At 42.9% G+C, this 117,117-nt stretch overlaps 32 protein-coding genes across 32 annotated transcripts; 16 read left to right on the top strand and 16 right to left on the bottom strand.

Moving 5' to 3' along the window:
* The first annotated feature begins 1,140 nt into the window (after positions 1-1,140).
* Positions 1,141-1,911, top strand: K444DRAFT_240838 (uncharacterized protein). The gene has a single exon (XM_024871297.1). It carries the CDS (start codon positions 1,347-1,349, stop codon positions 1,788-1,790), a length of 444 nt encoding a protein of 147 aa, XP_024728679.1. The 5' UTR covers positions 1,141-1,346; the 3' UTR covers positions 1,791-1,911.
* A 5,378-nt stretch (positions 1,912-7,289) lies between these two features.
* K444DRAFT_574539 (uncharacterized protein) lies at positions 7,290-10,076 on the bottom strand. The gene is made up of 2 exons (XM_024877440.1): positions 9,507-10,076; positions 7,290-9,462 (listed from the first exon to the last, which is right to left on the bottom strand). The coding sequence occupies exons 1-2, from the start codon at positions 10,043-10,045 to the stop codon at positions 7,428-7,430; spliced, it is 2,574 nt and encodes an 857-aa protein (XP_024728678.1). The 5' UTR covers positions 10,046-10,076; the 3' UTR covers positions 7,290-7,427.
* Positions 10,077-10,493: 417 nt separating this feature from the next.
* Positions 10,494-10,853, top strand: K444DRAFT_544320 (uncharacterized protein; the record flags this gene model as incomplete). The annotated part of the gene is made up of 2 exons (XM_024876039.1): positions 10,494-10,717; positions 10,784-10,853. Coding segments are annotated over 2 exons (294 nt in total), but the record flags the coding sequence as incomplete, so codon positions are not given.
* Positions 10,854-11,187: 334 nt separating this feature from the next.
* On the bottom strand, positions 11,188-11,917 carry K444DRAFT_637024 (uncharacterized protein; the record flags this gene model as incomplete). Its single annotated transcript, XM_024884074.1, has 4 exons — positions 11,188-11,361; positions 11,411-11,457; positions 11,618-11,650; positions 11,716-11,917. The coding sequence occupies 4 exons, from the start codon at positions 11,915-11,917 to the stop codon at positions 11,188-11,190; spliced, it is 456 nt and encodes a 151-aa protein (XP_024728676.1).
* A 2,444-nt stretch (positions 11,918-14,361) lies between these two features.
* Positions 14,362-16,903, bottom strand: K444DRAFT_620864 (uncharacterized protein). The gene is made up of 5 exons (XM_024881793.1): positions 16,669-16,903; positions 15,496-16,620; positions 15,186-15,447; positions 14,916-15,127; positions 14,362-14,866 (listed from the first exon to the last, which is right to left on the bottom strand). Exons 1-5 carry the CDS (start codon positions 16,804-16,806, stop codon positions 14,840-14,842), a joined length of 1,764 nt encoding a protein of 587 aa, XP_024728675.1. The 5' UTR covers positions 16,807-16,903; the 3' UTR covers positions 14,362-14,839.
* Positions 16,904-17,024: 121 nt separating this feature from the next.
* Positions 17,025-18,385, top strand: K444DRAFT_602292 (uncharacterized protein; the record flags this gene model as incomplete). The annotated part of the gene is made up of 3 exons (XM_024878720.1): positions 17,025-17,146; positions 17,197-17,545; positions 17,598-18,385. 3 exons carry the CDS (start codon positions 17,025-17,027, stop codon positions 18,351-18,353), a joined length of 1,227 nt encoding a protein of 408 aa, XP_024728674.1. The 3' UTR covers positions 18,354-18,385.
* Positions 18,386-18,524: 139 nt separating this feature from the next.
* K444DRAFT_620863 (SNase-domain-containing protein) lies at positions 18,525-19,840 on the top strand. Its single transcript, XM_024881792.1, has 2 exons — positions 18,525-18,933; positions 18,989-19,840. Exons 1-2 carry the CDS (start codon positions 18,556-18,558, stop codon positions 19,394-19,396), a joined length of 786 nt encoding a protein of 261 aa, XP_024728673.1. The 5' UTR covers positions 18,525-18,555; the 3' UTR covers positions 19,397-19,840.
* A 1,768-nt stretch (positions 19,841-21,608) lies between these two features.
* Positions 21,609-25,329, top strand: K444DRAFT_543699 (cellular morphogenesis protein; the record flags this gene model as incomplete). Its single annotated transcript, XM_024875983.1, has 2 exons — positions 21,609-25,041; positions 25,091-25,329. The coding sequence occupies 2 exons, from the start codon at positions 21,609-21,611 to the stop codon at positions 25,327-25,329; spliced, it is 3,672 nt and encodes a 1,223-aa protein (XP_024728672.1).
* A 1,063-nt stretch (positions 25,330-26,392) lies between these two features.
* K444DRAFT_240676 (uncharacterized protein) lies at positions 26,393-27,121 on the bottom strand. Its single transcript, XM_024871296.1, has one exon. The coding sequence runs from the start codon at positions 26,922-26,924 to the stop codon at positions 26,451-26,453; it is 474 nt and encodes a 157-aa protein (XP_024728671.1). The 5' UTR covers positions 26,925-27,121; the 3' UTR covers positions 26,393-26,450.
* K444DRAFT_239931 (uncharacterized protein) lies at positions 27,072-27,974 on the top strand. The gene has a single exon (XM_024871293.1). It carries the CDS (start codon positions 27,220-27,222, stop codon positions 27,709-27,711), a length of 492 nt encoding a protein of 163 aa, XP_024728670.1. The 5' UTR covers positions 27,072-27,219; the 3' UTR covers positions 27,712-27,974.
* Positions 27,880-28,518, bottom strand: K444DRAFT_239952 (uncharacterized protein). The gene has a single exon (XM_024871294.1). It carries the CDS (start codon positions 28,393-28,395, stop codon positions 28,048-28,050), a length of 348 nt encoding a protein of 115 aa, XP_024728669.1. The 5' UTR covers positions 28,396-28,518; the 3' UTR covers positions 27,880-28,047.
* A 1,941-nt stretch (positions 28,519-30,459) lies between these two features.
* On the bottom strand, positions 30,460-31,121 carry K444DRAFT_637020 (uncharacterized protein; the record flags this gene model as incomplete). Its single annotated transcript, XM_024884073.1, has 2 exons — positions 30,460-30,928; positions 30,982-31,121. The coding sequence occupies 2 exons, from the start codon at positions 31,119-31,121 to the stop codon at positions 30,460-30,462; spliced, it is 609 nt and encodes a 202-aa protein (XP_024728668.1).
* Positions 31,122-32,920: 1,799 nt separating this feature from the next.
* On the top strand, positions 32,921-34,165 carry K444DRAFT_637019 (uncharacterized protein; the record flags this gene model as incomplete). Its single annotated transcript, XM_024884072.1, has 2 exons — positions 32,921-33,983; positions 34,035-34,165. 2 exons carry the CDS (start codon positions 32,921-32,923, stop codon positions 34,163-34,165), a joined length of 1,194 nt encoding a protein of 397 aa, XP_024728667.1.
* A 2,513-nt stretch (positions 34,166-36,678) lies between these two features.
* K444DRAFT_647764 (ARM repeat-containing protein) lies at positions 36,679-41,733 on the bottom strand (the record flags this gene model as incomplete). The annotated part of the gene is made up of 2 exons (XM_024885378.1): positions 36,679-38,377; positions 39,758-41,733. 2 exons carry the CDS (start codon positions 41,731-41,733, stop codon positions 36,679-36,681), a joined length of 3,675 nt encoding a protein of 1,224 aa, XP_024728666.1.
* Positions 41,734-42,053: 320 nt separating this feature from the next.
* K444DRAFT_620856 (P34-Arc-domain-containing protein) lies at positions 42,054-43,756 on the bottom strand. Its single transcript, XM_024881791.1, has 6 exons — positions 43,640-43,756; positions 43,344-43,585; positions 42,860-43,282; positions 42,711-42,811; positions 42,614-42,662; positions 42,054-42,560 (listed from the first exon to the last, which is right to left on the bottom strand). The coding sequence occupies exons 1-6, from the start codon at positions 43,699-43,701 to the stop codon at positions 42,478-42,480; spliced, it is 960 nt and encodes a 319-aa protein (XP_024728665.1). The 5' UTR covers positions 43,702-43,756; the 3' UTR covers positions 42,054-42,477.
* A 143-nt stretch (positions 43,757-43,899) lies between these two features.
* Positions 43,900-47,028, top strand: K444DRAFT_669479 (WD40 repeat-like protein). The gene is made up of 2 exons (XM_024887532.1): positions 43,900-43,940; positions 43,995-47,028. Exons 1-2 carry the CDS (start codon positions 43,924-43,926, stop codon positions 46,867-46,869), a joined length of 2,892 nt encoding a protein of 963 aa, XP_024728664.1. The 5' UTR covers positions 43,900-43,923; the 3' UTR covers positions 46,870-47,028.
* Positions 47,029-47,231: 203 nt separating this feature from the next.
* K444DRAFT_545365 (putative acyl-CoA dehydrogenase family member 10) lies at positions 47,232-48,490 on the top strand (the record flags this gene model as incomplete). Its single annotated transcript, XM_024876131.1, has 4 exons — positions 47,232-47,330; positions 47,387-47,682; positions 47,735-48,055; positions 48,106-48,490. 4 exons carry the CDS (start codon positions 47,232-47,234, stop codon positions 48,488-48,490), a joined length of 1,101 nt encoding a protein of 366 aa, XP_024728663.1.
* A 729-nt stretch (positions 48,491-49,219) lies between these two features.
* Positions 49,220-49,969, top strand: K444DRAFT_620852 (uncharacterized protein; the record flags this gene model as incomplete). Its single annotated transcript, XM_024881790.1, has 1 exon — positions 49,220-49,969. A coding segment is annotated over exon 1 (247 nt), but the record flags the coding sequence as incomplete, so codon positions are not given.
* A 1,422-nt stretch (positions 49,970-51,391) lies between these two features.
* Positions 51,392-53,718, bottom strand: K444DRAFT_239773 (uncharacterized protein). Its single transcript, XM_024871292.1, has 5 exons — positions 53,344-53,718; positions 53,216-53,297; positions 52,818-53,044; positions 52,469-52,766; positions 51,392-52,272 (listed from the first exon to the last, which is right to left on the bottom strand). The coding sequence occupies exons 1-5, from the start codon at positions 53,585-53,587 to the stop codon at positions 51,492-51,494; spliced, it is 1,632 nt and encodes a 543-aa protein (XP_024728661.1). The 5' UTR covers positions 53,588-53,718; the 3' UTR covers positions 51,392-51,491.
* A 3,137-nt stretch (positions 53,719-56,855) lies between these two features.
* K444DRAFT_574510 (uncharacterized protein) lies at positions 56,856-60,328 on the bottom strand. Its single transcript, XM_024877439.1, has 3 exons — positions 59,124-60,328; positions 58,218-59,009; positions 56,856-58,166 (listed from the first exon to the last, which is right to left on the bottom strand). The coding sequence occupies exons 1-3, from the start codon at positions 60,216-60,218 to the stop codon at positions 57,222-57,224; spliced, it is 2,832 nt and encodes a 943-aa protein (XP_024728660.1). The 5' UTR covers positions 60,219-60,328; the 3' UTR covers positions 56,856-57,221.
* Positions 60,329-60,573: 245 nt separating this feature from the next.
* On the bottom strand, positions 60,574-63,084 carry K444DRAFT_620845 (uncharacterized protein). Its single transcript, XM_024881789.1, has 5 exons — positions 62,770-63,084; positions 62,519-62,709; positions 61,986-62,467; positions 61,485-61,936; positions 60,574-61,435 (listed from the first exon to the last, which is right to left on the bottom strand). The coding sequence occupies exons 1-5, from the start codon at positions 62,816-62,818 to the stop codon at positions 60,780-60,782; spliced, it is 1,830 nt and encodes a 609-aa protein (XP_024728659.1). The 5' UTR covers positions 62,819-63,084; the 3' UTR covers positions 60,574-60,779.
* A 2,610-nt stretch (positions 63,085-65,694) lies between these two features.
* On the top strand, positions 65,695-66,793 carry K444DRAFT_546121 (uncharacterized protein; the record flags this gene model as incomplete). Its single annotated transcript, XM_024876194.1, has 4 exons — positions 65,695-66,061; positions 66,209-66,513; positions 66,571-66,704; positions 66,760-66,793. 4 exons carry the CDS (start codon positions 65,695-65,697, stop codon positions 66,791-66,793), a joined length of 840 nt encoding a protein of 279 aa, XP_024728658.1.
* A 594-nt stretch (positions 66,794-67,387) lies between these two features.
* On the top strand, positions 67,388-68,525 carry K444DRAFT_574504 (uncharacterized protein). Its single transcript, XM_024877438.1, has 3 exons — positions 67,388-67,772; positions 68,023-68,183; positions 68,217-68,525. Exons 1-3 carry the CDS (start codon positions 67,707-67,709, stop codon positions 68,317-68,319), a joined length of 330 nt encoding a protein of 109 aa, XP_024728657.1. The 5' UTR covers positions 67,388-67,706; the 3' UTR covers positions 68,320-68,525.
* An 82-nt stretch (positions 68,526-68,607) lies between these two features.
* K444DRAFT_637007 (GTP-binding protein-like protein 2) lies at positions 68,608-71,896 on the bottom strand (the record flags this gene model as incomplete). The annotated part of the gene is made up of 6 exons (XM_024884071.1): positions 68,608-68,938; positions 69,053-69,294; positions 69,337-69,553; positions 69,705-69,945; positions 70,092-70,463; positions 70,603-71,896. The coding sequence occupies 6 exons, from the start codon at positions 71,894-71,896 to the stop codon at positions 68,608-68,610; spliced, it is 2,697 nt and encodes an 898-aa protein (XP_024728656.1).
* A 511-nt stretch (positions 71,897-72,407) lies between these two features.
* On the top strand, positions 72,408-74,160 carry K444DRAFT_620837 (uncharacterized protein). Its single transcript, XM_024881788.1, has 2 exons — positions 72,408-73,841; positions 73,898-74,160. The coding sequence occupies exons 1-2, from the start codon at positions 72,537-72,539 to the stop codon at positions 73,955-73,957; spliced, it is 1,365 nt and encodes a 454-aa protein (XP_024728655.1). The 5' UTR covers positions 72,408-72,536; the 3' UTR covers positions 73,958-74,160.
* A 438-nt stretch (positions 74,161-74,598) lies between these two features.
* K444DRAFT_545628 (ACN9-domain-containing protein) lies at positions 74,599-75,108 on the bottom strand (the record flags this gene model as incomplete). The annotated part of the gene is made up of 3 exons (XM_024876149.1): positions 74,599-74,681; positions 74,733-74,832; positions 74,887-75,108. The coding sequence occupies 3 exons, from the start codon at positions 75,106-75,108 to the stop codon at positions 74,599-74,601; spliced, it is 405 nt and encodes a 134-aa protein (XP_024728654.1).
* A 40-nt stretch (positions 75,109-75,148) lies between these two features.
* Positions 75,149-76,348, top strand: K444DRAFT_620835 (uncharacterized protein). The gene has a single exon (XM_024881787.1). It carries the CDS (start codon positions 75,284-75,286, stop codon positions 76,055-76,057), a length of 774 nt encoding a protein of 257 aa, XP_024728653.1. The 5' UTR covers positions 75,149-75,283; the 3' UTR covers positions 76,058-76,348.
* Positions 76,155-76,855, bottom strand: K444DRAFT_238902 (Sm-like ribonucleo protein). Its single transcript, XM_024871290.1, has 3 exons — positions 76,780-76,855; positions 76,631-76,680; positions 76,155-76,575 (listed from the first exon to the last, which is right to left on the bottom strand). The coding sequence occupies exons 1-3, from the start codon at positions 76,791-76,793 to the stop codon at positions 76,253-76,255; spliced, it is 387 nt and encodes a 128-aa protein (XP_024728652.1). The 5' UTR covers positions 76,794-76,855; the 3' UTR covers positions 76,155-76,252.
* Positions 76,856-76,875: 20 nt separating this feature from the next.
* On the bottom strand, positions 76,876-77,854 carry K444DRAFT_620833 (Pkr1-domain-containing protein). The gene has a single exon (XM_024881786.1). It carries the CDS (start codon positions 77,612-77,614, stop codon positions 77,162-77,164), a length of 453 nt encoding a protein of 150 aa, XP_024728651.1. The 5' UTR covers positions 77,615-77,854; the 3' UTR covers positions 76,876-77,161.
* A 433-nt stretch (positions 77,855-78,287) lies between these two features.
* On the top strand, positions 78,288-81,561 carry K444DRAFT_574486 (uncharacterized protein). Its single transcript, XM_024877437.1, has 10 exons — positions 78,288-78,586; positions 78,639-78,667; positions 78,718-78,767; positions 78,930-78,981; positions 79,083-79,726; positions 79,883-79,901; positions 79,951-79,976; positions 80,147-80,377; positions 80,441-80,650; positions 80,709-81,561. The coding sequence occupies exons 1-10, from the start codon at positions 78,405-78,407 to the stop codon at positions 81,498-81,500; spliced, it is 2,235 nt and encodes a 744-aa protein (XP_024728650.1). The 5' UTR covers positions 78,288-78,404; the 3' UTR covers positions 81,501-81,561.
* A 125-nt stretch (positions 81,562-81,686) lies between these two features.
* K444DRAFT_637002 (P-loop containing nucleoside triphosphate hydrolase protein) lies at positions 81,687-84,507 on the bottom strand (the record flags this gene model as incomplete). The annotated part of the gene is made up of 2 exons (XM_024884070.1): positions 81,687-81,698; positions 81,781-84,507. The coding sequence occupies 2 exons, from the start codon at positions 84,505-84,507 to the stop codon at positions 81,687-81,689; spliced, it is 2,739 nt and encodes a 912-aa protein (XP_024728649.1).
* Positions 84,508-84,901: 394 nt separating this feature from the next.
* K444DRAFT_602242 (Clavaminate synthase-like protein) lies at positions 84,902-87,042 on the top strand. Its single transcript, XM_024878719.1, has 7 exons — positions 84,902-85,393; positions 85,441-85,706; positions 85,762-86,096; positions 86,272-86,306; positions 86,460-86,503; positions 86,651-86,669; positions 86,816-87,042. Exons 1-7 carry the CDS (start codon positions 85,082-85,084, stop codon positions 87,005-87,007), a joined length of 1,203 nt encoding a protein of 400 aa, XP_024728648.1. The 5' UTR covers positions 84,902-85,081; the 3' UTR covers positions 87,008-87,042.
* Positions 87,043-117,117: the final 30,075 nt, after the last annotated feature.

The raw sequence follows: 117,117 nt of genomic DNA, 5'->3' as shown, positions 1-117,117 counted from the left end.
TTCGGATGCGATGCGCAGCTGCGGGCAGTTGGGAAGTTGGCTTCCCAGGGCTGAGTTGAGCAGTCTGTTGCCCTGGCCCCCAGCGGGGACAAGAGAGAGTCGAAAGCCTGAGTGAGTGAAGCGTGAGTTTGCCTCGCGTATTTGCGCGTCGAATCAGAACCACCGTTCTGCATGCTCGCTCTTGCTCGCTCCTGCTCGCTCCTGCTCTTGGTGCAAATGCTTACTTGAGTACTGCCTAGTCGGGCAAGCCGTGCACTAGTCTCTCGGCAAGCACCCCCGGTCCCGTCGGCTAGTTGTAAGCGGTGCCCCTGACGGCCTGACCTGACCTGACCGGACCTGGCCTGGCCTGGCCTGACAGTAACCTGACGCCCCTTGTCCCTCTCCGGTCTGCACTTGCAGTTGCAGTTGAGTCCCACTCTCCCCAACCAACAAAGTTGAAAACAACCACAAGACACCCAGAATCGCCGACTCGCCGACTCGCCGACTCGCAGCGGACAAGCCCTCGCTCGCTCTCGCCCTGGAGTCTTCACTAAGTTTGCTGCTGGGCCGGGCTGCACTGGATGGCGCTGGAAAACCTAATGGTCACGACAAGTCCTTCCTCTTCGCTCCAAATCACGAGTTGGAGTCTTGCAGGTATCGGGAAGGTCGGCGGACACCATATCCCATGGTCCAGGAACCTGTGACCAATCAGAAAGCTCAGAACCAGCCCACCACTGATGTCCTCCAGAATTGCCCGATGCGGCCCTTTACGCCCTTCCATCCCCCCACCGTCCTTGCGCACCCGCTGTGCCTTTGCTGTCCCACGCCGCGGATGGTGAGGAAGATTCGGTGCATGGAACGCCCAACCTCCTGGGAAACCGATACAACTCTGTTTTGGGCCTCATGCCGCGTTGCATTATCTGGTCTGTACCTCCGTGATCCGTGCCTCCTGTGAGACACTGATTCCGGAACATGATTCATATCCTCAACGCTGCCACGCTTCAACAAGGACTCTAAGAAGCTGCCGGCCGGTGGCACGAGGTGCCGGTGCAGCTCAACGGGGATTAGACCCCCAGATATCAACGGCCTGCCGAACTTTCACGGAAGTCCCGACGATTGCTCTTTGAGCGATTGGTGATATTTATCGAATAGGGTGTCCAGCTTAAGCGCAGGTCACTTGAGCACAACACAGGCTGAGTTGAGCGTTTCATTGGGTTTTCGTCGACCTCTCACAGAGAGAAGCAGCCTTGCTTCTAGGTTGAGGCATGGCGGGGCAAGGCTGGCTGGGCTTGAGCGGCTGGTCCCTCCGTTTCTGCGCCCAGCGCTGCCCCTGTGTTGTGAGGGCGCAGTTGAGACTTTGAACGATTATGCCTTGGTGGTTGCGCATACTGGCTATATTTGCCTCTCTTTGCACCAACATGTTGAGACGAACGCAGGATCTTACGGATAGGCCGTTATGGATCCCCACCGGCGCTGTTGCGCAGCATTTGCAGTCGCACGTGGAAGGTTTCACCACATCAGAGCTGCGTCGGCTGGAAACCCCAACGACATGGCGTTTCGGGGGCTTTCACGATGTTCAGCACCACGACATGATGACTGTCGATCTGCCGCCATGGCGTAAATCCCTCGCGTGGCGGGGGAGGTTCTCTAAGGTGCGAAGCCAATCAGCTTCGGAATACAGTATTATCAACCAACGACCGACACATTTTGTGGATTGGGGATCTCAGCGGCAAGCTTACAGCGATAACAGCATCCGTCATGTTCTCGGTCGACGGCTCGACTTTTCGCATTTCCAAATCTTGCTCAGGTGACAGACTTCCTGGAGCATTGTGGAACGATTCAACAATGCTTTCACCCCAGGAATGCCAGGTTGACCAATGGATTGAATATTGATATCACCAAAGCTGAAACAGCATTGCCGCGATTTGCCTTCGCCGGTCTGGGCTGCAAGAATGATCTGGTTTGCAGTGTTGGTTCGGGAATTCTCTCCGATTCGTTAGGCGATTTTGAAGTTGCATTGAGGGGTTGCAGATGGCACATTCCTGGTCCAATTCATGATCATCATAAGGCTGTCCATATCCCTACCCAACACGAGGCTGAAGCTATCGCAAAGTCCTGATCTCATCACCAACACAAATCGCCCCTGCTGTATGCCAGGACTCTTTCTGTCAACTATGGTCGAAGAAGATCTTATGAAACTGCTTCTAGTTTACAAGCAGAATTACTGGTCCTTAGTATGGTTTTCGAAACCTCTCACAGGTGGACTCAGGCGAATTAATCACCACGACGGCTTCGTTCATCCCACCTGCAACGAAGGCAGCGAAAACAAAAGCGTCAATTTCCGGTTCAACTCCATTCCGAATATCCCAGACAGCTAGCAGAACCCCGCACTAGATGGTGTTGCAGGTGCTTGGGGAAGACCCGTCACTACCACAACCCAGCGGGGTTTCATGCTGCACATCCTGAAAGCCTGGCCTTCCTTGGTTTGCGTCAACCTACTCTGTCTGGACAGGGGTTTACACATTTCACAGATTGCAGGACGGGGAATAGCCCATGCAATATAATATGCTCTCTCTGGTCGTCTCAACCAGTGGCAGTGAAGCATAGTCTCCTGCTTCTACGATCGACGGCTGACATGACATGGCCGATCATGTCGTGACCAGAATTGCTGTAACCTTTGACCTCCTGGATCAACCTTTCAAGGTTCCCAGAGAGTTAGGATCCCGACAACTTTGCTGCACGGCGGGCCTCATCACGCACAGACAAAGCTCTGAGCGCAGCAACCCTGGTCTTTGTGAAATGACGAAGCATTCTTAAAGCCATGACCGGAGTTCTCTCCCACATGAGAGTAGCTAAAAAATCCGAAGCACCCCAACTCGATTGGGGAGATCCCCTGGTTGTCCGCGCAACCAAAGTTTTTTGTAACTTTCTGGAAGGAAATATCCTCCAGCTTCGAAGAATATCGAGATATGGAATTCCTTCTGGCTGTCAGCATCCTTCCTGGAAACGTTACGTTTGGACATGACTTTTAAGTTTTAAAATGTATCTGCGACCATTCAGCAGCCAAATCCGGAAGCCCCTTTCCACCAGGGCTCCGTTGTGCTGACAGGCACTACCGATATTGAATAAGACGCCAAATTTATCGAATGTCAGCCAAGCTGCTTCGCTTCCAACGGGTTTCTTTACCGCGTTGCCCCTTTTGCAATGCGTCCCAGTTCCCAATCCCGCACGATTCTCAACTGTAAGCTGACCCGCGACGCGTTGCTCTCGTTGGGAACTATCGATATCGCGTTTTGCAAGAACCCAAAGGGTCACATCCAACAAGGATATTTCGCATTTTGAGCCTATGTAATTTACAAAGTTAGTAGTGATCGTCTGGCCTGCACGAGTCTCCAACACAAAATGGTGGATGTGCGGCTGACATTGCATGACTGACATTTTCAAGTTTACATGCGGCCAGTCGCACGTAGATTTTGGGTTTCGCCCGCAAGTCGTCCCAGCCTTCGGAAGCAATCCTGTCTCTCGTGTGTCCAGAACTCGAGCAGCGCACAAACTCTCGAGCGGATTATTGGCTGCAACGTAACTTCTCCAACCACAAATCCGTTTCTCTGCAAGGTCCTTCAGATGGTTTTATGCACGGCTGCACTCTGCATCTTCCGCGCTGTCAAGTATGGTTCAATGCCGGATGTCTTTCCCAGAACGACCAGTGTCCGCCGAGCCGTGCCAGCCCTGTATAAACGTCTCCCTGCCAAAATTTGTCACTGCGACTGAGTGCAGAGTGCAGAACCCAAAAAAGCCCAGAAGAACACACAGCAAAACATCCCACGTCCCCTCCTTGCCTTTTGTATTTTTGACGATGAGATTTGAGGACGCCTTGAAATCTCCAAAAATAGACGACCAGATTTTTGGGAAGTTCGGATTCATCCTTATCTATCTGTAGACTGTCACAGAGACAGATCCGCAAGGAACCAGCTGCCTCATTTGTTCATCTGAAATGTCTATTATTGGGGTCTGCATCGTTTCACAATTTTATTTTACATCCAGTCTCGATCTCCCCCACCCCCTCTCCGGCGCCCCGCCCCGCATACCTTAACGTCGAGGCAGATCTTGATTGGTCAGTTGTTGCGACTCTGCCACTCAGTGCAGCATCCGCACATTGGCACCTGCATAAAAGCCCCAAGCCGAATTAATCAAAAGGCACGACTCGGCAGCCCAACGTCATGCATAACTTTGTGTGCCGGTCACCGAGACCGAAGGCGCGCCGTTGAACTCTAGTTCATCCCCTCCACGATTTCCTCAACTTTCACAAGCTCATCCCAAGGTTGCTACCGAGGCCTCGCGGTTTCCCCAGATTACATCCCTATCCATCTGATGATCTTCCATCAAGAAAGATCCAGAGTCAAGGTCTCCACGTTCTGAGGTCTTCCCGAAAACCGAATCCTTCCCTTTCCAAACTTTCCAACCTGTCAAGCGGATCGTCCCCGCGATTACTGTCCCCCACCACTTGCACTCCCCCTCCCCCTCGTTCTTAATCTCTGCTTTTATTCCCATTATTTCCGCGTAAAGCCACTTGCGGAATGGTGTCAAGGTGACATGGTCGCGGGGAGAAGGTCCGAATAAGGTCCTCTTCCTAGTTTCTCGACAGTCAAAATACCGGGTCCGGGGGTTCTCGCACGTGTCAATCCCGGGCTTATGTGCTGACCAGGAGGAGGAATTGCGTTCAATAATTCCTGTGACGTGCATCAAGGTGGCTTAAGAGGTGTTTATGCCTTTTATGCTGGGTACGTTTGGTAGCTGTTGGCGGCGAAGACTGAATATGGACTGACGATACCGTCGGACGAACTTGTGGGGCCTCGGAGCACGGATTAATGTTGGTTGGTGGTCCTGAGGGAGAGTTAAGCCCCATAAGTCATGCCTGTGGGACGCCAATTTACCTGTCAGATCCTTCCCAAGGCTCTGGCATCCCCCGAAGCAGCGCCTCATAGGGGAAATCCACGTGGAAATTTACTTTTCTAGGCCTCCCCCCTTTTCTCCCGCATCATTTACAAAATCCCTTGTCCATACTTCTCGTCAGCGCTGCTCTGCAGATTGCAAGTATTGGCAATCTCATAAATTTCCCCTTTTCCTGTTTTCCCGTGATCGTCTTCATGGTTTTCTTGGACCCCCCTGTGCCCCTTGCCCAGCCCCAAGCTCTTATTTCTGCAATACAAAGCCCCATGCTCTTCCTGGACATTTCATATAGAGATCTGCATGACGATAACCCTATTTTTATGATCCAAGCAACTGCTTTTGCTTGGTGGACGTCGATATTTAGTCTCCAATTGGCACCGACGGTGGAGCGCCCCGCCGCAAAATGACCTGGGCCCTCTCCACAGTACAGCGATTTCCTCAACCATCTCTAAGATCGACGGCGATGTGGAGAAGCTGACGATCTTCTGCTTGTGCATTCTCCGGGGGGGTTGGGAAGGTGCTAAGGTCTGTGGTTCTCATGTCCTTCCGTATCTGGGCTGCAACTCCGAGGTACACTTTGGGTAACGAGATCAGTTGAGCCGACTTGCAGATCAAAGGAGACATCATTATCCCATTCTCCGGCTGCTCTGTCTATTTTTGGTTAAGACAACACGACTTCCTCGCAGTTGATTGTCACCGAGCAGTGGATTTAGATAGTCTCCTCGTAGTGGAGACGGTGGGTTTGTGTTCTTAGCAGGAAGTCCTGACTGTCATACGGTCATCTCAAAAGTTAGAACGACGATGCTATTTATTACGGTGAAGTATTGTTCCAAGATCTAGGTCGAGGTCAGAGATCTTTTTGGCCGCTGCCACTGCTGTTGTTTTTGAATATTCTACCACGCAAACTAGTCTATTAGATACGGTTCTCAACCTGGTCGCTATTCTTTATCCAAATTCGAGGATTCCAACAACATCAAGTCAATACAGCTAGCTCCCAGCATCTGAAATGGTGACAATGATAGCTAGAAAGGGCTGGTAGTAATTGATGTGAGCTTTAGCAACGAAGCGAAGCGTCCATCCAAAGTCTTGGGTTTAGTTGACCGGCTCTCGAATTGCTAGCCATATAGCCTTCCTTTCCTAGTTTAATGTCACCTGTAAATCGCGTTTCAAATTTGTCTTCATATGTTAGAAGGTTGCATTTGTTGATGCCCATAAAGGCTTCCCGATTTGCCCTAGTTCGCTATCAGCGATGGAGGTCTGCGATTTAATTGTCTTCATCGGCTGACGACTCTTACTCCATGAAGATGCGAGTACGCTCGGAACCCAGTTTACGATGGCGTGTTGTTGTTGGTGGATATCTTTAACCCAACAATGCTGCCCGGTGATAGCTTCTGAGCCGTGTCCAAGCCCCATGGTAGACCCTGTGCCTAATATTATCCTTCAGCACTGTTGCAATCTAGCCCATGCTGTGTGAGTGCAATTCTCTTGGCTGGATTCGGAACAAGATGCCTGGGAAATCCCGTATTCAGTTTAAGCTTGGGAAGTAAGTGCAGTCACGATAGTGACGCGGAAGTCCGGCGCTGCTGCAGACACAGATCCTACATCTCTACAAACATGGATCCATCTTGGAGCAAGTGTGCAGCAACTAGCAGCTCCAATTCATCATGTTGTTCTTTTTTTTTTTGAGATCTTTGCAAGATCAGATGACGGTTCTAGCCGCTTCTCTGGCTAATCCGAACATTGAAAAAGGCCCCGCTTATGCCACGAGAAACTCAACGAGGGTCATGCTTGGCTGTCATTCGCTTCCGGTTGGGGAATGATGAAGTTCCAGGCTAGAATAAATTTCATGGATACCCTATCTTTTTGCTGTCGTGCCTGGGTACCTTCTTCTGGCTCGAGTGCATGCGCAGCTTGGCTAAGCAGACGGGAAAAGACAATATATGGGTGAACTAATTACATATGCAATTGGAGAAAGCTACCGAGTTGATTCAGGCCAGGTGAGCTCTCTCCGTTGACTATTATTGATTAGAGATTGGATGCGGTATTCTTCATTCTTGATTCCTCGAAAATTATGACATCGGGAAAGATGTGTTGAGGCTGGGATTCGAGGAGAAGCTTAAAAATGCAAATGAAAGACGAGGAAAGTCTTCCGCTGAACGAATGCTTTGGCGATTCGACCGTCGGGACCACTGGCTGCTTCATAGGGTATGACCAACTATCCGAAGTCCGCACAATTTCCTCTCCTGACGCAACGAGCATGTACTGGTAGAAGGCTATCTTGGAACCGGGACACGAGACTACTAATGCAGATTCGAATGAGTCAAAGATACCCAGGTGCCAAACACAATGATTTACCCTTTGGGAACTTATTTTCTATCCGAATGAAACGGACGGGGACATTGTAGATATTTCGTGTCCGTCTTTGACACCTTTGAAGACTGTTGACTTCGATTCGTATATTTTGGTCATCAAAATGACCTAGATGTATCAATATTCCCTCACTCAGCATCTACAACTCTGACCTCTCTCGCAACGGCATTACACAACTCAACCCTAATACCTGCCCCGGTGAGAACATGAATCCACAACCTCTGCGTATCACTCAACCTATCATTCTCACTCTTCACCTCCGAGAACACTACTTCTTTCTTCTCCGTATCCCACAAAAAGAGATCCGGCATACCACCTCCTCTCATTCTGTATTCCTGTGCCATGACTTTGCAAACAGTTGCTAGAGCCTGCCCGTCGAAGCAAGAGATGATCTCCAACAAGTCGTCGAGTTCGAAATCCCAATTCAGCCCAATAATACAGGTTCTTTTCTCTCTTTCTCTTTCGTCAACGGCACGAATAATGTCTGCTGCCGAGCCGTTCGCTATTTCCACTAAACGGTGATTGATCTCTGACGCCCGAGAGGGAAAGAAAGCATCGGTGTGCAGATCCAAAGGACATGTTTGATATGCGGTCTGGAAGACGTTCGGGATGTATACGAACAACACGTCGTAGAAGAGATAAGCAAATAAGGTGCGAATGATGCCACCTTCAGCGTGATACCCCTTGAATCCGCGGGAACGGTAGTCAGAGAGACACATGGCCTCAACACTGCATTCGCCTCCCCCTTCAGCTTCATCAACCCAGATAGTCTTCGTGCTGCGTTGTCTTTCCTCTCCTTGTGCACTTACACGTCTTTTGTTTGTAGGATACTCCTTTTTGAGTTGAATACCTTCAACAGTCACTTCGACGGGTTGAGAGAGCAAGACATGTCCGAAATCATGTTGTTCTCGTTTCGGGATCTTGAGATTCTTCTCCAGCTTGCGGATCCGCCTTTGGAGGTCGTAGTGGTATATCATGTGGCAGTCTTTGTCCTGCAGCCCTGCCTCGCAGGTTCGAAGTGAAATCCGCTTCCAGTGTCTCTTCTGCTGCTCGGGATCGGAAATTCCAGATGGCGGTTGTAGGTTGTACATGTAATGCTCCTCCAGAAGAGCTTTGCGCTGATACCAAGCTCCTCGCCGAGCGGCGTGAAACAGTTGCTGGTTAAGCAGTTCAGAGGTCACCTCGTGTTCGCGTTCATACATCTTGAACCGACCTAGGACATAAGTGCCTTTGTGAACAATTCGTGTGTACACCCAAGCTGGTGAGAATCGACGTAGGTACGCTCCCTCGCCACTTTCGTAGACTCGGTCTTCTTTGCGTTGCTCCTCTTTCAAGAGGACTTTCCATCGTGGGTAAACTTCGTCAAAGATAGATAAAACTTCCTCGAGACCCCCCTTTCCAGGATTACCATTAAACTCGAGGATATTGTCAACTTTAAATTGAGTTCTCAGCGCTGCTTCAAATTCTAGCAACTCAGATCGGGTTGGGAAGATATTGGCAGATCTCGAGACAATGTAATCTGGGAAATTTCGACGAGATATTCGGGCTAGTATAATGGTTGTCAAGGATTTGTCCGTCCATTCAGTAGACCGGTAGAAGACAAGATGAACTCGCTCGAAGAGCTTCAGAGTCGGCAGGGAAAGTCGGATACATGATCCTGTGCTAGCCATGATCTTCCTTACAAAATGCTTGTCTCTGTTCATGTCCGACATGGAGTCGTCTTCATCGTTTTCATTTCCACCAGATTCGGAAGCAACAGTGTGTTCACTGTCAGACCTTTTCAATCCAACCCAACCGAGTCCACTCTGATGTTGGCTCATTCGCCTTAGAGCTTTCAGTAATTCAGACTTGTTCTTCCCCTGGACCTTGGCTTCCTTGGCAATGGTCTTCAACTCTTCCAAATTAAGTAAAGACGATGCTTCCTCGAGTGAGGTGATCGTGCCTTCAGAGAAGTCGGCAAAGCTGAAGTTCGATTCAAGGACAGTTCCTTCAGGAGGAGCCAACTCTCCCGGGTTTGATTGAATGCCTGCAGAAGATTTTGGCAACTGTCGGACTGATTGAAGTACTTGAGCGGCAGCTGGAAGATCTGCAATATCACTATAATAACCCAGCCGATTGATACGGTGCCAAGCAGAAGTTTTTCTGAGAAATAAACGGACGTATCTTCTTTGTAAGCCAAATTCACGAGCAAGCTTTTAGAGACGTACAAATATTGAGCTTCATACTCTAGGGCTCTCCATTGGTTGAAGACTTCCATTTCCTTCTCATCGAATAAGTGTCCCTCGTCTTCTAGCACCGTTTCCAATGCCAGGTTGAAGGCATCAACATAGATTGAGCTCTTTCCCTTAGTCCAACTCCTTTGACTGAGACGAGATTTGAGGTCTTCTGGGACATCTTCGGCAGCTCGCATAGCTTCATACTCTTCAATTGCCTCTTTGTCAGTCTTCACCTGTGGCAACGCACTCTCCAACTCGGTCGGACGAATCGAAGTGAGTTTCCCTTCATCCTCGAGAGCATCTTCGTCCTCGGAGTCTGCTGTCTCATTTCGGTAGGCATTCGGGGTGCGGAGAGCATATTCGTCGCCTGACACGTCACGAGAGTCCTCGCCATCGGTGCTCTCGAAAGTCTTAAGTCGTTTCGCAGCAGGCCCAGTGTCATCATTGTGAAATTTGGTCGAGGCCGGATGCGGTACTCCTCTGCCCAGCATCGCATTATGATCTGTCGCTCCCCAAGACCGGAGAACCATAGTGCATTGTCTGAACCAGCTTAGAATCGTCTGGACGATCGAGGTGGAAAGAAGGGATCCTCAGCGCGTCAAGAAGGCAACCGCGAAGTCACGAGACGACGCGAGAACAATTCAAGAAAGCTCTCGACCCGAGAAACGCAGTACAAATCACTGCAACCCATTGAGCACCCCACCCCACCATGTCTCAACCAAACACTCCAGACGTGACAGCACAGGAGCAAATTCCTGCAAGCATAAGTGCTGCAGCGCATGCGTACCAAGTCGCCATGCAGCAACAATCCGCGACACCACCGCCAGCAATCACTCCCGCTCCACTGCCTCAAGCTCTAGACTCTTTAAAAGATGTAGTTATGACTGACGGGACTCCTGATAGGCCTGCCGTGAGTCCTCAAGTTTCTTTCCTTTATAAGATAGAGTACTGAGCATCAAGCAGTCCCCAGCAATCCCCCCCGGCGCAACAAATGCCCCAAGTCCGGCTCCTCAGAGAATTGGCACGCCCTCGCGCAATGTAAATGGCAACGATGCCACTTCTCGAGCTACGTCTCAGCACCCAGATCCGGCGCCTACGATCCCGAAGGAGGCTCCTCCTCATGGTGCGCCGACGAGACAATATCTGAATAGTAAGGTTACGGGGCCTTTATTGGATGGAATGAAGCAGATTGCAAAGGAGCAGTGAGTACCATATCCTTGGGGATACCTATGTTATGTTGGTTGGAATAGTTCTGATCTTATTCTCAGACCAAGGGATCCTTTGAGAGCTCTAGGGGAATATTTACTGCAGAGGTCGAAGGAATTGGAGGGTACATAACGCAGTTCTCTGGAGAACTTGGTTTTGCATTTCAAGAGATATCAAGCGTGCTTGGCAATTTCTTGAGAAGGAGTGTAATTATGATGGACAATGAGTAAAAGGAAACTTTACTGGGATAAAAGCTAGGGCATATTTGGTCACAACCGGCGTAACTGAGGTTCATGACACTTTAGGAGACAGAACGAGCTTATGCAACATTTCTTCGAGTGTGTTTGGAGTTCTGATTCATCCTATGCAGTTTTTATGTTACCGCAAAGTCTACGGAAGTAGTTCAGCGCATGCAATTGACCACACCCAAACTCCATGCCAAATATCAACTATCGTGACCTAACGTCTATGCGACCATGGTGCTTGCAGTGGCGCTCTCGTATCTCCAGGTGGGTGGTAGGACACCGACGGTCTTGTAGTATCGAGACAGACGGTGGATACGGGACTCGATGAGAATCAATCGGAATTTGGAGTCCTTGTCCTTGCGGTTTCGCTCGAGATGCTTGCGGACAGCAACGGCCTTCAGAAGGTTAGTATCATAGCAAAACAGCATGTGGTGTAGAACTGACCTTCTTGATCAACATGTACAGATCCTCCGGAATCTCTGGGGCGAGGCCTATCAAATCAGTCAGCCAATGATTTGGCAAAGGCAGTATTGTTCAACTCGTATTTCACTCCGTCAGTCAAAGACCAAGCAGAGGCAGTATGTAATTCACAGCAATCGCATCACTGGGTTCCAAGCAGTAATGAAGGAGAGTGTATTGGTGAAACCGTACCATTGGACTTGAGGATTCGGAGAATCTTATTACCTGCGAGAGGGGTCAGCATTCGCATCTGGGCAAACGCAGTATTGCGCAACCACAATCAAACATACCAGTAACGACCTTGACTTGGGCGATACCGTGAGAATCTCTGAGCACGACACCGATTTGCGATGGAGTAGCACCCTTCTTTGCGAGCTTGCAGATCTGGTCAACGACTTGGTCGGGGGTGGTCTTCAACCACGCCGGGGGAGTTCGAGAGTAGGGGATTGCAGAGGCCGATATGCCCTTTCCGTTGCTGTGAAGGCGACCCATGATTGCAGTTGTTGGATTGAGTTGAGTTTGTAAAGCTCGCAAGAAAATGAAATAGCGGGACAAATGTGTGCGTTCTCGCTTGTCAGGAGGCACCTTCCTTAAATAGGTCTAGCGCGAAAGCTATCCCAAGCTCTCGAAAATGAAAATCCGAAACTTTTGATCACCTTTTCATTACACGACCAGGGAGGAAAAGAATCAGTCGGCTTCCAACGAGTACGACGATAGGATTTTGAACTTCCATGTCTACGATTGATCTCGAGCAATCTCAACAGCACAAGGACCACAATGTTCAAAGGCGTGCGGAAGATTCATCTCAACCGCATTAGACGTTGGTTACAGATCTGAAGCATGTTTGTTCCAACCAGCAGTACCTTTTCTTGATTGACATGATTCCGGCTTGTCACCTCACTTTCAAAATATTAGGTACTATTTGCCAAACTCGCCGTATTTCGGCCAGCAATGTTTCCAGAGCTTTACGTAAGTGCTTCTTCCTTGTTTATCCAATCGATCGACACCTTCATATGATGAGACACCAATTTACATTATTTTCTGGTTTAACGCTAATAACAGACTAGGGGTTTTCTTCCGCAAAAACTTCTCGAACGCTTCTCTATTTCTCTTTCAACACTTACATGCCCCGTACAATAGCAACGATACTCTGCTTGCTTACACTGCTTGCTTCGATGTGTGCAGAATGATTCGTAAGTATAAACCCGTCTTCTTTTCTTTGCTTTGCCTTTGTGTGATGATAACCCATTTTTGGCACCTCTCATTTTATGTCCTTTACAAAGGGTTAAAGCCTTTTGCGGAGGTCGATGAATTTAACGGACTTCTGATATTTGTATTGATTAATAAACATTTCCTATACCTTACGGGCTATTTCTGGCACTACTGACTATCTTAAATTATCTGCAGAATGAGATATTCGACGCCAACTGATCTACACGCCTGATTTATCCTTTCAGGCAGCTTTACTGATTTTCTTGGAACGTTTCAAAGCTTTCGAGTCGGAATACTCTCCAGCCAAACTCGACTTCAAAACACTTTCTACAATTTGAACGAAATCCTTGACTCTTTGGTAGGGTTTATACACCGGCGCACGAGTAATAGAAATAGTGCTCCATAGCCGGACAGGCATTGAGTAAGCCGGTAGGTGTTACATTAACATGGTTGGTATGGAACTGGAATTTATTGCATGGCTCCAGATCGAAAATATGTGCAAGGAATAAGAAGAACTGATGGTTGCCCATCTACTTATAATCACGCTTGGAATTCCGGCCCGAGACTTGCCCAGATTGTGAGCAGTTGTATAATTATACATCAAATGAAAAATGCGGTTGAAAATCAGAGATGAGAACGAAACTGTTATTTCTGGAAGATGTATTGCGTCCCTAGTCTTATGCGAGAACTGTAGTACTGTCAATAGCGGAATTGAGCTGATTTGGACTCTTAATAAAGTTTCTGACAGACAGAACTCATAGTTCCTCGTAGTACCAGGGCTTTTCCAACTCTCTTTCTTGTCCGGTAGGCTTCTCGAATGGCTTTCCAAGCTGGAAGGGTTCCTTGGGATTGATTGCTTCACCTCGCTCGAAGAGTACGGAGCAAAACTCTTTGAAGATGCTGAGTCAGTCGTTGGGGTTGGATGACTGTAATAACTGCGATATCTATATTTATTTCTCTCTCTATATACTTTCGCTAAACTTCCTTCTGCCAGCTCTGGGCGTATATACGGAATCTATGTGGAAGATGCAATATAGAAGTGGTACACGAGCAGCAGGGTTTCGTCAATACAACGATAGTAGAACCATCTCCCAGGACACGGATATATCTGATACCTCTCTTTCGAAATGAAAGACCTCATTGACTTGGTTCCTCCTCTGGAATCAACCACTCCCGTGGAAAAACCTTTACTATCCGCATTCAATCTGCTTTGTTGCGTGCCTGGAAGCATTCTTTTGCACTCATGTCCGAAACAAAGAGGTTTATTTCGCCCCAAACGAGTGTACCAGTCTTGGAAATAGGTTTTGTATTCCCCCGATCCGCTGTCCCCTCGTCGTACCTCAATACCCTGTGCCCTCAGAAAGAGATTTTGCAGGGCTACTGAATGCCCAAAGCTTATGAAGTCTCACAGGAGATCTTGCCGTACCCTGCGTAGGAAGAATAGCAATGGTCGGTTGGAAGAGAGCAAAAAGAAGAAAGCAAATAATTGACGCAGAGGCTGAAATGGGCAAGGAAGGAATGTACAGGAAAGTGGGGCAAAGCGACTGGACGAGCCTGGATGAGTGAGGGCAATGATGACTACAGATATCAGAAATAGGGTTGGGCGGAGGTAGATATTATTATGTTCAGCTATTGTCAATGAGGTATTCGCCTGCTTATAGTCTCCCCTCATGCATTGATGAAGTCCCGGTAAGTTTGATTATGATTGTCTCAGACTCTCACTGCTTTTAGATATTTGATCATTATCATAAAATTTTTGCCAAAGTGTCTGCGGTCTGTGCGAAAGTGATTAAGGTTGAGGAATTCAGTCAAGCACGCCCGTCTATTCTAACAAACCCTCTTCATTTGAGTGAGCGAGCCTTTCCTTCAAAGTTCTTCTAAGTTCTTCACGTTATGAGAGCTTTGGGCACTCCAATGCCATGTGGACACCGGAAAAGGAAAGCCCATTTCATTCTTTTGTTCATCGATCGCAGCAGTCATATGCATCAGGTTTGATAATAGTCAACTTGGCGGGTTTCAATAATTTGCTTTTTGATGTTACTCCTTTCAAGGTCATGAGCCAACGGGCGGGATCTAAAAGTACAGAGGTATTTGGCTCTGGATTATTGTGATGTCCAGATCTTCATGGCACGAAGCATCCTGAGAGCAATCTCCAGAATCAACTTGAAGAACGCTTGGGTATATGGTGTTGAGGAAGGGGAACTACCAAGCAGAGACTTCAAAGTTTTCCTGGTTCTGGTTAGCTTCTGCAAGTGCAAAATTTGGACTTATAGCTCACCTCCGAAAAGTATGTCGTAACAACGGTGCGATCAGCGAACTTTCGACCGGCCAGAGCTCGAAGTGCCTTGCCTGCAGATTCTGGAGTGTCGAATTTGACGAAAATCTTGCCGACACCATTGGACTGTCTGCTTCCGCCGGTAGGTCTAGGTACCTTCATATCAAGAACCTTGCCATATTTCTCACACTCCTCCTTCACATCTTCGCAAATTTCTAGCACAAAGTTGTCAGTCATGATATACATGCATATCAACATGGTTTATATACGTACCCTCATAGTCTTCGTTGTCAATGAGCTCCTCAGGAGTGACCATGTTGAGCAATTGTAAAACGCGACCTTCATCCAGACCTTGCGAAGTAGTACCAGCAAGCATAGACATTGCGTTGACACCCATTTCGAGACCAGAGACCTGTGTGTGTCCGATACTAGCTCTGAGCACTTTAAGGTGTTTGTCTCCAAGCTCCATACCATTGAGGCCTTCCACTGCAATGTCTGTTGCTGATGGATCGACATATTCGCAGAAAGCAATGCCCTGGATTATGTTAGTAAGATAATTAATAAATCTCTGGTAGAAACGTACTCGTGACTCCTCAGTGCTAGCATCTTTGACAAGAACAAAGGCTTTCAATTCTCCAAATGAGACCAGAAGCTCAGTAACTTGCTCATCAGTCAAATAGAGGGGAATGTCAGATATGAGTATCTTGTTTTGCGTATCCACAACCACGTTTGACACAGCTCCTGGCTCGTAAGGTGTCTCGTCGGTGACCGCAGGAACAATGTAATCTTTTGGACGACGAATTGATAGCCCTTTGGTATCGCCATTGGATGATCCATTCATGTGGTCATCCTCCATGGTTATCCCATCGAGAGCAAGAGCAACGGTTGCATCCGACGCTTGCTTGAACTCCAACAAAGCAAAGGATTTATCCTTTGAGACCTGTGCCGAAATACAAGGGTCAGATCCCTCGATAACATTGAGGCCGTTGAGTTGTAGGTTGAAAAAGTTGATGATGGCTTCTTCGTTAATCGAGGGAGGAAGGTTGTGGATAAGGAGGCGTTTTGCTTGACGGGAGTTGGAAGGCTTGAGGGCAGCATTGGTTACGGAACCACTGGGTTGCGACATGAATGCCTGCAACTTACTCGGGTCCATAGGCTGCTGCCTGGGAGCTCCAGGAAGAGGAAACATTCCAGAAAGCTTTGCTTGCTCTGCAGTGACATTTTCGTATCCAGGGGGCTTGATATCCCACTGGGTAAGACGCCTCTTGCGGTCCAAGACTGGGACAATGTCTGTCAAGTCTGGGGTCGGCTCCTTCTTCTTGGGTGGAGGTGATGCACTCTTCTTGCGCTCTCCTCCTCTTCCTCCAAAATCATCACGTTCACCCCCTCTGCCTCCTCGACGCCCGCCACCCCCTCTTCGGTCATCGAACAAATCTCTGTCCCTCCTCGGTGGTCTGTCATCATCGTCCCTTCGTGCATCACGCCTTGAAGAGCCTCGGTCTCGGTCCCATTCCCTGTCTCCGCCACCCCTTCTATCTCTGCCAGAGTATCTATCTTCTCGCTCTCGCTCTCTGTAGTCACGGCTGGTAGAATAAGAGTCTACTTCGCCATCGCGACGGGATGGGCGTTGGCCTCGATGCCCGGGAGAACGGGAACGTCGTCTGTCGCGATCTCCTCCTCGTTCGCCGCGTCGATCGTCTCGTGAAGACTGAGATTTATTAGATTCCGTCTCAAGAGTGATCGTGAACATACTCACGGGGTAATCTCTGGATGAGCCGTGCCGACCAGAATCTATTGATGCTTGCTTGTCAGTAGTAGCTCCATCTTCTTGTTTAACTTTTGTTGACGATGATGAAGGTGCCATGCCTCTTGATGAGTAGCTGTCGCCGTTCATGTTGACGGTAGCAGGTTGAAGGTCGACTGTCGACCGTTTATATTGACGAGCTGGAAGGTCTGAGGTAAATAGCTGTGTCTTCGCGACGAGGCTTTGCTGAGCCCAGTTGGAAAAAATGCGGACAGCGGGAATAGTAAAATCCGCTAGTTACCTGCGTACCCCTGTCTTCAACCTCCTGTATCAACTTTCCGCTCCATTTACAACTTCACCTGCCCAACATGGCGAATTTACGTATTTCCGAATGGCGTAAACTGCCGGTAAGCCTGGCCGAACTCTGCATAGATACAACTTTGCGATGCGGGCAATCTTTCAGGTGGAAGAAGCTCGGAGACAATGAATGGTAAGCTAGGTGATGTTTGATTCCAAAGAAAGGGGCTAATTATCAGACAGGTCTTGCGCACTTCATGGTCGAATACTGTCCCTGAAACAGGACTCAACTCATCTCCATTATCGGTCAATAAAACCTGCGGTCAAATACCCATTGAGCCCGCCCTCAGCTACTTCGTCCATTCTCGAATCGCCAACTGAAGATGAGGAAACAGAAGCTCTGTTGAAGCATTACCTCAATCTTGCCCCAGACTTGACTGCATTGTATGAGCAATGGTCTTCGGTGGACTCCAACTTCAAGAAAAGGGCTCCAAAGTTCACTGGAGTTCGAATCTTGAAGCAGGATGCTTGGGAAGCTCTCGTGGGATTCATATGCAGCAGCAATAATAACATCGTGAGGATATCACAAATGGTAAGGAATCTCGAATTGCTCATGGCCTTCAATGCTTAGGAAAAACCTACAGGTTAACAATTTATGTCTACATTATGGGCCTTTGATCGGTCATATTGATGACCAGACATTTCACGATTTCCCTCCTCCGGAGGCTCTTACTGGCCCAGGAGTAGAGTCACATCTCCGGGAACTCGGTTTTGGGTATCGGGCAGGCTATATTGCCAAGACAGCTTCAATCGTTGCAAAAGAAAAGCCGGAAGGCTGGCTGCAAAGTTTATGCAATGAAGAGCCTTATGATGACAGTCCTGACCAAAAGCCTCTGCTAGAAGGGGGCCGAGAAGGCTACCGCCGAGCTCACGAGGAACTTCTTCAGCTTCAAGGTGTCGGCCCGAAAGTCGCTGATTGTGTTTGCTTGATGGGTCTTGGATGGGGCGAAGCTGTACCTGTTGATACTCATGTCTGGCAAATTGCTCAGCGAGATTACAAGTTTGGGAAGGGAAAGCACAAGAGTCTCACAAAAGCTACATATAGTGCTGTTGGCGACCATTTCAGACAGTTGTGGGGTAAAGAGGCAGGCTGGGCTCATTCTGTCCTCTTTGCTGCGGACCTGAAGACCTTCTCGGAGCGGCTGACAACCAAAATCGAAGTAGATGTTGATGAGTTCAAGATTAAGCAAGAAGATGGAATTATTCTGGAGTCGACGGTTGTGGTAAAACGAGAGTATGCTCTACACGAAGTGAAGGATGAATTCGAAGAAGAGAAGCCGACGAAGGTCGTGGTTGAAAGTTCTCGCAGTCACCGGGCCAAACGGAGGAGAGTCTTCTGATTATTGTACAATGTAATGTGCGGTGAGTTAGTTTGAAACCATCAAGTAAAATAAAAATGATTTGCTCGTTGTCATGAATCCTCAATGAACACTTTTCACCCCTGACCAAACGCCATTGCTTGACCCATGTCACCAACCTTTCAGAAGCAAGCGAACTTCGTCACTTGAGAACTTCCCCACACCCTCCACAGCCTTCAACACAATGCGATGGCCACCACGGTCTTCAAATTCCGAGAGGGACGGCGATGAAAAGAGACGCCCTGTCTCTTGGGAAGACAAACTCAACGCCACAGATTGGTCGCACTACACGGACCCAAGGACGTTAATCCCCACCCTTCTCCTCACTACAACAATCCTCATGTCCGTTCGAGTCTACCGTTCGTACCTGCGTCGAATCCCAGAAGCTACCCATATACGACCAGGCTTCTTTAGGAAGAGGAGCTTGTTTGGCACAGTTGCAAGAGTTGGCGATGCAGATAACTTCCATCTTTTCCACCAGCCGGGTGGAAGGCTTGCAGGTTGGGGATGGTTGCCAGGACGCAAAATACCAGAGAAAAGGACAGACTTAAAGGGCAAAACGGCAAGTTATTATTTAGCCTACCCAAAATGTTGACTGAGCTCATCCCCATGCCTAGATTCATGTCCGCCTTGCCGGTATCGACGCGCCGGAAGGGGCTCATTTTGGCAAACCCCCACAACCCTATTCTGCTGAAGCATTGGAATGGCTGAAGAACTACATCTTGAATCGAAGAGTGCGGGCGTACATCTACAAGCGTGATCAGTATGAACGAGTTGTTGCTACGGTGTGGGTGAGGAGGTTTCTCTTCCGCCGAGATGTAGGAAAGGAGATGCTGAGAGCAGGGTTGGCTACAGTGTATGAGGCTAAGAAGGGGGCTGAATTTGGAGACTTTGAGGAGAATTATAGGAAAGCAGAGGCAAAAGCGAAGCGGAAGAAGCGGGGGATGTGGAAGGGGAACCCGCAGGATTATGAGAGCCCGCGAGACTACAAGATTCGAACGGCTGCCACGACCGAGACAAAATAAGGATACCCAGTTTATCGGGATCGAAGGATGATTCTTTCGTGGTTTTTGAGACACAGATGAGTAGGTTGGCCGGTTGCTCCTGAAGGATTCAACAGCGGCGAGGAGCAAGGAGTATATGTTTATGCTCGACGCCAAGTATTACGTCCTTGGGATGGAGATACGATCTCATCTCCCCAAGACATCAAGAAATCACCAAGAATAAGAAAGGAGAAAAGTTGCCCTACGTCTCTGTGTAGCGTATTAAGTGAATATATCCATCAGCCTCAACCTGAGAACCCTGTCTGGCATAAGACCTCGGGACTTCACACGTGGGTGCTCCTTCCAACGCTGAAACTGCGACAATTACTATTTTTGAACACTGGCGGATACTTGTACGGAGGCACATCTTTACACGTAACCAGCCAAAATCTTTTCAGGCACCACAACACTAAGTCGAGAGGCAATATGCAACTCCAAGTCGTCTCAAGGCCTTCATAGAGTATTGATTATAGCATTCGGAATGCCAACTCTGTCTGTACGAGCCACCAAAGTAGCCGTATCCAAAGCATTTCAGCCCTGCATCATCTGTTGGGACGCAGAACATTCGACACAGTATCAGAAGGGGACACATCGAGCTTTTGACCTTCCATTTGACACTATCTTGGCACACAAAAGCACCAAGGCACACAAACTTGTTAAGAACACACTTCCCCTAGCAAGAAAAGTTTTACACGTGACGTTAGAACGGTTGTTTGAGCCTGACAGCCCTGGCCCGACTATGCGTCCAGCCACTCGGAGCTTGTTGTGGAGGACGATCTTACCAGCACACGTTTTGGTGGTTTGAGGTTCCCGAATTGCGCGGCTGTGGCGCCTCTGATTGGCTGCTCGCGGGAGATGCTCAATGTAACTACAAGTAGCAACCAGCTGAGAATGCCAGTCACCGCTTCAAGGCCACTGGTGCAAGGCCATGGCCAACTAGACAGGAGATTATGATGGAATCGTTGGCATGTGCACGTAGCACGCAACAAATTTGCAGTCAAAAGGGATACTGTACAGTACTGCAATGAAAAGGGGATCAAGTAAGGTCAAGTCGGCTCAGATCGAATCCGCTGTGTTTCCACCAGCGTACAACTTCAAACATCGTGTGGCCTCCATCCGGACCGTGCGTGCGCATGAGCAAAGGCGAGACGCAAGTGTTGATCTCAGATGAATCTTGCGCAGACGACGAGGCGAGGCCAGAGTCGCGAGACGAGACGAAGACCGCAGCTGAGGAGAGGCGAATTTGGGAAATTGCCGGCCGGTGGTGCGCTGGTGCTGTGCACTCACCAACCGTCCCGTTCTCGTGACTGCTCAATTGCATCTCAAAGACTCCTCACCATGGAATAACTTCGACCTCGTCGCACATTCAGTTCAATCATCACCACTTCACAGCCAGCCACTCATTTCGAATCGAACATTTGTCTCGTGTTTACTCGGTAAGTCCTGCATAAACACAATCCAATATACCCCCTCCCCCCTCTTTGACGCAAGAATACGAACGGAACCTGACGCAACAAGCAGGTCGTCGACGACCTCCACACTCCTTAGGAATCCGAACATCTCTGCGCTTTCATACACTCAGATACTTCCCGACCTCATCCATCTGCGCATCCAGCACTCGTGCGACTTAATCGGCAGGTTCACAACGCGGCTCGCGGACCAAACTGCACAAATCCTGGGCCCCTTCTTTAGCCCAGGTACAACGCACAGCACCGCAAATTTGACCACCACAACAACACCATCTGTGCAAATCTTCCCTCTCAAATTCGCCCTGGCAACGGTTCAACGGTTCAACGGCCAGGCCTCACGAAAGACAGCATTCCACAGTCCCCCGGAGCCCTTCACGCGGTCAACAAACGATCGCTTCTAAAATTTGTCGGTGGCTTGATCTAATCTGCACTCTAGCGAACTGAGTCGACTCCTCACTCTTGCATTTGCGGTCGCACACCTTCTTTCAACCTCGCCTCCCCACGACGTTCTTTCCTTCTACAACGACCTGCGACACGATTGAGCTCGAGCTCATCGCAGACAATTGGTGTGCAGGGATCCGGGCGATACTTTCAGTGATGGAATAAAGTCGCGTTCGATGACTCGCCAAAAGTGAAGCATCAGACCGTCCCAGCCACCGAGCTACACGACTTCATTGTCCGAGGTTCAAGGCCTCACAGCGCTTCTGGCGCTCCTTGGACCAGCAATGAAGCTCCCTTCATGGCTGTGTCCATCAGATGCAAATCGACCTCCTTTATTACGACTGTTTGTTTTATTGACATACCTTAGACCGTTCGCCCAAGCCATCACCTTCAACCCCATACCACCCGCTAATCTTAATCTTGATGACTTGGGTCGAGTTGGTCTGGCCGGCGATTTCAGTGGCATTTCACTCTATCAGTTCGAGGGACAGAATGAAAATGGATTCAGCACAAACGGCAGCCAATCCGTGCTCGGGCGATTTCCGAATGGCGGCTTTGCAACGTTGGCATTGGCGGATGCAGGGATTCAGGCCATGTGCTCCTTTATAATGCAGAATGGAGTAATGGCCGGTGTGGTTGTGGGAGGGAATTTCACAAGTTTGGGTGGCATCGAGTCGCAAGGCGCCGCATTGTTCAATCAGAATACCTCCGCCATAACACCACTCACTGGATTATCTGGGCAGGTGTCTGCGTTACTGTGTGATGAAGCGACAAACACCGTGTATGTGGGAGGAAGTTTCAAAGCAGCAAACTCGACAAACGCCATTGTTTGGGTTGGGACCGCCGGCTGGACAAACCTGCCCTTCTCTGGCTTCAATGGACCTGTCACATCCATCAACAAGGCGTCCGATGGTCATATTATTTTTGGGGGATCATTTACGGGCTTGGGAAACGCTACAGGTCCCAGTCTTCCAGATCAACAGGTCATCAACATCTCTGGGGGAAACATCACAAGTGGCTCTTCAACTTCAGCAACAGGTTTCAGCGATCCCAGGAACATTGTCTGCAAGACTAGTGGCACCGACGGGGCTGGCAACACTTGGCTCCTTGCTGATAATACCCCAGGCTTCTGGAAGGCTTCTTTTGGCTTCGGTTTTCAACCTACAAAATTGAGGCTCTGGAATACTCATCAAGATGGCCGAGGAACTCAGACATGGAGATACACGGCGTTCCCAATCAATGGTATCATGAACTTCACTTATATCGATCCGGCAACGGGACAAAACGCTTCGTGCACATCTGAATGCCCTCTGAGCAGCAACTCGAGCGTAAAATTTCAGGATTTCCATTTCGTCAACGTGATTGGGATGAACGGGTTTCAGATCGATATCTCGGCTTGGTATGGCAAGGGGGGTGGTCTTGACGGAATCGAGTTGTTCGAGGACGATATCTTCTCTTATGCAATCGACGACTTCAACGAGCCGACTTGCGCTGGAATTCAAATAGCGTCGAGCGTAACCAGAACTGGGCCGTGGGTCGTCACTCCTTCCCAACAGAGCTCCTCCGAATACCTGTCAGCTTCTCTTTCAGCTTCTCAGTCTGCATCCGTTGTTTTCCTGCCAGACATCAAGCAGTCTGGAAATTACTCGGTCAACATGTATACACCCGGGTGTATTCAAGACAATACCTGTACCACAAGAGGCAGGGTCAACATCACGGGCGTCATGTCATCCGGGATGACCAATTCTGGGTTCCAAACTGAAATCTTCCAGACAAATAACTTCGATAAGTATGACCAAATATACTTCGGATATATCGAAGCTGGGAGTGCTACTTTCCGTCCCTCTGTCACCCTCTCGCCAGCTACAGGTCAGGATTTAACCAACTTCTCAATTGTCGCTCACCGAGTCGGCTTTGCCCTTATTTCCCCGAGTGGTGGACTAAACAGTCTCTTTGAGTATGATCCCACGCAGGCAGTAGTGGATACATCGACCTTCGCCAATTCAACCTTTGATCAGGCTGGGGCGAGCCTTCCAACTGGTGCTGGAGTCAATGCCCTGCAAACTTTGGGAGACACGACTTATGTGGGCGGAAATTTCACCACCAGCACGTTCAACAATATATTTGCGGTCAGCAAATCTGGGACCACCACGCTAAGTGGAAGTGGCCTTAACGGCGAAGTCACGACAATGTTCCTCAATGGCTCACTACTCTACGTTGGAGGCAGATTTTCAAACACCAGCACTGGAGGAAGCATCGGCCTAAACAACGTAGCCGCCTACGATACGTCGAAGAACACCTGGGACGCTCTTGGTGCGGGTGTGAATGGGCTGGTGACGAACATTGTTCCTCTATTGATGAACATTACCTCCAACCATCCGGAAACTGTCATAGCCCTCACAGGAGACTTCACCCAGATTCTCTCTTTTGGAAGTAACGGCTCAGTAGTTGCCGCTGGATTCGCTGTCTGGGTGCCATCTCGAAACAATTGGCTCCAAAATTTACCAACCTCAACAATGGCCATCAATGGAGTACTCACGGCGTCTGCAGATCTTCCTGGCGGTGGATCTGTCTTCGCCGGTTCTCTGTCCTCGTCACAGCTCAGCGCCAATGATGCAGTCGCTTTATCTTCAGGAATCAGTTCTTTCCCAGTGCATATTCAGCCAACAGCGCAAACATCAGGTAGCCTCTCGAAGCGTGCAACGAGCAGCCAAAATATCAGTGGCGTTGTTACCGGATTGTTCTATAATAACGGAGGACGAAATGTGACCATCCTTGGTGGCCATTTTACCGCGACAGGCACTAATGGATCCAATGTCAACAATCTCGTCTTCATAAACGGATCAAACTCTGACACGGTCACTGGTGTTGGTCCTTCGCTTTCACAAGACTCGACCATTCTGGCATTGGCTCTGCAGGGAGATACTCTTTATGCTGGAGGAACTCTGACTGGAACCGTAAATGGTGGGAGTGTGAACGGCTTGATCTCCTTCAATCTGATTACGTCGTCCTTCAATACCCAACCACCAGCTCTTGCTGGAGGGAATGTCAATGCCATATCTACTCGACCAAGCTCTGCCGATGTATATGTTGGTGGAAGCTTCTCCGCTGCTGGTTCACTCAGCTGTCCAGCTGTCTGTGTTTTTTCCGCCTCGCAATGGGATCGACCGGGAAGCAGTCTCGGTGGCGTCGCGAATGCAATGGTATGGGGAAGTCAGAACAGTCTCGTTGTTGGTGGGGCTCTATCTGTGAACGGAGCCAATACTTCTCTCGCAACCTACGATGTCAAGGCTCAGAACTGGACGGCCGGGGTTGGAGCAACTGCGATTCCTGGTCCCGTCACCGCTCTTGCAGCGGCCAACAGTGACGCATCGCAGCTCTGGGTTGCAGGAACTGCAATGAATGGCTCGACCTTCCTCATGAAGTTCGACGGCACGAATTGGAACTCGGTCAGCGCAGGCTTGGGCAGTGGTTCTACCATTCGTGGCCTTCAAGTCCTATCGCTCAGCAAGAACCACGCATCCACCAGCCTCGTTCCTGCAAGCGAGACACTACTAGTCACTGGTTCATTGAATCTCCCAGGTTTTGGGGATTCGTCTTCAGCTCTCTTTAATGGCACGACCTTCCAGCCCTTCGCACTCACAACTACCGCTGCCAACACTGCTGGAAGTCTCTCTCAAATCTTCTCGCAAAACCAAAATTTCTTTTCCAGCCCAGGTATGTTCACTTCCCGGATCTCATGATCGAAATACTAACATACGTGAAGGTGGCCATCTTGCCAAAGGCTTCGTTGTTCTCATCGCCCTGGGCATCGCTCTGGCCTTGACCTTCCTTCTCGTCGTGGCCGGTGTCATCGCTGAACGGATCCGGAAAAAGCGAGAAGGCTACTCACAAGTATCCGCTTTCGACCGGAGCGGTGGCATGTCGAGAGTCCCACCCGAACAACTCTTCAGCTCTCTGGGCCAAGGCCGGAGCGGAGTGGAAAAACAAAGCGCCATGATTTGAGGTGATTCTATGCGGCGTACGGCTTGGTTACGGCGTTCTGGATAGGCCAGGTGGCCATTTCTCTTCTTGTCGATCTTTTGCGGCATACATTTCGGAGTTTTTACATAGAGCAGTGCGCTCTTGCCTCGACACGAGCACTTTCACGGCCTCTTTCACGACGAGCAAAAATTGCTGGATCTATGGCTTCACACCTTATTCCCTTCTTCAACGGAGAGCCTAATGTTTAGAGCTACTACCCCTTTATTTTCATCACTCGATCTTCTCTTTGTAAGATAAATCCTTTGCGGTCCCGTCATCAGGCTGCAAGGAGGGTTGACTCGAGGTCACACCCCATGTATGTTGGAATGGTATAAATGTGTCAAGGACGTTTTGCGCAGTTTTCGAGCAAAGAAAAAAAATGAAATGAAGTAAAATAATTTAAAAATCTCCATTGCAGTTTTCGGATCGTGACATCGGGGTGATCCACTATTGCAACTCCCTTGCTCATTCTTGCCATGCAAGGAAACATCCGGTATTATTGTCGGAGTATCTTGTCATCTCGAGCAGCAATGTCCAAGACTTCAAGAAAGAGATTGTGGTTGGTCTGGCCAGGAAACATCGCACGCGGCACGCCTTTCTCCAGGAACACCAAAGATCATCATGATGTGGACTGAGATTTGAGATATCACAGGCAAAATAGGGCCGATGTCGAAGGGCTCATTCTGGTGATTTGTGGGCGAGTGTTGAGGCGGGTCATGATATTTTCTCGAATAGGTATCCATGTACACATCAATAATGGTCTCTCGTTTCTTGGACCAGAACAGGTGGTGGAGGCGCAGGGCGGGTATGGGATTATTATTCCGAATCTGAACCATGTCTGACAGCGCTCAGCTCATTTTATCTCAAGTTGCGTTCCAGCCTCCCGGCACGTTGTTGGGCTTGTCGTGGTTTCTCGTGACTCCAAGACACGTTCGGCGAGATGCTCGGGCGATTCAGATTTAAGCTCATCTCAAACCGCGGTCTGAAGTGTAGATCGCCAACGGTTTTGGCCTGAGCCCAGAGGAGGATTGTGGTTGAAGGAAATGAGCGGCGACAGGGGGGGGGGGGGGGGCCTCATCCGCCTCCATTCAGATGGTGGGGGATCATCTCGCGAAGGCCCCAGCGCCCAGGCCCGGAAAAACAAAGCGCATTGACGATCCACCGGCCCTAACCGCAAGGTGAGCGGGTTGGTGAAGTTGAAACACTCGGCCGATCTCAATCCAGCAAGGCGGGGCTGTCGAGGCCGGGGGGAGGGAGGGGGGGTGCACGATGGGCTGATGAGATGAATCTGGGCAAGGTTCACCGCTGCTGCTGCTGCTGCGACTCTGCGAGCTCTCTCCCTTTCTGAGCTGGGCTTGAAGGCTGGAGGGCTGGGGGGCTGGGCGCGACAGACATGGAGCTCTGATCTCCCGTCTGCACAGGGCCAACGACGGCGCCTCGTCCCCGGCAATTGGGAGATAGGGCCGGCCAAGCACACGAAGGCATGTCCAGATGGAGCTCTGGTCCTCTAGGATATCGCAGCAGACTGGGCAGGTGGGGCGTGCGCTGGGATTGACAGGCACGGGCAGGGCAGGCATGGCCTAGCATGGCAGCATGCCTTGAGGATCACCGCTTTTGACCTGGGGAGTGGGAGTGGAGTGGAGGAGGACTGTGGGAGTGGATTCCGATATCACATCAGATCAGCAAACAGCCATTAGAGTTCAGAATTCGCACAGATGCTGATTGAGCCTTGCATCATGATTCATGAGCTTCTTCCCAATTTCCTGTCAACCGTGTGAACGACGAGTCCACCGTCCAGCACGGATTATTGGGACGACTCTGGCGGGCAACAAGTTCAATAACAAATAACAAGGGGAGCAGGCTTGGGGCTTGATGAGGGTGCGGATTTATCAGGTGCGTGCCGCCTTAGCCGAAAAATTACCCCTTGTTGACCCCGAGGCTCGAGGAGTCCCTTTCTCAACACAACCTCGCGGCTCTTGCCCACCCCTGCTACGATTCACGATACTCGGTGCTCGAGGCGCGATGCGCGATGCGCGATGCACGATATCGATCTCCCTCTCGTCTGTTCTCTTCTGGCTTGACCTAGCCTCGCCTGCCAGCTCTGCTGTTCTCGTGTCCCCGTATCTGCGGGCTCTAGGCTGGGCTGCATCCAACGCTCATCGGGGTCTCGCGCTTTTGCAATGGCCTCTCGGACAGCCAGTCTCCGCCTCCAGCGTTGAGATTCGTTGGCGGTGGCGTGGCATGGCTGTTGATGGAGGAATGGCCATCTCAACTCTCGTGCTGGCACCCGCTTGCCATCAGCGAGTCAGAGCCTTCCAGGTCAGCGTTCCGACGCGGAAGCCGAGTTCGGATGTCCGAGGTTGAGTCTCTGAGTCTCTGAGTCTCTGAGTCTTTGAGTCTTTGAGTGCAGCAGGCAGGCAGGCAGGTACAAGCGCTGGTGCGTCCATCGGAACCACAGTTTGATAACTGGTGAAGTTTGGGACCGTCAGCAAGCGCGAGACTTGGAAGCCTTAGAGACCGAGGAGCGATGCCCGAGCTTCGGTCCCCGGTCGCACTGGTGTCCCAGTACCGTAAATGACTGCCGTACTGCACTCTGGTTCCGGGGGTTTGCATGTCCGTTGTGTTTCCGCGAGCGAGGCAGCTGGGCGAACCTTCAAAGGCTTCAATCAAAATCAAGAGTGGCGTTGAGTAAGTCAGCCTTCACGGGGAATCACGTTGACCGCCAAGCCAAACGCCAAGCCAAACGCCAAGCCAAACGCCAAGACAAACGTCAACGTTGAAGCGTCCACACTCCACAGGCGAGAGACGAGAGACAAGGACAAGGACAAAGGACAAAAGACAACGACAACGAACGACAACGAACGACAACGAACGACAACAACGAACCAGGTCACCAGAGCCAAGCGGCGTCTGATTTGCGCAGGCCGGTGGGGAGGAAGCAGGGGTTGGCCTGCACATCGCAGCAAGGGTCCACACCCCCCCAAAGCTTCGCTCTCCTCGCTCTCCTCTCCGCCCAAATCCCGCCCTTCTCACTGGCTGCGGCCGCATTGAGGATCGCGGAGTGACGTCTTCGTGGAAAAAGGGGGCTGACCGCCTCTCCAAGAACGGCAGGCTGTGAGTGGCTGGCCCGACTTTCCCGCATTCCGCAGACCTTCCTCCGGCCGCCTGACACTGGGTCGCGATGCGCTGTGAGCCTGTGATGTTTTATCGTTCGATGAGGCCTCTGCGGCATCAACTGCCTGCACCGGCACCTCTCGAATTGCTGCAGGCCGTTCCTCTACCCGTCATGAATTCTACCGTAGCTCCGAGTCCAAGGTCCGTTCTGTCGCAAGGCGATAGGAAGGGCTGCAAGGCGCCTGCCTGTTTTTGAGTTTGGCTGCATGAATAAGTGCTGCTTCTGCTGCTTCTGCTGCTTTCGCTGCTTTCGCTGCTCGTGCTGCTTGTGCGAGCTCGCCATTCCAATGCGGTAGCGCAGCGCAGCGCAGCGCCATGCCGTACACCACTGACATCCCCCCCATTGGAACGACGACGCCATTCCGCCTTTCCTCGGCCTTATCTCCCCTCATCCCCTCATCCAGCTCCCCTGCCGAGTGAGGGCAAGCCACAGTTGTGCGCCAGACGTCAAAGCCCTACCTTATTTTCACCACCGCTCGCAAAAAAGAAAATGTGGAGAAGAAGGGCCGACACTGGCCAGCGGGAAGTTGATGCATCAACGTTATTGATCTGCACATTTTGCTATTGAGACATCCGGAAAGTCTCACAAGATCGCAACTCTTCTCTCCTCTTCGGTCCAGAGAGCCAAAAGAACGGATGCGTTTAATCACCACAATAGGAGACTTTCGGGCCGGCATACCCCCGCCCCCAATACTCCGCAGCTAAGTACAGTCATGTGAGATCTGAGATGTTAAATCACGATTCACGACAATAGTCTCAGGGACCGAGAGGCTAGATTGGCGGCACGCCAAAGCAAGTCCCATATTTCGCCATCGACGGATCGAAAGCGACCTGCGACCTGAGAGTTCTGCCTTCGTTGCAAGCGCAGCGCCACCTCGCAATAGTAGTTAGTACTGGAGCCAGCGAGTAAGTAGGACGGAAACAAGACCCGGAAACTATATACACGACATCCGGATTTGCTGGGCAAGCCCCAACATATCCAATAGCAAGACGTTTCTATCCTATTATTGCTATCTCCGGTTAAATTCTCACAAACTTTCACGCCAAAAGTCTGTACGTCGCCATTCCGGCATTTTCAGGAAATCGGAAAACAAGCAGCTATCGGAGGAATAATAGAACTCCGACAACTCATGTGCTTGCAGGTTCAAAAGAAACGAGGCAAAAGCAATGCAAAGGAGGAACACCTTCCAACCTTCTCCACCAATGAGAGGCGCTGTGTAACAGCCCCATTCGGATTCTGTGGTGGAGTTTTTGCTGCCCTGCTGTGATTGCCGTCCCGCGCTGGCTGCACGGAGTCAGGGCGCCCAGCCTGTGAGGCTGGTGTTCTATCCAAACATTGGCACACATCTCAAGGAATTCAGGAAAGCGATTCCCCGGATCTATTCTTCCCAACAGGTAGTAGGGCAGTCTTGCGGATGGAAAATGCGATGAAGACGTCTGTCAGGCTCGCTCTGCTCCCGTGGCACCCATTCTTGTGCGAACGATGGGGGAGTCAAAAACGAGGCAGGTAATAGGGAGCATCCATCCGGGCCGCGAGATGTGCACGGTGTGCAGGGAGAACGGGTCCGGGAAATGCTGATTGGCCCGCTTCTGTTCTTCCTGTGGATCTGGACTGAGAAATTCATGCTTTATTCCTTCCCCACACGCCCATCTGCCGAGGCGATTATATGTGCGGGCGGGCGGAAAAGAAAACGGCCTCAGCAGTTTACTTTACTAGCGGGCGAGACTAGAGACGCCATCAGCAGCCAGGAGAGGGAGAGGCTTGCGTTAGCTGTTGGAGCAGAGACAACGAACGGGGAAACAACAAGCCAACTGCTCGCAGCCTGAGATGAAGATAAGAATTGCGCCAAGAGCCCAAGACCGAAAAGAAAGGGCGGACGGGATCAGCGTGGCTTGAACGAGGCGTTTGGGGGCTTTTTGATGGTGGGGCAGGTGGGCCTACTTCTGCTGGCCGCTGATACGCCGGCTGGGACAGAGCTTCCGCTCGTCTTGGCTCTGGGCACTATTGGGCAGAGGAACAGACAGAGGAGCAGGCAAAGGAGCAGACAGACGTGAACGGCCCCGAAGAGGACTAGGCACGGAGCCAGCCGGGGGGTCTGAGGGACTGGGGGACTGGGGGAGGGGACCCTGTGGACTGCTTGCTGCCAGAGCGATGCGGGAGAGATCTTGATGCTCGTACTGGGGCCTATCTGGGATTTGGAGTGTTCGGCCAGGGCTTAAATCTATTATTATTCGCCGGACGGCGATTCGAGCAGGGAGGATGGCAGGGGGGCGGGCAGGAGGCTTGGCTAGGGGGACGCTTGCAAACGCCACCGACATTGGCAAGCCCCCGGCCCCAGCATTTCTGAGCCTGCCTGCCAGCCAGTGCCTTCCTGCCTGTCTGTCTGTCCTCTGCTTGGCACTTTCTCTGGCAACACTCCAGTGACTCCACTCCACTACTCCACTCGCTCGACGGCACACCGCGCGCCCCCTGCCCCCCCAGACGTGTGGCCACTGGCCAGCGTCATTTCGGGGTCCATCGTCTGAACTGCGATTTCTGTGACCAGCGACGAGCAGAGCAGCGCGGAGGAGCAGAGCAGAGCAGCCCCCTGCACGTACATCACTCCAGTGCCACAGGGCCAGTCAGAATCGCTGCCTCCAGTCGCTGCATCACTGGACTTGGACTCCTCCCACACCACACCCGCTGGACATCCCCACTGCCCACTGCCCTGTACGTCAGTCGACGGAAGTAAATAGTAGTGTCAACTTGCAACTTGTTGCCGTTGCAGCAGTTGCAGCAGGAGCAGCAGGAGCAGCAGGAGCAGCAGGAGCAGCAGGAGCACGAAAGCCTGCCCTGCCCGCCTGTGCCCGTCACTACGGACACTGCTGGCCACCTCGCGCTGCCATGGCATCAGCAGCTCCGTCACCGTCCCAATCCCCTCCCACACTGCTGTACACCTACGCCATGGCTGCCCTCATTACCGCAATCGTCGTGCACATCCATTCCACCCGCCCAAAGCAGCTGCGCGGGCTGGCAGGCACGCTGGCCCATCCAGTCGGGTTGGTCAGACATTCTCCAGGTCCTGAGGGCCTGGCAGCACAGAACAGCGAGTGGCGCCCTAGGCCGCTTTCGATCCTTTGAAACTCCCACGGCCCACCTTGCCTTGATACACACACCCCCTTCTTATTCATTGTGTGCCGTCGCTGCTATTCGCTCACGCCTCACGCGGAGGTGGCTGCCCACTGGTGGGTGCTCTAAAAAAGACCTTCCGCATGTCTCTGCGAGGAACTCTGAAATACCCGTTGTGGAGGCGCGCCGGCTTCACACTCGACCAGCCCGCCATCTGAGCAAATATGGAGGCCCTGCACTTGTTTATTCTGCTTTTGGCTCTGCTTCCACCATGCTAGTCGGTCCATTGAGCTGGTCCTACACGCACTTTGTGCAACCGCGATCTTGGCCTGCTCAAACTACCGTGCGTCCCAGCTAGCTGCTCGGGATTTTTGTTTATGGCACCCGCATCCCTGCCGAACCTCCATCATAGATAGCACATACCCCTACCTATGAGGAAATCTTATGTAAAGCATCTTTGCCCCCGGCCTGGTGATCGTCCATATACTTCCCGTATCCTCACGTCGTCTCTCTCCATCACCATTATTTCTTCCCAACGACGCCCCTAAAGTACCACCAGCTAAGAAATACCGCCGACTACACGACGCAGAGGCCTCAATCACCCCGTGGCCTCTGATCATCACTATTCTCATCCAAGTCCCCAAGCGTGATCTCGCTGCATCCGACCACAAACACGTTTTGGCATCTCTCTACCAGTCGATCTTCAGACTGCGGATAGATATTGACAGCTTCACTACGCCCTCGAAGTGGATCTATTTCATGAGCTTATTTTCCAACGACGCCTCCGCTCATTCGAATTGAGAACCTTGCACTCCCCCACCTCACGAGTAGGAGCACGTTCTTAGCGGCAGGAGGGAATTAAAAGAGACTACTTGTCTGGTGTCGATCTTTCCTGAAGACATCACACATTTGTCCACGCCCCACTGTTCACTCTTCCATCCCAGAGTTCAAGGAGAGGCAGTTCATAAGCCGCCCTCTTCGCCATCCTTCATCAGACGAATCATAAGCCATTCACCCAAGGACTACCTCCAACAGATCTGGGGACCAACCAGATTCCTGGACCCTTGACCTCGCCTTCTCTACCGACAAGCACATAAGAACGCTGATCCCACCCACCAAGACGAAACTGATCGTCTCTCCAACTCGTGCGAACTCACCTCGGCCTGACCTGACACGCTCTTCCTCGGGATCCTGCATCTGATCCACGCATCTTTGACACTACTACTGTAATTCTCCTTGGAGAATCTACACATCGTTGTCGCATTTGATATAGATCATCTTTGAAAAAAGATGACTATGACCATCGACAATCAACAACGCTTCGGCGGCATGAACTTCGACCACATGCCTTACTCCAACTCCCCTCAGTTTACCAACCCATGGACTTCAGCTCCCGCTCAAGGCCACACCCTTTATGCTTCCTCTCACAACCACCTCAATCCCAATCTGGGACTCGATGGCCTTGCAAAGCAGCAACACGCCCGGATGAACAGCAATGTGTCCCTGGGATCTTATGCTAGTGTACCCATCACCACGGCATCAGCAGGTAGCCCTCTCTTAGCGGATGTCTATGGTTCGCAGGATTTACTCACCATGCCCCAAGATTTGTTGAGTCCAAACCGTTCTGTATCAACTGGATATGGGAATGAAACTGGATACGCAAATGCTACTTCGCCGGTGCACAATGCCTATGCGCCTACATCAACCCCTTACGACTCAATGGGCTACGCCCCAGCACCTGTACGATCTACATACGCCCTCCAGCAGCAAGATAACTCGAGACGATTATCACAACCGTCAGTGCCCTCAACTTCCTTCCTCGACCTGTCGGAAGACGCGCAGCGCCTCCAACGCCAGAACTCCCTTATTGACTTCAGTGACAGAGGCCTACAAAACGAGTCGACTCGAAGCTTCGGCGAGGCGATTGATGCCAGCCGAGGGATGATCGCCATGAGCCAAAACGCCACTCCACGCAACATCTATGGACCCCAAGGTCGTGGCGGAAGAGGATCGGGCGATTCATACGGCTTCCCCACGACAACCCATTCAACCAGCTCATCAATATCATCAACGAGCAACTACCCGTCTTACTTTGGCGGCTCTGTTGACTCCTCCGTGAGCGATTACTCGAATGCGGGGTCAGACATTGAGTCGGTCTCGTCGCGGACACTCCCGAGACCCTCAGGTCTGCTCAATGGTGGTATCCCTCCTGCGCCACAATCGATGATGGGCCAGTTTAGTTCCAAAGTGTCATCCAGCACACAAAAGAAGCACAAGTGCAAAGTCTGCGACAAGCGATTTACGCGACCCAGTTCGTTGCAAACACATATGTACAGTCATACGGGAGAGAAGCGTAAGTTTTCTGCTTAGCAGTTTCAGTCAATTATGTACTAATATGGAGTAGCATTTTCATGTGAAGTTGAAGGCTGCGGGCGACACTTTTCCGTTGTCTCGAACCTGCGCAGACATCGCAAAGTCCACAAGGGTGAAGCCCGCTCGGAGGCTGGATCTGAAGACCATCAATCGGATGATTAGCTTCCTCACGCTCAACTTGTACGAAAATCGGCGGTGACTTGTTGATATGCGCGGTCTCTGGTCACTTAGACACTTCACGAAAAGTCGGTCAAAAAGTCGGAAGACGCATCTGTCCCTTGAGTTTTTGCGGTTGGCGATATCCCTTCTGCGAGTTGATATCCACTATGCGGGAAATTGATTGTTTTTAATGCTACGATTCCGTTATGCCGCTCTAGACGAATATTCGGTTCTAATACTTTCACTAAGAGAGCGTCCTTGGTCTGGGACGGTCATATGGGAATGGGAATCACTCCTCGGGAGTGTTGCTTTTACAGGCGTTCAGGAAGGTTAGCAGCGACTAGCGAACACGTCGATATGGCGAGGGCTTTGTACTGGGGTATTATTGTACTACTAGGTGCTGATTTCTTACTCTCGTTAGATATACCCCTATAGCCTGAAGAGGACTGTAGCACTGTCATTACGACGATTAATATAATGAATACAATACAATAAAGCACTCCAACTCAGTCGTTGTGACGCTGACAAGCACTTCTATCCAGCAGCCATGCCTTCCACCCCAGGGTCTCTTCACTCACCAACTTACCAAGGCCTTACCGCCGTCGCAACTGTGGAACTGGAAATTAAAAAATCGGGCGAACCCCACCAGCAAAACCGAAAATCCCCAGTGCGCTCACGCCGATCAGCGCCCAAAAAAGCCACGGTCGCCGACCACGGGTTGGCTGATTGGCAAATCCCGTGACATTTCTTGGGGTTTGGCAACTTGCAACGGCCGCAGCGCTGATACGAGGCAAAGGGCCGGGTATCAGATGCTGCTGATGTGCTGCTGCAGAGAATGACGATAGAGCTGGCCGGGGGGCAGACCAACATGAAACAGCAGGGCTGGCTGTCAAAGATTGTTCCGCAGCCTAAAGAAGCCAACGGCCCCATGTCTGGTTCCAAGGACCCTGGGGGCTTTTGTGGTGGTGGCGGAGCAAACCCTTACCATGGTATGATGAGATCTCAATGCCTTCATTCCAACGCGCTCGGCGCTTCCCACAACGCGTCGGCTTCTTCCACCACACACGAAAAAAGGGAGAGGGAAAGGGAGCAGAGGGGGGGGGGGCTTCAGGGGAAGCGGCAACGGCTGGAGACAAGCGGTTCGAGAGATGGGGGGAGGGAGCAGTGACGCTGGAGCATCATCATGCCTCGACGAGGCAAACCATTCACGGACCCTGGCGCGGGCAAGGCGCAAAGTATGCGTTCATCTTGCGGTGCATCATTGGCAGAGCAGACAAGCACCAACGGGAGAGCAGTTTTTTCAGGGTCCAAAGGCCCCACCATTGCGTGGTGCCCTGCAATGTTCGAACGGTGGGTGTTTGCAGCAACCTTGTCGACCTTGTCGACCTTGCCAGCCCCTTGTCAATGACATCGACCGCGGTTGCGGCGATGCTCTTGCTTACTTTTGCTTGCTCAAGCTTGCTCCAGCTCGCTCAAGTCTAAACTTCACTTCGCACTCCGCTCCGCACTCCGCTCCGCTATTCCGTGCTCCGTCCATGACTGACCACTGGCACTGGCCGTGAGGGGAGACGGTGTGCGCCAACCAGCGGCCCAAATCGTCCGGGCGGATGAGGGAAGGGATGCAGCTGCTTTGGGAATCTTGTGCGACGTGGACTCGCGCACTCGTGGAGGGCTGCCCCCCCTCGACGTAGGTGGCGTCGGCCCTCGCAGGGATGGCTACCAGGGAGTTCGATGGGGGTGCATTGCCGTCAAGGGTCAGGGCGCTGGGCTTCCCTGCTGCATTGGAGCCTTGCGACTGAGGCAGCAACGACTTCTTCCGGGCACGTGAGGTCCGCTGTCTTCAAGGTACTTCTGAAGTCATCTCCATTCTCCAATTTCCAGCCCAATACACAATGTAACCAACGTGCTGCGGGCTCCGCGAGACGGGGTTCCACTTGATTTTGGCACAGCCCCCACCCGCAGACCGTCCCAGCAGCTTGGGATAGGATGGATCTTGTGCTCAACTCTGCTACCAGCATCAAACTACCTGGTGATGATGGTAACACCACTTGGTTTTGTCGCACGAGAGGAAAGTTGGACAGAGTAGGTTGCACCGCCGCAAAGGAGGCCTCCTATTTTCCCTTGCAGTCGCCGACCGTCATTCAGGAAATCGATATACCGAGCATCTGGATACCTCCGGAATGCTGGTGTCACGGTTTTCCCATCAGACGCCCGTGCGAAATGGAAATGCAGGAGCGGGTGTAGCAGTCGACCCCAAAGTTCTGGGTACAGTACAGGAGAGGCCGTAAGGATGTGGTGTGCCTGTCGGTGGTGCTACAGGCCGGCTCAACAGTAGAAGAAGCGCGGGGTGAGAGGGGTGAAACAAAGAACAGAAGAAAAGAAATATCGCACTCCAAATTTCTCAACTTCAGATTGGTTCCCCTATGATACAGCCAGCGAACTACCCTCCCTCCAGCTCACTAGCACCCTTTAATCACACATCCAGAAACGCCTCCCTTCTATTCTGCACCCCCAACTTAAATAACAATTGCCAGCTCGTGTCTCACCATTTGCTCGTCGTCCAAGTCGGGGTAAAATGGGACCATCGAATCCGCACTTTGGGTGTATGCAGAATTGTAAATTCGCCAATATGGAACGCGAACCTTTCGTGCTGGGTGGAAAAGTCCAGCCCAAACATAGTTCATGACCAGACCCGGTCCAATAGCCATCCTGATTGCATCTACGGCTTCAAGAACCCGATCGATGACATGAGGACTGGTCTCAAAGAGGTTGGGCCACAGCAAGTTCAGTAAGTGAAGCATTGCATCCTCACAACCAAGACCAACCACGCCCAGTGCAACGTGCTTCACGACAGCGCTTGCAGTTTGACGATGAACCTGGTCCCGGTCAATTAAGGCGTCCTCAAGCAGAGGCGTGACTGCATAGACATAATCCTTTGCCATTTCGCCAATGTATTCGAAGAGGAAGGAGAGTGATTTCAGAACGCCATTCTGGACGTTCAGCTCAGGTACTCGATATTCGTTCATGAGGGCGGGAAGGACAGTGAAGGGTGCACATGTTTCCGCAACAATGCCAATCGCCACAGCAGTGCAAACCCGCGATTGTCTCTCTTGAACTCGCAAATTATTCAGCAGCGTCGCGAGCACGTCCTGTGGTCCAATTGCTTTCGCAATGAATCCGAAAGTGTTGTTGGCAGCTCGACGAATTCCCTTCTTGTGAGCCTTAAGCATGTCGAGGAGTTCGAAACAAATTCTCATCCACTCTCTAGCGTTGACACTTTCTGGACCGCGATCCGCGATACGGCCAACCAAGTCAATCGTGTTTTCCTGCACCTTTTCGTGCCGATTTCGCAAAATGGGTGTAAGGCGGGGAAGTAAATCCTTGATCGGTGGTTGCATCTGGTTGATGCCAACAACTGTGACGATGGAGCGGAGAGCGCCCAGAATTGAACCGAGAACCTCCGGATACTCTTCTCCAAGGTATTCGTAGAGGACGATACCAAGTTTGCCCATCAGGGCATCTTCGCCACATTGCTTCATGACCATGGCAATGCGCGAAATCAAGTCGGCGGCTTGCTGTCGCACAGTTGCGGACTTGTTGTTTAAGCGCCACAAAATTGTACTGACGAGCTGGGGAATATAAGGCTTACATCGGGCCCCTAAGGCATTTACAACCGTGCCGAAGCCATTGAGCATCACAATATCCTCAACGCTTTGTTCTTGGAAGGAATAGAGAATGCCGTCAATCAGTCGTTCCTCCAGTCGCTCTCCAATATCTGCAGCACCCAGGCTGGCAATGACTTTCTCCACCGTCTCCACTGTCATCTTCCGATAAGCTTCACTCTCATCCTTCAAATTGTTGACGATCCGCTCAACAATTTCACTGACGCCAACCTTTTGACCAAGATCAACGGTAGTGTCGACAACCTGTCTGTAGTTGCGCTTGTCCAGGGCCATTCGTCGAACCCAAAAACTTTGGAAGAACTCGTCCAAGACGTGCTGCTTTAGGTAGCCAGCTGTGACACCATCTGTACTTGCACACTGAGAAACCACCTTGAGCACAATTTTCTTCATCTCCTCATCTGGAGATGAGAACTCGCGAAGCAGAATCTCCATGATCTGGCTGGTGTAATAATTTGCATACTCCTCGTCCATCAAGGGAATAACAAATCCAACGGCTTTCAGGAAAGCTGCCAAACCCTTGCCTCGTTGCTTCCTTAAAAAAAAACAAGTTAGCGATATTGAGAGGTTATTGACTGTAAAGAGAATGAGTCCAGTCCAAGGAGAGGTCCAAAAAGAGGTTCCAGGGAGTGCTTTTAGTCGAGCTGGGAGCTCGACAGGGCAGCAAGGTGCCTACCGCTGCGATTATGCCTCTTCAAGTGCTAAAATGTCTCAAAAGCAACGCTGCAAAAAGTACATTTGTGGGGTTTGTTAGGTCAGCGAGGGCCGTGGCCTTCTGGAGGCGGGATTCAGTCTTGTTGTGCTCATCTAAACTGTATTGTGAAACCTTGGAGACTTTGCAAAGCGCGCAATAGAATGTTTTGGCTTTTCTAATCCTGCGTTCTGAGGTCTTATTGGATGCTTGGTTGTTCTCGTAGCGTTGAGCAGCTTGAAGTCGCCGGAGACTGTTTCGGTCAAGCAACACTGGGTGCAGCAGCCGTCGTACTCCAGGGTGGAACGGTCCTAAGGACACATTGAAGACATGCCATAATCCATATTGACTGTCCGCATTGCCCAGAAGATGTAGGAGAATGCAGCTTCAAGAGTGACGAACAAGATACGGATCGAAGGTTGTAGGGACATCAGTGGAAGAGGGATCCAGCAGATTAGCCCAACATGAGTGATCTTATAACCTTCTTTAAGAGCTTTTTTAACCAAGTCGGGTAAGTTGTCGCCTCGCCTGTAATTGAGAATTCGTCTGTGGACGTCAATCTTTTTCTGTCTCGCTACCGATATATATCTTCGGTCGGGAAGAGGGTTTCTCGAGTTGAACGAGAAAAATAGCCCAAAGCCGATCGGTGTCCAGAGGGGAACGCAAAGTTTGAAATGTTGGATAGTGGGCGGCGCAGCAGCTTGAAGTGTCTCCCAAAGACCTGGAGCAAACGTAATGGAGACCGTAGAGGCGATGTCCTGGAAGATTGATTGACTTGGGAGGATCTGACCAATGAGGCTGTTCTTTTGGTTGGCAGGTGTGCTGCTCAGACAGATTTAGGTCATTAGCAAGACCAGTGAGAGGATGTCTGTTGCATTGAAAGCGATAGTGGTTCACGATCAAAGCTCTCTGGAGGCGTTGGGCCAAGTTTGCAGCTTGACTGTACTCTGACAGCTGGATCTAGACACCATGTAAGCCATTGGTTCCTAAGTTGCTATAGATATTATACTTACATCGAGCAAGAGAACGTACGAATCGACAGCGTCAATTTGCCAGCTCTGAAGATGGTGACAGTAGTTGGTGAAGAGTGTTAGAGAGGGCGAGACGGAAAGTACTCTTAAGTGAGGTCCATCCAGAGGGAGGTCCCATCCGGTGTTCAAGGTGTCCGGGTCCATAGAGGGCAAGTCCAATCCAGTTAGACAAAAAGAAAAAAAACACACGTACCTTGCCCCAATCCAGAGGGGTTTCAAGATATCGTCGAAACTCTCGATACCATATGGGTGAGCTGCTTCAGCTAGTGCTGCAATAGACAAGCTTGCCTGTGTTCTCACTTTGCTTTGGTCATCTTGGAGGCAAATGCCGATGCAGTCGACGAGGCCTTTGAGGTGTGGCAGAACAGCACAGCCCATCATGATCGGAATCTGTTGAATGACTCTGCAGCCAGTATGTCGTGCCTGCCAGGACTTCTTGCTTCTACATACTGCTCGCAAAAAGGGAAGAAGGGCAGGAATGCCAAGAGCCTTGGCAACGACAGCGAAAGCTCTTGCGGTAGTGTTGCGTACGTTCTCATCGACATGATCAATATCAGGTCGCATGGTGCTGATCATGTGAGCGAGACCAGCGGCTTTGCTAAGGTTGGAGATGATTTCTTGACCTTCCATCCGTGCATAATAATCTTGGTCGATCAAGAGTGGTTCAATGACAACCAAGATCTGGTGGACGTGGGGTCTAACCAGTTCATCAAGTTTATAAAGAACGCGGTCGATGACTTTGACCAGTAGATGTCGCTCCTGATCTTCTAGGGACCGTTCGAATAAAAGTGGTAGAATTTCCTTGAAAAGAGGGCCAGCACCAAACTGGCGGGCATTATCGGTGAGCTGACGAAGAGCGGTCTTTCTCATCGGTGGGGTGCCATTTTTGACCTTTAGCAAGAGTCTGAGAATTTTTCGCTGTTTCAACTCCTCTACAGTCATTTCGTTCTCATCGCTTCCGTCGGTAAGCTTGCCGAAATAAGCCATATCTTCTGCTTTGAAGAATTGGAGATCTCCTACTCCGGGTATTTCAGTTGGCAGCTGCTTTCCGAGGGCCCTGCCACTTTCCGGATCCTGCATCATGAAGCCTCCAAAGCCGGAAGCACCTCCAGCTGGAGCTGGAGTGGCCATGAGTTTCTGGGCGATGGTGCGAATGGGGGCATATCCAGGAGGCGGCTCAAGAATCTTGTATCCCTCGCTAGGCAACATCATGTCCAGCTCCTCGTCTGAAAGTGGAGCGTTGCGCATCGAGATATCGGTACCAAAGGCTGTTGGCATCACCGGACCTCCCATTTGCGAAGGGTGCATCGGTGTAACTAACCCTTGATTGCCAATAGGCGTGGCAGCGGGTGCTTGATCCCATCTTGACCGCCGTCGAGGGGTCTCATCAACGGGTGCGCCACCAATGGCAGGTGTCTGATCCCATCGTGAGCGTTTGATTTTCGACTCTGCAGACTGAGCAGCGGCATCAGCAGATTCCGAAGCAACATCCCATCTCTGCTTTCTCTTGCGGCCAGCAGGGACGACATCTGTGGATCCGGCATCCTTATTGTCCTTGTCGCTTGGAGAGCCACTGTCTTCTTTCGTCAGCGTAGCTACGTGGGGAGCCGTCTCGCCATTTGCTGCTTTCTCCTCGATCGCCCTTTTGACCCGTTCCTCTTCCCTCTCAAATTCCCTTCTTGCCATAATCTCCCGATAGCTCTCTCCATCCTCAGCCGCTCCATTCGCAGCGAAAGGGTCCGCCCTCGTTGGAGTTAGAGCTCGGTTGAAACGTCGCTTCTGGTATTCAGTCTCACGATCTATGATACGTGCACTCTTCTCTCTGCCTAAAAGGATGTCCTCCTCCTCGACTCCGTTGCCGTGGGCGAATTCATTCATCTGCTCCTTCGAAGCTGTATATTGACCGACCAGCCGCCTGCTCGTGTCTTCCTCCATAGCGTCATCATCATCGCCATCTGCCACAGCTATAGATGTGTTGTAGCCTGCAAATTTGTCCCCTCCGTCGCGCTCGTAAAGGGACGTGTCGAAGCTTTCGGTCAGGGAGGCCTTCGTGGAGACATCAGTTCGCTGACTTGACGGATCAAATGTCTTTGATCCCTTCTTACCAGCAGAAGCGGCATTCCGCTCAGCTTGCAGCTTCCTGATCGTGTCAAAATCGGAGTCCGACATGGTTGGATGGAGTGGCGTGAACTGGTGAAGAATCAATCATTCTCGTCGTTCGTCGTGCATATATGATTTCGAAGACTCGCTTAATTAGCGGCTGCACCATGCCCCAATGGGGCAATTTTACCACATGCTGATCACGTGATATTTCTTGAGTTCCTGTCGCCTTTTCTGGCAACATCAAACTCTGAGCTTCGTATTAAGGGATTACCGTATGAAAAGCTAATTGGTACGGTTTAAGTAACAAAGGTGTTTTCGTAGTCACTGACTCCCACATGGCAGAACGAGTGTGTGAGGAACCCTGAGTGCGCAACAATCGTGTTCATCTCCACTTTTTTGATTTGATAATGCCTTGCAATAAGTTACAGTTGGGTGGAAGATTTATGCCTCTTAGCTGCAAGAAAAGCAATTTGGGTCTAGTCGACTGGCAGGCAGATTAGTTCCTGGTCTTGATATCTCCAGTTCATTTTAGACCTCATTATTTTGGCAAGCTTCAAGGTCAACTTCGCACTACAGACAGCAAGACTCGGCTTCATGTTACACAAGCAATCATCACATCAACTAGGAAGAGAAAGTGCTATCGGGTAGAAAAATGGAAATGAAGTAGGGAAGAGAAGAAGCAGAATGGAATTGAAGAGCTCGAAAGGGGGTAGATCATGCTTAGGTCAAGTTTTGTGCACTTAGTGCAGCAGGTGCTCATGATCATGACAATTTTGAATTTTTGGGCCACAATTGTCATTGACAATTCCTTCAGCTCCCCTGCACCTTGAACGTACGTCCGCTGGCTGTCTTTCTTTCCTTTTCTTCGTTTTCCGGGCGGGCTCTCCGTAACACTTTTTTGTGTCAGCAGAAGCGTTCAACATCTTGTTCGGAGGATCAAACCTGCCTTGTAGGAAATCCGCGGTGCGTCTGCGCATTCTTGAATGGATGTACGCCTAGTATTCGTCAGAATCAAACATGCAAAGTTCGGGCGTGTTTCCCACCTTAGAGGCTTTAATGTGGTAGTGAAAGTAGTCGCGGAATGTCTGGATGTGGGAGATAACCTCATCTCGTCGCTGTCGAGTCAGATGCCTTGGGAAGAGGACTGCAAGCAATTTAGCATGGGTCCACAACGAAAGTAATCTCCACGCACCAAAGGTTACATAGCCAATCTCGCCATTTCCAGAGTCCTTAACGCCAGGGACCCCTTGTAGCTCCAAAGGAGGGTCTGTTCTGAACAAGACTTGCGGGGCATTTTGGATGGCTCTCCGCCTTGCGTCAACGAATTCTTGAATAAAGACCTTGCCAAACACTCGATCTGTTTCTTCCCGAAAAATTGTACTGAAAATCACAGTGACTCTGTCGTGGCTTGCCTTGATGTAGATTGCCTCTTCATCACGATAATGAATAGCCATTACTTGGCCCCCTTCTCGAACACCTTGTGGTGCTTCTTCTGAAGTAAATTTAGAAGCTTCCTCCTGCAGTTTGTGATGTTCGTCGAATGCGTGCTCGAAGGGCGCAGCCATTGCATTTCGCTTCAATAGGGAAACCCTCCGGATCAGGTCGTCTCGTGCTTCTTGGCGGTGGACTCATATCAGCACTCAAATGAGAGCCGGCACAAAGGAGAAGAACCTTACCTCTGTCATCAGGGAGACTGTCCAAGTCCACCTGCACCGAGAAATTGTAGCCATTTTCCGGGGCAACGACATATGGGCCGTATTCTCGTTCCAGTACCTCCTGCGCACCATATTTCACCAACTCATTGAAGCATTTGACTTGGATCGAAACGAGGATCTTGGTTTTGGATTCTGGAGTCGAGATATGGAAGGTTACCCCATCGAAATCCGACACAGTCTGGTCGATATTGACGGGAGAGGCACTGGACGAGGCACCGTTAGAGGGGTCAGATGCGGAAACAAGTCTGGAGGCTCACCCCGAAAATCGCTCAGTCAGAACAGATTGAATCAGGACGTTCTGGTAGTCTAGAAGAAGCATTGTGGGTGCTTTCCAATGTAGCGTTGTTTTTTCTCGAGTTTAAAAGGCTATTATTGCTGGCTGAAGGCTGACGTCCCAGGGCTTCGTGGGGTTGTTCATCAAACTAACCCTCTTTTGGCCGTTCTGCGATATGCGCTCCACCCTTATCGCCAGCACTAGTAACATTTGGTATCGCTTCAAAAAAAAAAAGTTCGAGGGCTCATTTTGCGACAAGGCGTAAAGATGGTCAAATCATACCTGTGAGTCTTTTCATATTGGCAAAGCAGACCCGATACTAATGCACACTGTCTCAGGAAGTACGAACAGTCGAAAATCTTCGGTCTCGTCAATTCAAGCACATCAAATGCTATTTGGTCTGCAGATACAGATACCTCCCGAAATACAGGTGCGGGCAGGGCCATAGTCCCTGCAAATGAAGAAGTCCTGTGTTGGGATATCAAGAAGGGGGAGCTGTTGAGTCGGTGGAAAGACAATAATTGCAGATCACAGGTCACCGCTATCGTCCAGAGCACAACCGACAACGATATCTTCGCCGTCGGGTATGAAGACGGGAGCATACGGCTTTGGGATTCAAAAATCGCAACGATCATTGTCAGCTTTAATGGTCATCGATCAGCTATTACAGTGCTGGCTTTTGATCCATCCGGAGTTCAACTTGCAAGTGGTTCGAAAGATACGGATATCATATTATGGGATTTAATCGCTGAGGTGGGCTTGTTTAAGTTGAGGGGCCACAAGGATCAGGTTACGGGCCTCGAATTTCTTCGGGCGGAAGCTCCTAGACCAAAAGAGGAAAATGGAGAAAGCATCGTTGGAGAGTACGACAACTCGAGTGTTCAAGGAGGCTATCTTCTCACTACTGGCAAAGATGCCCTCATCAAACTCTGGGAACTCACCTCGCGGCATTGCATAGAGACTCATGTTGCACAGACGAACGGGGAATGCTGGTCACTTGGTGTCTCACCGGATGGTAGTGGTTGCATTACTGCAGGAAACGATGGAGAGTTGATAGTTTGGTCGATCGACATCGCAGGTCTTGGCCAACTTTCCAGCCGGATGGATGATAATGGAAGTCGCTTCTTGCACAACAGGGGTGTCCTTCATCGCACAGGTAGGGACCGAACTCTAGAGATCAAATTCCACCCGCGACAAGATTATATTGCTGTGCATGGATCTGAAAAAAACGTGGAACTATGGAGGATCCGGTCCGAAGAGGAGGTGAAGAGGAGTTTGGCGCGGAAGCGTAAGAGAAGACGAGAAAAACAAGCTACGGATGGAATGAAAATGGATTTGGACGCAGAAAAGACGGATCCAGTGGAGACGAATGATGATATATCAAGTGTTGAAATCGGAGACTTCTTCGTCCCTTATCTGATCGTTAGGACTGGTGGGAAAGTCCGCTCGGCGGACTGGGTCAAACAGAAAGCTTCAAATGTCGTGCAACTACTGATATCTACGACCAACAACCAATTGGAGGTTTATGCTGTCGATACAATTGATAAAACACGGAAATCGAAAAGGGATGAAGCGTCATACTCCCGAGCCCTAGCGGTTGAGTTACCAGGCCACAGGGCTGATATTCGAGCTTTGGCACTTAGCTCGGACGACAGAATGCTTGCAACGGCATCTAATGGTGGCCTGAAGATCTGGAATGTACGTACAAGAGGCTGCATTCGCACTTTTGAATGTGGCTACGCCTTGTGCTGTGCCTTCTTGCCTGGAGACAAGATAGTGGTTGTTGGCAATAAATCTGGGGAATTGCAACTCTTCGATGTTGCCTCGGCTGCGCTTCTCGGAACCGTGACGGCGCACGAGGGTGCAGTATGGGCTCTGCAGATCCACCCAGACGGAAGGTCACTTGTTTCGGGAAGTGCTGACAAGTCGGCCAAATTCTGGGACTTCGAAGTCATTCAGGAAGAGATTCCCGGTACGAAACGGACCACGCCTAGACTGGGACTTGCTCACACGAGAACTCTAAAAGTCTCGGATGACATACTCAGTCTTCGATTTTCACCGGATTCTCGAGTGCTTGCAGTAGCACTTTTAGACAACACCGTCAAGGTATTCTTCCTCGACTCGCTAAAACTTTTCCTGAATTTGTACGGCCACAAGTTGCCGGTTTTAAGCATGGATATCTCCTTCGACAGCAAGCTGATAGTTACTTGCTCTGCCGATAAGAACATTCGGCTCTGGGGCCTCGACTTTGGTGATTGCCACAAGGCATTCTTTGCTCATCAGGATAGTATTCTCCAAGTTGCCTTCGTGCCTCACAATCAGGATGGCAACGGGCACTACTTTTTCAGCAGTAGTAAAGACAAGACAATCAAGTACTGGGATGGCGACAAATTCGAGCAGATTCAAAGGCTGGATGGCCATCATGGGGAAATATGGGCCCTAGCTGTGAGTCGTACTGGCAACTTTCTTGTGAGTGCTAGCCATGACAAGAGCATCCGAATCTGGGATCAGACAGACGAGCAAATCTTTTTGGAGGAAGAGAAAGAAAAGGAATTGGAAGAATTGTACGAAAATACCCTGGCAACATCACTGGAGCAGGGTGAAGATAAGGACAATGAGGTAGAGGTTGGTACTGTCTCAAAACAGACAATCGAAACTCTTACTGCCGGGGAAAGAATTGCAGAGGCCCTGGAGATCGGGATGGTAGACCTAGGCAACATGAAGGATTGGGAGGTGGCAAGGTCGACGCAGCCCAACATTGCACCACCATCTCGAAATCCTCTGTTTATCGCTCTGGGGGGGGTCAGCGCCGAGACACACGTCCTAACAGTCCTTCAAGGCATCAAGGCCGCGGCCCTGCAAGACGCTCTCCTGGTTCTGCCTTTTGCCACAGTCCCACCTCTCTTTACATTCCTCAACATCTTCGCCACAAAGTCAATGAATATCCAGTTGACCTGCCGGATCCTTTTTTTCATGCTCAAAACTCACCATAGCCAAATTGTTGCGAGCAAAACCATGAAGCCGATGCTAGAGGGAATTAGGGGAAACTTACGGATGGCCTTGAAAAGACAGAAGAACGAGATGGGATACAACCTTGCCGCGTTGAATGTTATCGGTGCCCAGATGAACGAGAATACTGTGGACTATGTTGATGATAGAGAGGGCGATGAGAGCAGGAGTACACGGAAGCGGGGCTTTGTGCAAGTAGCATAGCATAATTTACAATCCCTAGTGACCGCTGCTTGCATGATGCCAAATTCTCAGATGTGACTTAGAAGCTTAGAACTGTATCCCCACGATCCTCGGAAGGAAGAGACATCTCAATCAAATGCACACTTCTCGCGAGTGTTGGCAGAGACGCCTTGCTTGTTCCAGGTCTTCGGCTTGAATTCCTGTTTCCGTGTGTAGGGGTCTCCACAAGCTCCTTACCGGGCTTCTCACTCGAGCTTGCTAGATTGGGTTGGTGCCCGAGCCGAGCCGAGGCTGTTCTGTCAACGACATACAACAACGGCCCTCCGCTCCCTCTTCTAAGATGGCGACAATTTTGCTATTCGATTTCCGCTTCAGTCTTCACAATGGCAGGCGCCGTGAGGCAGCCCATCGATGTGCAGTCGCTTGAGCGGTTTATATCCCAAAATGTTCCGGAAATCAAGACTCCAATTGACATCAAGCAGGTAACCTTTCATACCCGCCAAGCAATCCCCACCCCAACCTCTCTAATCTCTTACAGTTTGGATTTGGACAATCAAATCCCACATACCAGCTTACAGGGAACGATGGAGCCAGATTCGTGATGCGGAAGAAACCTCCCGGAAAGTTGGTTTCGAAAACTGCACACCAAGTCGAGCGGGAATACAAAATCATTCACGCCTTAGAGAATACCGACGTTCCCGTGCCAAAGGCGTATTGTCTCTGTGAGAATGACAAGGTCATTGGAACCCCATTCTACATTATGGAGTTTCTAGATGGGAGGATCATCGAGGATCCTACCATGCCTGATGTAACACCTGCCGAAAGGACAGAAATGTCGGTACAGGATATCTGCTGTGATACGACTGATCGTTAATCTTCGCTGCAGGTGGCACGATGCCGTCCGAACATTGGCCAAGCTCCACCGGATCAATCCCAGAGATGTAGGACTGGAGGACTATGGCAAGCCTTCTGGTTTCTACGATCGTCAGATCAGAACCTTCTCTGCGATCTCTAAAGCACAAGCCGCGACAGTTGATGTTGATACTAAAGTTCCCGTCGGACAAATACCTCATGTTGAGGAGATGTTGACATTTTTTCGGGACAAGAAATTTCAACCGAAGGACCGGGGAAACCCCATTCACGGAGACTACAAGATTGACAACCTGGTCTTTCATAAGACGGAACCCAGGGTCATTGGTATACTAGAGTGAGTAGCTTTAAAACTGTGGAATATAGGCTCTGCTGACCTTAACATAGCTGGGAAATGTCTACTATCGGCCACCCATTATCAGACCTTATCAACCTGACTACCCCTTATTATATGATCAATCAAACGCGAATCAGAAACCTACCTGCTTTTACAGAAGGGGCAACTCCGGGTCTACCGACACAAAACGACCTCATGAAATGGTACGCTGAGGTAGCAGGCTGGGACCCATCCCCTGACTTGACTTGGGGAATCGCATTCGGATTTTTCAGAGCGACATGCATTTACCAGGGAATCGCGGCCAGGTGGGCAGTAAGACAAGCAAGCAGTGCAAAGGCGAAGGACCATGCCCAAGCTCGGCATCCAATGGGACAACTAGCATGGGATCATGTCCAGAGTGCTCTGCAACAAACAAAAGAGAGGCCAAAACTATAGATCGTTTGACGATGAAAATACATCATGATTTTTTCAAACGGCACGGTTGCCACCACTTCTCTGTAGACATTGGCTAATGTTGCTTCTTGGGCCTGGCAAACTCAGGATTTTCTTCACTCTCCCTGCTGTACAGTACTTCATGCATTGTGCTCGTTTTTGGCATTTGGTTTTGTGCTTACTGCAAGAAATGTCGAATCGTAGTCTCAGACTAATCGTCTCGAGGGGCAATGGGAAGGAGATAAGTGAGAATCGGTTCCATAATCTTGCCTGTTGCCCCCATGTTCCTTGCTACCCTGGAAATCATCTTGATTTGCAAAGCCTTGATAAGAGGATAAGCACCTTGAAGAACACCACCGTTTAGACCAACTTCGGTGGGCAAATCCCTTGGCGTTTGCCAAGAAAAGGGCACTCTCTGTTACTGTGGCAGGCCTCCAGAAGAGCTTCTTCCCCCCTGTCCACAATAGACCCATTGTTTGCATGGATGTATAATCACAATTGATAAGATAGATCTATTTGATCAAGCTGGTTTTTTCTTCCAGCGATATCCTGACAACCCTGAGCAAACAATTTGAAGCAGAGGCTCTCTTTATTCGTTCTAGCTTTCTGGGGGCTTAGCTTGACAGTGCCCGGGTCTATTATATTCACTCCCACAATTTCTGCTTCAGAATCACAGATTGAGGAAGTAGATTTGGGTCGAACTAAGAATGTCGGGCGGTGAAGGGTCTGAACTTTGTTGAAGTGATATTCCGCTTGGCAGAACCCCCTTTCACTTAACTTACCCAATCGCGTTAGATCCAAACACACACTTTCTTCAACCCATAACGTGGGCTTCGCTTTAAAATTTCTTCCGACTCATGGATCAACAGCAATATCTTCCAGACGTCCCTCCACAAATACTTCACAACAACACGCTCGCTGTGCATGGCCTTTGCTCTCCATTCTCTGCCTGACTCTTCCTCTTGAATGCTGTGTTCCAACTATGTTCAAGTCATTTTGGAACTGATTGTCACGGAACGAGGGCCCCGTTTGTCTACTCACGTTCTCTCCTCGACTCCGCAACGAAAGCGATGACTGTATTCTCTTTTCGGTGTCCCACAAAATCGGCCCCCGCAGTTTCTTCTCGGACTACCGACGGGACAGACCACTATTTCTTTGGTAGTGCGAAAGCGATCCAGCTAAGGCCAAATGTCGAGTCAATCTCAATCTGGCATCCCCATCCCAGCTTCCGTTCTCATCACGTTCTTTGGTATGGGTGCTGGAACTGGCTGGTTTGCCCACTACATCACCCTGAGCATCTTCGACCGCCTTATTCGACCTCGATTCTTCCCAAATCTCCCAGCGCACTACCGCAATCGACCTGAGCCAGAGAACGACGAGTTCGAGGCCGGAGACGAAGATCCTGTGGACGCTGGGCCCCGACGCTGGGAATTAATCTGACCTCGATCTCTACAACCAAGGCGCTGTAAGTTCGAAGACTATTCCCTCCACCATCAGATCATCCAGTATGCTCAAGCACTGACCTTGAATAGATCGGCACTCACGACGGGCTGAAATGGCGCCTGTTTGCATCTTCGTCCTCCTTGGCTTCGCTTTCATCCTCTCGACTTTCATGTCCCCCTTTATTTCTTCTGTGGTCTTAATTCTTCTGTCCCACATCGAAGTCGCTGCTATCACCCTTCCTACAATCCTCCTTGCGTTGGCCATGGCGGACACTGCAAGCGCTGCTCCAACTTCGCTTTCAGCAGCTCCTGGTTCTATTCACCCCACCCCCGGCGAGATAGTTGGCATCGTCGTTGGTGCATTGCTTGGTACCTTGTAAGCATTGACAGTGAAGTTTCCTCCCATCTTTAACTTTCTCATGGTTTGTATCCAAAGGGTGACACAGCTATTGTGAACAATCTTCATGGAGCAATTGCTAATTTGTTCGTAACCTAGCGTCCTTCTAGTGGTCCTTCTGGAGATGGGCTTGTGTGACTTCCGCATCTACGAAAAGATCAAGCAATGCGTATCTCCGCGCAGATGGCCAATCCCCGCAGCAACTACCGAAGAAGGAGAAGAGAGCGGAATTCAGGGCCATGATTATCGGCAAAGCACTTATGGAATCGCCGAAAAGACCGATGTTGAGCAGCCCCATGGAGTTACTGTCACCCCTAACGCCGCCGAGGATTCTATCGCCACAACTCAGGCAGCGGATGATAATCAGCAAATCCAAGTGCACGACGAGGTGAACGTCGGGGATGACGAACAACCTATCAGTGATGCCCAACGTGCACTAAACCGCGCGGAAGCACTCGCGGCGCTCACTTTCGTCGAACGAGAGAAGGAGACGGCGCGTCCGAGTTCTCCTTGATATTTAGGTCATGGTATCCGAGGACAATTGCCATGAGATTCGTATTTCGTTTCTTGTATCGTGGAGTTCTCTTTCATATCGTGGAGTCAACTGCTCTTGGCTTTTCTTTCTTTTCACATCATGGAGTCAACTGCTTTCGTTTTCTCTCCTATCAGGACTATGGCCCATGTCATTCTGCTACGTTCTGCTACGTTCTGCTGTTTTCTCCTTCATAGCATGGAGTCTGGGTAATCCAAGTGCTCTGTGTGCAGGGGAAATAGGGAGTTTGGCGGTCTCTGATGTTCTTCGTATGTGAGATGCATGGGGATGATAAGTAAATCAAAATCAAAAGTGACACTCAAAATAGACCTCATCGCATATATTGGAGTGAACAATTCAGCAATATATGTGTCATTTCGATTACCACTGCGAGGTAATTCATTAGGCGGGTCTGTCATACCCCAAAGGCACATGCAATGTGTAGTAATTTGCACGTAATTCAATTCTCGATCCTGTCCGTCAACCCGAATAACGAGGGTGAAAATCAAGACCAGCGCCTTCCCATGCAAATCCCTTGCACCTTTTACTCCACCCGCGCCATGGATAATCACCGAATTGAGAGAGAGATGTAGAAGTCCACTTCGACTCTAGGGGTTGAGGGGTGGGACGAAGCTATCTTGACCATCTTGGCTGAGGATTTCCCAGCAATTGACCGTCCATGTCGCTATTTCGATTCGGTTCCCCTTGCTGGAGCCTGTTTGCGTCCGAACCCGTGCCGGACGGGGGGTTTTGGCTGAGAGGATGAGTGGCATCGAGCAGTGTTTGGAAAGTTGAATTTCCCAGATCATTTGAATGTGGCCGGGGCCTGCTCGATTGGCCTAGATTGAACTGATCAGGATACATGAAATTCAAGGGGTCAGAATTCCAACCCGTGCTCGAGGGGCCTGCGGAGAAGTCAAGACTACGGCGCAAGGTAGGCTCACCTTGACGTTCTACCTGACGATCTCTTGATAACCCCGATCCAACAGCAACTGGAGGTGATGCTTCTTCTGCTGGTGGAGACGACGAAAAGCCAGAAAGACCTCGATTACGTGGAGGAGTCTGTGAACTCGAACTTGAAGAGCCGCCACTATTCTGCCTAGGCAGACCAGGAGTAACAGATCTCCTAGGTGCATTGTTGACAGGAGGGACATTAGTGCCACGCTGGGGAAGGTTTCCATGGGCTGAGGCCGGGTTGATCCATCGAGCAGAAGCGGAACCGACAGACGTAGGGCGACCTAGCAAATGAGCTGCTCTGCTGTTCCCAATTCTCCCCCGAGCCTGACGTCTTCTGCTTTCTGGAGAATCCCCTGTCGATCGACTAGGAGGGGAGTAGCCCCACGAGTCGACATTTCTGGTCATGGCTAGTTCATACTCGTCCTGTGCTCGCTGCATGGAGATGGAGGCAGAAGTCCTGTAATGGGTCAGTATCCACAACTTAAAGTATTGTTCTGAACGATAGAAGACAGTATTGTTTCCAATACTCCACAACCAAAACGCCGCCCTGTCCCGCGATTGAATGCATTGAATAAAATGTCGAGCTCGGATAGCTTCAAGCTTCCAATATAAGGTACGTGGACATGAATAGGAAAATACGAAAAAAGACATACCTTGAGGCCCCAGACTCCTCCGAGAAAGGATACCGAAGTGCAAAGCCTTGTCGTGCTCTCTGGTGAGCTAGCATATGCTCCCGTCGTGCAGCCCTGTATGATTCGTAGGCCAGCGTTTTTCTCACGGACAGCTCAGATGGAAGTTTATCGCGGCAGTACGGGCAGCTGTCTGAATCCTCGAACCACTTCTTGATGCATTTGTCGCCAAAAACATGCTTACATCTCGGAAGACGAATGGGATTTTCGGTGATGCCTTCTGGATTACTGACGCCGAATTCATTGTAGCAGATGATGCATGCTAGTAAATGTTAGAATAAGCTGTTCAAGATGCTAACGACACTGAACTCACTTCGGCCGTTATCTTCTAGATCCTCAAGCTTCACAATCTCCAGGGACGCAAGAGCTTCTTTGGAAGGCACCCTTTTGCCTGCAGCTAATGCTCCTCGCATGGCAGCCATCGACCGCTCCTCGTCTAAGTCCGCACCAAATAACAACTCCGCACTTCGACGATAACTCTCAGCATCCATTTCTGGCACGGGATCGTCATCGTCATCGGAATCCCATGTGTGAGTGGCACTGAAGTATTAGTCAGTATTGTCCCATAATCTAAGCCGTGCATGAATCAGGCCGCTCTGCTCGATACGAAACAAGGGGGCCAGTCATGTCCTTCCGCCAGAAGGTCTTTGATAGACACAAACGAATCGTTCTATGCAAGAACAGTCTAAAGGGTTTTGGGAGTACACTTACGCTCTTCTTCGTGAATGCGGAGGATCGAGAGTATTGTTTCGAGGTACATGGTTGTGGCTTTGTCGTGATGTTCGAGGGTAACCTGGAAATTGTTAGCATCTCCCCTCAACACTGGAGGGTATTCTGACTAGTTCTCTGCTCCATGAAGGACATTGGTTGATTAGGGCGAAGAGAACGATCGGTTACATCGTCTGGTCTTCTCTGCGTGGAGTCAGGATTGACGAATCGATTTGACCTGCCTTGGCCATAGATTTGGAAAGCATGGTGTACCTGGACGTCGGTTAGCGCTGCATCTGGAAATCCAAATGTACGAAATCTCGCGGGACATTTAGAGGAGACGAGACTAGGATGTCTCAAGAACTCGTGGTACATTTGGACTTGAAAGTTCCGAGGAAGTCAAGGCACTTTTGGATTTTTAATGTCCAAGAGCTCGAAGCACATTTGGACTTAGATGTTCTGAAACCGGTGGGAAATTCAGCAAAGGTAGAAAGAAAACTCATCCATACCGATCTGGCGTGCGGTTCCTGGCCATAAGTAGAAGGCGCGTGAGGAGTGCCAGCTGCAGCTGATGATGCTTGAGCGGACCCACCAGACGTAGATTCTGAAGGGTTATTGCCGCTGTTTAATGGGCCACCATAAGAGTTGAAACCGAAGGGCGAAGGGTCGAAGGCTCGCATTTCATTCCAGGGCACCCCGCCCATATATCTTGACTGTCTGAATGTTCCAGTAGGATCCTGACTTCCAGAATGTTGCCCATCTGCTAGACCCTGCCCCTGCCCCGGCCCTGACCAGTTCGGGGCAGGTAAATATGGACTGACTCCCCAGTGTACATCTGGTGCTGTGTACCCAGCTCGGCTTGGGACATTGTTGGTTTGGTACCACGAACTGGAATCGTAAACTGGATCATAGGGGTGGCCGTCACGAGTATGGGGGGCGAAAGGGTTCGCATTTGAGGGTTGGGATGGTTGGCACTGATGTCGATGAGCACTTGGGGAGTGATGAGCCTGAGCCTCGTCCATGGTGAAGTCCATCGGGTCCATGGCGATTGCACCTCGATCTCGAGGAACAAGGGTCTGGAGAGACGTTTGCCCCAACGCTTCGTGCAGAAGACGTCGGGCTCACCTCACGAGGTGCTTCGCCTCGAGCTACTTGGTACAATGCTGTTCCTCCTTCAGCGGCGTGGCGAGGCGTGGTGTGGGTGGAGGAAGCAGGTAGCGTTTCGGTCGTCAGCCAACTCGAGAGCCTGGGCACGCAACGACGATGACGAAGAGCCTGATGGAGGTCATGGACTGGGAGGTCCGGGGGTCGCGGATCCGGCAGAGGATGGAGGGTGGAGGATAATAGTCGTGAGAGTAGGAGTGGGAGCTGGAGTTGTCGTGGGAGATGGCGGCCGGAGTGGGAAACGAGGCGGGAGGGAGGGGCAGTGAGATGAGGGGAGGGGATTATATGGCGACGGGCACGGGCACGGCTGGCTGGCGGCTCTCGGTCATACGTGTGGGCAGGCGGCGGATCAGTGACCTCGTCAACTCAACTCACTGCTGTCCTGATCAATTCTGGCTAGCCCAATAATGGCCGGCAGCCTGGCAGCCTGGCAGCCTGGTCTTGCTGAGGTCCAGGTCCAGCTTCCGGTTAGCCTTTTCAAGTCAAATCTTCTTTCACACTTCACTTCACTTCACTGCGCACTTCACCTTCATAACTCACCTCACACTTTACCTCCACACTTCACTTTCACACTTCACTTCACACTTCACTTCACACTTTACCTGCACACTTCGTCTTCACACTTCGCACTTCACACGTACTTCAACACAACACAGGTTCACAGCTGAAACGCCTTTGCCGTGCCGTGCGGCGTCCAAATGTGCGCTCCCTTCATCGCACAGTACATTCAAAGCCTACGACTCCCCCGAATGCGCGCGGCTCGATCTGGATCATCCAAAATTCCCTCCTTATGACATTCGAATTTACTGAGGACATTATTGAATACGTGCCGCTCTTGTTATGCAGCGAGTGTTCCTTTCTCGCTGCCCCTCCTTCTCCCTTCTTCTGCTCTCATCTCCTCCCCTCCTCCCCTCCCTCCACTTCGGCGATCAGGCACTCAGCTCGGTCTTGACTTATCGATTGCTGTGCCGGAACATTTGGGCTGCATCAGAGGGGCCAATCTGTTAGTCTATCTCACTTCCTGCGGCCAGCCTGCCGCGCCTGTTATTTTTAGGGGTTACATACTGTAGGTCCCAGCATTCTCCACCACAACCAAAGCAAAGAAGGGGTGGTGTGCGGCGCAGAGGGAACAACCCTGATCAAAACTCCAGAACCTCTCCCATGTCGACCTTCGCAACTAAGTGGTCTAGTGCGTCCAGCACAGCACAAGCAGGCTCACACTGACTCGGTCGCAAGAGCCGCACTCTCCGCAGACTCCGCCAGTCTGCCTCCTGCTTGCTCAGACGCACGCTCTTACAGTATTGAATCGTGCTGCAATAGAAGGATTTGTTCCTCCGTGCCGTACAGTGCTACAACCGCAGATCCCTACAGCACTTCCAAGGCCTGGCTGGCCACCCCACGGGCCCATCTGTCCCAACCCTGGGTTGTAACCAACCTTCTCCCAACCTGACGACGTGAATCTCCGACCTAAAGGCCCGAGACCAGAGCGCACAGCGGTGAAGCTTGAAAGCGTCCTTGCTTGCTTCACATCTTCCCCACCCTCACACATACATGCACACCATTCTGGCCGTCGTGTTCTTCGCAACAATTGCGGTATCTGGAGCGCGTCCACCAACAGTACCGCAGTTCATCCAAGTCTCCGCCTGCACCCGCTCATATTGCCACGGGACCATACCTCTCTATGGCTGTAATCGACCTTCCAGGGAGTGTCATACTCAATTGGTATTTCTCACTTCTCCACCGAGCATCCCGTAAAGAATACGGAATCATGCTTCGCCCCCCAGTCAACCACCCCATTAAGCCCAATACAAATGCCTTCTCATCCCATCGAGACATTGGGCCTGAGAACCAAGGGTTTCGCCAAAACCCCTCCCCTCCCGCCTTCCTAAATGTGAGAAATCACGAGATGTACTACGAACGCCCTGTGGAAAAGTCCGTCCCGCCTGCAGCAATTCCTGGCCTCTCACGGGTGACGGACTTCTCACCTGTGTCTGCTTCCGCATCCGCCATAATATAATAATAATGATGCAATCGTACTCGCCCGTGTACATTTCTTCCTTGCATTATTTCTTTTCGCTCCGCTTCCACCTCAGGCCGCTGAACGTCTCCCAGCCAGCTCATCCTCCAATTTCTACGTCCTTCCATTCAACTGAAAGATGAGAGGTACCGACCGGCTTACTCCATTTCCACATGATCTGTGGCTCCGCAAGGAAAAGGTTCACTGCATCGGTCCTCGACCCTCGCACGAATAGTCGGGAGCTTCTCCTGTCTTCCTGTTGTGGCTGATCGAAAATGTACATAAGTAGTGTCACTCACGGCAATGTCCCATCCTCTTCTTACACGTATCAGCTTTCCATTACTCTCGTATCCTTATTTATTTCTGCACTTCAATAAGTGATATCGTGTGCCGTGATTGTGACGATTTAGGATCCAAAGTGGATCCCGCTGTTGGTTTATTTAAGACGAATCCCAATGTCATGCGGTTGCAACAGTCGCTTTAACATGCTCGTCGCGAGAAGAAAAAGCGGAATTCATTTTCAGTCTTCTCAGTCAGAGTCGGGTATCGACGGATAGGGTTTAAAAGTTTCAAAACTTCGGGGACATTCGAAGGGAGTAGTTGACTTTGAATAACCGGCAAGACAAATAAGGGAACATCGAAAGCATTTGAAATGTTCAGCATCACTTGGGACATTGGAATTGAGTGCCGCCTTTTCTGTCCACCATGAGACACGAGGTTTTTTAGGCTTACCCGTGGGCCGACTGCTAATTAAATGGGCTCCAGACTTAGTCATTTCTAGATCATATTGTATCATAACTTTGGAGACTGCCATGCCAAACCATGCCATCATCGTTTAAGCCGGTATCTCCCTCCCACCAGCTCTAACGACCCTCCCGCAACCTTGCGGCCCAAAAATTCTTGCAACTCCTCGTTGCTGTGCGGGAATCCTTCCGAGATCAGCATCTTAAGCATCATGGCGATCTGCTGCAATGCCATTGTGGGCGAGCTGTTGGTTAACATGCCCTGAATGAAATTCCAATATATCCCCAACTTCTCCTCCCCGATTCCATCGTTTGCTCCCATTCCTGTATCATCAACACTTTCGTCGTTTGCTCCTGGAACCGAAGAAGCGGTCGATTGTGCTTTAGATCGTGCTCGATCTTCTTGATTTAGCGTCTCCATGACGGCGAACCTATTGGGTGCGACCTCGTGGAGAACGAGCTTCTTGACCCAAAACCTGAGTGCACTGCGAACGAGCACCTCGTCCATTTCTAGGTTTTGCACCAGGTCCTGCACTGTTCTTTCCGCGATCTTGCTTCCCGGCCCATCATTACGAAAAGCCCAGATAACTGTGGCCTGCCAAGTATGAACCTCTTCGGTTACATTGCGGTCGTCCAGTTCCAGTTCGACGGTAGCTTGACCCAAGGTGTGGAGCCAGGTAAGTTTTCGAGAGGCTTTGAGCGACTCAAAACCCTCTTCATATCTCCTCTGGAGTTCGGTAATGGTATCTGGAACTCGATAGTTCTCATCTTGCAGTTGAGGCCAATACAGTCTCGAGAGAATCTTTGCATGCAGAGATGGCTTGAGAAGGCCCTCAGGGCTCATGTTCTCGTCCAACATGTCTGGGTTCGTTCGAGCTGCATTTAACTCTTCTTCACTTGGGTCCAGGTTTTGGTTCCTTCTTACAACACCATTGACTCTGCCTGAATCTTGAATGTCCTTGAGCATTACCTCGCAAGCTTGGAGAGGTGCTTCGCCAAACCTGGTTTTCAATAGCTCAAGAACTTTGATCTGTCGACCGTCAGCGGGTTCTAGTATGTGCGCGACAGCCTATCTACTTACTTCCTTCTCGAAAGTCCCATCGTGTTTCAAGAAGTTCTCTCCAATGATGTTCTGAAATTCTTTGATGAACACCTCTGGAGATCCAAGGACCCCAATCAAAGTGCCTATAACGTCTGCAGTCTTCGACCGTTTATATCCCGGTCCAGCATCGACAGGATCAGGTATCCAGTCCGGATCATGCCAGTCCAGTTCTTCGTCATTTGCTCTGTGTCCAAAATTTTCGGAGCTATCATTTAGTAGGTGTGCCAGCTCTACCAGCTTGTCTCCAGTGGGCTCGATCGGGTTGCCTTTGCTGTCTTCCGTATTTGAAAGAAGTCCAGTAATGATGATGCGCACCGTGTCCTCCCTTGAACACAGGTATAGCTGGAGGGCGTATGCAACTCGATCTAGCAGTACTTTCGAGTGATCCAAGGCATGGAATGACCGGATCATGGAAATGTACGTCTGCAAGATCAAAATCGTCGAGGCCCCTGGATGTAGAAGATTGTTATTTAAGGTATGTGCAAACACATCAGTCAAACGGAGGCGTTTCTCAGCTGTTGTAATTGCAGTTCGAAGATCGTCCAGAGCCCCGCTGCTACGCGGCCAATTGACAACAATATCGAAAAGCTCGTTGATTCGAAGGTTCGCGAGTCGATCAATACTAATCACCTTGAATTTTTCCATGTCAATCCAAGACACCTTAATCTTGGTGTCGAGCATGCTGAGAACTTGCACTGCAAGCTTAGCGTATCTGTTCTCAATCCATTCACAGAGATCAGTAACGCATCTAGAGGGGGATGAGTGATGCGCCTAGTTCACGAGGGTGTCAGCAATTGCTCGATATAGAATGTACTAGGAACCCTAGGGGCATTGTCCCTTGAGAGACAGTCAGGAATGGGAAGGGATTTATCTTCAAACACATACAGTCCTTGGTAGCAATAAGCTGGGGTTGGCCTTCTTGGATGAATGTTCGACATGACCTGGTACATCGAATTCGGAGCGCAGGCCATCCTTGACTGGTGACCAAATTCCTTTGCAGCCGTGATATACGTACTCCGTCATTGCATCGTTCATAATCTCAGCGAAGGCGACGTGGAACTTCTCCCCAGTCAACCCGACATTGTTCAGAGATTCTACAAGCCCTAAGAGCTCACGGCGAGATTTTTCGGTTTCCTGGTTTTCAGCTGCTATGTGGTGACTCTTTGATTCAGTCACCCTGTAAGGTCCGTACAATGAAGTCGTCTTGGGTAAGCCGAGAATTGCGAAGACATGCCAGCCCAAAACCTTCTTGAGAGCATCTTGAAGTGGCTCAATGGAGGAGTTGCTGATTATAGCATGGAGATCCCGTGCGAATCTTGTAATGACCAGTTGTGAGGTTTCCGGTGCTGAGGTGTCGATTTGCTCCTTGATGAAGGAAAGTCCGTGGAGATACTGGCGGTGGGCTGTTTCAAGGATTTTGACGCCTCGAAGGAGTAGCGCCCTAGGATCGGTCTGACTCTTTAAACATGATAAAATTGGGAAAACCTGCTGTAGAAAATGTTGCCGGACTTGGGAGGTGTGCCAAGCGACGATGTCTTCTGTCTGGCGAGCAAGAGGAACGTATTGTTGAGGGTAGAGAACGACCTCCAGCGCATTGTAGAAGTCGGCACCAATGGAATCTCTCTCAGGTCTCAAAGGCTCCAGAACGCCCCGGTTCTCTGGAAAGTCTGGAAGGTGGAGCTGGTGAGTGACCATGTGCCACGAACGGTCCCATCGAACCTGGTCATTGACGTGACTCGCTACGAAAGAGGGAACCTCTCTTGATTGACTTCGATGTCCCGCATCATCCCGAACATTAGCCAGAGATTGTCCCAGGCCATCTGGGACATTCGGCCTAGCCGGCGGTACTCCAAAAATCTGACCCGATGGTGTGAAGCCCGTGGCAGGTGTGGCAACAGGCGTGGGCAGTGAGATGCTGGCTTTGCCAAAGACGGAGTCGAAGACGCGTTGCCGTCGTGCGCTGGCGGTTCTTCCCGGCATTTTCACAGTCCAGAAGAGAATACTTCCATGGGTATGGTTACTGCGTCCTGGCCTTGGCTTTCACAGCAACGAATGTACCTTGTTGTTGCTGAAGAACTGTAGCTCGCGGCTTCCAACTTCCACTTCCACCTCGTTTCGCGTAATCACGTGGGGAGCAACCCTATCAGCTCAATAGGACAAACCGCATCGGTTACAGCGGTACCATACCTAGCCTTGTCCTTAAGCAAGCACTTCTGAACCTGACGGGGTATCAGATCAGATCACACATCATTGTTACAATCAGGGTTGACCCTAGAATAGCGCAAATGCCCCTGCAGGAGTTCCTCAACAAGTGGGTAAATCGAAGTGGGAAATACTTTCCTTCACATAACATTGGGGACATTGCAAACTAAGTCTACCATTATAGCGAAACCTGCCATCATTATAGCCCGGATATCTTATGCTAAGCCACGACACATGGAAAGAGGCAGGATCCGGTAAACATGAGCATCTCTGTATGCTTTACGACGACGCTTTGGCTAAATGCAGATCCATCCATATCATTGAAATCATTAAACGTAATCATATCGACGTTATCCGCCCTGCCGGTGTTGTCCTTCCCCGAGGCCTCATATTTATTACCGACTCCAACTCCCTCAGCATGTGAGTATTGGCTTCCGCTCTAGATTTCATCGAATCTTTTTTCACCCTTTCCTCCTTCATTTTGGAAATACGCTCTTGCCGGGTCAGCGTGCTCCGTTGCCTCGGGATAGCCACTGCCTCGAAAACCTCTTCGGCATCAGATGAGCTAAAATCCATACTTGAACGAGATCGTGGCTCGCCATTGAGTAACTTGAGTGCTTCTGCGGCACCACCCTCCTCGACAGCCGTAAGGCCGCCCAACGACGTTGTCGGCGATAGTATTCCGCTCATGGAAGAAAGACGTCGTCCATTTCGATCTATATTAGATGTCAAGGCGGCCTTTCCGTCCTCCCATTCCTGCATGAGCGCTTTCAAGTCGACTCCGATCGAATCGTATTGGATCATCAAATTCGTCCCGAGTTCAGATATGTCCTCTGTTTCATTGAGATTCTTGTCGGACTCTTCACGGAGTACATGCAATTTTGCTTGGAGTCCTCGGATTCCAGAGGACAAGGAGTTTAGTTTCCGCAGCTGGGCTCGCCATCGCTCGCGCCCTGGAGTCAGTGGAAGCTTTGGTGTTGGTGGGACTGGGAAGCCTATCAAATGTTAGAGAATAGCCCGTAAAACTCCAGATAAACTGCTTACTCTCTTCTTCAGTAAGAATTTCACGGAGTCGGAGTTCAGCCTCATTCGTAACGGTACTGACTATACGGATCTCATCAACTGCGTTACTCCATCGCAGAAAATCCGGCTTTCCTCCGTGTGCATCTAAGGCCATAAGACAACACAAAAATATCTTCCTGGCCGTGTGAAACCTGGCTGCCAATATCTTCAGCACCCGGACGGACTCGATGTCATCAAATTCGGTCTCAGAGTATCCTAACATAGCCTCCGAGAAATCCGTGTCGCTGACATCGTAGATATCAAAGTATTTTTCAAGATCCATTTCTTCGGAAAATGGCTTCAGGACGATACAAGCTTGATTGTATCTTGGGATTACATCAGCCAAGCAGAGGCGCAATGCCTTTCTCAGTCGTGCACATCTTCTCGTCTGACTCCTATCCTCTAGTCTACTGATCGGGGGTAAAGGAGTGCTTCTAAATAATTATTAAACAAGTTCATGGATAATAAACCAGGGATACTCACATTCTATACCCCCGAGAGACTAGCTCAACCTCTTGAACAAGTGTCAATGCCGCTGCTGCAGCCGTGTCAAAGTCGTGCGCAGTCCCAACGAATTCGGAAATCTCCACAAGTGTCTGTTGTCGAAGATACTGAAGCCATTGCCTGCGTATATAAGCATATCCCACGACAATGAATACACCCATCACTGCGAGAAAGACAGCTCTACGTCCTCTCCCAGCTACGAAGTCGCCATCGCCTCTCGTCCAGTGGATCAGCCACGCCAACGCAAATGCGAGTACTGCCGTGACACCAGCTCCTGCCAATGTGAATGAACCAGGAAGCGGGGCATTGAGCGTTCGTAGCGATGAATCTCGAGACTGACCATGAACGGCCTGGCCTAGATATGAGTGTGCACTGAGAAGTTGGGAGGCAACTATGGTGTATCGAAAGTGCTCCAAAAACCTGACATTGTCCGCACGCCCAAGTCTTGAGTTTACTGCCTCCTAAGGAAGTTTCAGTCAATAAAGTTACCTGGTACATGCTTTTAGGCTTACGGAACACGTATTGTGCAGAGCAGCGACAGTGTTGTTTCTTGGTATTGCTAGGCGCAATGGCGGGGGAAGTTTGTTTCGAAATCTAGCACGAACGGTTGGTCTGCCTCGGGGAGCGAAAGTCGGACTGGACGAGCTTGAAGATGCATCTTGCTCACGACCTGGAATGCCTTGTGCTTCCTCGCCGCCCTCACCTAGAAACGGATATTAGCGGCCTGGTCTCCCAGCGCAGTCTGGTGGAAGTGGTGACAAACCTTCTAGATAGCCGGCGAGTGGTGAGTCCTCGAAAACGACAGCCTCCATGGAATGCTGGGCGTTATCGATCGAAGACAAAGTGGCCACCGTCCATTCCGGGTCAAATAGTCGCCGACTCAGCGCCCAAGGTCTCGGTAGTGGTAGTGGTAGTGGTAGTGGTAGTGGTAGTGGCCAAGGAGTTGTTGGAAGAGAAATGACTGCCCTCGTGTCGTCTCGTGTGCTCGCTCTGGTTGTGTCTGTCGTCGACAGCAGAGGTATCAACAATTTGGCGCGAAGAGCTAGCGCGACTTCGGACCAGAATTAGAATTAGAATTACTTTACCTGACTACTCCGGGACAATAGCCTTCGGGGAAGAGATGCCGATCGCCGATCGGGGAAGTTCTGGAAGGCGGAGCGAACAGCAGGGGTCAGCGTGGATTTTGAGATTGCCATCATCTCGTTCCCGACACCCTTCACTCCCTTCACTTCCCTTTGCTTCACTTCACTTCGTCCGCTCGCCAGAACTGCGATTGCAATACTTGATCTTCGACATCCTACGAAAGACCTTGTTCTCCTTCAACTTGTACTCATCAGGGGTGCCAACTTTGAACATTCCCCAGGTCTGTTGTTCCTCTCCTCAGCCAAGGCTGGGGCAGTGGCACCTGTCACCTGTGGTGGCTGCATGGGCATACGGGGCAACGTCTGTGCTTTCAGCCTTGTCACAAGATTCCGCGCGTCAAATGTTAAATCTGGGAGCGCAGCAGACTGGGCAGATCAAGAACGACGGTCCGAACAGTTTTGGATGTTCAGAATGCAGAATGTCCACGTCCATACCAAACGGCTACAGAATCTTGGTAGGGCCCTGCCCTCGCTCCATCCACGCATTGGTAGATTTGCAAAGCCCTAACTCGCAAGGTACCAGCCCATTACCCACCTCATTTAATGCACGTTTTGCGTCATCGATTGTCACGTCTATTTCTTTGGTGTTCTCAGCAGTCTTGCTCGACCTTGGGGAATATTGGTTCTTGCACTTCGCTTGCATGTCCAATTGCAAAATCAGTCGATGTCTACTGTACCAGATTTGTCGTTATTTGACATTGTGCTGCGTGGAAGACGCCAAGCCCGAAGTTCATCAAGAGGGCCTCTTCTTCTTTGGGAAAATGTACGCACGTATCATTGCACAAAACCGATTGTCACTGGTACTCATGGGGATTACTTGCCAATGTCCTGATTTATGGCACAGCATTAGCTTGGACCAACCACCAGAACCTGGCCCCGAGAGATGATTCAGCCTCTTTCCCTTTTCATGAAGATGCAGAGTTCCCAATGTTGCAACGATCTTCGGCATCGCAGCCGAGATGTGGAGAAGTCTTGCAGCAGCCTTCGCCGCATGCCGTCGATACCTGCACTGCATGCCCTGGCTGCTCAATTCTCCACGGCGGTCGCTCGGTGGAATGGAACGAACCCATCTGCTCCCCCCACACATCATTATTACTCCGTACAGTAGCAGGCTTTCAGACAGGCGACGAAGATCATTGGCGCTTCTACCATCGCCCGCTTTCAGCAATCGAACCGTCCACCAGGGGTCGTCTTATTCAGCAGCCATTTCGGAAAAGGGTAAGCCGGCCCCCAAATCATCGTCATCTCGAGGCTGAGGGACACGAGCACCTGTTCAATTGAGTGCGTAACCACCACCGATCGAACTATTCCTTGAATGAGATGCAGACGATACGCTTGCTGCATGAGAACACAGCCAGCTTTGTTTCGTGATGGCAGTGGGGTCGCCGGTCCGCCGACTCGAGAGGGAAGGTGACGGCCTCAATCATCAAATATCACGGCAGCCCAGCCTCGGCCAGTCTCGCATCCAGCGAGGGCGTGCAATGCGCTGCCACGCACTATACCAGTCACTCACCGCGGACTTTTACGAGGCTGAACGCTGAAGCTGAAGGCTGAGGGACGCCTTGGAAGTGTGATTATGTGCATTTTGGCCTAGCCTCGATTTGTCAGCCACTGTGGGTTGAAGCTCGAAGGGTGCTCGCAATCATGACAAACATCCGACTGATTATTATTTGATTACCAGAGACGGGACGATCATTCTGGTTATCTACCAAAGCCATCGCAATCCAGCCCACCGGGTGACCCAGAACATAAGATCAACTACAGTCAGCAACCCAGCCCTGCCTGCATCCTCGCTGCTCGGGTCCATTCCCCTCTCGGCCCTCATGCAGGTCACTGTCCCATAGCCACGTCTTGAGAAGCGAATCTAGTCGTCTGCACAAGCCACTCACTATCCAGCGTCTTCTCTCCAGCACAAGAAAGTTCTCTTACAAATGACCATCTCCAACATACTCTCGTATAAATTCAGTGGCTGTTCGCGTCATAAGCACTGACAAACTTTACATTGGGGCAATGTTTCTTCCCATTCATCTGGCTGCCCCGGTTGGGCCTCTTGGCCTAGATCCCGCAAGAGCCAATGCGTAGCCCGCAAGTGTGGGCGATGTTGTCTTTCCAGATCTCTTACTCAAATGGAGGATCTTCTCGGCGCCTATTAAAAGGCTCTTAGTTGCAACCACATAACCACATGAATGCAAGTCAGCCATTCACACCATCGCACGCTGTGGCTTTCTGTTGCCGAACTCGTGTTCATCCTATCATCTCTCCCCTTGTCTCTGTTGTTGGCCCCCTATTCTCGGTCTCTATCCATCGAGCTGAATCTACCCCCTGCATCCCCAGTCAAGTTTGTACAGTACAGTGTTGACTCTGTTCTATTGTTGTAAACAAGTTCTGGTTATATACGTAGCCATTACCTCGCCACTTTGTCTCGAAGGATAGATGCTTTCAGCCGTGTCTGCACACAAAGCCGCTACTGTTTCTCTGCTTTTGACCAGCCCCTGCACATTTGATCTCACTCGAAAAGTCCACCATCTTCAACGCACACCTCCAATATGTCTCGACATTCGGGTTCGTCTCGCCATCGCTCACACCATTCGAGAAGCACGGAATCAAATCCGGAGGATTTGGTTGAGCAAGTCAAGAGCATCATCACACTACTGTACGAAGTAGTATCCTCTCGCCCCTACGAATGGGAAGCATATTTGCCCTCCGCTCGTTCGGCTATGACGGCACTCGATCATTTACACTTCTTCAGAGACCCTCAACGCTTTGCTGAACAAGTTTGGATGCTTCATGGCCTGCAAGATTATGCCTTCCACGATTCAGATTCTGGGTGTATTCGCGACATCGCTGAATGGTGCCAGACCGCGTGGTTGAGGATCCTCAGAAACTACCCAGAAAACGTAGATACGTTAACAGGTATGCCCAGCCCAAAGTCATTTACAGTTTAAACTATCAATAAGATTGATCTGGTGTGCAAAACGTGGTCTGATATCTCGGCCCAAAAACGTGTATCTCTACTCCTAATGTTTGTCCTTGCAGAGGCTGATATTTTGAGTTGTCTAGGTCTAGGACGCAACTGGCTCCAGAGAGCCCAAGCAACTCTGGCAAGAATTCATCGCGAAGAGGGGAACGACTCGTCAAGTCAAGGAAGCAGCAGCCAGGCAGGTAATTCGACACAAGGTCATTTATCCAATGAAGACAAATACAATGCTGACGAGAGACTAGCATCTCCTCCGGCAGACCCACGCAGGCAGGGTCCATTATACGTCGAAGCTCGGGGATATCTGCAACCTGCAGTTGATTTCTATGCGAGGGCCCTAAGATCTGCAGACGCACTAGGCAGTACGACCGGAGAAATCCTAGCATCTGTAAGTTTTGTACCAGCATTAAACTTGCACGTAGGTATCACTTCTCATACTTCATAGGCCGCTGAATCACAAATGTCTTTGGGGAACGTGACGGGGCCACCAGGAGATGAGCGCCATTTCGCTCAGGCTATCCGCTATCTCCGCCGCGCAGAAGCCGCACCAGGGTACATTCTTTCGGTCTACTTGCAACAGTGAGTTTTCCATCCACAAGTGTAAAATGCCGCACCGCGCTAATGTGCTTCCGAGGTATCTCAATGACTACGGGAGATATGTTTCATAGCTTCATTCGAATACACAACTGGGTGATGTTTTGGAAAAACCGCGAGATAGCATTCGATCGCAGCTAGCAGTTGCGGTTTCTTTGTAATATTCGCTTCCGGCTTTCCGTTCTATATTTTTGTTATACTACGACGTTCTTCTCAATTTAGCGTTGCGCACCAAATATTTCTACAATTTGTATACAATCCAATGACCAACTGCATTATCCCCAATATCATATCGAACTGCATGCTCCACTCCATGTGATCCGATGCATATCCCAGAGCAGAGCAAAACAGCTTGGTTCGGATCGAACCGAATGGGATCAGGATGACATGAGATGTTCCAATCAAATGCTGCTTTCAGCCATCAGCAGCCACGCCAAGAGTTGGGAAAGCCAAGCCGCTTGCAACCCGCCGTCAATTGGCGCCGGCCCCCAACGATGACAGGACAGAATCAGGAGGACATCCCTACAGTACAGTAACGGCTGACAACAAGCCTGCCCACCCAGACTCTCCACCCAGCCTTACAAGCTGAGCATGTCAGCAAGGAGGTTTCCGGCGACGACCCATGCAATGCACAAGAGCATTAAATCCGCGCCAGTGGGAGCCGTTACGTTGACTGGGGCCACGGTTGCCAACCTGCAGAGACGCAGTCAAGTACTGTAGCCGTCCTTGCGGTGCCTCGAGGGGCTCGCTTCTGGGTGCCTGGCGCGCGCGGATCGCTTGACTGCAGGTTCAGGCAAGAAGCGCCCCTTGTCCGACCTGGGTCCTCGGTCCTCCAACGTCCCTTCAAAGCCAGCCGCCGAAAAGAAAAGACGCTCGACCTGGCAGCACTTTGCAACCGCCGGTAGCACACCAATACCAGCAGAGAATAAGGAGGAAACGCGCATCTTGTTGCATCCCGTCCCATCAAATTCTTGTGCCACCGCAGTCATGCTCACGGAACGCGAGTTGCAAATAAACCCCATTGTGCAAGAATCAGTGCTGCACAACACCAAGGTTCGTCCCGTTCCTGCTCCCACGCCCATGCCCTTTCTGCTCCCCCCGCTCAATCACTGCGCCTCTTTTCCTCCTACTACCTCTCCTATCTCCATGCACTGCGTGCAAAGCCCAAAAGCGTCCACCTTTTGGGCCCCATCTTCTCCAGCCCCCCCCCTCAGCCGCTCTTATTAAGCGTCGATGGACTTGTTCTTCAACCTCCCCCACTCCATCTCTCAAGCCTCCACTGACACATCTCCCCCACTCATAGACTCTCACAACCCTCCACAACCTAACAGCTTCCCTCTTCGGTGTTGGCGCTGGCATCCTAGGTCTCGAGTCCTACCTAGGATTTGTCTTCTACCTGATCTTCTCGCTGATCACCTCTGCGCTCGTATATGCATTCCGAGTTCGACCGGGGATTGTCAAGGAGTCCCAAGCCCAGGGAAAATTAGGAAAGGAAAGATATTTTCGGAGCAGCATCGAGCTATGGACAGGAGGCTTGTTCGAGGGGCTTAGTGGGTTCGTATTGACGTGGACACTCTTTTATGGGTTGGTCAGGGCATAAGCCTCATCGACAGAATGGGTCAGGATAGAACGGAGAAGATGTGCAATGCGACATCTTGTTAGATGTTTCCCACATCGTCATGGGTTGGGCCGGCGTCACGGTTGCATGTCAAATTAATACCACGGATTACATCACGAGCCAGGATCCGATATCAATGGGTAGCAATGAGTGAACATAGCATAGATGTAATAAATATCTTGCAAGTCATTGATAGATGATTGTGGTCATCATCTTGTGGGATGCCTGCTTGTTCCAAGAAACAACCTCAGCACTCGAGCCCGACAAAACTCAATCCACGACTTCCAGAACTCGCCCAACAAAGCCTTCTAACCCAGCGATACCTTTCTCCCCCCTTTCGGACCCGTGATACAAACCTTGCCCTCCGCCAGGCATCACAAGAACTTGAGACCCCAATTCTATCCATTCACGGTTTGTCATGAGTTCCAAAGTCACATCAGTAACACCGTCAGAACCGAAGACCAAGGGCTCGGGTTCTTCTGCCTCATCGTCAATGCTGTCCAAACCAAACATATCAACCAAGTCTTCACTCCGGCCAGTCGATTCGTTGTTGACATGGGGTACCAGTCGTACCACTTTTGCGGATGCACGTATACTAGCACTGGGGTAATTGTGTGTCAGTATCTACTTGGTAAGTACCCTCGCGACAGAACTAAGAGGTTACCCCCGAGCAAGAGCGACTTAATACGGAACGGATATCTCCTCCTGCACTTACATGTACACAACAACCAAACTTCCAGGAGTCACCGAGTTAATATCACTATCTTCAAAAGATGCAGTGAACCCGCTCGCAGCCTGTAAGTTGTGACCGGTAACCATCATGTGTCGGGTTGGGATTGCCATTACCAATCCTTTTCGTATTCGAGGTGCCGCCGGTGGCTGTCTTTCGAATGGCCCATTTGACAGTTCTTGCTCTGGAATATCGAAGACGACGCCAACGCTTCCAACTTGGCCTGCCTTCAATGTGTGGACAGGCAGGCGTAAGTTCCGCAGGCTTACGATGTGGGCGCTATGCCATTCCCCCTTGCTAACGGAGGCTGAAACCGCATTGCGAGCGGCGATACGAGGAAGGTCGGTCGCCAATGTATTCGACAGCGATGCACCAAAGCTGTTTGGAGAAGATGTAGAGCCAGATTTGTTCGGCGGTGAATCGTTATCCGCCCATTCAGCGGGAAATGGCCCGATGACAACAATGTCTCCGACGGCCAGGCTTCCACTGAAAGAAGGTCAACGTTGCCTCTTCTAACCGTGACGAGGCCGGTGTCGAACTCTCCTCTTTTGGTATAATATGGAGATAAGAGGCTTCATTTGAAACAGTGGTGATAAAAGTGGTTGTAGGAAAATTGGGGGGAAGAAGTTGTTCTTACAATCGAAGGTACCCCGCCACCACTACCCCGGCATCCGTTTGTTTACCACTGCTCGATGCCAACGGTTCAAAAGATGCCGGTAGGCCAAAGACATCTTCGATGTGGAACAGGCAGGCTGGTTGTTCAGGATTCAATGCTAGGCCAACAAAATCTTGGGATGTTGGCTCCGGTGGAATCGGAAGCTGTTTTAAAAGTGCGTGCAAAGAACGAATTCCGGTGCCTTTCGCGGCACTTGTCATGACTTGGCAATCCCGAGGTCAGTATCTGTTTGATGGCGATAATTCAAGGTGCAGACCACCTAGGTGATTTTGAGGAGGAAGCCTTTGAACGTCTCACGACTGGCGAGAGTTTCTAATAGTGAAAAGATAAACTTAAGAATGGACATACTGATAGGAATAATGGAGGTGAGACCGTCAGAAAGGCCCATTTTCTCAACCACACCTCGAATTACATCTTCCTCGGCAGCGGTTATGGTGGTAAGATCCGAATCAATGGTTTTGCTTTGATCCGGTGGTATGATTGACGGTGTCCGACCCATGGCTTTAACTGCGGAGAGGATTTTCGAGAGAGTTTGTCTTAGACTGCTTTTGGAAGCCAAATCAAGTTTGGTGACGACAATGCACAACGGCTTATCCAGTTTCAAGCAGAGTCCTAAATGGGCCTTTGCTAAATCGATACCAGCTCCCGCACTCCCTAGTATATCTTGGGCAGAAGATGTTCCGCCAGCAGCACTGGGAGCATTTTCACCATCGTCAGCGGCTATGCAGAGAACAGCCCCTGGATGCAAAAGGGGTCAGCAGCTGCTCGAGAATCATTTTTTTTCAGAGAATTCAAACAATAGCTCGGAAGAAGAATGAAGCAATCCAAATTGGGAAAAGGATTTATCCCCATCACTTACAATGAGGCGCCCAACCAACAAGTCCGCGAACCGTAGTTCTACGATACCTGGGATGTCCTGCTGAGTCTGACACGAAAACCAATCTACCATTTTCCGCAGCCGCATGAATGTCGGTCCATGAAGTCACATTCCCAGAAGCAAAATTCACAACGTCTTGGTCCTTATAACCGATTAGCTCTTGCGCCACTGAACTGGTTACACCAGACACTATTTCGTGTCGATGCTTGAGCAGGCTCAGTCTGCTTTTGCCTCGACCATTGTCGAGTGTCGCTGTCGACAGTGTACCCAACAGACTCGACTTTCCAGAAGTTGTAGGCCCAGTCAAAGTTATACGAAGTTGCTCCGTTGCCTCATGTGCTGCCAGCGGAATTCTACCGGAGTCAGCGTCATTTTGAACTGGAGATGGGCTCTCGTGACGAAAGGGCGAATTCGGCTGAGGAGTTCGCATAGGCTTTCTCGAGCTCAAATTGGGGGTTACCAGTGCTTCCGCAACCCATAATTGCGCCTGATGCCGCAGGGGTTCACCTTGCCAAGCCGGAAACTTTACAGGTCTGAATCTCTTTTTCGTAGATTGTGATACTGGCAACGCAGGGTCAACAGGCTCGTGCCACTCGCAATCCCCAACAACCACCATCCTCACAACTTCGACATTGCAACCAAGACTTGCGGCCATGGCCCGAAGATTCGTCAAACTCTCGTCCATCTCATCTTTCGTCAATCCAACGAAAGTTCCATCATCGGATACACCAATTTCATAAAAGGCACCTCGGCTCTCCTCAAGTCCGGCAAGAAGCTTACCTGGATGTGAGGGCGTTTCCAGGCTTTCAGTAGCCTCTGGCAATTTAGGCAAGACCAGGTCACTCGTCGACGAAGCATGATAGGGCGAGGACTGCTGTAGCCGCCATAAAAGCTGCGTTGTCAATTGCTCGAGACGATGTTGACGGGACTGATTCGAAACGGCCAAAGTTGGTCCGGAGTCTTGGGGCAGAGATGGGTTGGATTGCGGCTGTTTGTGCTGCTGGGATCCCGATATTAAGGACCCCGTAGAAGAAGAACTGTACGTTCTTCTAGGTCTCAAAAGCAGATGTAGTTTGTATTCCGTAGGGCCGTCCTGTGGCTCTGCCTCGAGCCTGGTAACTCCATAGTCCTGGAGCTGTCCTGAAGTTGGGAGAGCAGAAGAGATGGCAGCCCCGTCTCTAGGCTGGGGCGTCGAGGATTTGGGGGAGTCAGATGGGGTCAGCCACGGGGAAGAGACCCGCGGGGGATCTGGGTCAAAACTGAATATCGAGGCCATTGTAGCGGATAAAATTACAGTCCTGTAACCTGGATTAATTGTGGAAAGCACGTGGAGATTCACGCCCAAAACGCCCTGGTCTACCGGGCCACTAAATAGTAGAGTTTCAAGATGCTTTTGACCGCCGCCGTATGACTTCTAAGGTCGTTCTTGCATTCGGTTGGGACCAATTGTTTAAAATGTGCGTTCGGAAGAGTTGCGGCAACTGGGGAACCATCTTGATAATTGCGGCTGTGTTGGTGAACTTGATGAGCGTGAAGTGCGGGGGCAGAGATCGATCGAAGAACCGAGAAGTTACGAGGCTTGTTGGGAATGCATTGTATTAGGTGGAGTTGTTGATTTATGGGTCCCTTTGTTTGAGCAGGAGTGTTCAATGTTTGAGGCGTCGAAGGTGACTTGAGGTTGAAATGTACAGTATGTCAAGAGTCATAGCGCGCGCCGGCAGTTGCCGCCAGCCGCGGAAGCATGGGGCTGTGCACAGGCGAAGTCTTGAAACCCAGCGCTGCACCAGCTGCTGCCTCGAAAAACGCACCGTGACAACCGGAGCACATAAAGCCTTCAATTTCGACCTGATTCTCGACTCCAGCTTCTACTCACCGTCCATTCTTTCAGTCTTAGGCTATCAATCTTCGTAACCGCGATGAAGAAATTCGGCTTTGGCAAGAAGGGGGATGGTGATGAGGATTCCAACCGTTCTGCTCTCTTCTCACGTTCAAAGAACAGCTCCCCTGCTCCTGCTGCCTCGAACCCATACGCACAGCCAGCCCAAGCCGCAGATCCGTACGCTCAAGACAACAACAAGTTTGCAAATATGGGCTCAGTCGGACCATCAGGAGCTTCGCCTTACCAACAAGCCAGACAGCAGTATGGGCTGCCCAGTGGACCGGGCGCTGGTCGCGGTGGTCTACCATCTGGACTGGGTGCAAATCGGGGGGGCGCTGCTGTAAATCGTAGCCCAGCACCACCAAATAGTGGTGGATATGGGGCTGAGAAATATGGCAGTGGTGGTGGGTATGGCGCCAACAGATACGACGGCCCTCCCAGTTATGGAGCAGGTGCGGACACAGGTTCCAAGTATGGGCCAGGTGGGTATGGAGGATTGGGGAGGACAAATAGCAATGAGACAACAACAACAGAAGACCAACGAGACGCTTTGTTTGGAGGTGCGAAGGATAAGTACACACAGCGGACCACCCTGCCACCAAGCAATGGGCGGCCAGGTGAGGGTTATTCTGCTGAGTCTGGCACGGCTGGCAGTGAGGGTGGCTATGGCGCATATGGGGAAGAAAGGCAGCTCACCGCCGAGGAGGAAGAGGAGGAAGATGTGGCAGCAACCAAACAACAAATCCGTTTCATGAAGCAAGAAGATGTTTCATCCACCCGGAATGCGCTTCGAATCGCAGCTCAAGCTGAAGAAACTGGTCGCGCGACATTGGCTCGTCTTGGTGCACAGGGTGAACGTATTCACAACACTGAGAAGAACCTGGACCTGGCTGCAAATCACAATCGCATCGCTGAGGAGAAGGCAAAGGAGTTGAAGACGTTGAACAAGAGCATGTTTGCTGTTCATGTGTCAAACCCGTTTACGGCGTCATCCAGGAGGGCCGCTCGAGACGAAGAAATTATCGAGAAGCACAGGCAGGAACGTGAACAGCGTGATGCCACACGGCAAGCCGCTTTTGGGTCTCAGCAAAGAATGGAGCAGGCTTTCAAAGAGCTTCAGCCAGGAGATGTTGGCTACCGTCCGCAACAGACCAAAGCAAGTCTCGCAGAGCGTTCCAAGTACCAATTCGAGGCCGACTCCGAGGACGATGAGATGGAGAATGAGATTGATAGTAATTTGGACGCTCTTGGCCATGCTGCTGGGCGACTGAACGCTCTAGCACGAGCCACCGGGAAAGAGGTCGAGGCCCAGAACAAGCAAATCGATAAGATTATTGAGAAGGTAAGTAGTCTTGGCAGTTCGTTGCAGTTGCCAGCATTGGCTAACTCTTTCCGCAGAGTGATCGCGTGGACGAGCAGATCGTCATGAACAGGGCGAGACTGGACCGTATTCGTTGAGCATCGTGAAGCCGGTTTGTTGTTTTATTTGCGCATCATTGTAGCAGAATTGAACGATAGAATGCCTGAACTGCCCTAGCACGGGATTTGTCCCCTCCATGATTCCCTGTGCCGGCCTGACCACTCGGGGTAAGTTGAGTGCTTGCACATCGAAAAGATAGTTCCATTAAGAATCACAACTGCAAAATGATCAACATGACAAGAACAATCGATTTCCGAATTGCTGCTCATTATATCACACCACTTCCAGGCCCAGATCTCCACAGGAGTTGGCTCGGTTGTCAGTTGCTCTCTAAGTGAATCTTGAATCTGGTGATCAGACCCTGAACTATCCGGAGCTGTTCTCTCCATGGTAAATTGACCTCGAGAGCTCGAACTCGGCCGTCAAAAATGCAAAAGCTCGAGACTGGTTTGGCCGTCAAGTGCGGATTGCCGCATCGTCTTCCCACAAAATTACAGGGAGGGACCGTCCTAATGTAATGTCCCACAGCATGCAAGGGAAATTTGAAGCTTTCATCTCCAGCACAGAAGGGGAAAGGGTAAACCATGGCTGTTGAAGGGGAATAGAAACTCAACATATGTCGCATGGATGACAGGCTCGCAAGCTCCCACGTAATGATCCTTTAACGATGAAATTCAAGTCATTCTTCACTAGACTCGCCGTCCTCCAGTTGCTTCTTCCGTATCGCTTGCATAAGTTCATAAAGTTGACCAAGTTGCTGATCTTTCAAATCGTGAGCTCAAGATCTCAGATTTGCAGCTTTGGGGATCATACCGCTCATCTTATCTATCTTCCCGACATCCATTTGTTCTCCAATCCAAGAGTTGCCCTCAAGCCTCTGAGCATACATTTGCCATTCAGTCAAGAATCCGATCTGAGGAAGCCCGTCAGCCACGCCAAACAGTCCAATTTCATGTAGGGGGTTTACAATGTGAACCGGATTTTCCACATTTCTATGAGCTCTGAACTCGCTCTTTATGTATTGGTCCCCCAGCAGTCGCATCTCCCTTGGTAAATGCTTCCGATGCGCTCGAAGGAGTCTTCTGTACAATGGTATTGGTGGCAATAGCGCAAGTGGTGCGGGTTTGAAACCCTTCGTAATCCCAGCAGAAGTTGGCGCAGCCATCTGTAACCGAGGAATGGATTTCATCTTATGTCCCGGCAGCTGTGTTCATGAGGGCCACATCGACAGATGATGAGTGCTTTGGTTGCGATTGTCGTCAGGACTAGCGAACAAGCCTCGGGCAAAAACATCCGGCAAAAAAACCATCTCAGCCTTGTCCGCCTTGTCCTGACAACCTCCACCGAAGAAGAGGGAGGGAATCATGCTTCCGACGCCTTCAACCTCACACGTGCCCTATGAACGAGTGTACGAGCCAGCAGAAGATTCTTTTCTGTTCCTCGATACTCTATCTTCAGAATCCGAAAAGACGTTTCTTCAAAACTGTTTCAGACAACCCCCAGAAGGACCAACATCCAAGGATTCTCCTTCTCCATTCGTTGTCGAAGTAGGGACCGGATCTGGTGTCGTGCTCTCATTTCTCCATGCACACGCAGAAAACATCCTCGGAAGACGAGATATCCTTACCGCCGGAGTGGATGTGAATCGATTTGCATGCAAGGCTACGGCGGAGACGGTCGGGGTTGGAGAGTTAGAGCAAGACGCGCAAGCATTGTCACATGGATTTTATTTGGGTAATATCCTTGGAGACCTTACAGGATTTATTAAACCAGGGCAAGTCGACCTCCTTATCTTCAATCCTCCATACGTTCCAACGTCAGAGCTTCCACCCTTGCCGGATGAAGAAGCAAAGACTGCAACAACGTACGAGGATGATTCCCGCCTGCTCTCTTTGTCGTATGCAGGGGGTATTGATGGGATGGAGACGACGAACCGTTTACTCCAAAGCTTACCAGAGGTTCTGAGTTGCTCTCGCGGCTGTGCGTACATCCTTCTCTGTGCCCAGAATCAACCAGAGAAGGTCAAGGATCAGATCAAGAGCTGGGGTAGTGCATGGGCGGTGGAAACGGCGGGTACCACTGGGAAGAAAGGTGGATGGGAGAACCTTCAAATACTGAGGATCTGGCGCGCACAATAAGGAAGGAGAAATATGGCAATCCATATCTGACGCAAGGGACGACTTCCACTGTTTTTATTGTCCATAAACGCCAGAAACCCACAAATTTTGCATGAGTGCTCCGCTAGATGCCAGACCTCCAGCCCTCTGCTGGATAGAGCTGCACAAAGATAGCACAAGCCATTGTTCTCAAGTCAAGCGCGTTTCCCTCTGGGATCAGAAGCCTCGTCCACCACCCCTTCCACGCCCACCCCTAAATCCCCCACGTCCTCTTGGTCCTCCCCGACCTCTTCCGCCTCTGGCTCCGCCCCGATCTGCTGCCTCCTTTCTCGCCTTGTTCTTTGGTTTTGGCGCATCATCAATCAGGAGAGTATCCAGGGGAAGAGAGTCGGGTAGGATATAGTATCGGATGGTCGACCCACGAAGATTGATGGTATCGAGTGAAATCGGATCACGGCCACGCTGGGTCATCTTGACTGTACGCAACGCGGTGTTCATTTGCGGCGAAACTGAAGTTATGGTGCCGTGAATAATCGTGCCTTGCAATGTTCCATCAGTACAAAGCCGAAAAACTTAATTTGAGGATCAACGTACCATTTTTAAGCTCAATCGTAACGGTCTCATTCGCACATTTCATCAAGAACCTACCAGGCGCAAGAGTCAGTCTGGAGCTTCGAGTCGGAGCCTTGTGGAAGAGAGCTCAGCTTGTGCCATACCGAGGCCAATCTTGGAGGAGAGCTTACCTGACGAGCTTCATTTTGTCGGCCTCTACGGTTTCAGACCTCGAGGCGGATGTAAGTTCGTTGTTGTAGACTATGCTTGGTGGGCAGAATTTGGAGGCCGTTCATGAAATTCGCGAGAGACGGTGAATCACGTGATTGCTACCAAAGAGGCCACTCTCCAAGGGCTTCGTGGAATGTCTCCACCGAAGCGAAGTGAGTTGCAAAAGAAAGTCTGTTCATTCATATCCATGAGCCATCGCTCTTTCTCTCCATCTTCTACCAAAGAGGGCGCTGCATCCGCCATTTGTGGTTCACTGCAGCCAGCACAACACCTCTCGTGACATTTCTGGGTATATGATAAAAGGTACAGCCATTTCTCCCTTTCTCCATTCATCGTCTTCACTCACTTATCTTTTTCACTCTCCGAGACTCTTTCCCACTCGTCCTCAGTGCTGATCTCCGACTTGTTCCCTCCAGAACCCCCACGGTCCTTCAACTCGCCCTTCCTCTCGGCTACTTCGACCTCTTTGCTGCCCGGCATGGGCTCCCTTGTATCTATCACCGTCTCTGCCTCTGTTTCCGTGTCGTCCCCGGGCCCACACTCTTCTAGACGACGCTTCCTCTCGTCCTCTGCCGCTTGTGCTGCCTTCAGCTCGGCTACGAACCAGTTGATAGCCCACCACAGACCAGCACTCAGGGATGAGAGTATGGCAAAATGGATGCTATATGTTGCGACAAGGAGGAGGAGAAGAACCCCTTGAAGGCAAGCAAATGCCACATTTGTTGCCACAAGGAGGGTGGGGGTGGGGCCTGGGGTGAAGATGGACTGGAAGAGATCGGTAAGGAAGGCCGACATTCTTTCTCTGTGGGTCGCGTTTAGGATGGGAGATTTTGCGCGTGAAGGAGAACGAAGGTAGCTTCGATAATGCCGATATGTAGCGCTAAATGAGCATCAGAATAGACGAAGAGTTGGGGTAAAGAATGACTTCTTGTCGAGAGAGGGGCAACCTTAAGAGGCGCATACGCCGCGCAGGCAAAATAACAGATATATCAGATGCCTGTGGATGTCTGGAGGGAGCGCGTGTTGAGGACAGATTATGGTGTTGTGTTGTGTTGATAAATCAGCGTCACTCGGCAGCTGGTTCTTGGTTCTTCTGCCTGATCACACGTGGACGTGGAGGAGCGCGTTTTGCCACCTTGACCGCCTGCCAAGAGCAGCAGTGACGCCACAGGCTCTTGTAAAAGTGGTGGAAGAAAAAGCGGCATTGGTTTTCAGGGTTCCCGCTCAAAGTTGTTCATTTGCATCCATTGGGAGGGGCCAGGAATTAACGCTCGGGATTTTGGGAGATACGGGAATGAACTTAGAATTTCAATGTCCCATAACTTGTGGGAACATTCTAATATGTTCCAGCTTGACTTGGCAGAGTAAACATTCACAGCCGCTTTTGTCGTCCACGGCAAGCCACACTTCATTTTCCTTATCGTGTCTCGGGCTTATCTATTGACACCACAAGTTGGTTACATACTTAGTCTAAGTCCCAGTAACGGTGCCTCTGAAGTGGTGGTCAACAGCTCAGATCTAGATCTAGGTCTAAACCTCTTCTTCACGCCTATTAACTGCGCATTATGCCTCGCTATCCTGCGTAATGGGACAGCACTCATCCCATCCCACGCCGACGGCGGGGGAGACGGCGGGGGAGACGCACCGGTTACTTTCACCGGACCCAGAGCAGGTCGACCACGATGGGTGTTTTCCACCGCACGGCATCCATGACATATGCCCTGCTAATCCACACGCGGACCTTCCTGTCTATACTACCATCCATAGGTAAGTGCTCATCGTACTGTTTTAATAGGCTGTGTCCGACTCAAAGTTATAGAATACGGAGGGACGTCATTGCTGCGATCGGTAATCTTCCCAATGCCCTGATATATACAAAATCTTACGGGTTTTAATAGATGATCCCTACAGCCTCGAGCAATTAAGAGATCCTCGGATGAATCTTTCGGTTCGTGTCAATTTTTCGGGGCATTGATCCCTAATTCATATGTCCTGCCAACTATTTACTCTCAAGATGCTATGTCTTGAGAGTAGACGATTCACAAGCAACTGTCCCAACCCCCGAATCTACCTTTTTGAGGCAATGCTGACCCAAGATTCTGGGAGACAGGTAGTAAGGCCTTTGGTCGACAAGTTCTATGAGGCCAACGATGTCTCTATGAGTAGGTCGTGCCTTCCACAGCCGCATAGGAACTCTCGTCCTAAGTCTTGAGAATTGCCATTCCTAAGTCGACCATTAGAGAAGCTGACATTTATACCTCAGTATACTGTCTTTTGGTAAATCGTGTCCAGTTTCAAAAGGAGCAGTCAACTCAGCCACATCAACAAAGTGTATGCACAACACGTGCACTTCTTTGCGAGCTGCTGGCCAACAGAATACTGAGACGCTTCCACGAGGATAATACCGGGGCCCAAGGGCTGTTGCTTCTTGCCCAGATCCTTGTTGGGGGTTTTGATCCTTTTCAAGGTGCTCCCCCTGAAGTAGTTGAGGAGAATAGCCACCTCTCATGGACGATCCAGACGAGGACTGGATTCAAGCGAAAGCTCCCTGCACTAGAGATCGCTATCATTTCTGAGAGTAAAGTCTTGCTTAGCTCGTCAGCATGTCAAATGGTGGTAAATGCAATATTTGAAGGACGGGTGATTTACACGCCAACTTCCTTCATTGATATCCTTCCAGACCACTACAAGCAAAAGCCCATCTCATTGTACAATCCTCGAAAGGCACCTCTCTTCAATCAATATCGTCTGATTGTTCCGAGAACGAGGAATATCCTGGAGGTCTGCCAGTTTGTCGGTCTCCTCATGTTATTCTTGCTCGTTATGTCAGACCGGGATGCGTCTACCTTTGGATTGGCCGAGCTTGTTTTCATAATTTACACTTTTGGCTGGGTCCTAGATCAGTTTGTGGGTGGTATTTCATGTCGTTCAATCTTCCGGCATAGGCTGTAACAGCCCGAGCCGGAAAGGAAGCCCATTATCAGCATTCAGCGCAAATACCTTCAATGCCAACCTCCCAATTGCCACCTTTGTTTTTTATAGGGCTAATTCAGTGTAAATTAGGCAAGCATTTTAGAGCATGGTAATTAGCTCGACCTCCGGCTGAACAATCGACACTAACACTGCCACAGGGTGGCATGTCTATACACAGAACCTCGTATGTATACTCCCGGGCTTTCCCAGTCGTGTTTGGCCCGTGGCGAATTTGGACGGAGCATGAATGTTCAATATCTCGTGGAACATTCAAGTCTCACACATTCTCAATGTTCCGCAAGTTTCGGGGCATTGATATTGCTCACTGGGTGATGCTGACTGTGGATTATTCAGTGGTCCTTCCTAGACGTTACATTCTCTGCCACATTCGGAATTTACTTAGTTCTCCGAATCCATGGTTGGAGAACAGAAGCGTTCGAGCCTGGTCAGCAAGCGTTAGACGTTCTTGCGATGGGTGCCCCCGTCCTCATCCCCCGACTCGCATTCAACCTCATGTCAGAGAACATGCTCTTCGTTTCCCTACGAGCTATGATGCGGGATTTCACTATTTTGACTGCTCTCGCCGTAAACCCCCCGCCGCCCGCGCCCTCCCCCGTTCCAAATAAAGTTGTGCTGACTGCAAAAAAGGTTTGGTGTTTTGCAGGCTTTCTCCTCTCGATGACATGGCTAAGTAACGGGGGCCATCAGCCGATTACGATCTCTAAGTGGATGCTTTGGGTATGGTTTGGACTTGATGGCACTGGCATTCAACGATCAGTCGACTTTCACTGGCTACTGGGTCCGATCCTCATGGTAGCATTTGCTTTCCTGGGGAACACCCTCTTCTTAACAATATTGGCATGTCTCTTATTCTCCACCCGAAAGAAGTATGCTGACTCCGGTTTCTTGGGAATAGGTATCTATGCTTAGTACCACATTCTCAACCATCGTCTCAAACGCCACGGCTGAGATTCAGTTTCGGCGCGCCGTCTTAACGCTCGAAGGTGTCAAATCAGATGCAATATTCGCATATCAACCTCCTTTTAACATTCTCGCCCTTTTTGTACTTACTCCACTGAAGTTTGTCCTCACCCCCAGGTGGTTTCACAAAATCAACGTCGCAGCGGTTCGTGTGATAAACGCACCCCTTCTTCTTCTCATCAGTCTCATTGAACGACGCACTCTGTGGGCTGGTGCAAGACGCCAGCGAGAAGCAGAGCAACTGCCCAAAGCACCCAGCCGAGCTAACCTTTGGGACTTCTCACGGGGGTTCTCTGCCCACGGTGATATCCAGGCGGTCTTTGACGCGGAGCCCCCTCAGTCCATAGAGGAAGAAATTACTAATGACGATGATTTGGGCCAACACGCACTTGAAGATGAATTTGCGAGGGAACTCGGACCAGAAGCAGGAGCGAAGTTAAGCAGGCGGAACACTGGCAAGAGTAGACGAGACTCGGTGGCCCCATTTGCAGCCATCACAGGCCGTCTGAGGACTCTAGTGGACGAGGGTAGTAAAGAGGGCGATGAAGAGAATGTGAAAACTAGGCTGGAGGGGCTTGAGAAGGCGACGTTGAGAATTGAGAAGATGCTACAGCGGTTATGCGAAGAGCTAGATGGCGGGATGAGAAGAAGTGCTAGTTTGGATGCAGGAGAGACAAGCACGTTGCAAAGTCTCGATAAAAGTAAGATTACTAGTGCAAATATTTGAGAGTTATTTATACTAATTTTTAGGGCCTTAATTTGAGGTATATATTATTAGTACAAGAGAGTAAAGTTAAGAATTATATAAAATGTAATTTATTATTATTAGTATTATTATTAGAGTATTTTTAAAATATTATAACAAAGTTAAAAAAAATACTTTATATTTGATTCGATTATATTTTCTTTTCATTTAATTATAAAACTATATAGTTTAGCTATTTAAATAATAATTATATTATAATATCTAAGATGCTAGTAATCCAGTTCGCTTGAATTATACTAACTTTCTTTGCATAACTTTTGGCTGTATATACGTGATCGAGAAACATAATAGCCTCAACCCTTTGTCTATACAGAACGCTCGAGGGGTGAATCGAAATGGGATTCCTTCCTACAGCCGTCATGTAAGTTCCATCTGGTGCCAACAGTGCTGTTCTCGTACCAAACGCCTTCAAGAATGCTTTGAGAATGTACTCGACACGTTCAGGCGTGATAGATTCGACGGGAAGAGGATCTGGTGGCGGAAGACTCTTCAGCAGTTTCTGCTGAAAACAGAGTTGACGAAGTTGCTTGCGAATTGCGAGCGCCATTTTCATAGCACGTATCGAGACAAGACGTTGGCGGCACCAACCAATACGATCAGTGTTCTCAGCGGCATACTTTCGCATTGTGTTGAGAAGTGTGATAAGGTCGCCCCATCGATCTGAAATATCATGGCGACCCAACTCAATGTCATCTCTTTCCTCCTCAGACTTCGGTTGAAGAAAAATCTCCGAATCTGTGGTCAGACATGAGATGATGTCTATGACTTCGAGGAGAATATCGGTTTCAAGTTCAGCAGCCGCAATCAACACACGGCCGTACGCAGCTGGGAGGGGGTAACTAGCCATTTTGACCCCAGCATCTGTAAGTTCCCCGCGGTCGTCGAGCGCACCCATTATGTGGAGCTGGAGGAGAGCCTTCTCCATGGCTAGAATGTTGGGCGAATCCATGAGTGAAAATGTCAAGACATCTTTCACTCCACGTGCCTTCATCTTGAGCACGGCCTCGATCACATCGCTACGAAGTATCTCTGGAAGATCGTCTTGATCAAGCTGGAGGTAGTCCTGCTCGGTATATACCCGAAAGCACTTCCCCTTCGCCTCTCGTCCTGCTCGTCCTGCGCGTTGGATAGCAGACACTCTTGAGATAGGTTTTGCCAAGAGAGATTCCATCCCCAATCTTGGCCGGTATTGCTTGACTTTGGCTTTGCCACAGTCCACAACAAACCGTACCCCAGTAACGGTCACTGATGTTTCCGCTATGTTTGTAGCAAGGACGATTTTGCGTGTGAAATGCTCTTTGACCTTTTCGAAAACGTCTTGCTGTGCTTGGGCTGGTAGTGAGCCGTGGAGCGGCATGACTTTTATTTTTGGCAGAGCTTTGACAAGATTCTCCGCATAACCCTCAAGCTGTGTCTGTAACGTCTCGATCTCTTCTTGGCCAGTAAGAAATGCTAGGATATCTCCCGGCAAAGGCTCCTTGACATGTAGCTGAAGTATTGTCTGCAGCATACTGTGGAGGTAGTCTGGAGCGGGATTGACCTCGTAGAAGATATCCACCTCATGTTGCCTGCCTCGTACATACTCGACGGCTACTCCATTCTCAGAGACCCCATAATGCATCTCAGTGCCAGACGAGTCTCCATGAGCCTGGGGCGAGCCAACCTTGGACAGAAGCACTGGCCTATTCTTCGATACACTCGTCGATTTCTTGAGCTGGGGAGTGGAGGATACCAACTGGTTGCTCTCATCGTCCGAGTTGCTGAAACCACCCCAAGAAGAGGACTCATCCGCAGAGCGCCGCGACCGATCCGACTCTAACGCGCCATCAACTTCGGGATCTAACAGATGGGCCGCAAGGACTTTGCCATGATTGTTACCTGGCTTGTATGTCGGCTGACTTCCTGGTTTCGCGAAAAATGCTTCGATACCTCCCAGATCGAGTGTCGCACTCATCACGACGAGCTTCAGTGGAATTCCACCACGGCCTTTCTTGTCACCATGTATGATCTGTCGAAGAAACCCGGCAAGGAGATCAACATCAACACTTCTCTCGTGGATTTCGTCCACAATAACTGCACTGTACTTTCTAAGATTGGGATCATGAAGCATCTCTTGCAGCAACATTCCTTCTGTCACAAACTTGATCTTTGCACCTGTAGGTACAAGCGTGTCAAAGCGAACGGAGTACCCAACTTCCCCACGGGCCCCTTTGATCAATGGAGAGCCCATCTCACGAGCGACACGATGAGCCAAGGTTATTGCAGCAACTCGACGAGGCTGTGTGATTGCGATCATTCCTCCTACGGGCATGACCTTTTCCTCGCTGTTCTGGTTTTTAATCTTCACCATCTGCTTCTTAGACCAGGGTTCTGTACACAAGAACTGTGGAACCTGGGTACTTTTCCCTGAGCCGGTCTCTCCGTTGAGGAGAAGAACATCGTTATGTCGTAAAGCCCAGCGGATGTCTGCCTTTTTGGCCCAAATTGGAAGGTCTTTGCGAACTCTCTCAAGTTGTGCTGCCACTTTTCGAAGATGTTGGAGATTCGGACGCTCTTGCGTTAAATTGCGATTGCCATTGCTGGTAAGCTTCTGGGCAGCGCCATTGATCGAACGACTCGCCACGTCTAACTTGTGTGCTACCCCACTAGCTTCTCGACCACTGCTGGAAGCCCCATTCACAGAGCTCGATTTCAATTGCTGTCTGAATTCCTTGGTGGCTTTTTTTGTCGACGCTGTGCAGGATATCGCTGGCTGATGCGTGTCCTCGTGCCTCGACGGCTTTGGGGTTTGGCTAAGCTTTGGACTGCCATCGCTTAGCCACTTAATTCCATTGGTTTTAGAAGGACCAAGGAAAGTAGAATCCCGGCGATCGATAAGAGCAGTCCGTGGTTCTCGCCCAAACTCATTTTGCGTCCTTGATAGAGGCTCTGGGGCGTCCCCAAACTTGGTATGGACCTTTTCTGGCATTGTCGCTTGAGCGTGGGACTTTTGAGGGCCAGAGAATGCGAGCTCTGCACTTTTATCGCGGATCGGGGAGTCTGGGGAGTAACAAAGAGAGACAGGCTTCGTCCATTGCGGTTGAGACAAAGAGTGGCTGCTGTGTTGGTGTCGGTGTCGGTGTTGTTGTCATTGTCGTTGCTCAGGAAGAAAAAAGATTTCGGTGCACTCGGCTGCGATAAGAGGGCGACAAGAATAAGGTTTCGGGGGTGTGGGTCAGCTGACCAAGGCCGGGCGGGGTGGGGCTCCGCCTCGAAGCTAGACTTTCCCTGACCCACCCGACCTGCAGTGAGCACGCAATAAGGCCTAGGAAACAGATCAGCATCAGTGATGCTGCCACCGAATCTAGTTGCCGCGGCCAAGTAATACAAATAGAGAATGGGGTGGCACAATCGCACGAGTTGCATAAAACAAGCGTCTCCTCCTCTGTCAATCTTCTCTTCTCAGGTTCTTCTCCCTTTTCTCAGTTCTGCATCCCCGGTCCCTTCCTCTCCTGCCACACCCAATCACAGTATTAAGCTCTCTGCGGCCATCCCGAGGCACCATGGCTCCCTCGTTACTTGATGTCCAGCCGACGGCGCCTCACGAGCGGTCCAGTGGGCACACCAGTGTTGACAAAAAGATTTTCCCAGATGGTATAAAAACCTCCGGGCAGCACCCACCCATCTATGAATTACTCAGGCCCTATTCGGATTTCCCCAAAGAGATCACCGGGGAGACCGTTTGGAAAGCCGAGGACTATGCCAACAGCCCTGAGCGATGGGTTCATGTCTTGAATGATCAGGAACTCAATGAACTCAGCCTCGTGGCGGATGAATTTATCGCCGATAACACTCCGTTGACAGGCATTTCAAAGGTCAGTAAAACTGCACAAGCCAAGAATCTATGCCTCATGTTTTACAGGATAATTTCCATCTGCCAAAGTTATCCACGCTGTTGACCGCTATCCGCGCTAAAATCATTAACGGCAGGGGCTTTATTCTCTTCAAGGGATTCCCAGTTGAAAAATGGGGGCTTCACAAAAGTGCTGTTGCATATCTTGGAATGGGAACCTACCTAGGGTATTTTGTTAGCCAGAATGGCCGAGGTCACGTCCTCGGCCATGTTAAAGATCTAGGTGAGGATCCAAAACAAATTGATAAAGTCCGCATTTACAGGACAACTGCTCGGTAAACCCAAGCCCAAAAGTTTCCGCAATCTAAGTCCATGGCTCACTTCCCGAAGCCAATTTTTCCATGCAGACGACTCGGATATTGTTGGATTGCTTTGCATTGCCAGAGCTCTCGAGGGTGGGGAGTCTGATATTGTCTCCTCACACCACGTTTGGAACACCCTTCAGAAGGAACGGCCTGATGTTGCCGAAACATTGGCCAAACCTATCTGGTATTTTGACCGCAAAGGAGAAACCAGCGTCGACGAAGAACCATACATCAGGACTTCGGTGTTCTATCTCGAAAAGGGTGCCAACGGACGGGTTTATTCTAAGTGGGATCCATACTACATTAAATCCCTCGATCGTTTCATGAACGCCGGTGTTATTCCCCACCTCTCTCCAGAACGTATGTGCATCCCAAGCCCTGCCTCTTGATATGAACGCAGGGGTTGTGGGCATCAGGAATCTTTATGTTCAAAAAGCTCGTGGACTGTTTCAATTTGGTTGCCTAAACAGACCTCTTTCGAGTTCGGGCACATCCGAGGTTTGCAATTGAGCAGTACTGACTGAATGAATTACAGAGGTCGAAGCTGCTAAGGTGCTGGAGGAGACTTGCGTAAGTTTCAGTTTCTCGGAGCATTGGTTCTTTGTTCGCTTGCGAGCAGTCTATCATCGAGGCGTGGCTGGGGAGAGGACAACTCGAAAGAGACTACCTTAACTTGATTTCACCCCTTTTAGGCAATACTGATCCGAGATTCTGGGACTTTAGCACCGACTTCGGCTGCATATGATACTTGAGGTTGGAGATATCCAGTAAGCATGACCCGGTTCCTTATGTTCATTCCAGTGTTTGAGATACTCTCTAGAGTATCCAATCTACATCCCAAAACTGGCCCATTTCTTATTTTATTTCCCCTCTGACCAACTGAGAATAAAAAATTGCTGAGGCCACGTTTCCAGATTCCTGAGTAACGAGCACGTAAGTCTCAATTTCAAAATTCGAGTGCCTTGAGACCTGTTTCTGCCCAACCACGTCTCAAGGTAGACTATGCATGAGAAACTTCCTCAACTTCGAATCCTACTATAATTGCCAGGATAGTACTGATCTGAGAATCCGGGATGTAGGTGCTTCATGCTCGCACAGCATATAAAGACCACGCACCGCCTATACCAAGGAGACATTTAATGAGGTTGTGGCTTGCTACACCTGAGAGCGAGGGTGGTTGGAGGTTGCCTTTCCACGATTCGGCACAAAAGAAGAGGGGGGGGATCCAAGTTAATAATCAGCCTCCGGTTTGCCCCCTTGACGCTGAATAATTATTCCTTACTTATATTATATAAGTAATACTAGTACTATTATATACCATATTTATAGTTCTTTAAATATCTCAAGTAGTTTAAATTATTAATAAATTATATATATAAGAAATATAAAGAATATAAGAAAATTATAAATTATAAAAATATAAGATATATAATAATAAAATATTATATTAGTAATTAAGATAATAAGAGTAAAATATAAAATAAAATATAACTAATTTCAAGAGCTAGCTTTATAAAAAAAATTAATTAATATTTATTTCTTTATATAATTTTTAATATTTTATTAAATATATATAAATATTAATTCTAATTAAAAAAGTATAATCTTATATAAATATTACCTTAATTTAATTAATATATAATTATATTTAATATTTTTATTTAAAAGTAATATTATAATTACTTTTTAATTATAATTAATATAATTATAAAATAAAAATAAATAAAAATAAAAATATTTATTAATTAAATTTTAATATTATTTATAATTTATTATTAGTATAGTTATAATTATTAATAGTTATATAATATAAAAATAATTAAATAATAGAATATAAGTAATAAATAATAATTATATAACTTTATATTATATAAATAATTTAACTAGTAACTAGTTTTTATTAGGCTTAATAGATTTTAGGATTATATATTAATATTATAATACTATAATTCTTATTTCTAAATAGTAATTACTTTACTAACTTATATAAATAGTATTTTATAATTATATAATAATATTATATATTTCTAGTAAATTAATATTAATTAATTAGTATTTATAAATTAGAAAGAATTAAGCTATATTTATCCAAGATTTAATTATTTAGAAATAAAGCTATTATTTAAATCAAAGAAAAAATAATTATTAATTCTATTATTTATAATATAGTTATATAAATAAGAAAAATATTTAATTATATTATATTAAAAGAAGAAATATTTATTAATTCTATTATTTATAATTTATTATATAAATAAGAAAAATATTTAATTATATTAATTAAAAAGAAGAAATATTTATTAATTCTATTATTTATAATTTAATTATATAAATAAAAAAGATATTTAATTTTACTAAATATTAAAATAATTAGCTATTTAATTATTTTATTTTATTTTTATTTAACTTTTATAAAATTCTTTTAAAAACTATTTTTTTAATTAAATTTCTAAAACTTTTAAACTTTAAAATTATTAAATTATTTCGAAATCTCGATATTTTATTTCCTAAATTTCTTATTTTAAACTAGATATAAGTTTATAAAATATATAATAATAAAATATATAATAATAAAATATATAATAATAAAATATATAATAATAAAATATATAATAATAAAATATATAATAATAAAATATATAATAATAAAATATATAATAATAAAATATATAATAATAAATATATAATAATAAAATATATAATAATAAAATATTATAATAATAAAATATATAATAATAAAATAAAATATATAATAATAAAATATATAATAATAAAATATATAATAATAAAATATATAATAATAAAATATATAATAATAAAATATATAATAATAAATAATAATAATTTTAAGAAATTAATAAAATTAAAAATTAAAAATTAATCTAAATATTATTAGAATAAATAAAATAATAAAATAATAAAATTTCTAAATATTAAATTATTTTAATATATTTTCTATAAAATAATTAATAATAATTTCTAGAAACTATCTAGATATAATTTTAAGAATTTTATTTATTAAAAGGATTTTAATAAACTTAAACTTATAAAAATATAATATTTATATAAAACCTTTTAATATAATAAAATAATAATACTAATATTATTATAAATACTTTATTTATTATTATTAAAAAAAAATATAATATATATAATTAAATAAAAATATATTAGTAACTAGATTAGATTTTATAAAAGAACTAATTTTATTAGATTTTATTATTTTTATAAAAAATAAATATTTAGAATCTATTATTTTTAATATTTCTATATTATTATTATCTTTTCTATTATTTTTTCTATTATTATATTTTATATTTCTATTAGATTTATATACTAGTATATATTATATAATAATATTAGTTAGAGAATAAGATATAAAAGCTTATTTATTTCTTTATAAAATAAGAATACTTAAATTTATAACTATTATTTATATAATAGTAATTTAATATTATTCTAATATTATAAATACTATTATTAGTTTACTAGTAATATATGGCATTATTATATAGTTATAGAAGTACTATTTATATAAGGTTAGTAAAGTTATTATTCAGAAGTAGGAATTATAATATTATAGTATTAATATGCGATCCCTAAATCTGCTAAGCCTAAAGGGGTCTAGTCTACTAGTTAAGTTACTAATAGGATGCGAGGTTATATAACCATATCCCGTATCCCATATCTCATTACCCATGTCCTATTACCCATTACCTATATCCCGTATCCCGTATCCCGTAACTATATACGTAACTCCTAGAGAAATAGCTATACCAATACTAGAAACTCTCTAAAAATACGAAAAATAGTATCTCCCTCTAATTGCATGCAAATTCCCTAATCCGGCCTAGTGCCAGATTTCCCAAACGCTCTATATATCCATATTGCTTCTGAGGTTTTAATTATATACTAAAGGCCGCGGCCTTTTGCACGTGACTTCCCCTCCTATAATATCCTCCTATCCTATATATCTATTTTCTGCCCTATTCGCACTCGACCCATTCCTCTATATCTAATTATATAATATTCGTATTAATTAGGTACTTGAGGATATTCGTTAGCTTCGATTTTATTATAGAATTGGCAGGATTTGATTTTCCCTTAATTCACTTGACTTTCGCGATTTCTTATTATTTATATGCCTGGCAGAGGTATATTATATTAATTATTAGGCGTTTCTCTCGAATAGTACCTAATTTAACGAGGCATTTATATAATAACTTCGAATCCGTATAAATAACTAGTAGTAGTTCTATTTCTAGTACTTTATTAATTATAGATTTAACTAAAGCGCCCATATTAAAACCGTAAGTCATATTATAGAGTTCCGAAGCTAGAATACTTCTAGTAACTTTCTTGTATTTAGTAGAGAACTAGTAAATAATATTAGTATATCTAGTTCTATTTACTAGAACTAGAATATATCTAATTTGGGAGAAGAGATCTCTATTATTTATAAATAAAGTATTTATAAAAATAATTAAATATAAGAACTTCTTTACTAGCTTTACGAATCTTAGTTCTCTAATAGTATTCTTAATTTACTATTAAATATGCTTATTAAGTGCCTTTATATTAGTTTCCGAGGATTTAATAACTTAAGTAGTAATTAATAGGTTATATAAAGCTTCTAGTTAATAGACTAATATAATATATATTTCTCTTATATATTAGGTAATATATTAGTTCTTAATAGAGAGATTTTAATAAATAGTACTCCTATTACTTATAGTAGTAGTATTTTTTATAGAAATAATTTGGAGGTTCTTATATTAGTATTCCTATATAAGGGTAATTCTAGTAATATTTATATAAATAATACTTTTATTAAATTTGAAATTATAATTAAAAGTAAGGAATTTATATTTCTTAGCTAAGAACTTAGCCTTATAAAGCTTTAGTTACTTTGCTTTTATAAAATTATTAGTTCTAATAAATAGGGTATTATTAGTTTAAAGGCTAATAATTTCAAAGAATTATTTACTATAAAGTAAGTAAGGATTATAAGTCGACTATTTTATAAAGAGCTTATTAATATAATAGAAATAATAAGTCTTAAACTAGTAATTCCTAGCTTCCGGTATATTATATAGTAGTTTTATAATCTTTAGAATAGAATTATTCTTTAGATTTAGCTCTCTAGTAAGCTTATAGGATAAGTTAATATAGAAATTATAATTAAGTAAGATTATTAATTAGATATAAGCTTATAAGATATTATATAAATATAATTCTATAATATCTATTATTATAGTAATAATACTAAGAATAATTCTCTGGCTAATATATTAAATAATAAGTAATTATATTAATACTATATATTTCTTACTATTATTATAAGCTTAAATAACTAGTCTCGACTTCTTAAGCTCTTTTTCTATATCTTTATTCTTAATCTTATTAATAAACCGGAAATTAAAAATATATATCTTCTTTAGTATCTGAGATCTAGAAGTAATCTTAAATATATTCTTTTTTAGGAAGCTAGCGACTTTAACTTAACGGGAATTCTTATATAGTTTATTATTCTATAGGAATACCGTAATATCCGGGATCTTATAAAAATATTCTCTATTATACTTTAGTGAAATAGTAGGAGAAATTATCCCCGTATTACTTTTAGCCTTATTATTAGGTTCGGAAACAGGTTTAGGTTCGGGGCTATTAGTAATAACCTTAATATTCCCTATATAAAAGGGCTTTATAGAAGTTAAATAGAAGATAGTATTATTATATAATAAAGCTACTATATAATTCTCCTTATTAATAGCTACTAGCTTATATAATCTATTCTAATTACTAGATTAACTAGTATTTTCTTTATATTAAACAAGAATATTTGAATTCAGAGATAGTTTATAAATATTAGTAGTACTAGAACTATTTCGGGTATTTAAAGTATTCGTAATTTAATACCTAGCTTAAAGCTTCTAAATTTCTACTATTACCTTCTTAAATACCGCTAATTACTATAATATAATAAGTAATAAGGTATTATATTTAGTTATTTAAAATAAAGTACTATAAATTAAAAGAATTAGAATAATATTATTAGGTTCCATAAAGTTATTAATAGCTTTAAAAGCTATTTAAAGTATAGTATTCTTATTAATTCTATTAACTTTAGCTATAATAATAAAATAGGTATATTAAATCGGGCTATAGTAATATTCTATAATTCTAATAGAGTTATAAGCTTCTATAGGAATAATCTTAATCTTAGTTCCTATAGTATTTGCAAGCTAAGCAAATTTCTTACTAGTAAACTGCTTTCTGGTATTTGCTATAATCTAATTAGGAGGGCCTAAATAGTTATTAATCTAGTATTATTTAAATATATCTCAGATATATATTATACTAATATTCTAGAGCTATTAGCCGGCTTAATATTAAGTGCCTTTATTAATAATATAGAGTATAGGCTTATTAGAAATATAGAAAATATTAATAATAATAGAGTAATTAAAGCTAATATTATTTCTTAGGTTAAACTTAAATTATCCGGGTAATTAGCTATATTTCTGGTATTACTTATAGTATTTTATAAGATATTTAAGGGCTTTTATATTAATATTATAACCTGCTTATTCTAATATATTTCAGAGCTTACTAATAAATAGATAACTAAAATAATAATATAAATATTATAATTTAATCTCTATAAGAAAGCAGGAGTTATAAGTAAAGAATTCGGAAATAAAGCCTTATAGTATAATATTCTAAAGTAAGAAAGAATATCTGAAATATTATATTATAGGTATATATTTTCTAGTAAAAGTAATAAGATAATTAGTAAGATTATTAAAATAGATTCCTAGCTTATTTATATTAGCTAAGCTAAGTAAAAATAGAGTTTTTAAAGATATAATATGGAATTATACTTACCTAATTAGTATACTTACTATTATAGATCTAATAGAAGATATAAATCTAATACTAAACTAAATATTAACTTAACTTTTAGTAGTTTTATTAAGTTTAATACTATTATTAGTTTACTAGAGAGCTTGAAATTAATTAGAACTAGTAATTAAGTATCTAGAGGCTCTAGTATTAATTATAACTTTATAAAAGTAATAAGTATTATATCTTAATATATTATTAATTATAAAAGTCTAGGCATTTTCTATTAAGGGTTTAATAGGCTTTAAGGTATAATTTTTGCCTATTATTTAATATATAAGAGAAAGAGAAATAAGGTTATTTATAAAAGTATTAGCTATAATTATTAGTAGAATAGAAGTAATAGGAGCGGCTAAAAAGCTCTTAATTAAAGTAAAATAGAAATCTGGGTAATATTTCTCTTCTTTATCTATTTCCGCTAATAAAGCCTCAAAAGCATTATTTACTAGTTTATTCTTACTACTCTTATTACTTTCTTTACTTTTGGCTTTAATAATATATTATATATAAGTATTACTAAAGTATTTATTAAAGTTATAGGTATTTCGGGATCTAAACTAATAGATATTTCTATTCCTAAATCGAGCCTTCTTAGCCTCTTATTTCTCTAGTATATACTTTTATAAGTAGTATTCGGGTTTCTTATATATAAAACATAACTTTAGGGTATAATTATTATAATTATAGGGCTTAGAGTAATTATTACGAGTTCTAAAGTTATGACTAGATTCGTATTAATAATTTCCGAAGAAATAATAACTTAGAAAGTTCTGAGAGTAATATTATTAATTAGTAAAAAAGATTTTGGGATTAGCTTATTATTTACTTTTATATATAATAATAGATAACTAGAGCTTATTAATAAGCTAGCCGAGATTTATAGGAGAATCTGAGATTATATATTTATATATTCGGGAGCCTTAGTAAAAGGCAATAATCTTATTATAGAGAAATTCGGTATTTTATAAGTTAGATATAAGACTATATTATAGTTAATATAGTTTATTAATTAGTAGTTAAATAGTCTTAAATATTATTTTTTCCGGAAATTTAGTAGTTATAGAAGCTAATATAATAGTATTTTACTTATCTAAATTTTGATATTTAAATCCAGAGCTTTTAAAGAAGCTATAGATATTAATATAAGCCTCTTTATATATATATTAAAAGAGCTAGTTACTATAGAAATAATCTTGAGCTAGTTTCTTTAGTATAATAGGAAAAGCTCGTATTAGTACCTTTTATAAAAGCTCTATATATTAGTAAATATTAAGGAAAATAGTGAGTTTATAATTAAAATTATTATTAGATCTATTATACTTTTATTCTTTAGTATAAATCTTAGTAACTTCCCTAATAAGTCTTATAATTAAAGGAAATTAGGAATTATTTAGTTATAGTTATAGTAATAATAATAGTAAAAATATATTATTTACTTCTAGAGCTTTTATACTAATATATAAATCTAGTAGAGATATAAGATATAATAGTAAAGAAAGTAATAAAGAAAATAATAGTAATATAGAAATATTAAAGATAATAGATTCTAGGTACTTATTCTTTATAAGAGTAATAAAGCCTAATAGGATTAGTTTCTTAATAAAGTCTAATCTAGCTACTAATATATTCTTATTTAATTATATATACTATTTATTTTCTTTTATAATAATATATAGGGTATTTATAATAGTATTAGTACTATTATTTTATTATATAAATATATTATTATACTAAAGAGTCTTATATAAATATAATATCTCCGGGAGTTTAAATTTATTAAAGTTTCCTTAATAAGTAAAGTTCTTAAAGTTATATCTAAATAGCTCTCAAAGATTATTATTAACTATTTTATAAAGAATATATTAAAATAGCTTAGTATTTAAGAACTTAGTTATCTCGTTTGCCTTAGTAAAGTTTAGGTTAATTTCATATTTCTACTTTCTTACTAATTTCTTGAAATTATTATTATTTATAGAATAATTAGATTAGATAAATCTAATAAAGAAATTATCTATTATAGTATATTTTGCTATTATATATTTTATAGGCTTATATTTAGTTTAAGGTATAATAGTTTATAAGGAAAATAAATTTATAAAAAGAAAAGTAGTTTATAAAATAAGTAATTTATAATAAGTATTATATTTAAGATAAAATTTTTATTTATAATAAGAAATTTAGGAAGTAAAATTTAAGAAGTAAAATATCGAGATTCCGGAAGAACTTAATAGTTCTAAAGCTTAAGAGCTCCAGGAATTTAAAAAAAGGTAGTTTTTGAAAGGGTTTTATAGAAGTTAAATAAGAATAAAATAAGATAATTAAATAGCTAACTATTTTAGTACTTAGTAAGATTAAATACCCTTCCTACTTATATAACCGAATTATAAATAATAGAACTAATAGATATTTTCTTCTTTAATATAATATAATTAGGCCTTAGTAAGATTAAGTATCTTTCTTATTTATATAACTAAATTATAGATAATAGAATTAATAATTATTTTCTCTTTAACTAGAATAATAGCTTTACCCTTAAGTAACCAAATCTTAGGTAAGTATAGCTTAATTTTTCCTAATTTATAAGTATTAACTAATTAGTATTAGTTTACTAGTAATATATAGTATTATTATATAGTTATAGAAGTATTATTTATATAAGGTTAGTAAAGTTATTATTTAGAAATAGGAATTATAGTATTATAATATTAATATATAATTCCTAAATCTACTAAGCCTAAAGGGATCTAGTCTACTAGTTAAATTACTAATAGAATACGAGGTTATATAACTATATTTTATATCTCATATTCTATTACTTATATCTTATTATCTATTACTTATATCCCGTGTCCCGTATCTCGTAACTATATATAAAACTTCTAGAGAAATAGTTATACTAATAACTACTTATAAAATAATTACTAATATTTTTATAATAGTTATAAATAATATAATAAATAGAAAAATAAAATAAAATAAAAAACTTCTAATTAATATTTTCTAATTTAATATTTCTTTAATTTCTTAAATATATATAAGAAAGAAAAAATAAAGAAAAATATAATATTTCGTTTTCTATTTTATTTTCTAATATTATATTATATTCTCTATTCTTTATTTATTAGTTTTATTAAAGTCCGAAATCTAATTACTATTAGTAATATAAGTATATTTCTGTAATATATATAGGGACACACGTGACTTAAGGGCATATAACGAATCTCGGATATTATAGGTATTAATCAGGGAGTTCGGCAGCCCTTTAATATCCTAACTAACTACTATTTATATTATATATATTAGGCTTATAAATTACTAATTATATATATACTATCGGGGCCTCTTATTTAGAGGGGGCTTCCCTGGACCTTATAAGAGGGATAGAGATTAGTTCTATACTAAATTTAATACTATAGTTTTATAATATACTAATTTATTCTATTATCTTATTACCTATTAATAAATACCTTATAAGCTAATCTCTCTACCCTTAAAGAAGGTAGTTTAATAAGTAATTATATCTCGAAATCTGCGAAATATATAACCTCTCGCTAAAGCTATTCCTATAGAGAAAGTTAACTAGATTAATCCCGATATAAGTAATAATAAAGGCTTATCTAATACTTTTAATAGGACCCCTTAGGAGCCTCTGAGAGCTAGTAATAATAACAGAAATAATCCCGGTAATAATTAAGATACCGAGATTAATACCCGAGTTATTATTACCCAAGCTACGGAACAGGGCTTGTATACTAAAGTCAAAGCGCTCTAATAAAAGCAAGAATTAGTAGATATAATTAACTAGTATATCCTATAGTTAGAGTAATATAAGGATATTCTCAGGGATATCTTGTAGTTTACTATATCTCGTAGAAACTCTATTTATAAGTCTATCCTCTTTTCCTTAGTAATTCTTATTAGGGAACTTCCTGAAATGGAATTAGAACTCACTCTCTTTCCTAATATAATAAGCTTTAAGAGTAATCTCGATACTATCTATTAAAAGCTATTATATAATATCCTAAAGATATATTTAGACCGAGAGAAGCTTCTTAAGATCCGGATACCTGACTTATATTATAGAAAGTTTCTCAAGAAATAGAAGATATTCATATTCTCCTGGAAGGCAGTCTTTAGGACCTAGCCTTAAACTTATAATAGATACTTTTCTAGAGTTAATTTTGCTATAAGTACCCTTAGGAATAAACCTTATAATACTTGGGAGGCTATAATAAAGTAAAGCCTACTATTATATAAGATTTATTAGGAGTAATTTAAGACCTACTTGGCTAATATATTTCAAATATCTCAAACCCGTTAATAAGATACCTTTAAGAAACTCCGAGATCTTTATTAGAAAAATAGTAAGATAGTTACCGAATTATATACTCGGATAATTAGTCTCGAAGTTAACCAGGACCTATATCCTAAGAGGAACCGGGTCCGGACTCTTAATACTACTTTATCTAACTATAAGACTTATTAGATACTTATATTTATTCTTTTAGGAGATAAGGTAATATCTGTTTCCGAATAGCTTAAGAAAGCTTAGAAAGCAGAATATATTACTTACCTCAAATTAAGGAGAATAAAGGTAGGAGAGTCTAGTAAAGGCAATTCTGCTCCCAAGAACTCTGACTTAGCGAATTCTAATTTGCAAGGCTATTAAAAAAGGAAGAATAAGTTCCGAAAATTATATAAGAAACCCTCAGGTAGTACTTTGGCCTTTTTAAGGCCTTAATAAAGTACTAGTTCTACTTTAGGTATAGTTTATTAGACTTATAAATAGAAAGAATATTTCTCAGGAAATATAAAGTATTTCAAGTATACCAAATAGGTTTAGCAGAACCCTAATAAGGCCAAAATCATAGAAAAGTTAAGGTATTTATAGAAGCAGGTTAATACTATTACTATAGAGAAGTACTCTAGAAAAGACCCTCCTAAGGAATAGGGAAAAGGGAAGGCCAAATCTTGAATATTAATAATTTTAGCCATAATAAAAAAGGCATATTACTTTATATAACTATTTAAGCAAGATTAATATAGCCAGAAGTAGATATCTCAGAAATATATAATAGACTCGGTAATACCGGATTAGACTATAACTTTCTTAATAATAATTAGGCTTAAAGCCGGGGCTTTACTGCCTTAGCTAAGTATAACCAAGAGTTTATAATCTTTTATAGGAATAGATTCAAGGTCTATTAAGCCTATAATCTTGAGGTATTTATTATAGATAATTATAGTAAGATATATTCTTTTAAGTTCCGGTTCTATAGATATAAGAATATTAGCTCTTATAGCCTTATCTTTAATATAGAATTTTATAAAGTAATTCTTATATAATATATAGACTATATTAAGAAATAATAGGCATATATACTTATATAGCCTAATAATATTAAGATCCTAATACTAAAAGAATTTAATAAGGAGCTTAACTAGTACCCTAAGCTAGTATCTCAAGTCTTATTCTTAACTAAAGGCAAATATAATTATCCTAAATAGTAGGCTTTATATATTTGTAATAGTTACTAGATCTCTGCTTTATTATATAATTCTAGTAATACTAAATAGGAGTTTTTAATACGGCAAATTAATACCCTCCGGAAAGGGGCCTTAGAAATACCTATCTATTTCCGGGATAATAAATATAAAGACTTCTTAGAGATTTTTGACTCTAATAAAGCTTTGGAACTTCCTAATCTTAGTAGTATTAAATACTCTATTAATATAGATAGTACAGTCCCGTATAGGCCTTTATATAATCTATTAGAGACCTAACTAGAAGTATTATATCTATATTTATAGGATATACTTTATAAATATTAGATAAGGCCTAGTAAAAGCCTAGTAAAAGTGCCTATTCTTTTTATTCCCAAGAAGAATAGAGAACTATACCTTTATATTAATTATTATAGACTTAACCAAGTTATAATTAAGAATTAATATCCGCTTTCTCTTATTAATAAGACCCTTAACCGGCTCCGAAAAGCCAAGATCTTTATAAAGCTAGATCTTAAGAATATATATTATTAGGTAAGAATTCGTAAAAAATATAAGTAGAAGACGGCTTTTAGGACCTGCTATAGCTATTTTGAATATCTTATAATACCTTTTGGGCTAGCTAATATACTAGCTATATTTCAAATATATATTAATACTATACTTATAGGGCTCCTGGATTATTTCATAGTTATTTATTTGAATAATATTCTTATTTACTCCCGAAATAAGGATAAATACCATAATTATATTCGCCAGGTACTTATTAGGCTATATAAAAATAACCTGTTTTATAAACTTAGTAAATACGAGTTTAATATTAAGGAAGTCAAATTTTTGGGCTTCCTTATTAGAATAGAAGATATTTATACGGATCCTGAATAGGTCCGTAGTATTATTAAATAGCCAGAACCAGAATTATTTTATAATATCTAAGTATTTCTTGGATTTACTAATTTCTACCGCAGGTTTATCTACTATTACTCTCAGGTAACTATAGGCTTAATAGATCTCTTAAAAGAAATAGAAAAGGACCGGAAATCCGGTCTCTTTATATAGATAGATAAAGTAGCTAAAAGCTTTAAGACTTTAAAAAAAGCTTTTACTATAATACCTATTCTAGTCTATTTTGATTCTTCTAAGAAGATTTGTATTAAAACCGATATATCGAAATTCGTAATTACTAGTACTATTTCATAATAAGTTAATTCTAGTAATGGCCCAAAAAAATACTAGTATCTAGTAGTATTCTGGTCCCGGAAACTCTCCGGAGCCGAATATAACTATAGTACCTATAATAGGGAGCTGCTTATAATTATTAAAGCCTTTAAGTATTAGTACTATTACTTTAAAGGATTCAGGTTTATAATTAAGGTTATTACAGATTATAATAACCTCTAATACTTTATAAAAATAAAGTATCTAGAGAGTTATTAAGCATATTAGATAATATATCTTATAATATATAATTTTAATATTATTTACTATAGAGGCGCCTCAAATCCAGTAGACGGACCTAGTAGAAGATCTAATTATAAAGAAGATTCTATTAATATAACTTGGCTTCTAATCTTTTAGAATAAGTTAAAAGAAGCTTTTGCAGTTGCGATTTAGAGGTTCTTATAGATATTTAAAGAGTTTCCTCTTTGAAATAGGTATTATTTAATACTTACTATATCCGTAATAGCCAAGAAGAAATATTTACTATAAAACAAGTAGATAGATTATCTTATAGATCCCTTAACTATAAAATTAGTTAAAAAGCAAGGTATAGGGAAATGCCTTAAAGGCTCTACTATTATAGCTAAGATAATAAGAATATCCATAACTATATTACTTAATAGAACTAAAGACTTCTTAGTCCTCCGAGTTTTTGAATTAGATAGTTATAAATACCTAATTCCCTATATATAGATATATACGGCTACTAAAAGAGCCATAGTACTAGCCCCTTTATCTAAATCTTTTCTGGATATTATTTAGGTGGCTTAGAGAAATAATTCTCGATATTAGAATATTATAAAACAGAAACTTGGTAAGAAAGATACTAAGAGAAAAGAAATCTAGAAAAATAATTCGGGCCTACTTAGATACTATTCAAGAATTATTATACCTAATAATCCCGCTTTATATTAAGAAGTTATAAAGCTTTATTATAATAACCTAATAGCTAGATACTATAGAGTAGAGAAGACTCTCGAGCTTCTTAGAAGGTCCTAGTATTAGGAGAATATAGAAAGAGATATTTATAATTATTATTAAGAATATAATATCTACTAGAGAATTAAGGTAAAGAGGTATTTGCTATATAGCCTGCTTAGTAATTTACTATAGCCTAAGAGATCCTGGAGTAAGATTTTTATAGATTTTATTACAGGTCTACCGCTATATAAGAATCCGGCAAGAGGTCTCGATTTTAATATAATTCTTATAATTATTAACTAGTACTCTAAAATAGTAAGGTATATTATATATTATAAGACTATTAACTCTCTAGAACTTGCCAAGATTATATAGAAATATATTTTCTTGATCTTTGGCTCCCCTAATAGAATTATTTCCGACCAAGAAACGGTATTTACTAGCTAGTTCTAGTCTGCTTTCTACTTCTACTTAATATATAAATAATATTTAAATATAGTTTACTATCCTCAGATAGATAATTAGATAGAAAGGCAGAACCAGGCCCTGGAATATTACCTGAGATATTATTATAATACCTAAAAGAATAACTGGTTTAAGAAATTATCTTTTACGGAATTTATATATAATAACTCAAAATATTAGGTTTTATAGGATATATCTTTCTATATATATTATAGATACTATCCTTAACTTCTATAAAATCCTGAGGACAGGATTATAGAAGAGATACTAGCTATATATAGGAGGCTAGAAACCCTTAAAGCAAAGTAGAAAAAGCTTGAGGATTTATAGTATTATATATAAAATAACCGGGAAACCTACTATAATAAGTACTAGTTAGCTAAATACTACTTTAAAGGAGCCTGGGTAATACTATTAATAAGGAATATTAAACTTAAGGCAAGAAAGCTTAAGCCAAAATTTATAGGTCTATTTAGAATTCTTAAATATATTAGTAATTTGGTATATAAGTTAGAATTACCAAGTATATATAATTATTTATATCTAACTTTTTATATTTTCTTTCTTAAAAAATATATAGTAAAAAAGAATTAGGAGCCATACCTATATCTTTTTAGAGAACTTCCGGAATTAGCAGATAATAATAAAGAATAAGAATAGGAAGTAGAAGCTATTATTAATTACTAATAAGATAATAGAAATAAGAAGTAATAGTATTTAATTAAATAGAAAGCCTGGCCTAAAGATTATAATACCTAGTTACTTACTTTCCCTAATCTTAAAAATTCTAAAAAACTTCTAAAATTATATAACCAAAACTATAGCTTAAAATCCGAAACTATTTCTTAATAACCTCTTAAGATTAAAAAGAATTCTGGACTACTAAGAAAAAGGCTATTTAAAAGAAAGAAAGAACCTGAATAGCCAAGAAAAGGCCCGGAATAATAATAGAAATACTTTTTCCCTGGGTTTTTTATTTATAAAGATTTTCCAGGGTTTTATTAAGGCTTATAAGAATTATATTTAAATTATTAGAAAAAGGTTTAGGATTAAGAAAGATTTATTATAGGTAAACTAACTATAGGTATCTCAAATAAATAAACTCTAATTCCTATAAATTTCTAATTTCCAAAGCAAGAATACTAGATACTAGCCCTATTTAGGACTTGGTAAAGAATTAGCTAATATTCTCCGGAATCTGCTTATCTCTTAACGGGATATAGTTATACTATAATAATATTAGTATTAAGAATATTAAGAGAAGCAAGTAAGGAACTTATAATAGCTATATATACCTTATAGAAGGCCCGAACTTCTAAAGTCAGGTCCCGAATAGCTATAAGTATTATATTATTAGTATTTAAAGTACTAGTAATAGACTACTTAGTAATCTCGGTAGTAAGCTTAATAATAAGGTTAATACCTTAAAAGTAAATATTATAGTATTTCTTTAAGGAATTAGCAAGTACCTAAATATATTAGAAAAAACTTACCTTTGGAATATTAACCCAAATAGTATTATTATCTGCCTTATTAAGATAGGAAGAAGAATTCCGAAGCTTATTAGTATTCTTCTAGTTTTCGAAAACCTAATTAATAGTATTATCCTTATTAGTATAATACTATTTAGGATATACTTTAAGAAATTTCTTAAAGGTTATAATAGTATTTTCCCAGAACCGGCAAGCCTCTAATAAGTAGTAAGAAATCTGAAATTATATTAGCTTTAATAAATATTAAAGCTAAAGAACTTACTAATATATAAAACTTAGAACCCTTATTATAATAGTTATAATTCTTCTTACTAGGTACTATAGTATATAAGGTAAAGAAATTAATAAGTAAATACTTGAAATATTTCAAGTATTTGCTAGTAATAGAAAAGAAGGCTATAAGATTACCTTTATATTTATTATTATAGAGACAGATAATAAAGCCAGAAGAAAATATTATGGAATTAATTAAAAATAATTAAAGAAGACTTAAAGAAAGGCAGAAAAAGAGGCTAGAAGGCAATAATAGAAAAAGTTATATATATAGTTATTAGAAAGAAAGAGAGTATATAGTAATATAAAGAGGTCCTTTTATAGAGATAGAGAACTACCTGGATTAACTACTAGTTTTTATACTAGTTCTAATTAGAAACTAGTATAACTAATTAATATATATTTCCAGAAGCCCGCAAATAATCTCTAGGACCTTAGAAATATTTATATGGGTTTCTTATATAAATATTTATTAAATACTTTCCATATAGCTATTTAGATTATTCTAATACGAGATCTAATAGGTAGTATTGGTTTTATAGGATAGCGCCTTAGTACTTTGGATCGAGCTAATTAGAATACTCAGATCCTAAACGAAATCGCAATTACCGGCTAGCCCCTATATCTGGGATATAATTACCCTTCCTTCTCACTTATTTAGCCCCGATCTAATTAGACGATTTTTATATCTATTATCCAGATCATATTAGCAAAACTATCTCCCAAGATACTAGAAGTTTATATTAATTAAATAAATAATTAAATAAATATTTACTAGGATAGATTAATAGATCTTGAGAATAAGATCCTAGGAGGGGGGTATAGTTATAATATATATAGGAACGTACGTGACTTAAGGGCATATAACGAACCTCGGATATTACAGGTATTAATTAGGGAGTTCGGTAGCCCTTTAATATCCCAACTAACTACTATTTATATTATATATATTAGGCTTATAAATTACTAATTATATATATGCTATTAGGGCCTTCTATTTAGAGAGGGCTTCCCTGAACTTTATAGGAGGAACAGAGATTAGTTCTATACTGAATTTAATACTATAGTTTCATAATATACTAATTCATTCTATTATCTTATTACCTACTAATAAATACCTTATAATTTCTTTAAATAATAATTTTTATTTCTATTTTCTTACTTTTAAGATATTTCTTTAAAATTAGAATATAATTAGATAATATAATATAAATAGTTTTTAGCTTAATAAAGAATTCTTCTTTATTATTATTACTATTATTATATTTTTATTATTATATTTTTTATTTATTATAATTCTATATTTTACCTAGTCTAATATCTAATATCTAGTATCTAAGGTTATATAATAGTTATATATAATAAAGCTAAAAGAAGTTATATTCTAGGAAATTTAGGATATTAAGCTTTATTAGGCCGAGCTATAAATAAAGAACTATAAATACTTAAAGAACTTTAGCTTAAGACTTTCTTTCTTTTTTAGTTTAGTTTTTTTAATAAATAGTTCTTTTATAAATACCTTATTTATAAGTTTTTTTTATAGATCTATAATATTAAACTAAGCTTTTTCTTTTTATCTAAAAAGGCTTTAAAATATCTTTTCTAAAATAATTATTTATTTCTAAAAAATAACTTCTTATATATAAATTATATATATCTAATATCTTTAATATAGCCTTTTATACTAATAGCTCTTCTAAAAGTCTTTATTTATATTCTATAATCTCATTTCTTATTTCTAATATTAAAAATATTTTTAGAATAAAACTTTCTATTCTAAAAGAATTATTTATCTTATCTAATATTTATTCTAATATATTTATATTATAATAAGCCTAAATTAAGATTTAGATAAATATTTAGACTAATTATATAACCCTAAATAGCTTGGCTACTAATCTAGCTTATTTATTTAATATAAAGAAGCTTTTCTAAAAATATTCTATTAATAGAAATTATATTTTAGATAATATCCGTTTCTAATCTAAATATTATAATATAGTATCTAACTCTTTAGTTTCTTTTATTAAATAAATATATCTGGCTAGAAAAGTTCCTAAATATAATAAGTTCTATTTTATAAAAGTTCCGGATTTCTTAAAGCTTAATAATAATAAAAACCTAACCTATAATTATTAGTAAATTTAGATTATTAGTAAATTTAAAGTTAATATAAACTATTATATAAATAAGAATATTTATATATACTATATTTTTAATTATATAAAAGATAATATCTAATATTACTTATATATTTAATATAAGTTTAATATTACTAATTCTTTTAAAATAATTATAAAAATAATTAATTATCTTAATAAATACTTTATTAATTCTTATTATATATATAAAGCTAAATATAAATATAAGAAGCTATAAATAAACGAGATTTAGACCTTTTATAAATTTAAGACTAAGTTTATTTATTTAGTAAATAAAGTTTAAATCTATTTATAAAACTATTTTAATAAGCTATATAATAAGCTAATATTTTCTTTTCAAAAATAACTTATAAGCTAGTACTATTTTATTTATATATTCTATAACTTATATTATATAGCTTTATTAGTTAATTCCGAAATAAAGATATTATAGACTTATAAAAGCCTTAGAAAATATATTAAGGCTTAAACTATTATTATTTTTCTAATCTCTATTACTTCTAATACTTTTATATTTACTACTTCTAAGTTCTATATAATAACTTCTTATATTTTTATACTAACCCAAATACTTCTAATTATTAATAAGCTAGCTATTAAAAGAAAAAGTATTTCTATTTTAATCTTAATTTGCTTTAATTATTTTCAGACTAGTTATATAGCCTATAATTATCTAATATTAAAATATATTACTAATATTAAAAAACTAGAAAAAAATAATAAGCTTATAAAAGCTAATATAAATAATATACTAGGAAATAAGAATATTTAGAAAAAGATTTCTTTTTAAATAAACTTAAAGTTAATTTTATAGAAATTAACCTAGACTAGTTAATAGGAGAATTATACTTAACTATATTATATAGCTTATTTTATAATAAATATTTAATTAATATTTTCTTTTTTATTAATTCTAAAATAAATAATTTTATATTTATTAATACTTTTCTTATTATAAATATTATTATTTTCTTTAATCTTAAGTTCTAGTATTTATCTAAGCCTATTAATATTAAGAAATATAATAATAAGCTAGAAATCTATATTATTTATTTCTTAAAAATATATTTTATTATTAATTAGAAATAATAATATAATATTTCTTTATTAATTCTTAAGCTTAAATTCTATAACTTTATTCTTAGCTATAAATAGCTAGAATACTTTAATTTATTTCTTAATATCCGAAACTAATATTTAATATAGCCCGAATTTCTTTCTCTATTATTTTTAGTTATATAAGAGATTTTTATATCTCGAAAAGTTCTATTTCTTATCTTAAAATATATTTCTTATTTTAATTATTAAATAAATATTAAAGCTAGAAACTATATATTTAATAAAAAGAACTAATAATAAACTATTAGGAAATAAGCTTTTATTAAAAACTATAATATAAAGAATAATTCTATTATTAATTTCTTTTTATATATTAGCTTTACTAATAATATTATTTCTAAATATAATTTACTAATTCCGAATTAGATTTAAATAAAAAACCTAAACTAGTACTAGTTATTTCTATTTTATAAAAGCTAAAGATTAAATACTTTTATAAATAAAATATTTAAAATAGCTATTACTAAATAAAAGACTCTTTAGCTAGTATTATTTATCTTATAAATATCCTATATTAGAAAAAACTATATATAAAAAGAAAGCTAATAGAAGCTCTTATTATTAAAATTACTAATATTAGTTCTATAAATATATATTATAACCTTTAATAATCCGAGAATAAAGCCTTTATTATAAGTTTCTATAAGATTAATAATTTCTTTAAATAATAAAGAAAACTTTTTCCGGGAACTAATATTAAAAACTTTATTATTTCTAAATAATATATTAAATTTAATAATATTTTTTCTAAAAAAGCCTCTAATATTTTTTTTTATTAGTTATATAATTATAAGATATAATTAGAAAAAGAAATAGAAGAATACCTAAAATATAGTTTTTTATATAAGATAATAATAGCTAAATTAGAAACTATAAAGAAATATTTTCTAAAGAACCTTAATAAGAGTTTTATTACTTCTAGTTAATTATTATTTATAGCCTTTATTCTTTTTATAAAAAAGTCTAATAAAAGCTTTATAGTTTTATATTAATTACTAGAAACTTAATTAGATTATTTATAAGAACTATTTTTTATTATTAATAAGACCTTAGCTAGAATTAGTAAAGCCAAAATCTTTATAAAGTTTAATATTTATTAGGCTTTTTATTAAATTTATATAAATCCCGAATTAAAAAAATTAATAATATTTTATATATATTATAGAATATATAAATATAAGGTTTTATTTTTTAGATTAACTAATAGATTAGCTATTTACTAATATTATATAAATAATATTCTATTTAATTATCTAGATAACTTTTATATAGTTTATTTAAATAATATTTTTATTTATTCTAATAATAAGTTAGAATATAAACTTTATATAAAAAAGATCTTTTAATAGCTCTAGAATATAGGCTTATAAATAAATATTAAAAAATATAAATTTTATATTATATATATAAAATACTTTAGTTTTATTATTTTTATAAAAAATATTAAAATTAATTCTAAGAAAATTATAATTATAAAGAATTAGAAAGCTCTTTAAATTATAAGAGAAATATAAGCCTTTCCGGGGTTTTATAACTTTTATAAGAGATTTATTTATAATTATAGTAAATATTATAGTTATTATAATATATAGTATTAGTAAGAATTAGATTAGAGCTAGTAAGATATCTAGTATTTAAAAGAAATATCTAGTATCTAAATAAAATATTTATAATTATCTAATTATTATATATAATCCCGAATTTAAGCTAGTTTATAGGCTTATATATAGCTTATAATTATTTAGATCCGAGGCTTTTTTAAGATTCTTTTCTTTTTTTAGCTTTAAATTATTAAAATAGAAATAGTCTAACTATAATTTCTAGATTCTAGATTTTATATTTATAATATAATTTAAAGCTTATTTACTTTTTAATTCTATAAAGAATTTAAATAATATCTATCTAATTAGTTTTTAATAAATATAAATATAATATATTATAATTATTTCTATACTAGTTAACTAATATTAGAATAAAAGAAAGCCCTAGAATAACTAGATAAAAAAGCTCTAGATTAACTAGATAAATAAATAGGCTAGTAATCTTATTACTAAATAAAGATTTATAAGAAAGTAAATTCTAGAATAACTAGGCAAATTAGAAGAAGCTATAATATAAAATATTACTAGTATATTACTAGAAAATAAACTAGAATTTCTTATTAAATTTCTTAAGAAATTCAAATATCTTATTAATACTTATAATAAGAAAAATACTTTCTTTTAGAGAATTAAGAAAGAAAAGAAATCTATTTTATTAAAGGCAAACTTCTAAGAATTATTTTAGAATTTAGAGGCTTTATATAAAGAGATTATTAAACTAATTCTAAAAATATATAATATTTTTATTTATAATAAGAATTATTATAATTAGCTAAAAGAAACTAAATAAGTCTTATAAAAGAATAAAGCTATTATTAAGAAGCTTATTATATAACCTATAGAAATAACTAGTTCTTTTATTTTAGAAAATAAATATTTAATTAAATTCCCTAATTTTTTTATTTTTAAAAATATAACTAAAAATAGTATTACTTTTAATAATTAGTTAGTTTATATTAAGAATAAGTTTTATAGTAATTCTAATACTTACTAAATAAAGAATCTTAAGATTATTTATATTTCTGGCTATATAAATAATTATATCTTTATATTAATCTTTTTTTACCTAAACTAGAATAATTAATATATATATAAGACTATTAAAGAATTATATATTTATTTAAAAAAGCTATATAATAACCCGAATAAAAAGTATAATACTTAATAAGTCTTTAAAAAGCTATTTATAAAAGAAGACTAGACTTTTTAGAAATTCTATATTCTATTTTTAAAATATATAATAAATAGAAATATTAATTTATAAAACCTTAAAAATAACCTAAATAATAAGTTTATTTAAAAGCTTTAAAAGGCTATAGTTATATATTATAATAATTTAACTATTTATATTATAGAATTCATATAATACTATATTATAAATAACTAGTAAATCCGAGCTTATTATAAATAAAAAAACCAGATATCTAAAAAAGCTAATATAAATATAAATAAACTAAGCTTAAGAAATATTTCTTATATAAAGCCTATTCCCAAAACCCTAGTAATAAATAAGCCTATTATTCTAAAGCCCGAATTCTTAGATCTTAAATATTATAACTATAATAGATTTAGTTATATATTTAGGAATTATCTAGAGCCTAAGACTAAGTATATAAAGTAAGTCTTAATAGCTAAGTTAGTAATACTTATTATAAGTAAGCTATTTAAGGATATAAAATAAAGAAATAAGAACTTCTAAAGAAAATTTCTTTTTTAGAACTATATTATATAAATATAATAGAAATTAATTTGAGCTAGTTACTAGGAAATAAAGTATTTATATTTCCTTATATAATTAGTAATAATAAATTAGGTATTAAAACTTCTTCTTTTATTAATACTAGAATAAATAAATATATTTTTATTAATTTCAAGTTTATAAAAATAATTAAATAATTTCTAGATATTAAGCTTATTTAATTAGTATTATCTTATAATATAAGAAAGTTTAATAATAAATAGGCTATATTTATTATTTACTATATTAAGCTTATATTCTTAATTAATAAATAGAAAATCTTAGTATTTATACTAATTATAGAACTAGGAAAGTATAATATAATTTTGAGATAATAATAGTTTATAAATACTAGTATTCTAATTAATTACAAGAATAGAAAATTAATCTAGCTAGATAATTAGCCTAGAAAGAAGAATTAGAATAAGATTCTAATTACTATATATAAAAACTTAGAATTTAGGAAAAGTAACTAGTATTAAGAAAATATAAATAAAAGAAATAAAGCTATAATTATAAATAAGTTCTAGAAACCTTAGCTTATAAAAAAGAAATTCTTTTATTTTCTTTTTAAGCCAGGCTTAAAAAGCCATATATAGTAAAAGAATTAAGCTTAATATTATAAAGAAATATAGATAGCCTTAGGAAATATAAAGATTTCTCTTAAGCCAGAAATAGGAATATTAAAATTATATTATCTAAAAGAAAGCTATAAGAGCTAGTTAAGGCCTATAATTAATATTATAGGTATCTTACTAGCTGCTTTCTAAATAAATCTATAAAAGAAAGAAAACCTTTTCTTTATAATATTATTTTTTAAGATTAATAAAAAGCTAGAATTATAATAAGAAAATAAGTTTATCTCAAATAAATAATAATTAGGAGAAACGGAATTATAGTAGCTAGTAAGAATTTTACTAAAGGAATTTAAGGAATTTATAAATATCTTTTTAAAGAAAATATTAAATATCTTATTTCTATATTAATTATATAATTATAAAATTTAGATTAATAATCCTAAAAGCCTAGAAAGCCTAAGGTATTTCTTGCTTTATTAATAATTAATCTATAAGCTATAAGAAATTAAGTATTTTCTTAAAAAGAACTTCTAATAAAGCTTTATTAAGCCAAGCTAGTTTCTTTTTATATTTCTAATTCTCTTTATAAAGAAGGCTAATAAAGTTCTCCGATTTTATATTAACTATTATAAGCTAAATAATTTAATATAGAAGAATTTTTTTCCCCCTTATTTATAAAACTTTTATATAGCTAGCTTAAATCAAGATTTATATAAAACTAGATATTTAGTAAGTATTTTATTAGATTTAAATAGATTCAGAATTAGAAGAACTTATAATATTCTATATAAGATATAGGGCCTATAAATATAAAGTTCTTTAGAAAGGCCTAACTAATAGTCCTACTATATATTAGAGATATATAAATAATATTTTCTTTAATTATCTTAATATATTTTATATAGCTTATTTAAATAATATCCTAATTTATTTAGATAATTCTCTAAAATATAAAAACTATATATAAAAGATCTTTTAGTAATTATAAAATACTAGCCTTTAAATAAATATTAAGAAATTAGAGTTTAAAATTACTTATATAAAGTATCTAGGCTTTATTATTTCTATTAGAGATATTAAAGTAAACCTAGATAAAATAGTAATTATTAAGAATTAATAATTATTAAAAATAATTAAAGAAATATAAGGCTTTTTAGGCTTTTATAACTTTTATTAGTACTTTATTACGAAATATAATTATATAATAAAGCCTCTAATAGCTCTAATATATAAGGAAGTTCTATTTAAATAAATAAATTAATATTAAAAAGGTTTTACTAAGCTAAAGTAAACTATATTCTCGGTACTAATTCTATATTACTATAACTCGAACTTCTTTATTATAATTAAAATAAATATATTAAATAAAGTTATAGCTAGTATTCTCTTATAATAAGATCCCTAGATAGAATTCTAGTATCCGGTAGTATTTTTCTTTAAAACTATATAATTAGTAAAACTAAACTATAATATTTATAATAAAGAAATACTTACTATTATTTTTTTCTTAATTAAATAATAAGCAGAACTAGAAGGCTTATAAGAAGTATTCTTTATAATTTATTCAGATTACCGAATTCTTAAATACTTTATAACTATAAAGAAGCTCTTAGTAAAATAAGCTTACTAGATAAAATATTTTTCTTACTATTATTTTAAGCTTATATATTAAATAAGTAAATTAATTAAATAAGCAAATATCCTAAATAAGAAATATAAGAATATAATTACCTAGAATAAAATAATAATAGCTTATTAGATCTAAATTCTTCTCTTATAATGAAAAATTAATAATAATATTATATAGAATCTCTAGTTAGCCCTAATTAAGGCCTTTATAAGCCTGGCTTAGGAAGAAACCTAATATAATAATATCTAGCTAATAAATAAGCTATTAAATAAGAACCGAGAATTATTATAATTCAGCTTTTGACCTCGTTAGCTAATATGGTTACCTATATCCCATTGCCTCCTAGACGCACGTGACGCGGCCGCCTCGCTAGGGAAGTAGGCTTGGAATATACTAGAGATATTTAGAAGGCTAAGCCCCTTCGGAACTAGTATACTATAGGATATATATATTCCCTTATAGCCTCTTATATTCTAGTTTTCTCTTCCTTAGCTTTGAATTATCTTCGTAAGAGACCTTCTACCTTGCTTTCCAAGCCCTGAATACCGTATCCGTAATAGTATTTAAAGCTCTCTCTCTTTAATCCTATAAAGGATTTCAAATAAACTAATTCAGAACTATTAGTAATATAGGTACCGCCAAGATAACGGAACCTCAGAAATACAAGTAATAGACTCCAGAATAATAAAAGCAAAAAGCTTTAGAATCCTCAGAAAAATCAGGTATTTATATCTTTATAAATATATACTAATAATATATTAGAAATCCCCCGAAAACCCGAAAATTAAAGAACCTTAAATAAAGGCTACTCTTTAATAAAGTCCTAGAGTAATAGGCACCCACAGGCCAGTAACCTGACTACTATCCTTAAGTCCTATCCTATAATCTTATAGGCCCTATATATATACTAGTAATAAGACTACTAGAGAGGATATAATAGAAGAAAAGTATAATAGGTCAATTTCCTAGGATACTATATAACCAGGAACCATATTAATTTCCGCTAAGGCTTCTGGTAAAGCTCCTGCTAGTTCAGGTCATCCTATTAGCGGCCCTTTCTAAACCGAATATCCCGTTAGTATTTCTAGAGAATTTATAAACAAGTCTATAGAAATAGAACTCTCTGCTTTTATTATAAAGCTTCTAGAGACCAAAGACTATATTACTATTAGAGAGTTATATAAATAGGCCAAGAAATCTAATACCTTATTCTCAGATATTAATATTATTATAAAGAGCTACCGGGAAAATATCTAAAGAGCTATTTCATATAAGAATACCTATAGCTATAATAAAGCTATTCTCGAAAATACTAAGCTCTATAATACTAAACTCGAGAATAATATTAAGTACTATATGGCTATAGTAGATTGGCTTATAATAGCTCTAATTACTTCTATTCTGCCCGCTCCGGCTACTCTAAACCCCTCTTAAAAGAATTCCGAACTATCTCTCGCTTATTTCTGTTTAGGATTCTCTATATCTTATACTTTCTTTAGAGATACTAGAATTACTAAGCTTCTAGATCTAATTCTCTTTACTAGAGATTATATTATCTTTAATAACTAGCTAGTTTAGGTTAAGAATAAGCTATAAGAAAATACTAATTTATATTTCTTAGAGAATCTCAAGATTATCTATATTTCTAATAAACTTACTAGTAATACTCTTATTCTAACTAATTTTTATATAAATAAAGATAGTCCGAATCGGTATTATTAGTTTTTAGAGCTCTATTCTTATCTAAAGAAGTTATATTCTAATCCTAATAAGATATAAAATACTTACTATAACTTTAGTAAGCTTTAAATATATTTTAGTTAAGTATTTTAGGAGTTTTATACTCTCTTTTTATAACTATTTATAGAAAGCAGTATTAGTCTTTAAGATATTAAGTATAAACTAAATAAGAAGCTCCTATTAAAGCTCTAGGAATTAGTATATATATACTATAATAATTCTTTTATTAATACTACTCGCTTTACTTAGTATTATACTACTAATAATTAGTAAATTAAGGCTATATATAAGAAAACTAAGAAGTATAAAAAGGCAGGAGCTATTCTAGCCAAGTTTACTTCTGGTACTATATCCTTATATACTTCTAAAAAGGAGCCTAAAAAGCCTATATTAATTGTTTTTATTAAATATATATTCCCTTATAAGTATAAGTAATATCCTATAAAAACCGAGGATCTCTCGACTATTAAGTATTATAACTATAACGAGTTCGGCTACTATATTAGATATTATTCGATTCTATATAATAAGGAAATCAAGGTAGCTTTTTCTAGAATTAAGCCGGGCTTAGTTCCTATTTTATTGGAATATACTATTCTAGTAAAGTATTTAGAGGATTTAAGTTCTAATTCTAGTATAAAACCGGGAAATAAATACTTCTAAAGAAAGTCTTTATTTTAGGGACTTATAATATAAATTTAATAGAAATTAACTTAACTTATCTAATAGAAGGAAATACTCTTATAATGCCCTATATTATTAGTATAAATAGATTAGGAATTAAGTCTTCTTTCCTTATTAATACTAGAGCTAATAGTTATACTTTTATTAATATAAAGCTTGCTTAGCTTATAGAATAATTCTTAGAAATAGAACTATAACTCTTTTCTTTATTCTATATTATATGTGGTTTTAATAAAAAGCTAGCTAAATTTACTAAGAAATATATAAAAGTCTTATTTCTAATTAATAAATAAAGTATTAATATACCTATAATTATCCTAAATCTTAGAAATTATAATATTATTCTTAGTAGAAAATAGGTAATATATATTAATGTTCTAGTTAATTATAAAAGATATAGGCTTATATAGCTAAAGAATAAGCCTAAATCTATATAATTCGGTTATATTATTAGTATTTCTTAGTAATAGCTAGAGAAGTAACCTAATAAGAAGTATTAAAAAGATACTAATTAACGAGATTCTATTATAAGCTATTTCTAGAAATCTTTTATTCTCAAATAGTCTTTCTTTTTTTAGACTAATTAGAGGAAATTATATAAGACTATAGAAAAGAAGCTTTTATAGCCTAATTAAGATATAATACCTAAATAAAAGCTAAAGAAACGAGAAAAGGTCTTTAATAAAAAGTAAATATTAGACCTAGCCATTCTTATCTCTATAGTATTTAATTATATAGCTAAGAGAGAAGATAATATTATTAGTTAAATCTCTATCTATGAGATTAATAAAGAGCTTAAAGCTCGGAAAAAAGAAATTATTCCTGGTCTAGAGAATTAATAACCGGGAGAAATAGAGCTTTAGTAACTATAAAGGATATTATTCCCGGAACTTAAGGAATATACCTTTATTTTCTCGAAGAAGAAATCTAATATTCTTCTTTCCTATAGACTATATAATTATAAGATTTAGATTAAAGACCTAAAGGAAACCAAGAGTATTAGATATTAATTTTTCTGGTAGTAATTTATTTAAGAGCTTCTAGAAATCAAGTATTTCTTAGAAAATAATCTGGCTAAGGGCTTTATTAAAGCTAGTTAGGCTTCCTTTACTTTACTAGTTCTTTTTATAAAGAAAGTAAACAGAGATTTATATTTCTATATTAATTTCTGCTACCTAAATAATATTATCCGGAAGAATTAATATTTCCTTTTACTTATTAATAAGACTTTAAATTAATTATCTAAAGCCAAAATCTATACTAAATTAGATATTTACTAAGCTTTCTATTATATAGCTATAGACCCGGATTTTCAGGAGCTAATAATATTTCATATCTACTATAGAATATATAAATATAATATTCTCTAGAAAGGCTTTATAAATAGCCCGGCTATATATTAATACTATATAAATAATATATTCTTTAAATATCTAGATAACTTTTATATAATATACCTTAATAATATTCTTATTTACTTAGAGGACCTAGTAAAGTATAAATAGTATATATAAAAAGTACTAGACTATTTATATTTTACTAGCCTCTAAGTAAATATTAAGAAATCGGAATTTAAAATTATATATATAAAGTACTTGGGTTTTATTATTTCTATATCTGGTATTAAAGTAAATCCTAATAAAGTCAAGGTAATATATAACTAGTAATTCCCAAAAATAGTTAAAAACATATAGTTCTTTCTTGGCTTCTATAACTTTTATAAATACTTTATTAGAAAGTATAGGCAAATTACTAGATCTCTTATTTTACTTATAAAAAAGAGAATTTCCTTTAAGTAATCCGAATAATATTAAGAGGCTTTTACCTGCCTAAAAAAAGCTATAATTTCTATTCTAGTTCTATAATACTATAATCCAGATCTGCCTATAATAATAGAAATAGATATATCTAGAGAAGTAATTACTGGCCTATTCTTTTAATAAGACCTGGAAATAGGCCTTTAGTATTCTATAGCTTATTTTTCTAAAACTATATTTCTAGTAAAGCTTAATTATAATATATATAATAAGGAAATACTTGCTATAATATAAGTACTAGAGAAATAGAAAGCTAAGCTAAAGGGCCTTTAGGATACTTCTTTTAAGATCTATTCTAATTACTATATCTTAAAATACTTTATAATTACTAAGAAGCTTTCTTCTTAATAAGCTAAATAAACTAAGCTCTTATTCTACTATTATTTCAAGCTTATATATTATTCTGGAAAATTAAATAAGTAAGCAGATACTTTATTATAAAGATAAAACAAAGTAGATACTTAGGGCCAGATTAAGGAGAAGCTATAAACTCAAGTACTTCTCTCTAAAGATAAGATTAATCCGGAAATTATCTATAACTTATAGCTTATAGTAATACTTTATAAGATCGGCTTACTTAATCCGGAATTCGGCCCTAAAAACCAAGTATATACTAAAGATTTTCCGGAGAAGAATATTCCTATTAGAGGTATAATTCCCCTAAAAGAAAATATTCTTTTAGAAGCTTTACTAGTAGACTCTATTATAGTAGCCCCTATAGAAGTACTATTAGAGGCTCCTACCGAGTATAGTAGTTTATAACTTATAGATAAGATCCTATAGGATAATTATATATTACCGGATCTAGAGAAACTATATATAATAGCCCAAGCCAAAAGTAATATCTAGATATTATAAGACGGCCTCCTTTTATATTATAGAAGACTCTATATTACAGAGAATAAAATGACTTCCGGACTACCTTTATAAACTGCCCTAATCTATAAAGTATATAATAAACCCCTTTCTGAATATTCTGGATATATAAAGCTCTAATAGCTATTAAAGAAGTAATATTACTAGCTATCTATAAGTAAGAATATTAATTAATACTATAGTAATTACTATACTTATAGGAGATTATATATATCCAGAGATAAGAAGCCTGATTTGCTTTATTTCCTTCTAGTTCCTAATTACTCCTAGTAATATATTACTATAGATTTTAAGAGCTATTTAGAAAGTAAATCAGGCCATAATATAATTACTATATTCGTGGATTACTTATCTAAATACCTAATTATAATTCCCGTATAAGATATAATTATAGCCAAGTAGCTAGTACCTCTATTTTTACTTTATATAGTATACTAAGTAAGTATTCCAGAAATAATTATATTAGATTAGGGACCCTAATTTATATCCGATTTTTAAAGCAAATTCTATACGAGAATTAGTATAAAGCTCAAGCTTTCTATAGCTAATTGCCTTTAAACGGACGGATAAACGGAGATTATTAATTAGTACTTTAATTAGAGATTATACCCGTATATTAATTATTACTAGGATAACTGAGACAAATAAGTTA

The sequence above is a fragment of the Hyaloscypha bicolor genome, assembly GCF_002865645.1.
Source record: "Hyaloscypha bicolor E unplaced genomic scaffold K444scaffold_182, whole genome shotgun sequence".
Taxonomy (NCBI): domain Eukaryota; kingdom Fungi; phylum Ascomycota; class Leotiomycetes; order Helotiales; family Hyaloscyphaceae; genus Hyaloscypha; species Hyaloscypha bicolor.
The sequence above is the reverse complement of the archived record's forward strand: the minus strand, read 5'-3'. Positions and strand labels throughout refer to the sequence as shown.

Excerpts from the sequence above, each read along its gene's own strand:
- K444DRAFT_240838 (XM_024871297.1), top strand. The coding sequence starts at position 1,347 with ATGCCTTGGTGGTTGCGCATACTGGCTATATTTGCCTCTCTTTGCACC.
- K444DRAFT_574539 (XM_024877440.1), bottom strand. The coding sequence starts at position 10,045 with ATGGTTCTCCGGTCTTGGGGAGCGACAGATCATAATGCGATGCTGGGC. Across the intron at positions 9,463-9,506 it reads GAGTATGAAGCTCAATATTT|ATACGTCCGTTTATTTCTCA; the intron begins GTACGTCTCTAA and ends CTTACAAAGAAG.
- K444DRAFT_620864 (XM_024881793.1), bottom strand. The coding sequence starts at position 16,806 with ATGAACGGCGACAGCTACTCATCAAGAGGCATGGCACCTTCATCATCG. Across the intron at positions 16,621-16,668 it reads GCTCATCCAGAGATTACCCC|TCTTCACGAGACGATCGACG; the intron begins GTGAGTATGTTC and ends AATAAATCTCAG. Across the intron at positions 15,448-15,495 it reads CTAGCACTGAGGAGTCACGA|GGCATTGCTTTCTGCGAATA; the intron begins GTACGTTTCTAC and ends AACATAATCCAG.
- K444DRAFT_620863 (XM_024881792.1), top strand. The coding sequence starts at position 18,556 with ATGCGATGGCCACCACGGTCTTCAAATTCCGAGAGGGACGGCGATGAA. Across the intron at positions 18,934-18,988 it reads CAGACTTAAAGGGCAAAACG|ATTCATGTCCGCCTTGCCGG; the intron begins GCAAGTTATTAT and ends CCCCATGCCTAG.
- K444DRAFT_240676 (XM_024871296.1), bottom strand. The coding sequence starts at position 26,924 with ATGCCTGCCCTGCCCGTGCCTGTCAATCCCAGCGCACGCCCCACCTGC.
- K444DRAFT_239931 (XM_024871293.1), top strand. The coding sequence starts at position 27,220 with ATGAGGGTGCGGATTTATCAGGTGCGTGCCGCCTTAGCCGAAAAATTA.
- K444DRAFT_239952 (XM_024871294.1), bottom strand. The coding sequence starts at position 28,395 with ATGCGGCCGCAGCCAGTGAGAAGGGCGGGATTTGGGCGGAGAGGAGAG.
- K444DRAFT_620856 (XM_024881791.1), bottom strand. The coding sequence starts at position 43,701 with ATGCTTCTTCTAGACTACCAGAACGTCCTGATTCAATCTGTTCTGACT. Across the intron at positions 43,283-43,343 it reads CAGTCTCCCTGATGACAGAG|AAGCACGAGACGACCTGATC; the intron begins GTAAGGTTCTTC and ends TCCACCGCCAAG. Across the intron at positions 42,561-42,613 it reads CACCGCGGATTTCCTACAAG|TGTTACGGAGAGCCCGCCCG; the intron begins GCAGGTTTGATC and ends GACACAAAAAAG.
- K444DRAFT_239773 (XM_024871292.1), bottom strand. The coding sequence starts at position 53,587 with ATGTACCACGAGTTCTTGAGACATCCTAGTCTCGTCTCCTCTAAATGT. Across the intron at positions 53,298-53,343 it reads CTTCATGGAGCAGAGAACTA|GTTACCCTCGAACATCACGA; the intron begins GTCAGAATACCC and ends AACAATTTCCAG. Across the intron at positions 52,273-52,468 it reads GAGGAGTCTGGGGCCTCAAG|GACTTCTGCCTCCATCTCCA; the intron begins GTATGTCTTTTT and ends GACCCATTACAG.
- K444DRAFT_574510 (XM_024877439.1), bottom strand. The coding sequence starts at position 60,218 with ATGCCGGGAAGAACCGCCAGCGCACGACGGCAACGCGTCTTCGACTCC. Across the intron at positions 59,010-59,123 it reads GCTTATTGCTACCAAGGACT|GCGCATCACTCATCCCCCTC; the intron begins GTATGTGTTTGA and ends CTCGTGAACTAG. Across the intron at positions 58,167-58,217 it reads ATGGGACTTTCGAGAAGGAA|ATCAAAGTTCTTGAGCTATT; the intron begins GTAAGTAGATAG and ends GACGGTCGACAG.
- K444DRAFT_620845 (XM_024881789.1), bottom strand. The coding sequence starts at position 62,818 with ATGGAGGCTGTCGTTTTCGAGGACTCACCACTCGCCGGCTATCTAGAA. Across the intron at positions 61,937-61,985 it reads GTCTCTCGGGGGTATAGAAT|AAGCACTCCTTTACCCCCGA; the intron begins GTGAGTATCCCT and ends ATAATTATTTAG. Across the intron at positions 61,436-61,484 it reads AATTCTTACTGAAGAAGAGA|GCTTCCCAGTCCCACCAACA; the intron begins GTAAGCAGTTTA and ends AACATTTGATAG.
- K444DRAFT_574504 (XM_024877438.1), top strand. The coding sequence starts at position 67,707 with ATGCTCACGGAACGCGAGTTGCAAATAAACCCCATTGTGCAAGAATCA. Across the intron at positions 67,773-68,022 it reads CAGTGCTGCACAACACCAAG|ACTCTCACAACCCTCCACAA; the intron begins GTTCGTCCCGTT and ends CCCCACTCATAG. Across the intron at positions 68,184-68,216 it reads CGACCGGGGATTGTCAAGGA|ATATTTTCGGAGCAGCATCG; the intron begins GTCCCAAGCCCA and ends AGGAAAGGAAAG.
- K444DRAFT_620837 (XM_024881788.1), top strand. The coding sequence starts at position 72,537 with ATGAAGAAATTCGGCTTTGGCAAGAAGGGGGATGGTGATGAGGATTCC. Across the intron at positions 73,842-73,897 it reads TCGATAAGATTATTGAGAAG|AGTGATCGCGTGGACGAGCA; the intron begins GTAAGTAGTCTT and ends CTCTTTCCGCAG.
- K444DRAFT_620835 (XM_024881787.1), top strand. The coding sequence starts at position 75,284 with ATGCTTCCGACGCCTTCAACCTCACACGTGCCCTATGAACGAGTGTAC.
- K444DRAFT_238902 (XM_024871290.1), bottom strand. Across the intron at positions 76,576-76,630 it reads TACGATTGAGCTTAAAAATG|GCACGATTATTCACGGCACC; the intron begins GTACGTTGATCC and ends GAACATTGCAAG.
- K444DRAFT_620833 (XM_024881786.1), bottom strand. The coding sequence starts at position 77,614 with ATGTCGGCCTTCCTTACCGATCTCTTCCAGTCCATCTTCACCCCAGGC.
- K444DRAFT_574486 (XM_024877437.1), top strand. The coding sequence starts at position 78,405 with ATGGGACAGCACTCATCCCATCCCACGCCGACGGCGGGGGAGACGGCG. Across the intron at positions 79,977-80,146 it reads ATGTCTATACACAGAACCTC|TGGTCCTTCCTAGACGTTAC; the intron begins GTATGTATACTC and ends TGGATTATTCAG. Across the intron at positions 80,651-80,708 it reads CCCTCTTCTTAACAATATTG|GTATCTATGCTTAGTACCAC; the intron begins GCATGTCTCTTA and ends TCTTGGGAATAG.
- K444DRAFT_602242 (XM_024878719.1), top strand. The coding sequence starts at position 85,082 with ATGGCTCCCTCGTTACTTGATGTCCAGCCGACGGCGCCTCACGAGCGG. Across the intron at positions 85,394-85,440 it reads CGTTGACAGGCATTTCAAAG|GATAATTTCCATCTGCCAAA; the intron begins GTCAGTAAAACT and ends CATGTTTTACAG. Across the intron at positions 86,307-86,459 it reads AGGTGCTGGAGGAGACTTGC|CACCGACTTCGGCTGCATAT; the intron begins GTAAGTTTCAGT and ends CTGGGACTTTAG.